The 111417-nt window shown below is 55.9% G+C and overlaps 9 protein-coding genes and 1 non-coding gene across 19 annotated transcripts; 4 read left to right on the forward strand and 6 right to left on the reverse strand.

Annotated features, from left to right (window-relative positions):
* The first annotated feature begins 11866 nt into the window (after positions 1–11866).
* Positions 11867–44738, forward strand: Sult2b1 (sulfotransferase family 2B member 1). The gene is made up of 7 exons (XM_047530085.1): positions 11867–12025; positions 28905–29047; positions 36482–36690; positions 39086–39212; positions 39573–39667; positions 42886–43066; positions 44486–44738. The coding sequence occupies exons 1-7, from the start codon at positions 11970–11972 to the stop codon at positions 44704–44706; spliced, it is 1032 nt and encodes a 343-aa protein (XP_047386041.1). The 5' UTR covers positions 11867–11969; the 3' UTR covers positions 44707–44738.
* A 256-nt stretch (positions 44739–44994) lies between these two features.
* On the reverse strand, positions 44995–53712 carry Fam83e (family with sequence similarity 83 member E). Of its 2 annotated transcripts, XM_047530083.1 has the most exons (6): positions 52006–53712; positions 50625–50792; positions 50172–50296; positions 47583–47659; positions 47215–47450; positions 44995–45754 (listed from the first exon to the last, which is right to left on the reverse strand). In XM_047530083.1, exons 1-6 carry the CDS (start codon positions 52477–52479, stop codon positions 45479–45481), a joined length of 1356 nt encoding a protein of 451 aa, XP_047386039.1. In that variant the 5' UTR covers positions 52480–53712; the 3' UTR covers positions 44995–45478. The 2 variants fall into 2 exon arrangements, with proteins under 2 accessions (XP_047386039.1, XP_047386038.1); XM_047530082.1 differs by having other exon boundaries at positions 47215–47659.
* Spaca4 (sperm acrosome associated 4) lies at positions 48741–49106 on the forward strand. The gene has a single exon (XM_047528894.1). It carries the CDS (start codon positions 48741–48743, stop codon positions 49104–49106), a length of 366 nt encoding a protein of 121 aa, XP_047384850.1.
* Positions 53713–54183: 471 nt separating the features above from the next.
* On the reverse strand, positions 54184–57971 carry Rpl18 (ribosomal protein L18). The gene is made up of 7 exons (XM_047528210.1): positions 57899–57971; positions 56529–56615; positions 56138–56245; positions 55515–55613; positions 54893–55016; positions 54657–54726; positions 54184–54309 (listed from the first exon to the last, which is right to left on the reverse strand). The coding sequence occupies exons 1-7, from the start codon at positions 57899–57901 to the stop codon at positions 54234–54236; spliced, it is 567 nt and encodes a 188-aa protein (XP_047384166.1). The 5' UTR covers positions 57902–57971; the 3' UTR covers positions 54184–54233.
* A 1300-nt stretch (positions 57972–59271) lies between these two features.
* Sphk2 (sphingosine kinase 2) lies at positions 59272–65869 on the forward strand. 6 transcript variants are annotated; one of them, XM_047528207.1, is made up of 6 exons: positions 59272–59326; positions 62140–62611; positions 63471–63474; positions 63552–63646; positions 63725–63840; positions 64195–65869. In XM_047528207.1, exons 2-6 carry the CDS (start codon positions 62255–62257, stop codon positions 65282–65284), a joined length of 1662 nt encoding a protein of 553 aa, XP_047384163.1. In that variant the 5' UTR covers positions 59272–59326; positions 62140–62254; the 3' UTR covers positions 65285–65869. The 6 variants fall into 6 exon arrangements, with proteins under 6 accessions (XP_047384163.1, XP_047384159.1, XP_047384161.1 ...); XM_047528203.1 differs by having other exon boundaries at positions 59278–59326; positions 63325–63474; XM_047528205.1 differs by lacking the exon at positions 59272–59326 and adding an exon at positions 60743–60833 and having other exon boundaries at positions 63325–63474.
* Positions 65870–65998: 129 nt separating this feature from the next.
* Dbp (D-box binding PAR bZIP transcription factor) lies at positions 65999–71664 on the reverse strand. Its single transcript, XM_047528209.1, has 4 exons — positions 71043–71664; positions 69769–70179; positions 68049–68260; positions 65999–66503 (listed from the first exon to the last, which is right to left on the reverse strand). The coding sequence occupies exons 1-4, from the start codon at positions 71179–71181 to the stop codon at positions 66288–66290; spliced, it is 978 nt and encodes a 325-aa protein (XP_047384165.1). The 5' UTR covers positions 71182–71664; the 3' UTR covers positions 65999–66287.
* Positions 71665–72197: 533 nt separating this feature from the next.
* On the reverse strand, positions 72198–78039 carry Ca11 (carbonic anhydrase 11). The gene is made up of 9 exons (XM_047529812.1): positions 77064–78039; positions 76903–76977; positions 76012–76154; positions 74180–74365; positions 73894–73989; positions 73678–73750; positions 73429–73583; positions 73043–73208; positions 72198–72326 (listed from the first exon to the last, which is right to left on the reverse strand). The coding sequence occupies exons 1-9, from the start codon at positions 77128–77130 to the stop codon at positions 72301–72303; spliced, it is 987 nt and encodes a 328-aa protein (XP_047385768.1). The 5' UTR covers positions 77131–78039; the 3' UTR covers positions 72198–72300.
* Positions 73426–105824, forward strand: Fut2 (fucosyltransferase 2). 4 transcript variants are annotated; one of them, XM_047529807.1, is made up of 5 exons: positions 73426–73767; positions 80771–80845; positions 91641–91742; positions 95578–95689; positions 103524–105824. In XM_047529807.1, the coding sequence occupies exons 3-5, from the start codon at positions 91689–91691 to the stop codon at positions 104543–104545; spliced, it is 1188 nt and encodes a 395-aa protein (XP_047385763.1). In that variant the 5' UTR covers positions 73426–73767; positions 80771–80845; positions 91641–91688; the 3' UTR covers positions 104546–105824. The 4 variants fall into 4 exon arrangements, with proteins under 4 accessions (XP_047385763.1, XP_047385766.1, XP_047385764.1 ...); XM_047529808.1 differs by lacking the exon at positions 73426–73767 and adding an exon at positions 76713–76732; XM_047529810.1 differs by lacking the exon at positions 80771–80845.
* On the reverse strand, positions 81629–81696 carry LOC124967686 (small nucleolar RNA SNORD31). Its single transcript, XR_007105603.1, has one exon. It is a non-coding gene; the product is annotated as a small nucleolar RNA SNORD31 (small nucleolar RNA).
* On the reverse strand, positions 87588–93466 carry Ntn5 (netrin 5). Its single transcript, XM_047529813.1, has 6 exons — positions 92809–93466; positions 90200–90388; positions 89884–90033; positions 89501–89554; positions 89253–89333; positions 87588–87952 (listed from the first exon to the last, which is right to left on the reverse strand). Exons 1-6 carry the CDS (start codon positions 93440–93442, stop codon positions 87588–87590), a joined length of 1473 nt encoding a protein of 490 aa, XP_047385769.1. The 5' UTR covers positions 93443–93466.
* Positions 105825–111417: the final 5593 nt, after the last annotated feature.

Below are 111417 nucleotides of genomic sequence, written 5' to 3' on the forward strand. Positions count from 1 at the left end.
GAATAAAGTGTTCACCTGCTCCGACCAGCCAGGGATTCCAGCTACAGAAAGAAAGGGATGAATCCAAATGCAGGGGAGGCCCTGGCTCAGCACGCGGATGCCAGCAAGCGCTTGGACACAAGCCAGATGCCCACTGGCAGGGATCTGGGGGCTGAACTCCAGGTCCCCACAGAGGCCTCTGTAGCATTAGTTTCAATGTTTTTGAAGAGCTTGAAGCAGCATAGCAAATGCTTATTCGTGTATAAAATCATGTAAAATGACAATATAGAACATGATATCCTCCCCGTCTCCCGCCTCTCCCCGCCCCTCCTTCTCTCTCTCTCCCCGCTCTCTCTCTCTCTCACACACACACACACACACACACACGTCAATGTAAATGTTCATACATATCTGAAATTGGTAGGACAATACAGTGTACTAACAACACAGTTTCACAAAGATAACACCTGGAAATAAATGTGTCAGAATGCTATTATTAGTGGCACTGGCCTGAAATCCCAGCGACACAGGAGGCTGAGGCAGGAGGATCGCAAGTTCAAGGCCTGTCTCCGAAACTTAGTGGGGCCCTAATCAACTCAGCAAGACCCTCTCTCTAAATAAAATTTAAAAAGGACTGGGGATGTGGCTCAGAGGTTAAGTGCCTGAGGTTCAACCCCCCGATACAAAGATGGCATTTCTCTGTGCAGGAACCCTGGGTCTTTCCTGGGGGCCCATTCTTCTTGGGTGTGCATCCTCACTGCTTTTCCCTACATAGTCCCCACACATTTGAGCCCTTAAGCACCATCAACGCCACGTGGCGTCCCCTAAGAAGTGCTTTTGTTACTTCTGTACCTCCGAGAACTTCCTCTGTTCCCAGCGCTATCTGACAGGACAGCCGCGTCCTCGTTTAATAATTACCTTATTTATGGGAGGTAGTTTGAAGTTCTTTTGCCATGATAAATAATGTTACAACGGACAACCTTGGGTTCACGGCCAGGGATGTCGCTGGGAAGATTGCAAGCTGTGGAAATCCCCTCTGCTTCCTTTTTCCTGGGGGCCCGTTTCTAACCTCTGTCACTTGCATGCGTGTGTGGCTGGCTGGGCATCGTGAAAATGAAGATTGTGGTTTCTAAAAATGCAATTTGCACCTCATTTTCTGGGAACCCCTTGCGGGAAACCCTTTGTCTGATGGAAGTCCCAGTGTCCACCTCAGATGAACCCTCAATTTGTTCAGGGCGACTTGATCTTGTCCCAGGGTGGCCTTGCTCAGCTCTGAGGATGAAAACACAGATCTCAGACACCCTACATGATCACCGCGTGACTCTAGGGCGTCGGGGCTCAGATCAGAGGCTCAGGAGACCGAGGCAAGACTGAGATTCCTGCTCCCCTTGGATCCAGGACTGACCCTCCCAGGGACAGCTGGGAGGAGGGGGTCAGGGCTCAGACGCCAGCTGCTGGGAGCATCATGTTTAATCAACCCTGGAGTCAAACGCACTCTGACCCCCATCCCCACCTCTCACTCCATCCTGAAGGAGGCTGGCTGCACATGATGGCTACTGACCACCACCCACTGCCCCCGATTATCACTCATCCGGGACTGGTGGAAGGCACCGTCCGGACACCCTGGGGTCTGGAGGTCCCTCTGCCCGAGCGTCTGGGTCTGACTTCGGGCTGTGCGCGCGCAGTGAATTCCTTAGTGTTGCTGAATAGCGTTTCACAACGTTGTGGGCGCGACTTAAGAACAGACGGATGGCCACGGAGCAGTCCAAATTCGAGAGTCTTTATTAGCCGGCTGGCTGACTACCTCACACAACACCCAAAATGGCTATTGAGAGGACAGCCCCGAGCACGGGGGTGCAGGGGTTTATAAAGGCTAACCACAGGAATAGCTGTGGCACACGTAGACAGAAGTTTTGGTTACTTGAGAGAATAGTTTTGATGACACATTTCAGAGTCATTTTGGATATAAGTCAGGGCCACTGTCAGGCACGGGGAAGGTCCCACTGTACTGCCAACATAGATGCAGCCTCAGGAAGCTGAAAGGAAAACATTACAAGCAACCATACAATGCAGTCAGGCCAGAACAAAATGGCGTTACTTTGGTTCTTTTCCATTTCAACCTGAGCTGTTTATTCACTCGCTAGTTGGTGCACGAAGAGTGGTTTCTGCTTTCGTGGCATTTATGAATACCATCAACAGGAGCGTGCGTGTGAAGATTAAGTGTGACTCTTCCGTCACCTCCTGCTGTGGTTGCTGGGTCACATGGTAAGTTTGTGGTCCTTCGTGGGCTGGGGGTGTCGCTCACTGGGAGAGGTCCCAGGGCTGAAGGAAAAAAAGTATATGGTGGTTAAATTTTCTTTTCTTTTTTTTTTTTTTGTCCTGGGGATGGAACCCAGGGGCTCTCTACCAGTGCCCTGCACCTGGCCCTTCTAGAACTTTCTATAAGTGGAATTACACCCATGTGTGTTCTTTGACATTTAGTTTCTCCCACTCATTTGTGAAATTCATCCACATCATTGATCACTGAAGTATCTGAATGCCACCCCCAGACAATACGATGTTTCACACCCTCAAAACTGATGTGTGTCCCCCCCAAAAAATCAGGAACCCTCTTTAAGAGCCCCACATAACCTCGGGATACTGATTCCTTAATGGGACCCCCTGGTTGGCACTGGAATGCTCCACAGCCAGCTCTGGTGCCCGGGATCCCAACGTTTTTGTAGCATCTTGTGTTTCTTGGCCCCTTTAATTTGGGCCGGTTTTCGTTTTCACCCCTCAGTGCCTCATAAACATGTCGGTACTTCCACCTCGGGAGGGCACGGTCAGAAGACAGGTGTCCACAAACCAGCAACGCCCCAGACACACAATCTGCTGGCTCCTTCACCTTGACCTCCCAGCCTCCAGAACTGTCAGAAACCATTTCTGTGACTGTGAGTTCATATGTCTACACACAAAAGATGTCGAACAGAAAGAACGACAGTTTTTCTATAGTGACTGTCCCTCCCTGTTTGTTTTATGGCACGTGATCCATCCATCTTATTTTTTAAAGTCCAGTTTATGGAGTGTAACTTACATACAATCGGGCAATAAAATTCAGCCTTTAAAAATACACAGTTCCACTTTTAAAGCATACACATCAATGGACTTGTTTTCACTACTTTATTGACAGTGTTAGGGAGGTGTAACTATGTGTAATAGCACAAAACAAAAGGACACAATTAGCTAGACATAGTGGTGCATGCTTATAGTCCCAGCAACTTGGGAGGCTGAGGCAGGAGGATCAAAAGTTCAAGGCCAGCCTCAGCAACTTAGTGAGGCCCTAAGCAACTTGGTGAGACCCTGTCTCATCATAAAAAATAAAAAGGGTTGGGGATGTGGCTCCGTGATAGAGTGCCCCTGGGTTCAACCCTCGGTATCTTAATATTTAAAACAGTGTACAAGTTGGTAAGTTTTGATGGCTGTGCACCCCTGCAAAACCGTCACCCCAGTCAAGACAGTGAGCACATCCATTCCCCCAAGTACGGTTCCTGCTGCCTTTGCCACTTCACCTTCCCGCCGATCCCCTGTTGTCATTCATCTGCCTCCTGTTGCTAGAGATCCCTTCTTATTTTCTACAGTTATATGTCCATGGAACCTAGAATGTTCTAGATTCGACCTAGTTTTTGTGCCTCCGCAGTTCCCTCCTTTCTGCTGCCTGGCAAGATTCTAGGGTCAGGCCGCGCCTGTTTACTAATCGTCCACTGGTCGATGGTCATTGGGCTGTTTGGTGCTTGGTTATGACCGAGTCACTGAGGATGCATTGTGGTTTATCTTGGGTAAATACCGGAGAGCAACTGCTGATCACATGCTGTGCGTCCACAAGATGACAGATCCTGTCCCAAGTGGCTGGACCATTTTGCATCTCCCCTAAAGCGATGGAAAGCTCCAGGGGCTCTTGGTCTGTGGCTGCAGCCCCTCCCCGGCTGTGCATCTCACGGGGTGCCTCTCAGGGTAGTCCTCGGAAACCTGCCCACTTCGCCAGCGTGCGTCTCCTCGACATCCACGGCTGGTGCTTTGTTTGGTTTGGATTTTGCCATGCTGGAGATCGAACCCATGACCGTGCACAGGCTGGGCAAGTTCCGTACCATGGAACCACACCCAGCCCTTGTACTGTGTTGTACTTTAAGACGAGGGTTTCCTGAGTGTCCCCAGCTGCCCGTGGACCCACGCTCCTCCTGCCTTGGTCTCCGGAGTCACTGAGATTACAGGACTGTGACTTTGCAGGTACCCAGTTTTTTAATGGGGTGAAATTTACAAACTCTGGAATGCACACATCTTAATTCAATGAAACGTCAGAAATACATAAGATGGGCGCGGTGGTGCACATCTGTAATTCCAGCAGCTCAGGAGGCTAAGGCCGGAGGATCTCAAGTTTGAGGCCAGCCTTAGCAATTGATGGAGGCCCTAAGCAACCTAGTGAGACCTGTCTCAAAATGAAAAATACAAGGGGTTGAGGATGTGGCTCAGTGGTGAAGCACCCCTGGGTTCCATCCCCATGAAAGAAAGGAAAGGAAGGAAAAAGGAAGTGGGGGAAGGTGGAAGGGAGGGAGGGAGGGAGGAGGCATGTGACTTGTGTGGTTGTTTGGTTGTCCTGGATCTGAGGAGCTGAAAAGCCTGGCTTCGTGGAACGTCCCGCCTTATGGACTTGTCTCTGCTGGCAGAGCCGCTGAGCTGGGACATTTCCCCCTGGGTTCCCCACACCTGGATGGTGGGTCTAGACCAGAGTGTCCTCCGGGTGTACTGCTGGCACTGGAGGCTGCAGAAGCCTCCCTCAGGGGTCACCCTGGGCACTGAGAGCATCCTGGATGGAAGACCATCTCCTCTCCCGAGTTGTGACCACCAAAAAAGGGTCTCTAGATACTGCCGGATGTCCTGGGGCCGACGGGGGGTGGGGGCGCGTGGCTTCTGGTTGAGTCACTGGAATTAACGAGGTTCCTTGAGGTCTAAGTGGGAACTCTTCCCAACTTGTTGAGAGCAGTGTGGGTCCCCAGTGTTCAGGGGACTGGATACCCAGCTTTCTGAGAGCCCCAAACCAATGGGAGAGACAGACTGTACCCTGGGAAGGGACTCCCATCTTCTTCCAGGCCCTGCTGAAGCTAGCTTTTAAAAGCTACGTGGTAGAGCCTTGCCTAGCCTGCACGAGGCCTTGGGATCCATCCCCAGCACCAGTGAGTGAGTAATTAATTTAATGAAACCACAATTAATTTAAAAAATAAAAGCAGACATTGCACAGCAGAGGGTAGACCAGTGACCCAGAACCACCACCAGTTAGGTATTTTTCCTCCAGAGCCCAGCTCACTTTTCTGCCACAGGGCCTTTGCACTGGTTCTCCTTAATGTTTGCTTTATTGTTTTGAACTTGGGGTTTCCCCCCCAGTGCTGGGTGTCTGTTCTTGATGTCTGTAACACTCTTCCCCTATATCCACCCACCTTGCAGCCTGACCTCCTCAGGTTACTTCCCTAAGAGGCTTACTCTGAGGGCCCACCTTAAAAAGCCCCTGGCCCACTTTCTAGCCCCTTTACCTGTCCTACATTTTCTTCATACTATTTGTGACTCCACAACATTTGATATAATTTTGAGTTGTTTGTTAGTTCTCTTTCCCTGCTGTGTTGAGTTTCCTGTGGCTACTGTAAATTTAGCTGTTTAAAACAACACAAAACTGGGTATGTTGACAACTCTGGAGGCTGAGGCAGGAGGAGCACAAGTTTGAAGCCAGACTCAGCAGCTTCTTCTTAGGGAGACCCTGTCTCAAAAAGTAAAAAGTGCTGGAGATGTGGCTCAGTGGTTAAGAGCCCCTGGGTTCAATCCCAAGGACCACCCCCCCCCCCCCCCAAAAAAGAAAAAACAACCCACTAATTTAGTATCTGACAGTTCTGGAGGCCAGGAGTCCGACATGGTTATTACTAGACTAAAATCAAGGTGTGGGCAGGGCTGGAAGGAGGCTCCACTCCTCCCAGCTTCCAGAGGCTGCCTCCTTTCTGGGCTCACGGCCCTGTCCTCCCTCGGTCTTCAGTGCCCACAGCAGCATCTTCTGGTCTCTCCTAGACTCTGAGCTCCTGCCTCCCTTTTACCCTTGGGAGGACAGTGAGCGCCCCCCCTGACTAATCCTGGAGCATCTCCCTCCTCCAGAGCCTAACCGGATCACTCCTGAAAACTTCCTTTTGCGAAGGGCAGTGCCCTATTCAGATTCCTAGATGAGGATGAGGAGGTTGGGGAGGACGTCCTGCTGGGCACCATTTCATCCTGCTTTGCTCGCCTGGCTTGCCAGTGCCCAGGGCAGCGCCGAGTGAATGGATCCTAAGGAACAGGAATGGCCAGGCGGATGCTTGCTGGAGCAGCTTTCTGGGGACCGAGGGCCGAGGAGGAAGTGTAGGCCCCTGAAGGCAGTGGGGGAGGGCGGGCAGGGAGGCCTGGCAGGGCGCAGGCCGAGCAGCGGGGTGTCCTGTTCTCCCACTGAGTCACCTCCGCCCACCTCCTCACCGCCTGGGGCAGGGCCTCCCTGGAGTCACTGGGGAAGGGAGAGGATCTGGGGGGCCGGGGGTGCTGGACTGGCACGGCGGGTTTGTCTGGTCCTGGCATCTGGCAGACACCTCCAGGGACAGGTGAGGACAGTGCTGGGAGCAGCCCGAGGCCCCAGAGAGGCGGGAGAGCGGGGCCTCTGCTCCCCTGCGCACCCGCGGCCTCCAGACCCCAGGACGGCGCGGCCCCGCCCGGCCGGCTCTGCCTTCCCAGCCCGGGGCCCAGGAGCCCCCTCTCCTCAGACCCAGCGTCCAGCCCCAGCCTGCGGCTCCCCGCGCACGGCCCAGCGGCCCCTCGGGATCCCTGCCCCAATTTCTCCTTCGTTCGGGCGGCTGGTTATGACCCAGCCGGTCGCCCCAAGCCCCGGAGCATCTCTCCCAGGGCCTACGGCTCGGTGGTCCCGCCGTCCCTCCCGGCAGCCCGCAGGTGGCACGGGCCGCCCCACGTGGCCGGCGGCCCGCCAGGCCGGCCAGGACCAGGGGCGGCGACGGTATCGGCCCCGCGGCAGGCTCGGCCGGATGGAGTAATCGGGGCGGGGAGCGCAGGAGGTTTCTGCCAGGCCGCGCACCCCGAGATGGACCCACTGATTAGGGGGAGGCTGGGGAGGAGCTGCAGCCGGAGGTGGCTTTGAGGTGTCAGCTGCCCGCCGCCCACCCCACCCAGACCCAGGTCTTCATTTCCTGCTCAAAGTGGCCCCACAAGGACTTAGGGACAAGGGTGTCCCTTCCTCCCATAACCTACCTTCCACCCTCTTTCCCAGAGCCAGAGTCTAAGTGTCCCAGTTTCATCTCTCTGGATCACAGGGGTCCAGGGCCCAGCCCTGCCACCCTCAGACCCAGGAGTGCAGACCCACCCCTGAGCTGTCCCCCGCCCCAGCACATGCTGGTTCCCTGTTCTGGCTCCTTCCTGACTCCATCCCCCCAGCCTCGCCCTCTGGGGAGCTCAGCCTCTAAGCAGCCGGAGCTGAGCTGCCTGCCCTCGGCTCTCCGCCCTCGGCTCCTGGTATTTGTGGCAATTACTAGCTTTTAATGGAAAGGCTGGGCTCTGGAGGTGACAATGGCCTCATTCTGTGGAAGCATGACCTCATGACCCAGTGACCTCCCTTTGCCCACATCTGAGCTCCAACAGCAAAATGGCACATCCCAGGGCTGGTGGGGGACACAGAGGGACCCCCAGGAGGGACCAGGGAATTGACGAAAGGTGCCAGGGCAGGGCTAGTCCAGCCAGGAGACCACTGCCTGGTCCCCCCTTTCAAAATCGATCCCTGAGTTCTGAGGCATGACGGGGGCTTTCTTAGGGTTGGTGGCATATCACATGAGCCGTTGGATTCCCTGGAGGCTTGGCGGGGGGCAGGGCATGTCGTTACCGGCCCAGCCCCTCCCCATCTGGCACTGCTTCCTGCTATCCACAAGTCCGCAGAGACCGTGTCCCTGGATGCCCCCACCCACTAGCACTAGAAATGTGGTATATGTGACCCAGGAAGTAAAAGTTTCATTGCCCAGATGCCCCTCTCAGGGCCTTTACCCACCAGGTCCCGCTGCCTGGAGACCTTTTCCACTCAGGTTGCAGGGGTTCAGCGCTGAGTCCTCCTGCCCGCAGTCCTCCTCCTGGAGTGGTGCTCCCCGGCCAAGCGCCTCTTCACCTCCCGGGGAGACCCTGACACCAGCACACTGAGTTACCCTGGCCAGCAGTCCAGGCAAAAAGTGCACCAGCCACACAGTCTCTTAAAGCTTCCTAGTTGCCTCATTCCGTAGAAATGGCTCCGGGGACTGAGGCAGGAGGATCACAAGTTCAAGGCAAGCCTGGGCAACTTAGCAAGGCCCTAAGCAACTCGGCGAGACCCTGTCTCAAAAAATAAAAAATAAACAAGGGCTGGGGAGTGGCTCTGTGGTAAAGTGCCCCTGGATTCAATCTCCATTCCCCCGCCCAAAAAAAAGAAATGGATGAAGTTAATTTTAGGAGTAGATTTGACTTAATCCGATCTATCCAACATTTCAACATGGAACCAATATCAAAATAACTCTGAGACGCTTTCTCGGCATTGTGTGTCCATTCCAACGCTCAGCTTCCGATAGTTCAGTTGAAATGTAGTGCTACCAAAGCATTCATGGTGCATTTAACAGGGAAGTATTTTATATTGTTATATCTTAAAGTTACATTTAAATTAATTAAAATGAAGTATAATTGAAAATGTCCACTTCCTTAGTCACATAAGCCACACTTCCAGGGCTAACTAGCCACCACGTTGGCCAGCTCAGTTCAAAGCCATGTTTACTTCCTATCCTGTTTTCACATTAACCCATAAGAGGCATCTCCAGATGTTAGTGGGATAGATGGATGGATAGGGGGATGGGTGGTTTCATGGATGATGGATGGAGCAGTGTTGTGCTGTCCGTTTTTATTACTATAACAAAATACCTGAGGCAGGCTGCTTTATAAAGAAAAAGACATGGCTCATGGTTCTGGAGGAACCAAACAGCATTTTGCAGGCTCTTGTGAGGCTCCCTGGAGCCCCCCACTTCATGGTGGGAGTGTACAATTATCTGTCTCTATCCATGTGTGTCTCCCTCCCTCTTCTTATAAAGCCACTAGCATTCACTCATGGGCTCACCTTGATGACCTAATCTAACCTAATCACTCCCCAAAGGCCCGACCCGGAACCTCGGAGTTGGATTAAGTTTCCACCCTCTCAAAGCCGAAACATAAGACGCTGGGGATTACAGACCTGAATTAATTTGAGGGAACAAGCCACACTCAAACTGTGGCAGGTGGACAGCTGGGGAGGAGGGGCCGGGCTCCTTGTTTCCTCTCCACCCTCCACCCTCCCGACGTCCTCCTTGTCTCCCGGATGTTCCGGAACCCCACATCCATTTCCGAGAGGTTAGTGGTCTCCGTGAATGTCCCTCCCCTCCCTTAATTGGTTAGGGTGCTACTCTGGTGCCTGGGTCCTCCCTTGTCCCCCACCCCTCCCCCATGGGGCTCTGCATCTCCCCAGCTTCCTCCCCATTTCCTGCAGGCACTCAGGACTCCTCTCCTGTCACCACTCCCTGTCTCCCTGTGACGACTCAGTCATTCCATCAACAAGCTTTAAATGAGCACCTCCTACATTCCAGGCGTCTCCTGGGGATACTACGGCCCATTAGATGCAGAACGAGCCCTGTCCTCCTGTGGTCACCTGGAAGCAAAACATCTGGGAAGTCAGAGGGTGACTGGAAAGGATATAGAGGTTGACAGCACAGCTCATGGGAGGTGACACTGGGCAGACAAACAGAGGGAGGCCGTGAAGTGCCTGGGTGTCTTAGGGGAACAGCAAATGCAAAGGCCCTGAGGTGGGACTGTTTCTGGGGCCTCTGGGCCTTGGTGTTCAGCTGCTTCCTTGTCATTGGCTGCTTAGGGGCAGCCCCCAGGCCCCTTCCTCTTCAACATGCCCCTTAAACTTTCACTGGGTCTTCTGGAGCTTCCTGTCTCCCAGAGCTACCCCTACCCCCCAGGGTTCCCTCTCCATCCCCAAAACTCTCCCTTGAGGTTTTCAGGTGGCACAGATGTCCTTCTGGGCTGGTTTCTGCAGCACTCGGGGAGGCTTGCGGACAGTTAGGGGCATCAACTCCTCAGGGACAAAAGGTCATTGAGGGCAAAATGGGAGGAGTGGCCTGGGCTCTGATCAGCCCCCTCCCCAAAACCAAGGGGCCCACTCAGCCCTGACAGGAGAGCCTCACCTCACACTGGAAGTAACAGCGCAGGACCAGGAGGTGAACTCAGTCACGGCAGGTCGGGGGACTCCCCCCAGCTCAAAGTCTCAGAGATGGGGCTCTGGGCAGAAAAACTGAGGGGATGGGACACCCCAGGATGTGTGTTCTCTGCCAACCTTCAGCATGAAGATGGTCAGTGCTATGTGACCTCAGGCAGGTCCCACGACCTCTCTGTGTTCCTTTTCTGCATTGTTAAAGATCTGACCTCTCCCATCCCCCTCACCTACGCAACGATCATTGGTCATTCTCCCGTCTATTCATCCGACCAAGGTTTCCCTGACCCATGCCAGGAAAAAAGAAGTCCAGAGAGGTGGTGCACACTCGTGAGTCCGGCGACTCAGGGGCCGAGGCAGGCTTGTTGTGAGTGCCACCGCGTCCCAAAATAAAAACGAAAAAGGACTGGGAGAGGGTTCAGTGGGAGAGCAACCTGGGTTCAATGTCTAATTCCAGGAGCGGGGGAAGCAAGCGGAGAACTCTCTGGAAGGATAGTGGTAGGAGGAGGGGCACAGGGCCTTTGGTTTGCCCACTCAGAAGTTGTTTTTGACAAGTTAGGCCTATTCCTTTTGTTGAATGAAAATGTCATTTCTGGTGGGGGACCAGGCTTCGTGACCAGACTCCAAGACTCCGAGGGGCCTGAGGTCGACAGCGGGGTGGCCGGGGCGGGAGGACAGAACAGGACACTGGATTGGCAGAGCCCCTGGGTGCCAGAGGGTCCTGCACCCACCCAAGGAAGGTCCCCCTCACTTCCCATCCAGCATGAAGAGTGGAAATCAAGACCCAGGGGCCTGGAGGCTGCAGCTCGGGCCCCACTGCACGGCTGGGGTTCGACCCAGGACTGGAGGTTCAAAGTCCCTAGCCCAGCCATGGCCACTGGCCAGCAGTTACATCTTTGGGTGTCCCCCTGCCCCTGACCTGTGTGTTTCTGCTGGTTTGGGGTCTCTCTGTGTCTCTCACTATTTCTGTCTCTTTGTGTCTCTCACTCTTTCTGCCTGTGTGTCTCTGTCCGCTGGTATCTCTGTCTCTCACTCCCGGGTGTATCTCTGACCCCTCTTGATCTCTTCTCGCCTTATCTTGACTCTCTGTGCAGCTCTGTCTCTCCCTCAGTGTCTCTCTGGTCTCTGTCCCCTCTTGGTCTCTCTGTGAGTCCCTCTCCCCCGTCTCTGGAAGTCTCTGCCACCCACCTCCCAGGCCCCTGAGCCTGGAGCCGCTGCCCGCTGCTGACCAGGGTCTCTCGTCCCCATCCTCATTCCCGACCGTTTGGCGTCAGCCGGGAGCCCAGCTGGGTCCGGGCAGCCTGCAGACCCGGGTGCCCCGCAGAAGGTTCCTGGATGCAGGCGGCGCGCTCCCTGGACGGACGGGGCTCTCTGGAGTCTGCGAGCGGGTGTCACAGGGCCCGGGAGGCCGGGGTGTGGCCTGGCCGCTGACCCCCAGACTCCAGCCCCAGCCGCTCTGTGGGCGCGGGCCAAGGCCGTGCCCGCGGCCGCTCCTCCCCGCCCTCGGAGAAGGGAGGCTCCTGCGGCCTCTCCCGCTGTCGGAGGCGTGGGTAGCACTGGGAGAACCGGCTGCGCGCCCCTCCCCGTGGGCCGGGCGAGGTAGGCACCTGGCGGGCTCGGGGCGGCCGGCGGCAGACGCTGCCACCGCGCACTCCTGCCGTCCTCCCCTCCCCGCCCTCGCCCACCTGCCATGGACCAGGACAGGATCCTGAGCCTGTGGTCCAACCCGGACGACGCGGACACAAGGTGAGGCCCGGCCGGGGCACCAGCCCCAGACCCCCTGCAGGGGCCGGCTGCCTGCGGGACCGCCTGGGGCGGCAGCCAGGGCCGCCGGCCTCCTGCAAGCTCAGGCGCAGCCAGGACGCGCTTGGCTCGTCCCCGCCGGGGTGCAGCCCCTGCCGGGAGGGGAGCAAGGGGCCGGCTGTGCTGAGTCACCGCGGGATGCGCGAGGCGCCGGTTCCTCTGGGCGCCTCAGTGGTTCTGTCTGTCAAAGGGGTCCAGGCGCCCTGCCTCCCTGATGGAGGACGTCAGGGGGCCCCGCGGGACGCCCCAAGGAAGTCTTCAGACGATGGGGATGTTTTTCTCCATGGGGGCTCCGAAGGCGCCCCCCCCGCTCAGCTTGGGGAGAACGGAGAGTGGTGGGGGCCTGGCTGGTGTGCTCTGGAGTCTGGAGGGGCAGGCGGCGGGGTCCCCGAGTCCTTCTCCCTAGTGGGAGAGGTCAGGGCAGAGCCTCGCTGCTCTTTGGAGTGCTGGGGAGACTCTGTCCCGGGGATGAATCAGACACTCTGATAGCACCTGCCTCTCAGGTGAGGAAACTGAGTCTGAGAGGGAAAGTGAAGGACCAAGTCGCCCGGCAGGAAGCAGATCTGAGCTCAGCTGTCTGACTCAGGAGCTGTGGTTTCTCCCTCTCCTAGACGCCTGGCCGACTCCCTGTCCACACCTCTCCTCTTTGCTCCATTTTTCAGATGAGCAAATGGAGGCTCAGAGTGGTCAGGCAGCCTGTCTAAGGTCACACAGCCAGTGGCTGAGTCCACTCTTGCCGGGTGAGACTCTCCTGGCCTCTTGGGCCACTCCAGCCACCCTGGGCTGTGAAGAGGGGGACAGACCAGCCCTGTCCCCACCCTAGTACCTCACTCCATCCAGCTCTCCCTTCCCCGCCTCTACCGGGAACCAGGGTGTAGGGAGGTCCCCTGGAGGCCAGGACTCCAGACACCATTCAGTTGAATCCTGGTTGCTCTGTGTTCTAGACACACTTCCGAGTAGCTCTGGGCCTTCTTCTGCTTGAGGAAGATTCCCACACTCTCTGCTCAGCATTCTTTTGTCCAGGTCTTCTACCATCTTGCCCCGGGGTCCCTACCTCTGGGAAGGACTTACCCCCATCCAAGCACCCGGGAGCCTCCTCTCTGCTCCTGCCCAACCAGTCACCTACAAAGTCCTCCGACTGGCCTTCCTGAGTCAGTCCTTGGCCCTCTCTGAACCTCAGTGTCTTCGCCTGAGACACTGGGATAAATGCCCTCACCTGCGCGTCTGCTCCCAATCTGGATGTCCAGGCCCCCTTGTGGTGCCCTTCTCCAGCTTCCCTGAGCTTCTGGAATCCCCTGGAGCTGGAAGTCTGCCCCTCATGAGCCTTTTGGGACCATTTCCTATTGGAAGACCTACTCCAGGCTGCTTGGACACACGATGTCCCAGCTGAACTGAGCTGCTCTCCAAGACCAGCTGCCCCTCCTGGGAGGGTCCCGCCATTGCCCCACTTTCTCCCTGCTCCCCACGGTGGCCCGTCAGTGCCCCAGACTCTCCTCCCTGCTCGTCAGGCCTCCTGGTCTCCCCTGAGCCTCGCTCCAGCCTCCCCGCCTCTGCTTGGCCCAGAGCAGCCTCTCCCATCCTCCCAGCCATCCTGTGCCTCCACAGTGTCCCAGCGCCTGCAGGCCCTGCTGCGCTGTCCCGTCCCTGCCATCTTCCCTCTGCCCTGTGACTGCAGCTCTGGCCACGCCTCATTCCTTGACCCAGTGCCTTTGCACATCCGGTGGCTTCCACAGTGATTCCCAGAGAGGAATCACTAAATCTGTTCTAAACCCTGAGTCTCTTCCCGGCCACCCCCTGCCCTAGTCCTTCTGTGGCTCCCTGGAGTCACAGCCATGAGTCCCCAAACCTCTTTAACACACAGACATCTTTTATCCAAGAGAAAGCTTCCTCCCAAGCAGAGATGCACCCCAGAGAGCAGGAGGGAGTTGCTGTGGTTTGACCCCAGGGACTGTGGCAGGGGCCCCTCCTCTCCTCTGCACCCCACTCCCTCCACCTCCGCGGCCTCAGTGAAGGTGGTGGCAGCGGCCATCAGAAAGCCCAGGGTCCCCAGGTGGTTTGCCTGTCGGCTCCTTCCGCTCGATGGCATTGATGCCCTCTCTGGTTCTGGGCCCCTCCAGCTGGCTGTGGCCACCCTAGTCCGGGTCTCGGTGTGGACAGTTTCCCTCGTCCCTGGTGACCTCTGCCCCCCCTCATTTGCCAAGCTGCTTCTCTGGACTAAAGATGCCACGCTGGTCATTTGGAATTCTTGGCCAGGAAGGGAGAGGACATGCCCAGGACGCTCCCTGGTCATGCAGCCCCGTCGCTGAACGTGGCCTGTTTGTGGACAGGGACGGGATGTGGGGATCGTGAGAACGCTGTCCAGGAATGAATGAAAGGAGGCGAGGCAGGTTGGGAGCCGCGGATGAGTCAGGGCCGCGGGAGGAGCCAGGAGGGCCGGGCTGCAGGGGGACAGCGCAGGCCGAGGCAGAGGCCCGTGCGGGAAAGTGAGAGGCAGCCTGGAGCCGAGAGAGGCCCGGGTGGACCTGGGCAGCAGAGACCAGGCGACTCTGATCTGAGTAAAGGAAAAAACCCATTTAACTACCTACACTCAGAATCCGTTCTTAAGCAAGAAAAGTGAGACCATATATTGTTTTCAGATTACAAAACCACCCAGGATTTAATCTGGGCTACAAGATAGACGGCAAGACGCTTCACTCGGAGTGTTTTGGGTCATAGGTTTGTTAGATTTATGCTTAATATTTGCTGGGTTCGGTGCACCCTTGTACGTATTCAAAGGACTGTAAATCGTAATAAGTGCAAAACTTAAGTTCCATAATCCCTCCAGCACCTTGACATGCTTACTGTGCACCAGCATTGTCTCTTTTAATCCTTCTAACCACTTGCCTGACTGAGATTCTCCCAGGTGAATGATTAAGTATTGTTATCCCACTTAAGAGTCAAGCCCAGAGAGGTTGCATGACTTGCAAGGTCACACAGCGGGTGTAGCCAGGATTTGAACCAGGGAAACCTGACTTTAGCACACCCTGGATGGGAATTTGGATATGAGAAAGATCCAAGGAGTCCCTGCCCCAACAGGAGGCTCAGGGAGGGCTGCACACGTCCTTTGTGGAGGGGGTCAAGGCCAGAGGAACCAAGCTGGCTTTGGCTGCGGTGGAGAACAGCCTCGGTCTCTGCTCCTCCTCTCCCTCTGATCTCAGAGTCCCCCATGTGGGCTCTTTCTGCTCTCTGCCCTTTATGGTCAGGGTGGCCAGCTCTGGATTTACAACCCCGGGAGGGCCGGGCCACGCAGATGACTTTACAGCCCTAGCATCGTTCTGCCAGTCATGAGCTGTCTTTCTGAGCACAGGGCTAATAAAACGGCACACAGTCAGCGGCCTCACTCTCGGGTGGGATTCAGGCGGTCAGGTCAAGAAGGCCTTGGCAGAGGAAGATCCGGGTGCGCGTGACCTCCTGGGGCACCGCCAGCGGTTCTGTTCCCACCTGCTCTCTGTAGCGGGGCAGCTGTGCCCGGGGAGACACCAGCGGGTGCAAAGGTCAGAAATCGGGACTGTCGGGACCCTTTGGAAAGAAGGGAGAAGCTCGGTTTGCCCTCCTGGGACACCTGGGGGACAGACAGTGGGACCTGCAGGGCCTTCATGCCAGGGTGAGGAGGGAGACCCTGGTTTTGCAGGGAGGTCTGGACTGGAGGCCTAGGGGTCGGGGAGAGGGGACCCTGCCAGCCCAGGCAGCAATGCCCCAAGAAGTGCCACCTGAGCTCCCATCCCATCCCTGTTGCTCGCTGGCTGAGACCCGTGGGTCAGGCAGAGTCACTATGGGGCAGGGACACCCAGGGAGGACAGTCACCCTCCTGTACCCCTGGGCAGCTGTCCATGAGCGGCCATGGTGCTGGCGGGCAGGGTGGATGCTTGCTGGTTTTGTTTGGCTTCTCCTTTATCTTTCTCAGAATCCCGAGGAACGGCTCCTCCTGAGCCAGGAACTCAGATGCTGAGAGGGCTGGGGACGGGTGAAGAATGCAATAATTACAACCTTCCGGAGTGTTTGTCCTGAGCCAGGCCCTCTCCCAGGGCAGAGGGGGCGAGCTCATGCCGTCCATCCTGGCAGTGGCCCTTGAGGTGGCCCCACACTGTGTTCCTGTCCACAGACGGGAAAACCGAGGCTGGAGAGGATTCCTACACCCAGGATGATCCCTGAGGCCCCTGCTAGGGAAAGGGACCCGCTGGGGGCTTCAGACTGCAGGGGGAGGCTGCCCCTCAGGGCCATGTGTCCACCTGGGGACTTGTCACCACCCCCATGGGGCTGATGAGACTGTCCATCCTCCCTGCACACCCCAGTGAGCCCCACAGGGAAACATTTCCTGGTCACCTCATTAAAAAAGAACTCAAAGAAACAGATTAAATTGCCAGGTGCAGTGGTGCACACACCTGTAATCCCAGCAGCTCTGGAGGCTGAGGCAGGAGGATCGCCAGTTCAAAGCCAGCCTCAGCAAAAGTGAGGCCCTAAGCAACTCAGCGAGACCCTGTCTCTAAATAAAATATACAAAGGGCTCAGTGGTTAAGTGCACCTGACTGGTTTCAATGCCTGGCACCAAAAAGAAAAAAGATAAAGAAACAGGTGAATTTAATTGTAATTATATGTTTTAACCCTGTAGATCCGAAGCAGAATGATTTCAACATGTAGTTGATTTTAAAAAGCATTAGTAAGCTATTTCAATATTTTGTTCGCACTGAGCCTTCCAGCCCGAGTGTGTTCTCAATTCCAACTTTCAGCCATTCGTGGCTGGAAAAGGGCAGCCCAGCCCAGGCACTCGACCCAGGTTGCCCAGTGTCTGAACCCAGTGTCACTGAGAAAGACGAAGTCAAGCCAGCAGTTCAGTCCGTCCCTGTGGCCACTTTCGGAAGTGACCACCAAGTCAAACTTTGCTGTCCCGCCACCTGGTCTTCTCAGAGGCTCAGGTGCATGCTGTGTGCATGCGCCCCAAGGGCGGGAGGGGCACACAGTAGGCGCTTAATGGATGTAAGATGGAAGGGACTGGGACAGAGCGTGCATTCGAGAAGGAAGGACGGGGAGCCAGAGCCCCAGGCAAGGCCGCGGCTGGTGTGGTGGAGCATGGAGCGCTGGGGACGGGCAGAACCCACAGCCAGAACGGAACGACCCAGCGGCGCGGCCAGAGCTGACGCCGCGCTGGGCGGGGCCGAGGCGGGGTCGGCGGCCTGACAGCCGCACAGACACCGCCAGGCTTCAAGGGACAGAGCCTGGGAATTGGAAGCAAAGTGTGTCTTCTGTCGGGTGCATGTGGGTGAGACGCTCCATCTGGGAGCCTCGGTGTTCCTGGCCCCCTCTCTCCTCTCTCCCTCCCTCCCTCCCTCTCTCTGTTTTGTTTGAACCCAGGGGTGCTCTGCTACTGAGCTACACCCCTAGCCCTGTATGTATGTATGTGTAAATTTGAGACAGGGTCTTGCTAAGTTGCTGAGGCCAGCCTCAAACTTGCTATCCTCCTGCTTCAGCCTCGGAGTTACTGGGATTACAGGCATGGGCCACTCCGCCCACCTAGTGTCCCCCTGTCTTAAATGGGTCTATAAATGAGCCCTTACCAGGATCCCTGAGAATCGCATCCCAGATGGGAATCACCATGCGCAGCCTACCAGCTAGAGGAGGTGAAAAGGCTAAAACCCAAGTCTGCATCCCTGAGCTGACAGCCCGGCAGAGTCACAGTTGACTGATGAACTTCCAGCACAGAGTACTTGAAGAGACTGATTCATTTCTTGAACTAGACTTTTTCTATTATAATTATAAAAGTAATACATCAGAGTGATATATCTCAACTGTGTTTTTAAAACTCATCTTAAAGTTCTTACAGATTTTTAACAGGCAAGAATTTGCTGAGAGAAAAATGAATAATGAGGGGAAACCTGGAACTTTCTTTATGTACCAGGCAGCAATAGCAACGCAGGAGGTTGAGGCAGGAGGATCACAAGTTCGAGGCCAGCCTCAGCAACTTAGCAAGACCCTGTCTGAACATATATCAAAATGGGGTCTAGGGACATCGCTGAGTGGTAGGGTACCCCTGGGTTCAGTCCCCACTATGTGAGGACTTTTTTTATGGTTGTCATAATCAGAACTGTTTGATACCACCAGAAATTTTACTCCTAGTTATTTTCCCAAGAGAAATGAGAAGGTAGGTAAGTTCACACAGACGAGAATGGTTGAAGCAGCCTGAGGAGTAAACAGCCCGGCCATGCACAGGGACACGGAAGGCACACGGGCATCTGTTCACACAGTGGAATTTTACTCAGTCCAAAAAAAAAAAAAAATCCTCAAATACACAGGCACGCCTCCACATCCATGGGTTCTACATTCACAGATTCAGGCATTAGAAATATTTTTTAAGCTGGGTGCTGTGGTGCACGCCTGTAATCCCAGCGGCTTGGGAGGCCGAGGCAGGAGGATGAAAAGTTCAAAGCCAGCCTCGGCAACTCAGCAAGGACCTAAGCAACTCAATGAGACCCTGTCTCTAAATAAAATATAAAAAAGGGCTGGGGATGTGCTTCAGTGGTTAAGCACCCCTGGGTTCAATCAAAAAAAAAAAAAAAAACTAGTATTTACATTGTACTAAGTATCGTAAATCATCTGGAGATGATTTAAAGTAACGGAAGCCAGTACATGCCAGTACTATGACATGTTATAGAGTGGACACCCACAGATTTGGAAATGACCCCCATGATGTCAAGGGTGACTTTATTCACAAATGTAGAAAATGCAGAAAAATCCAGATACCAAAGTATGCATTCATGTGATAACAGTCTATAAAGTCCAGACCAGGCAAACTCAGGCTCTGACAGGAAGTCTCAGAACAGCGGACTCTGGGCCCACCAGGGTGGTGGGGCCGAGAAAGCCGTCTGGCTGATTCTGTATCCCGGTGGGGGTTGGATCACAGGGAGGGTGCATCCTTTCTAAAATTCACTCCCCTGTGTGCCTTTCTCAAAAGGGTTAAATGATTTTTAAAGCATAGAAGTGGATGTTTTGCAGTTCTTGTTTAAAAGAATGAGTTGGAGCCGGGCTCTGTGGAACCTATCTATAGCCTCCTCGGGAGGCTGAGGCTGGAGGATCGATTGTTTGAGGCCAGGAGCTCGAGGCCAGCCTGGGCAACATAGTGAGACTTCGTCTTAAAAAAGAGGAGAGAGAGAAAAAGTAGAAAATATATGAGATGGCTACAGATGAATCTGAAAACATTGTCATGATAGATTCATTGAACACTCAGCAAGTTGCAGAGTAGGTTAGGAGGAGGGGGAGGAGGAGGAAATCAGAGTCAGAAAGTGTGACTGTGTTCCATCGCACAGAGGTTGCATTCTAAACGGGGGCCTGCCAGGCTAGCGTGCAGTGATCACCGAGGCGATTCACACATGGGTGTGTGTGTGTGTGCACGAGTGTGTGCGGGGGTGAGACCTGGGGCCTTACGCATGCTAACTCTGTGCTCCACCACTGAGCTGCATCCCCAGCCCTCAGGGAGGCTGAGCAACCCCCACGGTCACACATGCATGTAACATATGAATAACCCTGGTGGTCAATAGATACAGGCAGGAATGTGTTTCGTAATTACGTTTCCTAAACACAGAGACGAATACGCACATACTCCCTGCTAAGACAGAAGTCACGGGCTCCCCTGCATCCCGGCCCCACGTGGGCTCTCCTGGTCCTGTGAGTTGGGAACCCAGGCTCTGTCATCTTCAAGTCACTTCTGGTCCCACCAGGCAAGGATTGGGAGGGGAAACACCTGGAAACCCCAGCCACTGTGTGCAGTATTGATCATTCAAGATGTGCAGAGAGGCAGGAAGAGGAAACTGAGGTCCTAGTGGAGACCTAGATCTATCCCTGCAGCACTTTTAATGCTTCAGGTCAAAAGATTTCTGTGTGTGTATCTTGCCAAATAAGTGACACCTCACAATCTTTTCATTTTAATTTATTCTGTGGTGCTGGGGATGGAACCCAGGGCCTTGTGCATGCTAGGCAAGTACTCTCCCACTGAGCCTCACCCCCAACCCTTTTTATATTTTAATTTTGAGATAAGGTCTTGCTAGGTTGCTGAGGCTGGCCTCCAAATTGTGATCCTCCTGCCTCAGCCTCCTGAGCCGCCAGGTTTATGGGCCTGTGCCACTGCGTGCAGCTGTGGATGAATTTCTTTTACAGAGTAACTTTACATACAATAAACTGCAGAAATCTGAAGTCCACCAATTTTGAGAATCATATTGAGATGCAGCATCTCCTTGCGAATGGCTGGATGTGAATGTTGTCAGGGACCCCGGGTGACCCCAGTTGATCTACCCATTGCTTTATAGCTTTAGGTTCCTCTGGAAACAATGTTGCAGTCATCTTCCGGTCCCTATTTCACCCGGCACTTCCTCAAGGACGCCTGTGTACCCCATACATCGCTGGGAGGGCCTACTTTGCTAGTTAAGACTGCAGTGCGGCCTGCTGTTCACAGGCTGGCTCTTCCAGGTGGAGCACCGCAGCCTGAGACGCTCTGCTCCCTCCAGCTCCTACCGGGGGGAAGACAGAGTTCAACAAGGAATAGATGCCTTCAGCCCAGAGGCTTGGGGCTGAGGCAGGAGGTTCACGAGTTCCAGGCCAGCCTGGGTAATTTAATCTCAAAATAAAGTCTGAAAAGAGTTGGGGGTGTAGCTCAGTGGCAGAGCGCTTGCCTGTATGTGTGAGGCCCTGGGTTCCATCCCCAGCACCACAGCCCCCAAAAGAATGCACCCAGAAGAGTCACTAAGTATTAAAGCCACTGTGAAAGAGGCAGATGGGTGCGGGAGGGGGCGTGACGGCCCGGGCTGGGGATCCCTGCTGTATCCCAGCTGCTCCCGGAAGACCCCAGCCCAGAAAAGGGAGCCCGTGGGGCTCACGGATCCCAATAGGTCCTGCTAGCCCGGCTCCAGCTGAGAGGGTTTTTTCCCCTCTGACTCTGGCCAAAGCGTGAGTCATCCTCGGGTGGAGCTGGGGACACTGGGCTGCAAGGGCTTCGAGTGGAGGCCCGAGGGAGGTGGCCGGCGCCCCTGGCCAGGAGGACAGCCAGGCAGAGGCAGGGCGTCTGGAGGCTGCACAGTCTGTTCTGGCAGCGGGTGTCTGGATGCTGCTCAGGCTGGGAGCCCTGGCAGCCTCCCCAGGGACGGGCGAGCTGGCCGCAGGCGTGAATCAGCAGGACAGTCCGTCAAGTGCGGGGCCGCCCCTGGGAGTCTGGCCCCAGCCCTGGCCTCACATGGACCCCCACACATCCCCGAAGTGACCCTGTCGCCCCCTCAGGTCTTCACCCAATGCGGTCTCCTCAGAGGGGCCTCCCTGACTCCACCTGTCGGAAATGGCAAGCTACGGGTTTCTGAAGGCCCCCCGGCCCCGGCTGTCACCTTCCACGGGTCACTCTGAATCACTAGTGCCCCCGGGAGTGTTCACACGCGGGCAACCTGCTGCAGGGACTTTTGTCCTACCCGTTGTTGCTCAGTGCCACCGCACCGTGCCCGGCACCCGGCCACTGCCCCGGAAATACCTGTGAGATGAGCGAGTGGATAGGCCTCTGTCACAGACTGGGAGGTCCCTGGAACAGAGACCCCCGGGCCACGCCCCACCCGGGGACACCTCGCTCCACCGCTCCTTCTTCAGATGAAACCCGGGACGGCATGAGATTGGCACAAACCCAGTGGGGCCGTCACGTAGGTGAGGGGCTGCTCCTCCATACATTCTCGGGTGGCCCGGAGGGACACTGGCCGGTCAGATGTTTCATTGTAATAATGAGTGTTAAGTATTGATATGAACGAGGCTCTTAAAAATATAATTACACAGGCTGGCGTGGCGGCACGCGCCTGTCATCCCAGCCACTCGGGAGGCTGAGGCAAGAGGATCACCTTGGCAACTTAGCAAGGTCCTATCTCAAAATGAAAACTAAAGACTGGGGGTGTAGCTCAGTGAGAGAGTAGCCCTGGGTTCAAAAATAATAATTAAAAAGTAATGATAATCAGACAGTGACATGGACCTTTGGGCCAGTTTGCAGCGGCACATGCCTGTAATCCCAGTGGCTCAGGAGGCTGAGGCAGGAGGATCTCAAGTCCAAAAAAATAATGATAATTAATTTTAAAGATTGACCTTTGCAGGGAAGTGTATCGTTTTAGGAATTTAATGCAATTACAGACTGTATGGTGACCAGAGTCAGGGGCCAGAACTGTTCCCTCTCCCTAGCAACGCCTCCAGCTGCCCTTTGGGGAGACACCCTTCCTGTGGGGCCCCCCACGGACTGCTGGGCTGTTCCTGGTCCGTGCTGTTCTGTTCCTGAGATTCCTGTTTTATTTGCTTCCTGATGCTGCTGTAAGAATTTCCCACAAACGAATGGCTTACAAGGTCCCCAGGGCATTGTCACAGGTCCAGGGGTCAAGCACAGGATGGGTCTCCCGGGCGGAATCGGCAGCCACCAGGGCTGGTCCCTCCGAGGCTCCGCGGAGGATCCCTGCCTTCCAGAGCCGCCTGGTGCCTTGGCCGGCGGCCGCTTCCTCCCTCCTCACGGTCAGCCCAGCACCTCTGCTCTCTGGCTCTGGCCTCCTGCCTCCTCTTTCACTTAAGAGGACCCTTGGGCACCCCGCCCCATAATCCAGGGTCGCCTTCCCCATCTCAAGATCCTTGACACGATCGCTCTGCAAAGTCCCTTTTACCAGGCAATGGGACACACCCGGGGCTCTGGGAGGAAGACTCCGGGGGGGGTCTGTGGAGGCCACAGTCACTGGGAGGAACGGCGCAGCTCGGCCCCCGGTCTGGGGTCCTTCCCCACGTGGCGCCTGTGGGCTCACCCCTCCGCCGCTGGGCGGCGCTGCCGGGAGCGGCGCTGCCTCGGGTTGTCCATCCTCCCCGTCCTGGTGGTGAGGAGGGGAGCAGCTGCGGACTCAGGCTTCCTTTCGTCCTGGATAAACACCAGGAGGAAGAGAAACTGCTTCACACGCCCTGCTTCCATTAGGATATTTGATTGAGTCTGTAAATACATGCAATGCAAAGTATACAACAGTAACACACCCTCCGGGACCGCAGGCCAGGGCTGGTGGCGATGGGCACTGAGGATATGTGAGCTACCCTGAGTCAACCATGAGTCTTCCTAGCCTGTCCCCTAACCAGCCCCTGCTCCTGCCCGGAGGAGCAGCCCTGGAGGAGCCCTGGGTGGAGGCCAGGGGAGTTGCCCCTGGCCCTGAGCAGTTTAGAGTGCACACTTTGGGGTCACACTGCCCAGGCTCAAATCCCAATCTGCCCTCTGCTGCTGTGTGACATTAGCCAAGTACTTTGCCTCTCTGTGCCTCCATTCGCTGGTCTGTAGGCAGGGATGGTGATAAGATCCACCTCACCAAGAGGCCAGATGCGTCTGGGTCTGTCAGGCAGTGGGGCACCAGCACCAGGCAGCGTCTCTTCCTCCTTCAACAGCCTCCTCTGTGCCAGGCTTTCTGGGGCGTGTGGTGGCAGAAAAGGCAGACCCCAGAGGAAAACAGGAGCGTGACGACGTCTGGGCTGGTGGAGTCGCAGGCAGGGGCTGTCTAGGCACAGGGTCATTGTCTCTGTCCAGAAAATAAAATGCTCCAAAGTCCAAAGATCCTCGAGCAACTGCACAAAGCCAGAGTGGAAAATTCCACCCCCACCTCCTGGGACGAGTCAGAGTCCAAATCCAGTACGAGGCATTGTATTAAATGACCTCCCAGCTAAGCATGCAAAGGTGCACGGGACACATGACTTCCCTGTGTGGGCTTGGATTGCCCAGCACCTCAATGCACTGCAGGTATGACTATTTCAAAATCCAAAGGTCTGAATTCCAATCTCCTCTGGTCCCAAGCATTTGGGATAAGGGACTCCAGAGACTGTTGGGCAGCTCAGAAAGTGCAGAGTACCTCGGGAAACAGCAGGGTTGGGGTAAAGGGGGTCTGACTGCAGTAGGGGTGTCAGGGAGGCCTCAGAGATGGGGGTGACACCAGAGCAAAGGCTTGAAACAAGCGGGGTGAATGAGAGGAAAGGGGAACGGTCAGTGCAAAGGCCCTGTGGCAGGCCTGTGCCTAAAGTGTGGAATGAAGAGGGGGGAGGCCATTGTGGCTGCTGCCATGGGCTGGAGGTGGCAGGTGAGGGCAGAGACGGGAGAGGACACAGGTTCTCACCAGATCCTCTGGCTGTCATGTGGGGAGAATTGATGGTGGCCTGGGGAAGAAGTGGGGAGACTGATAACAGTGCAAGAAGAGGCTATGGTGACTTTTAATCTTTCCAAAATGCCCTCGGAGGAGGCCTTCCTACTTCCCTTTTGCACAGAAACTGAGGACAGAGAAGTTAGCCGTGTATCTAAGGTCACACAGCAAGTTGGTAGCAGATTCTTGGTTAAAATCCGAAACTGTCCAAATTCTGCCCTTCTTCCTTCCCTTCTGCCTCGAGGAGTGGGGACTTGAGTCCCTGTCTCTATCTCTGAACCAGGGATGGATGTAGTGCACACCTGTCGTGTACCAGACAATGGGGACAAGACACTGATGAAAAGAACAAGTGGCATCCCAGCAGCAGAGAGAGGGTATTTAATGAGGCCTCCTACAAAGGCTGCTGTGTGACCTTGGGGAAGTACCAACCTCTCTGGGCCTCCATTTGTTCTGCATGCAATGGTACTCTCAGGACGCACCTCAGGGGGTTCTCAGAGAGGACAGTCATCATGTGTGTCCCTGGGTCCCCTCCCTCTCCTGGGGTCAGAAGGGAGTCTTGGAGATCTGAGGAAGCTCTGGCCCATCTCCCGGTGGTGACCCCTGACCTGACTCTGGAAAGGTGGGTCAGGGAGGTGGGACAGGCCTTCCTAGCAGGTGTAGGAAGGCTCAGCAATCTCAAGATGCTCCACCAGAGTGGGAGACCGGCTGGTGTCGGAAGGAAGGGGCAGCCAGGCCCAGGCTGCGTGGATCCTGAAGTTCATGCCTGGGGTGAGCCTCCAGAGGAGGCTTCAGAGGAGAGGAGCCAGGAGCCTCCAGAGGGAGAGAAGAGCAGAGACAGAAAGGTGGAGACTGAGGCTGGAGGGAACTGAGGCCAGAGCTGGCAGGACCGTGAGGGGCAGAGGAAAGGGTGCCCCGCCCCATATTAGGGCACACAGCAAGAATCCAGTCAGGTGTGGCCCCAGCGGGCCTCCCCAGTGGGCCTCCCCTGCACCGTCCCTGCAGCAGAGGCCAGGAGGTGGGCCCAGCGCTCGGTGCCCTTTGCTGGTGTGTGGGACACACGGGGAAGGGGCTGGAAAGAAGCCATCCCCAGCTGAGGGGCCCACAGCCTGGGTCTGGATTTGTGTTTTGTTTGGAGATGGGGGCCTCTGCGTGTCAACCAGGCTGGCCTCCTCCTCTTGGGCTCAAAGGAGCCTCTACCTTGGTGTCCACTCTACGTCTGTGCTTGGCTCTTTCTTTCTTTCTCTTTTAGTACCAGGGATTGATCCTGGGGGGCTCTACCACTGACCTGTGCCCCTAACCCTTTTTATTTCATTTTGAGACAGGTTCTCCCTAAGATGCTGAAGCTGGCCTTGAACTCACAGTCCTCCTGCCTCTGCCTCCCTAGCCGCTGGGATCAGTGTGCCTCTGTGCCTGGCTCTGCTGAGGTCCTGCTGTATGGCCTTGTCCGAGTGGCTAACCCTCCTTGGACCTGCATTTCTCCTCAACTGTGGCACAGAAACCCATGGGGACAGCCCAGGTTCACCCCATGCGTGCCAGGACAGTTAATTTTCTCAGCTGCTGGTCGCTCTGGGTTCAGGGGTAGGTGCGGTGGTGTTTGGACACCGCTGGCCTGAGGTCTGGGAGCCCTTAACTGCCCAGCGCTGAGCGCCCCCGAGGCAGGTGCGAGAGGAGGCGCTGGTCCCTCCGCCCGCGCCGGGTCGCTCACACCTGCGGGGCGCCCACGGGTCCCACTGCGTTGGCCCTGGACCCCCGGGGGCTGCGGCCCCATTTGGAAGCGGTGTGAGGGGAGGGCGCCCTCGCATCAGTGCATCGATTCGTTCGGTTTGGGGGTTCCCAAAGGGCCAGGTGACATCTGTTTTCCTCTCAGGCAAATGGGCAGGGGACGGCCCCTCGCCCGCGGCCGCGGGAGACCATGGCGAGCTGGAGCCCCGGGGCTTCCTTTCCCGAACACTTAAAATACGCCACCCTGTTAACCCTCCGGTAGGGTAGAGCCTGAAAGCGGTGACAGACTGACAGACCGGGAGGCTGAGCCTCCGGTTGACACCCACCGAAAAGGCGCGGGGGCGGGGGCAGCGCCAGGGCGCCGGCCTTTAGCTGCCAATCTTCCGGGTAACCTGGTCACAGGGGGCTCGGCCCCACCCACCGGCAACTGGTGACGACACCGCCTCCACTCCCAGGCTCAACCTGTGGGGTGACCGATGACATCACGAGACATGTAATGACGACTCACTGAATGCAGGCCGTGAGTCGGGCTCCATTCTGACCATTTGTACCCTCCTCCTTTTTAAAAATTTAGGAAACTTTTTTGCAGTGCTCCGTCCATGCCAGGCACAGTCCTAAGCCTTTCCCAGACTTGCAACCATCCTGTGAGGTGACCGTGATTGTTAGTCCCATCAAACACATGAAAAAACCGAGGCGCAGAGAGGTTAAGTGACTTGCCCAAAGTCATACAGCTGGTGGGAGGTGGAACTCGGGCACACCCTCTGCTGTGGAGTTAATCCCATCGACCAGTTCGCTTTGCTCCTTCTCTTATCCCTGCTCTGCTGAGGAAACCGAGGCGCAGGGAGAGCCAGCGTCTGGCCCAGCTTAGGTAGAGTGGCAAACCCTGAGCCTGAGCCTGCAGCTTCCCGCTCCTGAATCACAGTGACGCCTGGGCCACTTTGGCTACACAAAGCGCCCCCCCTGCCCTCCCGAGGGCATCCGCCCGACCATCCGCCCGACCCCCTTGGGAGCAGCCTTCAGCCAGAACTTAGGGGACCCTTTGCCAGAAAGCCCCAGCCCCCCCTTCCGGAGACCCCTCAGACACTGCCCTTCAGAAACCCTGGCTGGCTGGGCCGAGCACCCCAGGGTCCCCACAAGGCCTCAGGTGACCCCAGGCAGAGGACTGCGGTCTCCCTCCTTCGTCTTTCTGCTCCTAGCCTTCACCTGGTGCCAGGTCTCGGCAGGAACTTCCTTCCTGTGGAACCTCTGAGCCAGTGGAGCCTCCCAGGCAAATCGGAGCCCCCAGGTACCTTGATGTCCTCACCCGTTAACGGGGCAGATGAGGAGGAACCAGCAGAAAGGGCCTCTGTAAACCAGTAGTTTGCGACCTCACTGGAGCCAAATCGTTATCAAACGCTATTTTATTTTAGCGGGATTTTTTTCCTTTGATATTTCTTTCATGAATTCGCTCCCTGAATATTTTCCTAAAGTAAAACTCACAGGCGTGTCATGTCGGCAAGTTTCAGTCCACAGCACAGTGAATTTTGCAAACTGGGCATATCAGCCCCCCGCTGCCCACTGCCTGTCACCCCAAAAAGGGAAGCAGCCCTCCCGCCCTCTGACACCACAGACGACTCTTCCCAGTTTTGAATTCTCCATAGCCAGACTCCCACAGGGTGGGTCCCGTGTGCTGTGTCTCCCGCGCTGCATCATGTGCGGTCAGAACCAAACCCTCTACATCACAGATATCCGTGACTCTCCTGAAGTAAAATTCACAGACAATAACAGTCCCCCTTCTCTGCTGCTCCACCTTCTCTGGTTTCAGTTACCCTTGGTCAACTTTGGTCCAAACATAGTAAAAGGAAAATTCCAGACGTAACAGTTCCTAAGTTTTAAGCTGTACACCATTCCGAGCAGCATGCTGGAATTTCCGACTGTCCTGGTCCATCCTACCTGGGATGCGAATCTCCTCTTTGTCCAGTGTTTCCACTCTCTATATGGTACCTGCCTGTTACTCCAGGTTATCGGATCACCTGCTGCTTGTACGTAGAGTTTGGTACCATCTGAAGTTTCTGGCAGTGAGGGTCTTGGAAGCTCCCTGCCTGCAGATAAGGAGGGGACACTGTAAACTGCTTACACACATACATTTTTTAAAGTTCCATATACTGTCCTACGTGTGCTCTAAAGGGAGATACGTGGAAGGAATCACAGTGTGGTGAGAAGACTGGGCAGGTCCGGGTTTGTGGGGCCTGAATCTTAGTCCATTTCAAGAGCACACCTTAAAAAATAAGGATCACTTCCTATGACTGCATCATTAGGTAGAAGGAATGCTTATTTCAAAGGAGGAAAAGAAATCACAGCAAAGTATTTCATTTTGGAAGCCAACAAATACCCACAAATGTCCCAGAAAAATTGTAGACCAGCTACACCCACTTCACACCTTGCACTTGGTGACCTGACTTCTGCCCGGCCTCCCTGTCCCCACACCCGCCAGCTCACAGCTGCCTCGCTGCACACAGAGGCTGCAGAGCCGCCCTGCTCGGTCTCACTCCGCCCTCCCTCTCCTGTGGTTCAGACATGGGGCCCTGGGGAGGTTCCAGGCGGACTGACCGGTGGCCTCCAAAACTTCTCCTTTTGGTCACTTTCACAGGGCTACTCAGGGGGTTTGGGAAAGCAGCACAGATCATTTTAGTCTCATGGTGACACTGCGCCTTTTGCAAGAGAGCGCCAGCGCTCTGGAGCTGGGGAGGGCAGGGCACCTGCCCCGGGAAGCCTCAGCCCCACTTTGCAGATCCTGTAGAGTGCTCTGTGTCCCGCGTGCTGTGTGGCTTGAGCAAACCGAGGCACCTCTCTGTGCCTGGGCGTGATACTGATCACGACATCGCAGGGCAAGTGCTCTGCCTCGTGACCCATGTCTCCCTCTCCTCCCGCAGCCAGACCGTCTGGGGAGAATACTTCAGATACAAGGGCATCCTCTTCCCCAAGGGCCTGTATTCCCCGGAGAGCATCAGCCAGGCCGAGAACACCTCCAATGTGCGGGACGACGACATCTTCATCATCACCTACCCCAAGTCAGGTACCTGCGGGGACAGGGCTGCAGGGCCTGGGATAGTGGGCAGGACAGGACCCAGGATGCTGCGGCACCCGAGGAGGGCACAGGGAAAGCATCTGTTCACAGCCCGGTGAACCTGGCCTCTGCACTCATGTCCCCCTGCACAGCACCCTTCCCAGACACCACTGGGTGGGGTCCCCCTCTCCCCCACCTGGGCTTCGCTGACCTCCCTTGCTAAAATAAGCCTCCCTCTCTGTAGCATTTATTACTACCAGCCCCTGCCTCTCCCTCTCCTCTCCTCTCCTCTTCTCTCTCTCTCTCTCTGTACCAGAGATGGAACCCAGGGGCACTTAACCACTGAGCCACATCCCCAGTCCTTTTTATATTTAATTTGGACACAGATTCTCACTAAGTTGCTTAGGGCCTCACTAAGTTGCTGAGGCTGGCCTTGAACTGGAGATCCTCTTGCCTCAGCCTCCCAAATTCCTGGATTACAGGCGTGCGCCAGCAGGCCCAGCTTAGTTTAGTTTTCCTGGAGCACTGCTGGGGTCTTCGAGTCTCTGAAATGATAGGGTTGACTATATTTTCAGAATGTTTTTCAGAATGTTCGTAATGCGACTTTACCCTCTTAAACATAAAGTTCTCCCTGCTCCCCGCCCCATTTTATTTCGTTTTTTCGTTTTGCAGTGCTCGGGCTCACCCAGGGCCTTGCACTCTACCACTGAGCTGCACCCAGCCCTAGCACAGAGTTCTGAGTGTGTGTGAGTGTGTGTGTGTGTGTGTGAGTGTGTGTGTGTGTGTGTGGCACGTAGGGCACAGTCCCAGAGCTGTGCATCCAGCACCACAATCCACCTCAGCACATTCCTATCACTCCAGCAAGAAATCCTGAGCCCAGGAGCCCTGGCCTCCCGGATCACACTCCCCGCCGCAGGCCCCGGCCGGCAGAGGTCCCATCTCCATGACTGGCCTGTTCTGGGGTTCCCTGGGCATGGACTCATGCGGGGCCTGGCTCTGTGTCTGGCCTCTGTCATCCGCGGCATGGTGTCCGTGGTGCTTCATCCTTCCCGTCACTGGCGCTCCGTGGCCCGCGCAGGCCACCTGTGTTTACCCGTTCATCAGCTGATGGCTGTTTGGTGCTTTCCACTCTCAGGCTGCTGTGGATAACGCCACCAAGATCGTGTGCACACAAGATCTTTGTGGACATGTTTTCAGTTATTTTGGAGTTCTGAGTTTTGGCAGCCACGACCACCACATAACTACCGGCACAATGAAGATAAAGAAGAGACCGGGCGCGGCGGCTCGGGAGGCTGAGGCAGGAGGACCACGAGTTCAAGACCAGCCTTAGCAACTTAGCGAGGCCCTGAGCAACTGAGCAAGACCCTGCCTCAAAATTAAAAAAATAAAAAGGGCTGAGGATGTGGCTCAGTGGTTAAGCACCCCTGAGTTCAAACCCCCCCCACAAAAAAAAGAATTCCATCACCCAGTCCCCACATCCCTCCACTCTAGCCCCCGGCAACCAGTGATCAGCTTGTACCCTATGGCCTTGCCCTTTCTTAAATGTCACATAGATGGAATCACAAGGCACTCGGCGCTTTTTTTGGTGGTAGTACTGAGGATCCATCCCAGAGCCTCACACATGCTAGGCAAGTACTCTACCGCTGAGCCACATCCCCAGCCTGGCACTCAGCTTCTGAGACAGATGACAGACTTACTCCTTGCTCACCAGGATGCCCCCAGTTCCTGGGCGGTTTCTTGCTGTAGCGGAGGAGCATGGCCCGTCTACCCCATTCATCTGTCTAAGGATGCATGAGTTGCTTCCAGCTTGAGTTGGTTCTTCCATCATGAATATGAACACAGCTTCTAGGAAGTTTGTGTACAAGTCTGTGCATGGAAATATATTTTCATTTATCTTGGGTAAATATTCAGATGTGCGATTGCTAGTTCTGTGGTCCCCTGTGTGTTGAACTTTATAAGAACCCACCGGACTGCCGGGCAGGGTGGTGCATGCACACCTGTGATCCCAGTGGCTCCAGAGGCTGAGGCAGAAGGATCACAAGTTCAAAGCCGGCCTCAGCAACTTAGTGAGGCCCTAAGCAACTCAGTGAGACTCTGTCTGTAAATAAAAAATACAAAAAACAGACTGGGATATGGCTCAGTGGTTAGGCACCCTTGGGTTCAATCCCTGGTACCTCAAAAAAAAAAAAAAAAAAAAAACGCCCAACTGTTCTCCAAAGTGGCTTTACCCTTAACCACTTTGCATGCTCACCAGCCACAGTGGCGGGTCCCTGGCTCTGCACCCCGCCAGCCACCCTCATCTGGGTGTTTCCGGCTCTTTGGAAAGGTGCAGACCATGTTGACTGTGGCTTTGGTTTGCATTTGCCGATGACGCCATCGCGTTTTCAAGTGCTCCTTGGCCAGCCACCCTCTTCGGTAGTAAAGGGTTCAAAGCGTCTTCCTCCTCTCGGGGGCTGTTTTCCTGTCGTGGAGCCTGGAGGCGCTCTCAGCTCAAGGAGGAAGCCTTGATCAGATCTGTGCTCTGGAGTGTTGTCTCTGGCTCTGCACCTTGTCTGCTCACTCTCTTATCAGAGCAGGAGAACATAAATTTTTCATTTGGATGAGATCCAGTCTGTCACTCTGTCCTTTTATGGATCATGCTTTTGTTGTATCTCAGAAATCTTTGCTTAACCTCTGACCCCAATGATGTCTTCTGTTTCTTCCAGAAATTTTACAGGTTTAGCTTGTACATTTAAATCTATGATCCACTTTGAGCTAAATTTTAGATATGATTAGGTAGAGATCAAGGCTCTTTATCTGTGTATGAATGTCCAAATATTATGGCTTCTTTTTTAAAAATTAAAATGAATTAATTTCGGGGCTGGGGAGATAGCTCAGTTGGTAGAGTGCTTGCCTTGTAAGCATAAGGCCCTGGGTTCGATCTCCAGCACCAAAAAAAAAAAAAAAAAAAAAAAGGATTAATTTCTCCTTTAGTCTGTCGTGTGTGGAATGACATCGTATTCACTTTTTAAGACACTGCTGGGGATCAAACCCAGGGCCTCACACGTGCTAGGCAAGTGCTCTACAACCGAGCTGCCTCCCCAGCCCCCTCCCTTTTAAAAAACTGAGACAAGTTCTATCAGCGTCGTGGAGGCTGGCCTCAGACTTGCAACTTCCTGCCTCGGCCTCCCGAGTTGCTGGGATTACATCATGCCCAAATCCAGCTGTTTTTTTTTTTTTTTTTTCTTTCTTTCTTTTTTTTCTTTTTCCTTTAACAGTTTCATAGTATTCCATGACACTGACACTGATGTATAATCATTTTTGTTTTACCGTTTCCCTACTGACTACTGACAGTGTAATTTCCAATCTTTTGATTTTATGTATTTATTTATTTGGTACTGGGGAGGAAACTCAGGGGCTCTCTGCCACCGAGCCACATCCCAGCCCTTGTCCTTTTTCATTTTGAGGCAGGGTCTCACTAAGTTACTGAGAGCCTCTCTAAGTTACTGAGGCTGGCCTTGAATATGCGATCCTCCTGCCTCAGCCTCCAGAGTCCCTGAGATTACAGGTTGTGAGCCACCGCCCCCGCTAGTCTTTTGCTTTTATGCAGAATGTAAACTCCATACATAAAGCAGTAGATGGCGCACATTCGCATTGTTTCACCTGTGTACGTGCTTGCCTGAAGGATAAACTCCTAGATACGGCATTGGAGAAAGGTCTGAGCATTCACTGTCTTTACAGATACAGCCAAATGTCCCTCCATAGAAGCTGTAGAAACTCGTCCTTCCAACGACAGTGCAGGAGAGGGCCTGTTTCCCACAGCCTCACTAACATCATGAATCAGACATTCTAATTTATGCCAGTCCGATAGGTGAAAACAGGAACTTCAGCGTTGTTTTAATTCACATATCCGTTAATGTTAATGGAGTTACCATATTTTAGATTTTTTTAAATTATTGATGGACCTTCGTTTCATGTATTTATTTCTATGTGGTGCTGAGGATCCAACCCAGTGCCTCACACATGCTAGGCAAGCGCTCCACCACTGAGCTACAACCCCAACCTGAGCAATATTTTGGATTTTTGTGTTTCCTTTTCTTTTCTTTCTTTCTTTTTTTTTTTTTTTTTTTTTTTTTTTTTTTTTTTTTTTTTTGTGGTGCTGGGGATTGAACCCAGGGACTTGTGCTTGAAACGCAAGCACTCTACCAACTGAGCTATCCCCCCAGCCCTGTTTTTCCTTTTCTATGATGATATCTCTGGTCCCTACCCAATTGAACTTTTGGTATTTCATTGTTTTATAGGAGCTCTTTATATATTAGTGAACTTAATTCTTCATGTAGAACAAATTATAAATATGCTCCCTCATTTGCTCCTTTTACTCTCTTCAAAAGTTTTCTATGGGGGCTGGGGAGATAGCTCAGTCGGTAGAGTGCTTGCCTTGTAAGCACAAGGCCCTGGGTTAGATCCCTAGCACCCAAAAAAAAAAAAAAGTTTTCTATGCATATCTTTAAAATTATTTATCAAATTTTGTCTTCTGTGGTTGACTTCCTAATTTGGGATCTCTGGATTCATGGCTCATCATTATGATTGTGGGATTTTTGTTTCTTTGTTTTTTTTTAAATTTTTTTTCGTAGTTGTAGATGGACAGAATGCCATTTATTTTATTTATTTATTTTTATGTGGTGCTAGGGATCCAACCCAGTGCCTCAGCCATGCTAGGCGAGTGCTCTACCCCTGAGCCACAACCCCAGCCCTTCTTTGTTTTTTAAGACAGGGTCTCACCATGTTGCCCAAGCTGTCCTGGAATTCCTGGGCTCAAGGGATCCTCCTGCTTCAGCCTCCTGAGCAGCTGGGAGGGACTACAGGCACCACCACCATGACTGGTAGAATGTGGTTTCAATGTCATGGACCAGGATCATCGGGAACATGAGGTGGCTTGGGTCTTTTGTGGTGCTTTAAGGTCACAGCAAGATTCCATGATGAAACACTTGTCCCTTGGTGATTTCTACCTTAAAAAAACATGGAAACGCTCTAGAACATCACTAAGCCCTCACTTGCCCTTTCTCCAATTTCCTTAATTTCCCCTATAATGACAACAGGACTTATGTGGATCAGTGAGGGTAGAGGTGAAGCTGCTGTAACAAAGAGACCCCAAGAAATAACCTGGATTTTCTCCCCGATAACAGTTCAGGGACATGGGCATTCGAGTAGGCAGGTAGCTCCATTCCAAGCAGTCAGAAAGGCATAGAATGCCCTTCTAGCTTATTGGCTTCTAAAATGGTGTTCTCCTCTTTACCAACACCACTTCCAGAGTCCTGTCAGGGGGAAAAAAAAAAACAGGGCTGGGGGAAGAGAGAAAAAGGTAAAGGGTATGGAGGGCAAGTAGCTCCTCTTAAAGGCAGGACTCAGAAGGTGCAGTCACTTCTAGGCACAGCTCATAGGAGAGTTTAGTCACATGACCACACCCAGCTGCAACGGTTCTGGGAGTTGTAGTTTCTGACTGAATGCCGGCGTGCTCACTGAACCCTGTGTTCTGATACTATCACCAGGAGGGGAGAATGAACTGTGAAGACGCTTGGCATCTGCTAAGCCACCTCACAGAGGTGCAATCGTCAGCCGCAGACAGGAGACTAAAACCACACAGTCATTTGGAGAGGAGAGACTTAATGCAAAGAATGATTTAAGCCCACTGAGGTGGCTCTTTAGAAATTAAGAAGTGTTGGCAATGATGTGGAGAAATTGGTTGGAAACTGGTTCACTGTTCGTGGGAGTGTAAAACGGTACAGCCACTAGGGAAAACACTGATGTTTCCTCAAAAAATTAAACACAGAATTATCGTATAACTCACAATTTCACTTTTTGGTATATACTCCAAAAAAGAAAAACTACTCAAGCAGATATTTGCATATTGATGTTCATAGTCACATTATTCAGAATGACCCAAAAGTGGAAAAAACCCAAACGTCCATCAAAGAATGACTCCATCATGGAATATCATTCAGCCTTTAAAAAGGAAGAAAATTCTGATACAAGTCATAAGGCAGATGAACTTTTAGACACTGTGCCGATTAAAAGAAGCCAGACACGTGATTCCACCCACGTGAGGCACTTGGAATAGTCAAATTCCAGGTGGTTGCCAGGGGCTGGGGGACAGTGGAGATGCGACTGGGTTAAGGGCCCAGAGTTTCCATTTGGGCGATTGACAGCTCTGGGGATGATCAGCGTGATGGTTGTCCAGTGGTGTGATTTTACTTAAGGCCACTGTACAGCACCCTTAAAATGGTGAAATGGCAAATTTTGTACTATTCAGAGGTAGAAATTAGCAACCTGTAAGAGGGGCTTCTACTACAAAAGGCTAGAGACCTCCGAAGGACTTAGGAACAGCTGGTGGGGGAAGCGGCCGCTTCTCCTCCGGCGGAACGAAGCCCCTGGAAGAGGGATCCCCCCCCCCGTCCCCACCCAAGGTTCGACTTTCGCTGGCGCTGACATTTCCCGGGGGGAGGAGGTAAGTGTCGCTGCGTGTCCGCCGCAGGGCCGAGCGCTGGTGACTATCCGCAAGATCCCCAAGAGAAGGGACGGCGCCGGCCCGCGCCGTGTTCCTCCGGCGCCCTCTACTGGCCACGCCGGGCCCAGCCGGCTGGGAGGGCGAGGCGTTCCCAGGGTCCGCGCCGGGAAGCGAGGCTCCGAACCCAGGCCGCAGACGGATGATGGGCGCAGGGTGGGGGTGGGAATCCGACCCAGTAGAGCACTAATGATAGACCCTTGTGGGCAGGAGTATAACTTTTCATCGATCTGCTGTGGTCTCCTGCACTCTGAGCCCATCGGCACCCAGCTGATGGGACTCCTGCCTATACCTAGTCCTGTGGCTCCCTGCAGAGATGAAGGGGTGACCCTCAAACGCAGGCAGTGAAGAGAGCGGAGATTTTATAGCCAGGCACCTGGATTCAAGTCAGCCTCCCCGGTGACTTAAAGGGGGATTTGCTGCTCTGCCACCAAAGCTCAGGAATTTCAGTGGCTGAACCAATGATTTATTTCTTGTTCCCTGTGAACTCCAGTCAGAGCCGGCGGGTGGATGGGGAGGGGAGGGAAATCCACACTGTCACCGCCATCGGGCTCCTTCCACCTGTGTTCCCGCCATCCCTGGAGTCTCTCTGACCCGGAAAGAGGAAGAGGTGTTTGTGGGCCAGGCCTGGAAAAGGCGGCTGCCTACCCGTCCCTGGCTAGACTGTCGGGTGGCCTCACACCGAGACAAGAAAATACAGTCCCGGGGGAAAGTGGCGGGGTTGGGCACCTGAGGCAATTTCTGCCACCTGCCACTTCCCAGTCCCACCTCTGGGCACCAGAGAAAGTTCCTTTGAGGCTGTTTCCAGGCTGCCCTTCCCACAGAAGATGTTGTGGCCATTTCCCCAGCCATATCCCGCCACCTGTCCCACCCCTGATGACTCTGCCAATCTCTCCCAACAGGCACCACTTGGATGATCGAGATCCTCAGCTTGATCCTGAAGAACGGGGACCCCTCCTGGATCCGTTCGGTGCCCATCTGGGAGCGAGCGCCCTGGTGCGAGACCGTCATAAGCGCCTTCACCCTGCAGGACCAGACAAGCCCCCGCCTGCTGAGCTCCCACCTCCCCATCCAGCTCTTCCCCAAGGCTTTCTTCAGCACCAAGGCCAAGGTGTGGGGGCAGGAGAGGGGGCATGATTAGAGCACTGATTTGGCACCTGTGTGTTGAGCACCTGCTGTGTGCGTGGCCCTGACCTAGTACAGCAGTCAACAGACAAGCAGGAACTCCTGCCCTGGGGAGCTGACATCCCACAGGGGACAGGCAGACACCAGATGGGAAAAAGCAAGGGGAACATTTAGCATGTCTACCGAGATAAATTTACATCAGAAGGGAGAAGAGGGCTAGGGATGATGTTGAGGTGGGGGTTGCAATTATAAATAGAATGGTCAAAAGGGGCCCCAGTGGGAAGTGAAGGAGGGAAATGGGCAGTAAGGGAAGGGAATCTCTGACAGAGGGGAGAGTGGGTGCAAAGGCCCTGTGGTGAGTGGGGTGTGCCTGGAAATAAGTGAATGAGGAGAAGGGGTGGAGATGAGGTCAGAGGGCAGAAGGGACAACATGGGCAGGGCCGCAGGAGCTACAGTGAGGACTCAGGAGAGTGGTGATCCGGCCCAGCTACCAGGTGGTGGGCACTGGCAGGGCAAGGGCAGAAGTGAGGCCGAGGAGCAGGCAACTGCAGTGGTGCCAGTGGGAGGTGACAATGACAACCGGACCAGGGCGGCTGGCCGTACAAGGGAAGGGACTGGGCTGGAGTGTATTTGGGGGTTGGGGGGACTGAGGGTTTGCTGACAGATTGGATGTGGGTTTAAGAGAAAGACGAGTCAAGGTGTCAGCTGAGCTGTGAAGACACTGCCTGCCCCCGCCGGGCAGCCCTTGTCCAGGTGGGCATGCAGACCCACAGAGCTGACACGTCTCTGGGGTCCTCCGGCCTTGGTTCCAGCCCCTGGGCGGCTACCAAACCCGCAGCTGCTCAGTCCCTTTATAGGGAATGGTGGGGCGTCTGCAGAGAAGCCAGCGCGGCGTCGCACACTCTGCATCATGTCCCGCGTCTGCAACACCTGAAGCCAGGTGACCTACCGCATTCTGGATTAGGGAATAACCGGGGAAGCCTGCCCGCGACTAGAACAGATGGCCCTTTCCGAATATTAGCCGCCTTCACGGAGGCGGAAGCTGCAGATATGGAGAACTGCTCGTCAATCCTGACGTCATTTGAAACCAGGGGACTGTCCAGGGTCGCCCAGCAAGTGAGCATAGCCAGGGCGGAGATGGGGGGCTGCCCCCAGGAGCCCCAAAACCAGCCTGAGGCGGAGCGATTTGCCGGAAGTGACGTGCAGGGGACTCACAGTTGCTGCTCACACGGGGCAGAAGAGAATCCGCAGGGGCAGGGAGCCCAGGAGGGGCCAGGCGGATTCCCGTCCCTTCCCAGTGGCGTCGAGGGGAGAGCGTTTACTCCCCCAGCTGCCTTGTGTGACAACACCCTGGCACTGTCCCACCAGGGAGCTCTCCTGAGCCTCGGCGTCCAGGGTTTTTATGGGCGTTGGTCACCCGGACATGGCTGACCACCCCCACCTGGCTGACCGTCTCCAGCCCCTCCCGGCGTCAGGCTGATTTGTCCCCCACACAAATCACAGCGTCAGCACAGACTTTGCGGTGCGGCGGAGGCCCCCGGGGCCCAGACGGGCAAAGATACTCATTAAGCCAGAAATTCCAAGGCCTTACAGGTTACCTCCGGGCCCAGGGGGACGTTCCAGACCTTTCTTTGGGCAACACGAACCATCTGCACAGGGCCAGGCGGGGGTCCTGGGATGCACCCGCAGGACATCAGAAATCACAACGGTCTCAGTCTAGGGAATGTAATTTCCCTTGGGACCTTGGATTTCTTTCTTAGCATCTGCCCAGCGCCCATGCCTGTGTAAATCCCTCAGACAACTCCCAGAGCCTCTGTGGGCGAGGCTTCCAAGCAGGGCCCTGCCTGAGGGGCCCCCAGGTGGTGGAATAAGAAAGCTGGTCGAGAGCCGCAGGTCGTTCACTTCAGTGCCAGCTCTGGGGAGCCAACAGGGGGCTGTATGCAAGGAGAGCATGTCAGCTCCTGGTGTAGACGACTCTCCAGGGCCAAGTGGAGGTCAGAAGGCCAAGGAAGAGGCTGGGGGCTCTGCTCTGGGAATGGAAAGGAGGGACCAATTTTTCTTGTCTATTGGTCCATACCTCTCGCCCTGAGCTCCCCCATCCTGAATCCCATTCTTCTTTCTCCACCCTCTTTTCCCTGAAACCAAACCGTCCCTCCGCCTGACCCAGAAACAGCTCCTCCCTCCTCCTCGAATGTGGTTGGAAGGAGCTCTCATCTTCTGGGATGAGCTGAGCTGAGCTATTTTAGCTGGGAAATTCGCTGGGAAGTCTGCCCTGCATCCTTCTTGTTATAGGGTCAGAAGAGGATCTGGGGGCAGACAGCCTCGGGTCTGGGGTTCTCCCTTCGTCTGACATCTTTCCCGTCCTCGTCACCCACATGCAGGTGATCTACCTAAGCAGGAACCCCCGGGACGTGGTGGTCTCCTTCTACCATTACTCCAAGATCGCCAGGCAGTTGAAGGACCCTGGCACACCCGATCAGTTCCTGGAAAACTTCCTCAAAGGCGAAGGTGAGGACTAGGATGAAGGGGGAGCCGGGTGCTGGGGAGCGGAGGCCCGCAAAGGGATAAGAGAGAGAGATGTGGGACATCACGGAGTGGTGGGGACAGAGACCAGGAGATGAGACAGACGGGAGGCAGGGAGAGACAGAGAGGGAGAGACCGAGAGACCCAGAACAGATGACGCAGGACAGATGGACCAGGGCCACCCACCATGGGGAGCGGTAGGAGCGGGCTGGAGGGACCTGACCCCGGCGGAGATGCAGGAGGGTGGCCACTCTGGCGGTGGGGGTGCTGCAGGCCCCAGTGGAGCTGGAGCCTGCGGAGCCCAGGGGGCTGCTGCCCACCCTCACCCCCACCCTCCACCCCCAGTGCAGTTCGGCTCCTGGTTCGACCACATTAAGGGCTGGATTCGGATGCAGGGCAGAGACAACTTCCTGCTCCTCACCTACGAGGAGCTGCAGCAGGTGAGTCCCCACCTCCGCCCGGCTGCCCCTCCTCACGCCTGCCCTCTGCCCTCCAAGGGGTCCGAGGCCCTCCCTCGGACCAGTGCACCGGGGGATGAGGAACAGAGACCCTGAGCAATTCTGAGCAGGGCAGTCAGGGGAGGCCCTGAGGCAAAGGTGACACCAAGCCAAAGTCCCAAGGAGGAGAGACAGGGAGTCATGGAGACATGGGAGGAGTGTCCCAGGCAGGGGGAATAGCCAGCACAAAGGCCCTGAGGTCGCTTCTTTTCCTTGATGGGTTTCTGGGAAAGCTTTGCGGACAAAGCAAGAGAGGAAAGGAAGGGTGGGAGATGGGGCCACCATGAGGACCTCGCCTTGTCTCTGAGTGCAGGGAGCCATGGCTGGGCTCTGAGCAGGGGAGAGGGAGGATGAGTGAGATCGTGGGAGATTGTGTCACACCAGAAATGAGTGCCAATGAAAGGCAGAGGAATCGGTGGAAGGAAGAGCCTTTGGCGCTAGACTGGATCTTAGCTGGACCCCACCAAGGGACCCCGGAGCAGGCACAGGTCGAGGGGCTCCTTGCCTGGTGTGCTCAGGGATGGCTCCCTGGGTGGAGAGGCCAGGCAGAACACCGGCCATAGCTCTGCAGAGCTGTAGAATAGGAGCTGGGCTTCTGGAACAATCTGTAGCCAACACGCCCAACCATTTGAGATTCCTTTTTTCTTTCCTATCTTTCTTTCTTTCTTTCCTCTGATACTGGGGATGGAATCCAAGGGTACTCTACCACTGAGTCACATTCCCAGCCTCTTTCATTTTTTTTATTTTTAGAATGGGTCTCACTAAGTCTCTTTTATTTTTTATTTTTAGAATGGGTCTCACAGCTGAGGCTGGCTTTGCACTTGTGATCCTCCCACTTCAGCCTCCTGAGTGGCTGGGATCAGTCCTGAGCCACTGCCCCCCAGTTCCATCGGAGGGTTGGTTTGGTTTTGCACCAGGGATTGAACCCAGGGGCTCCTAATCACTGAGCCACAGCTCCAGCCCTTTTTTGTATTTTATTTAGAGACGGGATCTCACTGAGTTGTTTAGCACCTGGCTTTTGCTGAGGCTGGCTTTGAACTGGCGATCCTCCCCAGCCGTTGGATTACAGGTGTGCGCCACCGTGCCCACCCGGTTCCATTCTCAACCAAGATCTGTTGGAGAGGTGGAGCCAGGAAGGCTCCCAGTCAGGCCCTACCATGCGCTTTCTTGTGTGCACAATCTCCTTTCTGGTGGTACTCTTTGTAGGGAGAGTCTGGACTCTGGTTTCTGACAAAGTTGAAATCTTAAAACTCTGGGTGCACAGGCAGGGCTGGAGCTTGGTGGCAGAGCTGGCGCGGGGCCCTGGGCTCCACCCTAGCACCCCAAACAAACAGTAGCTGCGGCAACGCAAACTTCTCAGTGGGCTGGCGTCCTGGCTCAGTGGTAGCATGCTCGCCTAGAAAGCCTGAGGTCCTCGGTTCGAAACTCAGCACCACATAAAAATTAAAGGCATTGGGTTCACCTACAACTAAATAATTAAAAAGCAAAAAACAAACAAAAAACAACCCAACTTCTCAGAACCCAGAAGTCTCATCCTTAAAATGGGCCAAAGGAACAACTCACAGCTAGAGGCACAGTGACTCCTGGCACCGAGGCATTGTGACCCGGGATCAGGTGCACCCTGCCTTATCACCGGGTGGCCAGAGCTACGAGGGCGGACCTGACCAGGACAACAGGCACAGAAATGTCTGTCACAGACTGCGAAACACCAAGCACCAGACACCAACAAACGAGGTCATCGCACCTAATCCCCCAAAGCAGAGACAGGCCGGGCTGCCTGCCAGTTCTGGTCTGCAAAAGTGGCAGCTTTGTGGGTTCACAACCCCCAGGCGGTTGGCACCCCTCTTTCATAGAGGAGGAGGAGGCGGGGCCTGGACGCACAGCCCTCCGTGGGCGCCCACGGTTCTGTTTCTCCATCCGGGTATATTTCTCTTGATGGACAAGGGGAGGGCGGGGGCGGCCAGGAGGGCGTTGCCTGGTCCCCCGACAGGCGGTGGAAACGGGTCCGCACCACCCTCCCGCCCTTTCCATCCAGCTTTGTTCTCCAAACCAAAAACTGGGCCACGGAGCCGAACAGAGCTTCTGGGCCACCTGGGCGCAAGGCTGCGGCCACACGTTGGCACTTCTGGGACACGGCAGTGGTTCAAGCAGATAAAGGGATGGAGGGTTAAGAAAAGAGGTGACCTGGAAGAGCCTAGTGGTGTGGTTGTGGAGCCACCCAGAGACTGGCCTGCTGGGCACTGGGTATCACAGAAGGCAGTGGGTTACAGGGGGCCTATGGCCTCAGACCTGAGTCTGAATTTCTCTCTGGCTGTGTGGTCTTAGACAATTGTCTTTCCCTCTCTGAGCCTTCCTTTATCAATGAGATGACACTTGCAAAACTGATAGCAGGATCAGAAAATCCACATAAGGAGCTTGAACGAGAATGTGATATACACTAGGTGCTCAATCTGCAGTGATCTCAACAATCACTATCACAACGAGGGTGATATTTGATCTGCATCAATGGCAAAAGGCATTTCTGACAGCCCAGTGCCAGGCCTGGAGGAGGGAAGCCTGGGAGCAGTGGGTCCTGCGGGCACAGGGCAGGACTGGGAAGAGCTGAGACCTGGCCACCTCGTCCTTAAAAGGCAGGCCTGGGGGCCAGGACTGTCCGGAGGCACTAGGGAGCCCTAGGAAAGCTGGGAGCAGCAGGGGTGGCTTGGGTACTTTGAATGAGATGGAGGCTGGAGGCAGGGAGGCTGGGGAGCAGGCTGAGGCCTGCTGCAGTAGTGGGGACACAGAGGGCCGGAGGGACAGCCCAGTGATGGACAGGGGTGTGGGGTGAGGCTGGTGGGGTGCTACAGGGCCTGGGAGGCTAGCCCTGGGCCTGGGCATGAGGGCTGCCCTGCATCACTGCCTGCCTCTAACCCAAGGGAGGATGGTCTCCACAGGTTCTGAGCTGACCCTGACCCTGCTGTGACCTCTGCCGCAGGGCACCCAGCCCCCACTCACGAAGCCTTCCAAAAACCGGGGGCCCGACACCTTAGCCTCACCTTGGAGGTGGAGAGAGAGGGGCGGGGGCAGGAGTGCCCTGACCCCCCGGGCTAGGGGCTAGACAGCCAGCCTCCCAGATGCCGGGCACCCTCAGGCTGCTGACCCTCCCGCTCCCTCTCCCGCAGGACCTCCAGGGCTCCGTGCAGCGCATCTGTGAGTTCCTGGGCCGGCCGCTGGACGAGGAGGCCCTGGGCTCTGTCGTGGCGCACTCGACCTTCGGTGCCATGAAGGCCAATTCCATGTCCAACTACACGCTGCTGCCCACCAGCCTGCTGGACCACCGCCATGGAGCCTTCCTCCGGAAAGGTGTGGGGCTCTGGGCTCCGGGATTCACGTCTCACTAGGCCACCAGATAGCTGTGTGATTTAGACCAGTTCCCTCGCCTCTCTGGGCCTCAGTTTTCCCAGCCGGAGTGTGGGGGTGAACAGGGTCACTTGCAGAGCTCAGTACAGATGGCAAGTCTCTGCCATCTGAGTCTTCCCACTCCCCTCCAGGGAACGGAACCCCCGGGCACTGATCCAGACTGCCCCCAGGCTCAGGTCCCCACAAATCCTCCTTGGCATTAGTGCTCACTGAAGAAATACCTGAGTGTTGGATTACAGAGCAGGGTTAACAAACCCAGTGGCTCAAAACAACACACACCTGTCTCAGCTTACGCTTCTGGAGGTCAGAGATCCAAAATCAGTCTGGCTGGGCTAAAATCAGGCCGGGAAGGCCAAACTCCTGAAGATTTCACAGGAGAATCCATTCCTGGCCGTTTTTGTTTCTGACTAACCTACACCCCCAGCTCCTGGCCGCCTCCTGCATCTTCAAAGCCAGCAGTCCTCGAATCCCTGGCTCTGACCCTCCTGCCTTCCTCCTGTAAGGTCCCTTGTGCTGCTCACACCTGTGATCCCAATGACTTCAGGAGGATGAGGTTGGAGGATTGTCAATTTGAGGCCAGTCTCAGCAACTTAGTGAGGCCCCAAGCAATTATAGAGACCTTGTCTCAAAATTTAAAAATAGAGGACTGGGGATGTAGCTTAGTGGCAAAGTGCCCCTGGGTTCAGTCCCCAATAGGAAAAAAAAAAAAAATTCCTTGTGATGACATTGGGCTCACAGAGATAATCCAGAACCATCTCCCAACTCACGATCCTTCATCACATGTGCCCCGTTCCTTTTGCCACGCAGACTTACATATTCACAGATCCAGGGGTTGGGTTGAGGGCTTCTCAGGCCAAGTGGCCAGCTACAGGGAGCCCCCAGGCCTCTCTATAGGTGTCCTGGGCGCCAAAATCCAAGTGACTGTGATGGGAATGACCCGGCCCCAGGATTCCAGTGCCCCCCTCATCACCCCAGAATCTGATAAGAAACCCGGAGGCTGGAGGACATGTGGAGCCCTGGGGCTGCCGGGTTCCTTCAGGGCAGCAGCCCACTCATCTCAGCAGCAATGCCGCCCCAGGGCGTGGTTGGAGGTCCTGTAGCTAGCAGGGGAGTTAGGGACAGGACAGGAGGTGACAAGGCGGAGAATAAAGGGTCAAGGGGTAAAGTGGGCAAAGGGAGGGAGGAGGTGACAGCCAGGCCGTTTAGGATTCCCCCATCCAAGGTAAAGGAGTGACGGGTAGCTGGGGGTGCTGCCCGCAGCCAATTCCGGGAGGTGGGAAGGGAGGTGCCGGGATGTTGGGAGTGAGGGGACGACGCCCCGAGAGGCTCCTCACCCGCGGACCCTCCCTCCGTTCCCTCCAGGGGTCTGCGGGGACTGGAAGAACCACTTCACGGTGGCGCAGAGCGAAGCTTTCGACCGCGTCTACCGCGAGCAGATGCGGGGAATGCAGACCTTTCCCTGGGACGTGGCCCCGGAGGAAACCAGCCCGGACCCCGAGCCGGACCCCGAGCCCGAGCCCGAGTCCGAGTCCAGTCCCAGCCCCGTCCGTCCTCCGATCCCGCCCACCAGTGACCCTGAATAAACACGTCTCTCCAGCCCTGATCCTGGATGCGCGCGCGAGGGCGGCAGGGGGCGTGCGAGGGCGAGAGTCGGCTGGGGACCCCGCACCTGGAGCCCAGGCTGCGAACCACGGGGTCGTCTGTCCACCTGTCACGCCCATGGGGTCCGTGACTCCAGAGCCTCACGCCAAGGCACAGGGTCTTCAGGGACCCGAGCTACGCACGACTTCCCCCCCGGGGAGGCTGCAGCCTGCGCCTGGGTTGGGGCTCTTGGGTTGGGGACCTGGCTATGGAAATGCAAGTTTGGGGCATGAAGGAGTTTTATTCCGAGCCAAAGTCGGGGAGCTAGAGCATCCACTGCCTTGGTGCTCTCCAAAGGTCCCAGCGCCTGCCCAGGCCCGGCAGTGACCCCTCCCCAGCAACTGTGAAGCCAGGACTTTCCAGCCCATTGTTGTCCTCCCTCTTCTCCCTGCCCTCCAGTCCCTTCTGAGTGCCAGAGGGAGGGAGTGTCCCAGGGACTCCTCAGCCACATCCCACAAATCCCACAGGGGCTACTCAGTCGGCCTCTTCCAGAGAAGTCCTGTCCTGGCTGAACAGCACGTGCAGGGGTCTAGGATCTATTTGCCTGACTGACACTGAGGCCGAGAGCAGGCATTGGGTTTCTTGGTTCCAGAACAAGTGGAATCCCCCGCACTGCCCAGACCCTGAGCCAGGGGCCTTGTCTGAAGTGCAGCATCAAGGCAGGGCTCCGAGCTGGCACGCAGGAGGGCCAGACCACATTTGTCTGAGCTCCTGTCAGGGTCGCCCCCCAAGTCCTGAGCGAGAGGCCCAGTCCAGCTGTGGGACACCTCTGGATTCTGGGAGCTTGGATGCAGCATCCTCACCAAACCTCCTTTGGGTTGGGGACAGATAGCGGAGGCGACGGGCAGGAACCAGGGGCAGGGGGCCGCCCCAGGGCTGGGACCAGGCCAATGGGCGGGTGTCTGCCTCACCCCACGGGCCCCCTCCTGTGCCCCGCTGCCTCATCAGGGCCTTGGCAGGAGTGTCCTTGGAGCCCCAGGACTTCTTGAGCTGTGGAAGGAAAAAGAGGAGGCGAGAGGGGGTGAGAGGGCGGAGGTTCCCGGGGCCCAGAGCCAGGGAGGGAGGGGGTGAGGAAAGAGGGTGGGAGAGGTGGGGGGCTACAGGGGGAGGTGAGACCCGAGGAGAGGGAGGCAAGAGGAGGAGGAGGAGGAGGTAAGGAAGCAGGGGAGCCGAGGAAGGTGGGGGGGGAGGAAGAGGGAGGGAGGGAGGTGGGGGTGGGGGGAGGTGACCCGAAGCAGGTGAGGAAGGGTGGAGGGAGGCCTGGGACCCCAGACCCAAGAGGGGTGAGGAGCCATCTCCCTCCTGCAGCTTTGCAGTTGGGAGGAACAGGAAGCAGCTGGCAGCTGCCAACGGGGGTGGGGGGGGGCAAATATTTGCCAAGGGAGGCGATGCAGGGTCAGGGCGGCTGGGGACCAGGTGGAGGGGTGGAGGTGAGGACCTTGCCCCTGCCTAGCCCCCTTCCTCCCCCAGCTCCAGGAAGTCACTGACTGGGAGGAGGGAGGCCATTCCCAGAGTCTCGCCCTTGGGAGAAGCCTCTAACTCCCACTTAGCAGATGGGGAAACTGAGGCTGGGGTACTGTGCCCAGGTTGTTGGCATCCTGGTGCACCTGCCAGTCCCCCCTACGTGGTGCTGCCCATACCCTCACAACAGCTCACTTCATGGCGGCAGAAAATGAGATTCAGCAAGAGAGTCACCTCTCAGGGTCCTCCAGTGAATCACAACACTGAGGTTACCTGAAACCTCATTGTCTAAGCAGCCATGGAATGGGGGATGATCCCTGGAGTTCCCATGATCCCCTTCTCCCCACAACCCCGGAACTCTCAGATCCAGGAAGCCAGCAAGCAGAGCATTGAAAAGCCCTACTACGGAGGCCTCCAGGGCTCTGGGCCTCGGTTTCCCCATCTGTGAAGTGGGTACATTAAACTTAACCAGCCTGCGAAAGTGCTGGGCATGGGCAAGGTGACAAAGCAGGTGACTGAACCTGGGGTGAGTCACTCAGGCTGAGTCCCCACTTTCCATTCTGTAAACACGGGCTTGACAAGAGTGGCCTCCCTGATCCGGGATGAGAATGTCGTGAAATAAACAAAACAAATTCCATTTCAGCCCAACTGGGAATGAGCTCAATCGCTCAGCCCATTCCCTGGATGGGAACACTAAGGTTCACAGAAGCATGGGGCACCCAAGGCTCAGGGGTCTCTGCCCCATGCCACCAGAGCTTTCCCCCAGCACATAGTAGGGGCACATGAAACGGCCCGTGCAGCTATGAATCCAGGCGAATGGCTTTGCCCTTGAACCTCCTGGGTGCTGGGCACAGTAGGCCCTCCAAAAACACTTCCGGCTCTGGGGTTCAGAGCAGGACCCCGGAGCCCAGCCCTGCCCTGGGCGAGTGCCCTCCCTTCCTGGGCCTCCGCCACCTCCATCCTCTTCTGCAGCAACCACCAGGTCTCACCTCACTGTCACCATCACTGGAGCCTGACATCTGGGACAGGCGGCTCAGGTCCCACAGGGAGCGGCTGGGCCGAGTTGGGGGGCCACTGGCCGTCCGGGCACGCTGTACGCTTCTCAGGATGTCGCTGAGCGCGGGCCCTGGTGGGGCAGGGGACTCCCGCCTGTCCCCCTCGAGGATGCGGCAGGCAGCCAGGCGGTGGGCCAGTGGGCCATCGGGTGGCAGCGGTGACACAGGGGCTACAGGGCAGCGGTGAGCCACACGGTGTGGGCTGCGGGCCAGCTGCAGGTCCCCCAGGACGCCGACCAGGGGACCCTGGGCAGGCATGGACGGGAGCGGCCATGAGGCTGCATACAGTGTCCGGAACTCACGGCTGAAGGCGTCAACGATCTCTCCGGTCAGCAGGGTCATCAGACCACGGTGCAGGCGGGCATCACTCCACGTGAAGCTGGGGGCACCAGAATCAGGGGTCAGGATCTCGGTGAAGCCTGGCTCTCATCCCCAGGCCCCAGCCAGGTCCCAGGGCCGGCAGGGCGACCTCAGACGGGTCCTGACCTCTAGGGCCTCAGTTTCTCCCTCCACAGAATGGGGTCGAGAGCAGCGTGTGCCCCGAGGGACAGAGGTGAGGGCGAGTGAGTTGAAACTCAGACTGGAGCTCAGACCTGGTCTCTGCCTGGCCGCAGCCAGGAGCACCTCAGCTTCCTCCTCTGGAAAGAGATGGGTCATTTCCTGGACCCACACGACTGTTTTAGAACTCAGCTCCTTCCCAGAAAGAGTGCATTTATTAAGCGCTTGCTGTGTGCTCCCTGCCTGCCTCGGTTCTCACATCTGGAACATGAAGCCGAAACAGGCAGATTCGAGTGAGAACCGGGGTCCCTGTCCCTGCCTGTGGCCAGCACAGAGGGCCCCAACAGCTCCTGCGATTTCTGTGAAGCCCCGGCTGCAGATCTGGGCACACAGCTGGTGCTCAGCAAACGCCCTCTCTCCCACCTCTCTGGAGTGAAATGAACCCAGGGCTCCAACCCCAGCTCAGGGGCTCCTGGCCACACTGGCCGCCTGGAAGCGGGGTTGCCACAGGAGATGTGGAGTCGGACCCTCGGCGGGCACGGCACACACAGCGTGGATGGGTCGGCGGTAGCTTCGGGGCGCTGCTCAGGTGTCCTTACACCGCCAGGTGACTGTCCTCGCTGGGTTGAGGTCAGCAGGCCGGGCCACCTTGCACATCGTGCCACCTGCCCCCACCTATGACCTCACCGCAGAGCGGCCAGTGGGAACCCTGTGGGGTCTGTGAGGTCACCACATTCCACTTCACAAAGACTTGTGGGGCAGCGGTGCTGGCCTGTCTCCACCCCGAGGACTCAGGAACCTCCTGAGAGGGACACGGAGCATTGGGACCTGTCACTCCCGGTGGCCTGGACAGGGGGCAAGGTCCCGTGGGAGGAGTTCCGCGAGGTCATTCATTCAGCATTTCCCAGAAGCCCAGGAAGCCCCCGGCCTGGCTTGGGCACCGTGCCCCCAGCCAGGCCGTCATGGTCCTCGGCTGGCTGCTGCTTCTGGTGATGGCTCTGCCGCCGGGCACCACGGGGGCCAAGGACTGCATCTTCTGTGAGTTGACCGACTCCGCCAAGTGCCCTGGCACCCACATGCGCTGCGGGGATGACGAGGACTGCTTCACGGGCCACGGGGTGGCCCAGGGCGTGGGCCCTGTCACCAACAAGGGCTGCGTGCACTCCACCAGCTGCGGCCGCGAGGAGCCTGTCAGCTACCAGGGCCTCACCTACAGCCTCACCACCACCTGCTGCTACGGCCACCTGTGCAACGCCAGCCCTGGCCCCGCAGGCAGCAGGATGGCGGGGGCCGCGGCCGGCCTGCTGCTGCTGCGACGTTTGCTGTAGGCCCCTGGGAGGGCAGGGCCCGGGACCGGTCTCCCAGACGCCCCACCTTGACCCCCTTCCCCCATTAAATGGCCAGAGGCCCTCGACACCTGCTTGTGGCCCCGGCTTCGTCCATTCTAGGGCTGTCCTCCTGCAGCCCGGGGCCCGGGGAAGCGCCCTCGGCCCTGACCCAGTGGTGCCGGCCCGTGGTCTGTGAGTTTGTATTTCATCGGTTCTAAGATGTGTGTATTTTTGCATTTCAATCAGGACGTGTCTTTCCATTGCTGGCACCTTAGAGTCTATGAAATATGGCTAAAAAAATCATAAAAATAAACGATAGCTGACACTGGAGAACTTCTCATGTTGTGTGCCAGGCGTGTGTCCAGAGGGCAGCAGCAGCACCAGAAGGTGCCAGAAAGACACAGGGGGGCCCATCCTAGGTGGGGTGGATAGGGGGTGGCAGGAAGCTGTTTCGAGTCCTCCTAGTGACTCTGGGGCATGCTCAGGCCGAAACCCACTGTCCTGAGCGGGGTCCTCAGCTGGCACGTGGCAAGTTTTAGAGAAATATTTGGTTGTCATAATTGGGGGGTGGCTACTGACAACTGCTGGGGCGAGGCTGGGGACATAGCACAGCACCCCACAGGGCACCTGGCAGCCCCCCATGACAAAGAGGCAACCCGAAATGTGAGGGGTATCTCTGTTGAGAAATCTTGTTCCACCAGCACTATAACCATATCATCTCAGTCTGTAGAGGGGGGAAATGAGGCACAGAGAGGTGAATTAAGTTGCCCAAAGTTGCACAGTTAGTAATGGACAGTTAAGATTTGAATCCAGGTCATCTAGCTCCAGGGTCCATGTCCCAGTTTTCCAGAAGGAATGACAGGGCCAAAGAAAGACTCCCCCCAGGCTGCTAAGCAGGCCAGCAGCAGGGCCAGAACAAGTACCCAAGCAGGCTGGCTCCACGCCCAAGCCTGCACCACCTCTCCTGGGAAGGGTGTTGGGACCCATTTCACAGATGAGCATAGAGAGGCCCAGGAAGGGGAAGTCACTTGAAGGAGAGCTGGTGCAGGATGCTGAGAGGCGTACCTGTAGGATCCCGAGAGCACCCTGTCCCCGTCCAGGAGCACAAACTTCTCACGCACGTTGCCGCTCACCTGCCGTCGCCAGCGGCTCTGGAAAGTGCAGCCCCGCACAGTGCGGACATCCAAGTTCTGGCGGGGTTGGGGGGTAGGCCCTTGCTCAGTCTCACTCCACGGACTCGGGGCCTCTCAAGGCTGCTTCCACCTGGGTGACCCATGACCCCATAGAAGCCATTCACGCGTCCCCAGAGCCACCAGTATAGAGCTTCAGTTTCTTGGGGCTACCCCTCCATGGCCCAGGACTCCACAGGAATGTCACCTCCTCTGTCCCCAGTGTCTTGAGCATTAGGTCTCAGTAGGCATCTATCTCAGTGACCCAGGACCCCATGGAAAAGTCCGCCTCTGCTACCCCAGCACCAGCGGAATGCAGATGCCCAGGTGCCTCTGGCCCAGCCCCTACCTCTGTGGCCCAGGGGTTCACCCCCAGCTGCTGGGCCAGTGCCAGGAAGGCAGGCAGCTGCTGGTGGTCCAGGAGCAGGTAGACAGGCACCCAGCGGCGTGAGGTGGCATCCACCAAGTCCGAAAGCAGATCCGGGTCAGTGAAGACGTCCATGACCACGGCCACCAGCTGCAACGTGGGGAGAGGGCTGTGGATATGTGGGCGGGACCTGAAATTTGGGGCCACTTGGGGACCTGGCATCAGGGGGTGAGGGTAAGAGGCTCTGGAGGCTGGGGGCTTAGGGGCCTGGCCTACCTGGGACATTGAGGGGTCTGAAGGGGAGACCCCTGGACATAGAGTAAGAAACAGGCAGATCTTCCTCAAGAAACCCAGTCCCAATACGCTAGAAAACGTCCATCAAAAACCACAAGTCGCCAGGCATGGTGGCGCACACCTGTAATCCCAGCAGCTCAGGAGGCTGAGGCAGGAGGATCATGAGTTCAAAGCCAGCCTCAGCAACTTAGCAAGACCCTATGCAACTCAGGGAGACCCTGTCTCTAAATAAAGTTCAAGAAAGGACTGGGGAGGTGGCTCAGTAGTTAAGCACCCCTGGGTTCCATCCCCAGTATCACCAAGAAAAAAAAAATCACATCTACAACCATGAACAGTGCCCTTGATCTATGGCACTACAGTGCCCAAACGCCCACCAGGTCAGTGGCTGGATGCCCTTGGAGGGCACTATGGGAAACTGGCCCCCGGGTCCTCTGGAATGCCTGGGGCTGGGGCGGGAGGGCTGATGTGCTGGGCCACTAAGGTGTGCTTTGGGAACCCCGGCGCGCTGATGGACGGGGTCTTGAAGACAGAACACAGTAGTGCCAACAAACCCTGACTCACCAGTCAGGTAGCCTGGCTCAAGTTCCACTCAGCCACGGACAGGTAAGAGAGGGAAAGGCCCATGCCTCAGTTTCCCCATCTCCTCAATGGGCATAATGGTCCCCACCTCACCAGCGAGGACCATGCCCATTCAAAAACAGGGGAGCAGGCAGACCAGGACTACTAATGAACGGGCTTCCCGGGGCTTCCCGGAGCTGCCGGGGAGACGGCTGAGCCATCCGGGGGGGCTGGGCTGGGAGCTCCCGGCTTGGTGCTGGTGGTGGTGGGAGAGCGAGTGGATGACTGAGACTGAGGGACAGTCGTCGTCTGATTTGAGGGGCACCTGGGATCAGGAGAGTAGGGAGCCCCGTCCGGCAGTGAGGACGAGGCCCACGCATGGGCTCCTGGGCTGAGGATGTGGGTGCTGGGGATCTAGACTTCAAGTCCTGGGAGGGTCGGGGAGGCGGCCTGCCTGGGCCCCGTTCTGGGAATGGTCTGGGGACGGTGACCAGGCCCCTGGGGTACCCACCTTGTGGGCAGCTTGGATTTCCCGGCGCACCAGCTCCTTGAGAGGTGGGTGGCCCTCGCTGGGTGGCTGGGTGTACAGCTGGGCTCGGGTGATGCCCTTCCAGGAAGTGTCCTCCGGCCAGCCCAGTCGCAGCAGGGGCGCTGGCTCCTCTGACTGCCCAGGCCAGTAGGTCACACTGCCCACATCCCCATCGGTGATGGTGGCTCTTTCTGCTGGGCCACCAGGCTCCTGCTTGGCTACTGTCCAGTCTTCAGCTGCCGCGGCCAAGCCCTGGACCTCATCCCCACTCAGGAAGGGCCGCAGCCCCTCCCGCCGCACGCAGGCCTGGAAGGCCTCTGTCCCCCTGCTCAGCAGGGCTTCCAGCGCCAGTCGCTCGCCCTCAGAGTACAGGAGGCCGGGGCTGGCCTCGCTCAGGGGCAGCTCCCCGGCCTCTGCTCCCACTCCTTCCAGTGCTGCCAGCTGGGAGGCCGCCATCGGGGCCAGTGGGTAGGACGCGTGTGAGGCTGGATCCCTGAGGGTCTGGCTGCCTTTGGAGGGCTGACCATCTGGGATCTCCTGACAGGCAGACTGAGGCCCTCCGAGGCCTCCAGGGCAGTGCTGCAAATGTCCCCACCGCTCTCTGAGGCTGCCCCTGGGTCAGTCCCCACAATCAGACTGTCCGAAGAACTGATTACCTGACGTCTCAGGCTGCTGAGAACAATGACCTGCCTGCTGGTAGCCAACACTGTGCCCCCTGGTCTTCTCTGAACTTCCCACCAGCTATTGATGGTCAGGATGGCCACCTGGCATCAGGAGGCCATCAGCAGGCCTCTCTGCTGGACCACACAACCTCCAGCCCGCCGGCCACAAAATGCCCAACCAACCAATTGCCTTGGTTGAAGGTGTGGCTAACTGCCTGACCATTTCCAGACAACAGGTTGTCCGCCTGTGCCTGACCACCCAATCTCACTAACCAATGGTACAGTGGGTTGCCAGTGTGATCCGGCCAACAGCGTATCCGACCGACCCCCTGGCTGTTTGACAGACACCAACGGCGTGACTGGCGGTCTTGATACCTGTCAGCAGGTGGAGCTCCCAGCTGCCCCCGGTCCAATCTGTCTGCCTGGGCGTTTCTCTGGTCCATCAGTCGGCTGGCTCACCAGTGCTCACCAGTTATTCCGGAGGCCTCCCAGCCTTGGAGGAATGCACTTCAGCCAAGTCTAGGCATCACCCCTTTCCCTGGGGAACCAGTCAGTCTCCTCCCTACAACAGGGGACACTGTGCTCCCTGGACCCCCAAACCCCTTCCTGAGGCTGCTGCAGTTGGGAGTGAGACACTTTGAGACCTGCCCGTGACCTTGACAGCCCATCTGTTTGAGGCAGCTCCTCAGGCTGGCTGCCACCACAGGTGCCCTGGCCCCAGAGCTGTCTCCACCCGCTGATCAACGCTGAGACCTACCCAGCTGAGCCTTGCATGGACTTCTGCCCGAGTTCTACTTCTTCCTGGATACAGATCAAACTCTATCCTATCTCCCTCCCCGATTCTCCCAGTCTGCAAACCAGTCCCCTGGCTTTCAATCCCAGCAATCCCTGGGACTGCTTTTCTCTAGACCACAGCCAGGGGTCCTGCAGAGGAATAGTCGGCCTTCTTCCCCTTTCCTCCCATCTCTTGCCTTCTCAGAATACCAGGGCCGAGAGTCCTGCTTTTCACTCCTGTTCTTCCGGGCCTTTGTCAGGTGTTAACCTGGGACCCAGGAGCCCAGCCTCTTGAGCAAACAGGGAGGGACCGCGCAGGGGCACTTCTCCGGGACTGGCCAGCTGCCACTCAGGCTTCTGGTTACCAGGAGAGAGGGCAGCACCTCACCTGCTCCCAACCCCCACTGCAGCCCCACCCCCCAGTGCCCGGGAGATCCTAGGAGAGGCGGGCATGGCTAATTCTAGGAGGAAACAAGTGAAAACAAGGCACCTGGGAAGGAGGTGGAGCTCTGATCCCAGGGGGTAGAAGGCCCAACTCGCCCAGCAAGGTCAACTCTGCGCATGTGCTGGTAATGGTAAGTCCCAGGGGCCCCTGCTGTGGAGCAGAGGCTGAAGGGCTCCCCCTGGAGTCTGGTCCTCCCTGGCCCAGCATCCAAGTCCCCAGACCAGATGCGCTCCCACCGCCCTGCACCACCCCCACTGCGCTCCATCAACACAGGGGGCATCAGAATTCAAAATCTCTTTATTAACAGTAAGCTCCAGTAAGATCTGGCCTTAGTTTTTGTAGCCACGGCTGGCCCTCCGGCCTCTGGCGCGCTCGAATTTCCGGCCCTTGGATCGGACATAGGGTCTGTGGAGAGAGGAGTGGGGGTCAGATGAAGCCATCCTGGGGCGGGGCTTCCTGCCACACTGGCGACTCAGCAGCTGCTTGCCCTAATGCCACAGAGCCCTTCAGAGGCCACACAAAACCAGCTACTGGAAAACCTTGGTGGCACAGGAAGCCAAAACGAAGAGCCCACACCAGGACCTCAGGGTCCCAACCTAAGCACGGAGGGTGCGTAAATGTAAGCTCCAGGCTCCCCAGACGCTCCCACTAAGGCCTGTGGCCCTGCCAGCCTGCATTTACCACCCAGGGGACGAAAAAGGAGAGCAACTCAAGGGTGGGGAGGCCAGCCCAGCAGGGGACCGGATACTCACTTGGTGTGGCTGTGTGGGGTCCCAGGAGCCTTGCCAAAGTGCCGGTACACCTCTCGGCCCTTGCGAGGACCTGGGGAGAGGAGGAGGCAATCAGGCAGGGACGGGCACCTAGATATCCTGTCAGGAGCCACTCTGCCTTTGGCCCACACAGGGCTGAAGACCATCTGAGGTGCAGGGCTGGGCACATCTGACCTCCCAGACCCAGGAGGATAAGGCAGCCAGCACACCTCACTCACCAGAGAGCAGGACTGTGCCACAGCCCTTGGGGGAGTCCAGGGCCAGCTGGTCAAAGGTGAGGATCTTGCCCCCAGCCTTGAGGATGCGGCTGCGGGCTCGGCTGCTCACTCGCAGTGCACAGACCTGGGGAAGTAGCAGGGAGAGTGTCAAGCCTCCTGCAGGGACACCCAGGGGCTGCCAGGATAATGTCCACTGTCCCAGCCCAGAAGTGTTGCTGCTCATGGGCCTGACACCACTCCCAGGAGCTTCCTGGACTGATAGTTGTGCCCAGCGCTTGACATATAAAAATTTGCAGACCACATGGTGTATATTTTGGGAAATAAGGAAACAGAGAAAAGAGTGATTTAAAGACACGGTCTGCAAGTGAAAAGTGCAAAAAACATTTGGACTTAAGTGCAGGCTGACACAAGAGCCAGCACTCCAACAATTTATGCCAGGGCCCAGAGGGGCTTGCCGAGGACCTCCACCATGACCAATGATGACCCCATCCAATCCTAAAAGCCACCAGGACAGGTGTGATGCTTGCCCCACCCACAAGAGTGAGAGGAAGCACCCAAACAGAGCAACAAATTGAGTCAGGTCTGAGGGTCGTTCCCTGAGCCAGAGCCCCACCTGACTCACCTTCAGTTTGGGCACCTCCTGAACACGCACATCATCTGTAATGGTCCCCACGACCACAGCTGTTTTGTTTTCTCGGCCAGGAAGCTTCATCTTCCGGATCTTGAGAGAAGACACATGGTACGTTGTTCTGGTTTTCAAATCCCACCCCCCCTGCTTCAGGCATCCCAAGGACCAGGATGGTTGTGCCCTCCAAATGGACTAAGCCCACCTATACCTCACCTCCCAACTAGAAGAAAGAATTCCAAGCAGACACCTCTCTCCTGGTGAGGGTGTGTGCGCTGGGGCGAAACCCAGGGCCTGGCATACTAGGCAAGCGCTCTACCACTAAAGCAGAACCCCAAGCCCTAGGCACACGTGAAACCCTCCACATGTGACTTGAAGGCTCAAGGCAATCCCAGGAAGCCACTATCACCACTCCCACACCTTCTACCTCACAAGGAGGTGAAATAAGGCTAGACGCAGGGCCAGCTGTCCAGGGATACTCGATTCTGACTGAGGTTCAGAGCTTGGCACCCAAAGCTGGCTGCAGGGACTCAGGGATGCCCAGGTTGCTCCAGCACTCCCTCCAGAGCCAGACCCTGGCGGCTCCCTGGGTCACCATGCTTCCGGGATCAGAAACTCACCATCCGGGAGAGGGAGAGAGGTGGCCTATTGGTGCGACTCATGAACAACCTCTTCAGTACAACTTGGTTGAAGGTGGAATTGGTTCGTCTAGCCAGAAACCTGTACAACTGTAGGGAAGGGAAGAGTGAGAAACCAGCCAGCTCCCCTCTGACTTTCTAGCAAAGGAACAAACAATTCAAGCTAAAAAGGCCATTATGGCTCCCCCATCCCTCAGAGTGTGAGGAAAAGTCAATCCAGGTGCTTCCTGGCCAGGGACCAGAAGACCCTCTCCCCACTCCAAAACACATTCAACCTTGAGACTGAAAACACTGAAGCTCTGGAACAGAATCAGAGACCAGAGCCTGCCAGACCCGAGGTGGCCCCACCCAAAGATTTCAGGCCCAATCTCACCTTGACCAACAGCCTTAGGTAGATGTCCTGGCTCTTGGGCTCCTTTCGTCGAACCTTTCGGTCCTTGTTGTGGCGGATGTCAACTCCCTGTAGTGGGGGAAGGGGAAGCCATGGTTTCAGTCCTGAATCTAATCAATTACTCACTCTATGAACAGTCTGTCATTAGTTACTTTCAAGACTGAACAAGGACCCAGGCTCTGGAGACAAGAGCTCAAAACCAGGTCAGTACAGAGCCGTCTTCATAAGGTGGCTAATGCACCACCCAAAGCCTACAAAACCTCAAGATATCTTAATACAATAGCCACCTATAATTTTAAAATCCTCTATGAGCCAATCTTTGAAAGAATATGAATAACACTCTAGTTCTCAAAACTAACTAATGCATATAATCCCAGCTACTGGGGAAGCTGAGGCAGGAGGATGGTGAGTTTGAGGCCAGCCTAGGCAATTTAGAGACATTGACTCTAATAAAATATAAAAAGGGCTGGGGATGTAGCTCAGTGGTAGAGAGCCCTGCGTTCAATCTTCGATACCAAAAAAAAAAAAAGCGACACAAAAACTGTACCTGGAGGATAACCAAAAATAAACCAATCGCAAACTCTAAATAATAATAGCAATGAACCTTTTTTTCAGAGAAAACAAGGACCTCAAATGCAGTTATCTCCATCAAACAGCCCTACGAAGTAGTTTACCCCCACCTTAGAGTTAAGAAACTGGGGAAAGCCCAAAATTTTCACCGCATCCCCCACCTGAGTAACTGGCTTCTCGGACTGTGATCGGGATTAAGCATCAACAGTTCGCCTTTATCGAGCACTTACTCTGCAACACCCCGTGATGTGCACCGCCTCTGAATTACTTCTTCCCAACTCGCTAACCATCGATATAACACCATGTTCCCAAAGAAAAACGAAAGGACCCTGGGGCACAGGCCGGAAAGCACCAGCACAAGGTGGGTAGGGGGCTGAGACTCAAACCGAGGCCCGGATGGACCCCAAGTCCTGGCATCTGATTCTCGCCTGCCCCAGAACAAAACTGACAGATCCAGGAAAGGGCAGCAAAGGCAAATGGCCAAACGTGGCTACAGCGCAGCTCCTAGGTCCGATTTCTGGTGCCGCCATTCCCTGGCTTGGGGCGCCGGTCCACCGCCCTGCACCTCAACTTGATCATCTCTGCAATGGGGGCAGTAACACAGGACTGCGGGATTCCGACCCACCCCTGGCCTCCGGGATCCCGAAACAACCCTCCCGCCTCAAAAGTGGTCTTCTTCGGACACCCACGGCACCCCTGTGTCCCTCCCGCAAACCGCCACCCCAAGACCGCCGAGGATGGCGACGGATAGGCAGGCCTTGGACGTCGCAAAGCTCACTTACCATGATGGCGCCTACAGCTCGGCCTGGTCCGGAAAGAGAGGGCAGCGCCGGGGTGGGCGGGGAAAGCTTCCAGCGCGCAGTGTCCTGATGGCGTCACACGGGAGCGACACGACGCTCTACCATGAGCCGGTCTTCTCTATGGTGATCCGGAGGGGTGGCTAAAAGGGCGAAAACCGAATAGGGCGGAGGAACGACCAAAGAGAAAAAAGCACGACGTCGAGGAGGGAAGGGCCAGCACGTCGGGAGCCTCTCTGGCCCTACCCGGTCGCTGTTCTCGATATTCTTCCGGAAAAAAGGGACCTGAGAGCGAGAGAGATGCGTGGACCTAGGAGGAGGCATCGCTCGGTGACGCTCTGGCCTGACGCCGAGGCCTCTCGGTGGCTCTTGGAGGACCTGGCGGGCCGAGTGTTGGAGGTGAGGAGGCGGGGCTGCCGGGGCTAGTCTGGGCCTGGAGAAACCTCTCACCCCATGCTTCCGGCGTTTCCTCAGGTTCACGGCCGCCTTATCTCGCGCGTACTTCTAGGCGCAGCCGAAGCCTTGGAAGTCCTACTAGATATCTAACCCGAGATCCTCTTGCTGCAGCTCAATCTGTAGCACCTTATATTTCCACCTTTTCGATTCATCTTCTACCCCTGCTCCTTCCTCAGCTTCCTCGGTCACGGAGGGGCTGCTTTTCTCACCCAGAGAGGTTCAACTGGTCCAGCGGTTTCGGTGTGAGGGATGTACAAGGTACTGGTGTGTAGAGAAGGCGCACTAAGACCCGGCTTGGAGGGTTGAGTGGAGAAGGAATGGGTGACAAGCTTCTGAGAGAGACAGGAGTGACCTGGAGAGAGGGCGATTCAGGCAGGAGGAAGAATGGAGTCCCCATGGGTGGGGTGGGGATGGAGGAGTGGAGACCCCAAGACAAGTTCAGACGTAGAAAGATAGCAAAATGGGGCCTTGCCGGGGTGTAACCATATTCAAATTATGGTTCTGCTATTTAACGGTATGCCCTTGGGCAAGTCACTGTGCCACCCTCTCCTTATTTAGAAAAAAAAGGAACGAAAATAGGCCTGGCATATAGGGTGTTTTCCAGGATTATATAAGTAAATAAAAGTGCCTGAATACATAGTGCTCAGTAGAAATCAGCCTCCTCTCCTATTAGCACTTGTTGGATACAACCAGACTAACTGGTCGGGGCAATGACAAAGCTGACCATCTGGCACACTGAGCCTGGCAGGGCCTCTTGCATTCTGCTGGATGCTGCGACCCACTCTTCTCCTTCACAGAGCCCAAGGCCAGGCCTGGACAGTGAGGCCTGACTCCTTACCCAGACCACCCTCCTATGGCATCAGATCCAGGGCCAGGGTCCTGTTGATACAGAGCAGAGGGACAGCAGAGGGACAGCAGATGAATGGACACCTTCAACCAGAGGAGCAGCAGAACCAGGTAAGGGTCCATCTGAAAGCCAAGATCATTTACTGTGGACCCTTCTATCAGTGATCTCAGACTTTTTCTCCAAGCAGGTGTAAATAACTTTCTCCCCATTTCCCAGACAGGACAGCTGAGGCTGAGAATTCAGGGGCTTCCCAGATGTCACACAGCAACTCTGTGTGGGCTGGAGGCCCCCTTCTTTTCTTCCTTTGTGTGTGTGTGTATGTGTGTGTGTGTGTGTGTGTGTGTGTGTGTGTATGTGTGTGTGTGAGACAAGGTCTCTGGGTCTTAATCTCAGACTCTAGTCAGCATCTGCATTTTTCTTCCTGGGCTCGGAGCGCAGTTGCTGCGTCTTCCTGTCTCTCAGTCTTACTGGGTTTCTGTCCCTCATTCTCTATATGTCATCATTCCCGGGCACATTAACATCTGGGGCTATTGCTACTGTGGGGTGAGGTATATTTGTTTAGCAATAAGTGAACTCCTCCACTGTCTCTTTCTAGAAAGCTTTGTTCCCAGGTCTCATTCAGCATAATATGTCTTTCTGCAGTTCTGCCTTGCACTAGGTCTTTTGATACCTCCTTGCCTTGCTTTCAATTTCACCATGTCTTTGCCTCCCTGTCTCTCTTGGTCTCAGCCCAGGAGCGTCTGGGCTCCCAACATTTTCCCCTTCCTCACCCCTGACCTAGAGCTCTCTCTCTTTGTGTCTGACTTGCCATGTGACTGGGTCATTTCCTGGTCAGATGTTTATCCCAAGCTGCCTCCACTCTGGTTGGAGTCCGAGGTAAACAGTTGGTGAAATAACGAGCCTCTGTTCCCTGGTTTTCATTCCAGAAGCGTCTGTCTCCACCTGTCATTTGTTGGGAGTTCTTATGCCCTTACCTTGCACTTTATCAACCCCATGTCTTTTCTCCTTGTTCGTCTGCCTGCTTTTCGCTATGCGTGCCTTGACTGTAACTGTCTGACACCTAAACGTTTCTCCCCTGCTCCCAGCTCTTGCTGCCTTCGACCCTGCTTCCGGGGGTCTCTGCCTTGCATTGTCCAGATCTCTTACTCCTTGCACGCCCTTAGGCCTCTGTTGCCAGTGTTAGGGTCTCTCTCTAGCTGAAGACTTCCTCTCCACGCCCTTTTCTTTTGTAAACTCAACGAATGGGACGGGCTACTTGGCTTCAACAAAGAAGGCGTCAGCGGCGCTGTCTGTAGGGCGGCGAAGCCACCTCGGCTGCGAGCGTGCCCTCACCTACCATGGCGGCTGGCCCGGCGGAGTGCGACGCCCCGCCCAACTCTCGCGCTCGCCGGCGCCGACCCCTGCGCCACGCTCGCGAGTCCGCTGGTCCCGCCCCCGTGCGCTCTCATTGGAGGGCCTCAGGCCAGCCGCGAAGCCATTGGCCGAGCGGGTGCACACCCTCCCCCCACCCCTAGGTCTGATGGGGGCGGGTGTGCAGACTTGAGGGGCCGGCTGCAGGAGGACCCCGCGTGTGAGGAGGGTGCGGGGTCGGGGCAGGGACCCGAGTCTGGGGAACTGGTAAAGCGAGAGGAAACGACACGCTGACTGGGACTGGGGTGCTCGGGTGGGAGATGGAAGTGACAAACCAGGACTGCCCCTGAGGGACCCAGGGATGGAAACCCAGGCCGGGGATTGGGCTCTGCAAGCCGAGTAGGGATGAGGACCGGGAACCCAGGGGCCCAGGAGGAGATGTAGGTCAATGGACGGGGAACCTGTGAGTGGAGACCCAGGCCCAGGAATGGAGGATATGTAGGGCTCTGCTCGAGCCTGATCTGAGGTTCCCGTAGGGGGCCATTGCAGGTTTGGGGAAGGGGCAGACACACTGGGCCTAAGGTGGCCGCCCAGGGCAGGGGGCAGAGGTGGTTTCTGAGTCCACGGACTGGGGTGTGTCTGGGACTGCTGTGAGCCTGGGGAAGGTGAGAAGCAGGACAGGCAGGTGATTGGGCGGGACTGTGGAGAACAAAGGTGAGCAGGAAGGAGAAGATGGGAGGCAGAAGCTGGGCAGAGGACAGGGAAAGGGACCTCAGTCCTGGCTCCCACCCTCTCCCTGGAGAGCAGGTGGCCGGACACCCAGGTCAGTGCTGGAAGACAAGCTGTCCACCCCTGCCCCTTCTGTGGCTTGCATGTGGCTCCACTCTGACCCCTTGGTCATATCCTGCTCGCTGCCTCTCATATTGCCCCCCTGCTGCCTTTCCCTGTGGGGTGAGAGACTCAGTCTCCAAGCATCTTTCATCAAGTCTTGGTTTCATCTAATTGTAACCCTTTGTCTCTCTCAGTTTCTCTGGTTTTCAGAGCTTATCCCTCTTTTTCTTTGTGTCTGAGATTACCCTCCACCTGGAGATGACTCAGTGTGCTTGGGTGGGTGTGGGGGTGTCTTTTCTCTGTCTTTGCATGTTGGTTTCTCCATCTATCACCATCCAGGCCCCCTCCTGTGTCTTATTTTTCTTACCATCACCCAACGCACTATAATTTTACTGTTTGATCTTGGTTATTCGAATTCTGATTAAAATATAAACCCTGTGAGGGTAGGGACTTTTGTCTGTTTTGTTCCCTGCTGTATTTCCTGGGCCTAGCACCAGAACTGGCACATAGAGTTTCTAAATAATTATTGGGGGAATAAATAAAGGAATGTTTCTGTGCCTGGGTCCCCTAGCCTTTCAGGATGTTGGCCTTCCTGCCTAGCTGACCTTTGCCCTGTGTTCTGTCTTCCCACACTTGTCTGAGCCTGTCTGTCTCTGGTGCTCCCCTCCCACCTGCCACTGCCCCTCCCTCCACCTACATGGGGGTCCTGGACTCTGACCCTTACCCTCCTCCCTCCCCACAGACACCAAAGCAGGAGCTGACCTGGAGCTGGGGCCACCGGCCTAAGAACACCCTGGACAGGGCCGAGGCCATGGCCCCCCCACCACCGCCATTGGCTGCCAGTACCCCACTCCTACATGGCGAGTTTGGCTCCTACCCAGCCCGTGGCCCACGATTTGCCCTCACCCTCACATCACAGGCCCTGCACATACAGCGGCTGCGCCCAAAGCCTGAAGCCCGGCCCCGGGGTGGCCTGGTCCCACTGGCCGAGGTCTCAGGCTGCTGCACCCTGCGGAGCCGCAGCCCCTCGGACACAGCAGCCTACTTCTGCATCTACACCTACCCTCGGGGCAGGCGCGGGGGCCGCCGCAGAGCCACCCGCACCTTTCGGGCAGATGGTGCAGCCACGTATGAGGAGAACCGTGTGGAGGCCCAGCGCTGGGCTACTGCCCTCATGTGTCTGCTCCGAGGATTGCCACTGCCTGGGGACGGGGGTGAGGCGCTGGGCAACCACTCTGTCCTAATCTCCCTCTGGGTCTGTATGGAAAGAGTGAGAGGCAGGGATGGGCTACAGAGGGAGCAAACCGGGGAAATGAGTTATGTCCCCTGTTCTCTGGCCAGATTCTGTCTCTGTCCCCTCCCCCTCCTGTGGGTCTTGACCACAGATGAATCAGAGGCTCGTGGGCTGGTGAGAGCAGCAGACTGAGACATGAGCAATCACCACCATGAGTGACAGGTGCCAACACAAGTCCCCAGAGGCATCCGAGGCGCCTAGAGGTGGCATCTAATCCAGCCTGTGGAGGGTTAGAGGAGGTTTTCAGCAGAGCCCTGCCCCTGAAGGGTTCTCCAGGGTTCCCCATCTAGTGAGTTTTCTGTGGGCCTCCAGGATCCTGCTGGCTGCCTGGGCCCCTGGGGGGTGGTGACTGAAGGAACCTGATGCTGGGTAACAGGTGTTCTGGGATCACAGCTCCTTTGTTCTCCTCCCACATATGAGTCCAAAGGGCACTTGGTTTCACACTCAAACCCTTTGTCTCAGCACCTGGTGGGGGCGGGGCTGCGTACTTGGCCCTGGCCAGGTGAGGGCTGAGAGGAAAACAATTCCAGGTGCCAGCCCTCCACCAATCCCAGTGGGGGTGTTTGAAGGAACTGTTTCCAGACCGAGGGGGCTGGGTGTCTGGCCTCCGTAGACCCTACCCTCTCTCTGCAGAGATCACCCCTGAGCTTCTGCCACGGCCACCCCGGTTGCTCCTATTGGTTAATCCCTTTGGGGGGCGGGGTCTGGCCTGGCAGTGGTGTAAGAACCATGTGCTGCCCATGATCTCTGAAGCTGGGCTGTCCTTCAACCTCATACAGACAGGTAAGGGCAGCCAGGGTGGGAGGTGGGGGCTGTGGCGGATGAGACAGCCTCCCTAACCTCTTGGTTTTCTTCATTAGAACGACAGAACCATGCCCGGGAGCTAGTACAGGGGCTGAGCCTGAGCGAGTGGGATGGCATCGTCACCCTCTCGGGAGACGGGCTGCTCTTCGAGGTAAAGGGGGAGCACCTAACCCCGAGCTCTGGGGGACTAAAGAGGCCAGGACCCAAGCAGCTGGTCTTCCCCTTCTAGGTGCTGAACGGACTCCTAGATCGCCCCGACTGGGAGGAGGCCGTGAAGATGCCTGTGGGGATCCTCCCCTGTGGCTCCGGAAACGCTCTGGCGGGAGCAGTGAACCGGCATGGGGGGTAGGTTGGCCACTCCTGCTGGGGAGGCTGAGGAAACACGAGGGAAGGGATGGGCCTTTCTGGAGCAACAGGGACCCCACGTCTCCCCCTCAGCCAAATCCATCGGCCAGTAAAGCAGCCTGGCTGTGGGGTGCCCATGTCCTCTTTCCAGACACTTCAGCCCATCTGTATTCCTAGTAGCTAGAACTGCCTGGCACACGGGAGGCACTCGCTGGACACTTATGGGATGTCTGGAGGTGGCCATGTGGCTGCAGTGGGCTGAGGGACACGGCTTCCCTGCCTTTCTCCCCCTGCTGTGCTGCCTGGCCGCCCTTGCTCTTTCCCACGGCTCTTTTCCCATCTCTGGTTGTGAAGGTTTGAGCCAGCCCTGGGCCTAGACCTGCTACTCAACTGCTCGCTGCTGCTCTGCCGTGGTGGTGGCCACCCACTGGACCTGCTCTCTGTGACACTGGCCTCAGGCTCCCGCTGTTTCTCCTTCCTGTCTGTGGCCTGGGGCTTCGTGTCGGACGTGGACATCCAGAGCGAGCGCTTCAGGGCCCTGGGCAGTGCCCGGTTCACACTGGGCACGGTGCTGGGGCTCGCAGCACTGCACACCTATCGAGGTCGGCTGTCCTACCTCCCTGCCACTGTGGAGCCAGCCTCGCCCGCCCCTGCCCACAGCCTTCCGCGAGCCAAGTCCGAGCTGACGCTGACCCCAGAACCAGCACCACCCATGGCCCACTCCCCCTTGCATCGCTCAGTATCCGACCTGCCCCTGCCCCTGCCGCAGCCTGCCCTGGTCTCCCCTGGCTCGCCTGAGCCTCTGCCTGTGCTGTCCCTCAATGGTGGAGGCCCAGAGCTGGCTGGCGACTGGGGTGGGGCTGGGGATGCTCCACTGTCCCCAGACCCACTGCTGCCCTCACCCCCCAGCTCTCCCAAGGCAGCTCCACTCTCACCTATCACAGAAGGGCCCCCTGAAATGCCAGCCTCCTCTGAACTGCCCCCTCCCACCCCTGGTGCCCCAGGGACCTCCACCTGGGGGCCACCGGACCACCTGCTGCCTCCGTTGGGCACCCCACTGCCCCCAGACTGGGTGACGCTAGAGGGGGACTTTGTGCTTATTTTGGCCATTTCTCCCAGTCACCTGGGCGCTGACATGGTGGCAGCTCCACACGCTCGCTTTGACGACGGCCTGGTGCACCTGTGCTGGGTGCGGAGCGGCATTTCACGTGCGGCGCTACTGCGCCTTTTCTTGGCAATGGAGCGTGGTAGCCACTTCAGCCTGGGCTGTCCGCAGCTGGGCTACGCTGCGGCCCGTGCCTTCCGCCTCGAGCCACTGACGCCGCGCGGCATGCTCACGGTGGACGGGGAACTAGTGGAGTACGGGCCGCTGCAGGCTCAGATGCATCCGGGCCTCGGCACTCTGCTCACGGGGCCCCCTGGGTGCGCGGGGCAGGAGCCCTGAACCTAATCAAGCTCCGTGCCCGTCAGGGGCGGGGCCTGCGGTAGGAGGTGTGACCTGTCTGCTAGATTTGCGAGATTAGTCACCGTCACAGGACGTGCCCACCTCCGGGGAACCAGAGTGTTGCTGGAGGGTGGCCTGAATTGCAGGCCCGTCCCGAGGATAGTGCCTGACCAATGAGGGTGGGACCTGGCGCCTAGGCTTGGGCTGCTCTCGCGCGCGGCGGGGCTCCTACGACCCTCGCCTCCAGCTCACAGAAGGCCAGGGCGACTGAGGGCAGAGACTACCTTAAACGTCGCCCAGTGACGGGACCTGGAATGTCCGAGCTGGGAGAGGCCTTAGTTTACTGGCCAGTCAGGGCCCGGTTCTCGTCCTACCCACTCCGGTGCCTCCACTTAACTGGCCAATCAGCCTGGGAGGGGCAGGTCCCCCGGGGCCGTCGTTAAGATTTGCACTAATGTTCCTCCCCCCCGCAGGTGGGGGCGGGGAATTCATTTCCTCCGTTCTGTGTCGTGTGCGTCCCCCGTCCCCAATTTAAAAAGCAATTGAAAAGGTCTATGCAATAAAGGCAGCCGCTTCCTTCCTCTAGACCCTCGCCCCTTGCTTCATCCGACAACCCAGATTCGGCCCTTTCTACTGCTCCTGTAGCTTGTGGATGGCAGCCCGCGGCCAGTGTGACCTGCTGGTCTTGAACCGGGACCAGGTAGCTGCCTTGTCCCCACAACAGCTGGCTCTGGGGTTCTCAAGATTTATTCAGGATAGTGTTAACGGAGGCGGTGGGAGGATGGGGTCCCCGACGTGCCGGGGTCACACACAGGCCCCTCCCCGCCCCCGCGAGGGAGGGGGAAGGCTCGCTTTTTCTTAAAAATATAAATGTATTTTTCTGCATATCACGGTCCCTGGGGCACCCAGCTGGCCAGCCCGTGGGCCACAGGGCAGGGAGGGAAGAGGGTGCAAGTCTGAGCAAGGAAGAGGTGGGCTTTGCCAGGTGGGGGTGGGGGCAGCCTCACAGGGCCCCATGCTGGGCCTGGTAGCGGGACAGCACCGCGCGGTAGTGGGACAGCTCCTGACGGACGGACACCACCTCCTGACGCAGCAGGGCATTCTCCTTCTCCAGGAAGGCCGCCCGCACCGAAATCTGATTTTCCTTCAGCCGCCGGGCATCCCGAGACCGCTTGGCTGCCTCATTATTCTTGTACCGTCGGCTCCAATACTTCTCGTCCTGGGGGTGGAGGGTGGAAGCCACTGAAATCAGCAAGTTAACAAGGGAGGCGCAGCTTCTAAGACACCCCTGCCCCAGGGCTGCTTTTTGCTCAGCACAGATATCAGCACAGATATCCAGTCTCTGCTGGGATGGGTATCCAAGGGTCTGCCCTCCTGGACCCTGGTTGCTAAGGAGAGCAAGCCCCTAACACTGGCTAAGGTATGAAACAGATTCTCACCCTCAAGCAACTGGGTTCCAGGTCTCCACTGTGCAAAGCAGACCCCACCCCTCCCCACTTGACAAAGGGCCTGCAGTTAGCTCCTGGTTGCTAAGGAAGATTATTCCCTAGCAACAGAGCCTTCAGGGGTCTGAGGTCTTATCCCAGTGAAGAGCACAGGCCTATACATCATTTTTCCAGATCCTGGTTGCTAAAGAAAGCTTAGCCCCCACCCCCCAGTGATGGGGTTTGGTATCTCATAAAATCCTTCCAGAGCTGGGTAGCTTTTGACCTGGTTGCCGAGGCAACTTCATACCTCTTCAGCAAATGATGTTGAGATCTAAGTGATCCTAATGATTGTGGGTAGTCTCTGACCTGCTGACCTTGAATTGCCAGGGAACTGCCTCCTCCCCAACAGGACCTGGTTGATAGAAGAGCTGATCCTTAACAAAGGGACCTATCCTGAGACCTCCCCAGAGGATTATACCCAGGGTCCTCCAGTCCTGGAATTTGGTTGCTAAGGAGGATCACTCTTTAGTAACAAGGACTATCTAGCTCAGGGAGATGCTCCCTCAGTTCCCATTTAATTAAAACCTAGTTCCTGATTGCTAGAACACATCTAGTCTCTAGTAACAGGTCCCTGCAGCAAGAAAAACACACTGGTCTTGATCAGGCTTCTAGGCCCATCCCTAGTAGTGATTTCTCACACAAGGCCACGGCAAAGCCTTATGAGAGATGCATAAGTGCCTCTTGACAGCAGAGAACTCATCAGTGGCAAAGCAATGCTAGAAAGAGGTAGTCCAAGACCAAACCACTGCAAATCAAGAGGGAGCCCTGGTTCCTAAGGGCACCTCAAGCCTCTCACCAATGAGAACACCAGTCCCAGGAGTGAGAACTGCAAAAGCTAGCAGCATCTGCATCCTAGACAGAGGCAATCGCTGTGAAGGATGCCCCAAATCGGAGGTCAAAGATCAGCCCCAGCCTGGCTGGCTGCAGGAGAGACAGGTTGATATGCTAAGGAAGGCTGTCCTTGGCAAATAAGCCTGGAACTTGAACCCTGCCCCCACTGAAGGCTCTGGGTCCAAGTGACCATAGAACCTCCAAGTCTACACACAACCAGACCAAGTTCAGCTGTCTGAGTCTGTACCACATAATGATGCTGTCTCCATGAGTCCCAAACACCTTCCCCATTGTGCCCCCTCGTCAAACCAAATTCATCTTTGACTGCAGGCCCGGAGAGCCTGAGAGCTCATTCCAGAGAAGCTCAGGCCAGCTTGAGGAAAGGACCACCCCTGGCTGTGGGTCTGTCCCAAGCCAAGCTGTGGACCACATCTGGTGGTGCTCACCTTCTGCTCCTCTGGCACCTGGATTTTCCTTGCCTTCTTCATGATTGGCTGGGGCTTAAGTTCCTCCTCTGAGAAACGGTGTCTCCGAGGGTCAAAGGTCTCATGGCCTGGAATGCTTGACAGGGCAAGATCAGCTGGGTCTGGTTCAAAGGTCATCAGCACCTCCACCGTGTCTGGGTCCACAGGACTGGGTGTGTCCCGAGAGGTCAGCCCTTGGGGAAAAAGAATGTTATCTGAACGTGAATTTATTTGGGGGAGTTGGTTTTCAGAAGTTATCCCCTGCTCAGGTATCTTGCCCACCACAAGAAGTGGAAGGCAAGTGGAAGTGCCAGGGAAGGCATTTCTGAGAGTTTGCCTGCCAGGCATGGATCTCCATGTTAATATAAAAATATGGAGGTTCCCTAAGCCACAAAGATGTTAGAAATCATGGAGCCAACTCTGATTTTACAAACAGGGAAAGTGAGGCCCAGTTATAAATGAGCCTAAGTAACACGAGTCAGGTAATGGTGTCTAGAAGCTCGGGACTTCAGATTCCGCGTTTCCTTCCCATAGTCCAGCCTGAATCCCTGACCAAAATTGAACCCCAGGCTGTTCAGAAAAAAGAACCTCAAGTTAGACTCTAAGAGCTACTCCCTCTGCAGGTTTAGGTATGAGACTAGGAAGCGAATCTGAGGTTCCAGAAGGTTGGTTCAATAAGGAGGAGACTGCGCCTTTAAGCGCGAGCAAGCAGGGGCCAACTGAGGACACAGGTTCAGGGCCGAGTCACGTGCTGCCGCCTGCTTCTCTCTTCCTCCCCACCCCAACCCCCGCCACCAGCGCCCTCACGTTCCCGGGCCCCGCCCCCTCGCGCGTGACAGCGCGTGCGCGAAAACTAGGAGCAGGGAGGGAAGTCTCACGTGGCGAGGGAATGTGCTGCTGTGAAGCTGAATACCCCGGGAGTGCTTGGAGGTCGGACCAGGGGCAGGAGCACCTGGGAATCCCAGACCTGTACTCTGCCCCTGGGGACCTCAGTGTGCCCAAAGGGGTTCGCCTCTCCTTTTGCTCTTCCGGAAGGATGCAGACCCCCCCCCCCCCATCTCTGAAGAGTATCTAACAACCCGCCCTGTCCAAATCCCTTCCCACTGGCGTGCCCACGAGTCTGAGGCCAGGCTCCCCTCTCTCAGGAATATAGAGAGCTCCCCAGGGGGACCCAGAACCAGTATCCCGAACCTAGATCCCTGCTGCAAGACCCTGAAGTCCGGGACTACAGCACCCTCAATGGGGGACCCAGGAAAGTAGTTCCTGTATGTGCAGGGGAAACAGAAGTCTGTGCCCAGGCCTTGCCTTCTCCCATTTTAGTTGTCCTAGGAGTTCCAGTCCTGTCCTAAGACCAATTCTGGGTCTAGAATCTGGGGCCACTACACGCCCCCAATAAATAACTTAGGCGTTCTGGGCTTCTAGTCCCGGCGCCAAGGAGTATACGGACGCTTTGTCCCCACTTCCCACAGAAAAATCCACAATATCTCATTATACAGGTTCGTGGAATTTGGGGTCCTAAGTCTTTCCTTCCTTACAGACCCAGGACACTCAGTCCCTGACTCATTAAGAGACACAGAATCTGATCCTTTCTCCACAGGAAGACCCAGTATTCGGGACCGCAGCCGGGGTCCCACAGTCCCAGCTCGGGGCGCAGCACGGCCCCGCCCCCTAGGGGTCCGAGCCCCGCCCCTTTTAGCCGCACCTGCGCGGTGGCCGCCGGCCGCCCCCAAGGCAGCCCGGGCGGGGGCGTGCCCCGGCGAGGAGCGAGGGGAGGCCGAGCCGCAGGACCCTGGCCCCGGGGAGGGTGCCGGCGTGCGCGCGGGCGAAGGCGCCGGCGACGGGCCACCCGGGGGCGGCGGGCTGGGCGGGAGCCCGTGCTCCAGCAGGAAGGCGTCCAGGTCCACGTACTCCACGTCCCCGAAAGGCAGCGTGCGCTCCCACAGCAGCGGCGCCAACAGACCCGGGCCAGGCACCGCCGCCGGGCGCCCCCGCGGGGACCCACCGCCCCCTGTTGCCCCAGCTGGGGCATCTACCGGGCCTGCGGTCTCCAGACCCGGCCCCGGGACGGTAGTTGCGGGCGGAGCCGCCTTGCGCTCCTTTTCCTTCAGGAGACCTGTGGGCCAGGGAAACACGGGGCGGGATAGAAGTGGGTGGAGAAAGAGGTGGAGAAGGGACCCCCAAGTCGGAAAGAGAGAGGTTATGGGAGATCCACACGGCAGAGATCCAGAGAGAGACGAGACAAGAATCGAAGGAAAGAGACGGAAGAGAGAGGGTAAAGACCCCGAGAGAGGAGGGGACAGAGATACAGAGGGGGAGAGAGACCAAAAGGGAGAGAACGGAGAGGGGAAGGGGCGTAGCGGGGGATAGGGACCCGGAGAGAGGGGAGGACACAGACACACAGAGGCCCAAGAAGGGATAAAGACACAGAAAGACAGCGATTCAGGAAAAAGAGACGGAAGTTCGGAAAGAAGGGGGCCAGGGGTAGGGTAGGTGGAGGGTTGGGCAGGTGAGAGAAAAAAATGACAGCTTTGTAATTTCTCTATAAATCCTCCACCCCCTGCGCAGTGTACCCCTTTCTCCCTTCCCCCACAATCTATAAGGGACAGAAAGGGGGCTCTATTCCTCAGGCACATTCCTCATCCCTACATTCCATGTGACCCCATGAAGCCCCGCCCAAGCCCGTGTCACCACCGTGTGAGCATCCAACACACCCCCTTCTTCCTGGACCCCAGGGGTCTAGACTTGCAGGCCAAATGAGAGAGGAGTTTGGGGACCTAGATTCCTGGGTCCTCCCGTGCACAGACTGAGAGACTTGCACTTTTGGGTCCTGGACGATGAAGGATCTAGAGGTTTAACCATCTGGGTAATTGAGTAAAGAGTGGGAAAAATGGGCACCCTGCACATAGAAGATGTCTACTACAAAACATCCCCCTCCCCCAGCACTTAGTCCCTAAGGGAGTCGGGGCTAGAACTCACAGCTGGCCGGCTCTTTGGGCTTGCTGGTCCCCTGCAGAAGGCTCCGAAGCCCAAGCAGCGCTCCCCCGCCAGGGGGCACCCCGGCCGGGCCGCCCAGCAGCAGGGGGGCCGGGGTCCTGTCGCTCAGAGGCCGCGCCATCTCCGGGCACCTGCCCCCAGGCTCATGGAGAGGCGAAGGACTGACCGCCAGTCACCGGCACACTCCTGTGGTTGGGGCGAGTGTCTGCCCAAGGTTGGGCGAGCGTAGCTTGCAAGCCTCCAGTATCCAGAACGCTGCAAATCCTAGGAGCGAAGGGGAATTACGGTCCTTGGTGCAGAAACCTGCAACTCAAGAGGGTCCCGGGAGATCATACAGTCTGGGAGAGCCAGTGACCAAATCAGGCGACCGGTTCTTTGCTATTGAAGATACAAGGGGACACAGGCGCTCCTTCCTACAAGGTGGGCGAGCCTGGCTTTTGCAAAATTTGCAGCTCTCGCAACGGAAGGCGCTTTGCAATCTGCACCAGAGGTGTGCGCCGAGGGGCGGAGGAGGGGGCAGGAGGAGGCGGTCGCCTTGAGGCGTGGCCAAGGCAAACTTCTTTCGCGGAAAAAAAAATCCAAACCAAAACACCCGACGCCACGGCGCGCGCCCCTCCTCCGGGCCCCCGCCCGCACTCGCCCTGCCCTGCCCTGCCCCTCCCGCCTCTTTGGCCATGCACCCGAGCCGCGTGCCTCCCTCCGGCTGTAAGCGCCGACCAATCGTATCTCGATCCCTTGAGGCGCCCAGCCAATGGAGCCCGTGGATCCTCCAAAGCCCAGGAGGGCGCGTGAGGGGCTGAGCTCGTGAAGTTGCCTTGCCTTTCGGAAGAAGGCGGGACACTGACCTACATTTGCCCAATGAGAGGCGGCGCTAGGGGCGGGACCGTGACCCAGTTCGAGCCAATGAGGCAGGCAGAAGGGGGAAGCACATGGCTCTGCGCGTGCTGCCTGATGGGGGTGGGGGAGGAGAGGCGCCTCTTAAAGGAGCCGTTAGTCCAAATAATTGTTTTGAGAAGCATAAAGTCAAGACAAGAAGTAACGGAGGCTTAGGAAGAGGCAGATTGGTTTTGTGACGAAGACTGTAGTTCTTTAATACCCATTATTTCCCCCACCGCGCCTTACAATGAGACCACCGAGAAACAGGAAGTATTCTGTCCCTTTAATAGAATTGTTTTGGGGTAACTCGCCTCCCCTCTTAGGGAGGTTTGGAACGGCCGGACGCAGTCTTCGATGGGGAGTCTCAGCGACCATGGGGGGCACCATCCACTGCAAAAGAGGACACCGGTTGGGGACGATGGTTTAGGATGGGCGGTGCAGGGGGCGTAGAGGGGGCGTAAGCTGGGCTGCGCAGGGCTCTACCACAGGGAGGCTGCGAAGGGGGAACCGGAATGTACCAGGTTGAGAAGCTGGGGAAAATGGCCAGATCCTGGACCAAACCATAGAGAGGCGTCAGGAAGGTGGAATCCAGATCGGGATTAGGCTGAACTACGTGAAGGAAGACTGGTGGTCTGTATTGTACCACGTTTAGAATCCAAAGAAGTGGCCACTAGATCACTGGGCTGAACCACAGCGATGCAGTGAGCGGGGAGGAAAGGGATCGTACCACGTTGATTCTCAGTAAGGGGGTGCTGTCAGGCTTGGAACAGCTTAGGGTGGTTCCACACAGAAACAGGAAGGGAATCTGGACCGCAACGTTTTGGAAAATCACAGTAATAGGAGGCACGGACCAGTAGGTACTTCTACTACAAGGAAACCAGAGGGGTCGGGTTGTATACCAAGTTGCAAAGTGATGAAGAGGAAAGACAGATCATGGACCAGCAATGGTCTATGGCAGGGAGATGGACTGTACCACGTTGACACGTAGTGGGGGAAGAGAAAGGAGAGCTCAGGTTAGACACACAGAAGCAGCAAATGGGGGTGGCTATGGGGAGACACATAGAGGTTTGGACCAGGACTTGAAGGGGGCTTAATCTCAACCATACCATGCAGGCGGTAGTTGGGGCCTCGGCAGCGCCTCTCAGGGTGCCGGGGGTCCCTGTTGCCCCTCAAGGCCCTGTGGGCCAAGGGCTGCAGGGGCCTGCCGTTCCCGCTGAGGCTCTGGAAGATCTGGGACGGAGGGTTCTGGCTCAGGAGTCTCAGGGAGTGCATCTGCCAAGGAAGGAGGGTGGGAAAGCTGGAGTGAAGGGAGCAGGTGGGCAGGGCCTGTGCTCAGCCAGATCCCACCCACAAGCGTGAGCTGACCCTCTTACTTTCTTGAGTTATCAGTCAAGGAGGAAAAGGAAGGTGAGAGAGGTTGAGGGATACCTGGACAGTGAATGGAGTACCCAGACCTGGGGGGGGCGGGGGAGGGTGGGGACAGAGGGGTCACCTGTAGGGAGGTGATATTGAGGGCCCGGTCAATGAGGATCCAGGTGACAGTCTCAGAGCAGGGTGGGGTGCTGAGAGAGCCCTGGTAGGTGATGAAGCCAAAGGACTCCGGGAACAGGAGCTCCAGGCTCAGGTCTTGAAGAAAGTAGGCATCATCTGTGGGAATATCAGGCCAGAGTGAAGAGGGGTGCCCCTCTTGAACTGCACCCCCCATCTCACATGTGTGATCCCAAAAAAACCAGGGTCTTACTCTTGTAGGAGATGCGGGTGATGGTGTCCCGGTTGAGGAGGCGACTGAGGAATGGATTTGAGCTCCCTGCCACCTGTGTCGGGGTAGGAGGTGAGGAGGCAGAGTCCAGAAGCCCAAGCACCCAACTCCCCAAATCCCCCACCCACAGGTCACAGGAGTCTGGTCCTCCAGCTCCCTCTTTCCCCGATTCCAGGTGCCCATCTTGCCTCCACTCACATTGACAAAGAGACTGAGAATGGCCAGGCCATTGGGGCCCTTGGAGGCTGCACTGAGATTCCCATAGAGTTCCTGATTGAAGTGAATGAGCTGCACCTGGGCAGGAGGGATACAGAGAGTGGGGGTCCCCCAGCAGAAAGGGAGAAAAGAATGACTCCAGATCTCTGACTTTTGGGGTAGGGCTTAGGAAGGGGGCATTTTTGTGGAAGAGGATGGGAGAGGGGAGAAGAACTGGGTTGATTGGGAGGATGGGTCACAGGTAAGAGATCAGGTCAGTGGCCACCACCTCAGCAGAGAAGCCCTGATGGTTGATCTGGTGTTCAGAACCTGCTCCATCTCGAGCTCCAAACAGCAGTCGCAGTTCACTGAGTCGGTGACTGTAAAGGAGGGGACCCCCAGACACATTGACTACAGGCCGGGGCGCAGGCAGGAAGGAGACATGGCGGCCAGTGTTGTACAGGGTTCCCCGGAGCTATGGGAGAGGAATAAGCTGTCAGAGGGACATTTAGCACACCTATATTCACTGAATCCAACAACCATTTTTTTTTTTTTGTACCTATGATTGAACAGAAGCACTTAACCCCTGAGCCACATCCCCAGCCCTTTTTTATATTTTATTTAGAGACAGGGTCTCACTGAGTTGCCTAAGACCTTGCTAAGTTGCTGAGTCTGGCTTTAAACTCCTGATCCTCCTGTCAGTCTCTCCAGCCTGATTACAGGCATTCACCACCGCGCTCGGCTCCATCAACCATTTAATTATTCAATGTACTGTGAGTACCAATCCATTTCCAGGCTCCACGTTGGCCCAAGGTAGGTGCTCGTTATTGGTGAATTCATTTAACTAACAAGTATTTATTGAGCTGCTACTGTGTGCCATAGATGTGAAGAATAAAGCAATGAGCAACTAGATAGGAGAGACAACAAATAGTGAATCACATAAGTAATTAATTAATTACTATTTAATTGCATCCCATGCTCATGCTGGAGGAACTGGGAGCTCAAGAAAGTATAGTGGAGAACCCAGCTTAGAATGGGAGAGGAGTCAGGAGATGGCATGTGACTAGAAAACTAAAGCCTAAGCAGGGGGTAGTTGTGAAAAAGCAGAAAGAAGGGCAGTCCGGAAGAGGAAACAGCATGCAAAGGCCCTGAGGTGGCCTGTTTTAATGGAGCACAGTGAATAGAGGAGAGTGGTAACCGGGGCCAGATCTCCAGCACATGGGCCTTGTGAGCAATGATGGGGAATTTTTTTTTTTTTTAATTTAAATAAACAATATATTTGGCAGAATGCCAAACATAGTAAGTGCTATATAAGTATTTGCTGTTATCACTTATCCTAATGGGCATTTGAGCAGAAGAGTGGTGTGAGCTGCTGGTGTTCTGAATGTCTCTAGTTGTGGAGTGGAGAATGGATTGCAGGAATCAGAGAGGTGGGCCAGTGAAGAGGTGATAGCACCATCCAGGTGGGAGATGATGTAGATTGGAAATGAAAATAAGGGAGGGGACGGCATGGGGAGTCTTTGTGTGTGTGTGTGTGTGTGTGTGTGTGTGTGTGTGTGTGTGTGGTGCTGGGGATTGAACCCAGGGCCTTATGCTTGTAAGGCAAGCACTCTACCAACTGAGCTATATCCCCAGCCCGACTCCGAGTCTTTTGACTGCCACAGCTAAGTAAAACATGATTGTGGCACTTAAAAGAAATGGTAGTGCAAACTGGAGTCCATGCTGGAACCACACTGCCTGAGTTGAATACCAGTGCTGGCACTCTGGCTGTGTGACCCGGGGAAAGTAAATTAACCATTCTGTGCCTCAGTCTGTACATCCATAAAATAATGATAATAAAGGCACTTATTCCATGGGATTAGAGGTTTGTCAAGCTTTTAAAACTGCTTGATACAGGAAACTTTCTGTTTTTCATTGCTTTTGCCATGATGGAAAGATTAGGGAGCCATGTTTGGGAAGGGAAGAACTGTAACCTGCTTTAGAGTGCAAAGGGCCTTCTCTCCAGTCAGTGAGTCCCCCTCCTTCCCTGATACTGACAGCCCCCCTCAGCAGCTCCTTCCCTGACCCCCACTTATATCCACCCCCAGTGAATTCCATAATTCCTCCCTCCAGGCCCCTTACCTTCTCTCCCCCAGTGCTGAGCCTTAGTGGGGGCAGAAAGGGGTCATAAAGGACCCTCTTCAACTCCACATCCACGGGGCTCTGCCGCTTCCCCACAGCACACAGACTCCAGGCTGCGTTCACAAGGCCCCAGAAGGGAGGCCCTGGGGGCAAAAGTAGGAGCAGGAGGAAAAGGAGTCAGAAATAGAGGCTGGGACTCATGCTGGGATCTGTGAGTGGGCCGGGATCAGTGAGTGGGCCTGGATCTGAGGGAGCAGGGGCTGGGCGCTGCACTCCTAAGTGTGAGGGAGAAGGGTGCTGGAATACAGAATCCTGTGTCCTAGAAGAATATTGGGATAGTTTCCTATCCTCCTCCCCCAACACCTCCAAGTCTCTCCTTGATCCAACCCATCTTAATAAAGTCATTGGGGAAAGAACTACAATTCCCAGCCGGCCCCGAGGCTGCAACCCACTCATCCACTGCCTGCCTGCCTCAGAGCCCCATGGGAGTTGTAGTTCTCTCAGTCTCCCTTGTCCCACAGCTGGACAGTGAATGTATTGGGGAGAGGAGTCGCAAGAGGACTGGACAAGGCGGGGAAGCGGGCCACCTAGCCTCTGCTTCTCAGCAGGAGCCAGGACCTGCCTCTCCCAGCAAGCACTCACGTACTCTCCACCCCCACACTTTCTTTGCTTCCACTCACTCCCACTCACTACTTGAAATGCGCATGTATAATGTCCCATGGTGAGCCGCTGGGGTTCAGAGGCTGGGCCTCTCTCCTGAGGGAGGGAGGAGGGGGCAGGGATTCCTGGTTCTGGAGGGAGGAGAGGGCTGGGGACTCTGACTCCCAGTCTGAAGAAAGAGGGGCCTGGGGGCAGGGGGCAGACTCCTGGGTCCCCCCGCCCCAGCTGCACCTGGCACGAAGTTTCCCTGGAGATTATCCTTGTAGCTCCACCAGTCCTCGGGGTCAGGCGCTGGTCCGATGTGAGCTGGGAAGAGAGTAGCCTGGATCCCTCTCCTTGGTACCCCACCCCCGCCCTCCCCCAGGGGCTCCTGCCCGGACCCCCGGTCTTACCTGCCGCCCCCAGTGCAGCCCAGAGTACCAGCGCTCGCGGGGCGCTCAGTCGCGCTGCACCCCCCATCCCCCCGGAGGCCTCGGAGCGACCCCTTCCCGCGGCCCTGCCCCTCTCAGCTCCTCCCTCCCCTCTCGGAGATTTTGTTCCTCCAGGACTTCAGTCTTCCTCCCCTCCCCACTGGGAGCCTCGCTCCCCAAAAGCCAGGGACTTGGACCCCTGGCCCGCTCCTCTCCCTTCCCTGCGCTCCTCTCTCCGCCCTCTCCTGCCCCAGCCCTCCACTCTCCCTCCACCTCCTGATCCTCCGGTCTGCCTCTGCTGGCCCCAGGGCTCCCTCTTGGTTTCGAATCCACACCCCCTCTCCGTTTCTTTCATCAGCTCCCCCAAGCCACCTAACTCCTCGCCTGCATCCAGCTCCTCGCCTCCTCCCTCTCCCTCTCCGCTGCTGCCTCTCGCCTCCCGCTTCTCGCCTTCCTCACCTCCTCCCGCTCCCCTCTCGGTCGGTCTCCAGCTTCGCGCTCCCTCCCCGCCTCCTCCTCTCCTGCCTCTTCTCTCTGTTCCTAGTCTCTCTTCTCCCGGCGCTTCCTCCCTCCTCCTCCGCCCTCCCTTCTCTCTCCGAGTGTTATTTAATTTTTTTCTTGGGGAGGGGCGATCTCACAGCACCGGGCTGGGGGGTGCGCAGGGGGGAGGATGGGGGTCGCTGGGGCTGGTGCCAGCTCCCAGCCGCGCGGGCCCCGGGGGCGGGGTGGCCGGGACACCTGGGGCCGGGAGCTGGCCGTTGGGTCCTCTGCAGAAAGGGAGGGGGGCGCTTAAGGTGGAGCCGGGAGAGTCCGGGAGTCTCCGCGCTGAGCCGCGGGCGGTGGAGGAGCCGGGCCCCCGGATCGCAGGGACCCAGGCCAGAGCCGCCGGGCGCCCACGCCCCCCGCCCGGCCACGGTCCTACGCCAGGGGCTGCCTTAACCGCCGGGGATCCCCTGGGATACTGGGTGCGGTGAGGGCCTCTGACCGGGAGAGGGAGGCAGAGACCTGGCGAGGGACTGAGGCGGGGGAGGTGGAGCCAGGAGGGCAGAGGCGAGAGCTGGAGGTGAGGAGCGGTCAGTGCGGAGGCTGGGGCAGGGAAGGCAGCCTCCGGAGAAAGAGACGTGGCAGAGGGAGAAGCTGGTTCGAGATGGAGAACAAGATGCCAGGCAGGAGGGAGGGGAGAAAGAGAGAAGGAGAGAAAGACAGGCGCGCGCGCACAGAGGACAATGACAGAGACAGATGCAGGTAGAGATAGAGAGACAGGCATGAGATGAAGAAACAGAGATAGAAGTAAAGAGATCCAGAGATAAAGGGAGAGAGATGCACACACATCTGGTTAGAGAAACCTGGCAGAAGGGAGGGAGAGGGACAGGCACAGAGGCAGAGAAAGATGAAGGGACTCAGACAGATATTTCAGGATAGAAGCAGAGGGGGGTACTAAACATTAAAGAGAGACAGAGATGCAGCAATCCAGGCGAGGAGAGAGAGACACACAGGGTAGGAAACCTGGAGTCAGACGCCCAGAGACCTAGCTATAAATAGAGCTGCTCATGCAGGAAAAGAGAGGGACAGAGCGACACAAGGACAGAACTAGAGACCCAGATAGAGAGGAGAGGCCCAGAGACAGAACAACCAATTTAAAGAGGCACTCGACTCAGCAAATTGGAAACTGGAATTCAAATACCTAAAGATGGAATGAGTCAGAGAAATCATAAATGGAGATTGACACAGGGAAAGCGCCCAAGAAAGAAAATATGTATTAGTTATCCATTGCTGCATAACAAATGACCCAAACATGTAGTGACTTAAAATGACAGGTGTTTATTGTCATTGGGGAATGGCTACCCAGGGGCTCTAGCTCTCTTAGGAGGGTGCAGGTCAGCTGTTGGCAGGGACTGCAGTCAGCTGAGGCCTTTATGACCTGGTCTCCTGAAGTCACACTCCTTTTGTTCAATTCATGGGAAATGAGTCACTTAGTCTAGCCATGCTGCAGGGGGAGGAAATGAGGCTCCCCCACCACCCCCTGTGAAGGGAGGATCATGAGGATGTGCGGAGCCAGGCACCATGTCTGTAATCCCAGCTGCCTGGGAGGCTGATGCAGGAGGATGGCAAGTTCAAAGCCAATTTCAGCAATTTAGCGAGGCCTTAAAGCAACTTAGCAAGACTCTGTCTCAAAATGAAAAAGGGCTGGGGATGCAGCTTAGTGCTTAAGCGTCCCTGGGTTCAATCCCTGGTACAAAAAAAAGAATGTGTGGACTTATTTTAGAATCAACCCCAGGTGGAGAGACCAGTAAACAGAGTGAAAGAAAAGACGCCCCTTAGGACTTGTGAGACACTCGGGAAAATGGAGAGACAGAGGAAGCCAGAGACAGGGAAAGAGGAGACCCTGGAAATATTCAGTAGTAATTATGGTAGAATCCACCACAGGAAAGCACCCAGTACACCCCAGCCCAGTACTTCGTATGCACTCACCCATGTAACCCTCGAAGCTGCCCCTGGGGGTTACCGTCCCCTTTTACAGAGCAAACCAAGAGTCAGGGCGTATAGGGTTACGAAGTTAATAAATGGCGCACAGGATGTGGGGGAACTAAGCAAAAAGAAATGGAGAGTACATGATGGAAATGGGGAACCGACAGGAAAAGACCTGAAGAAAGACCCAGCTGTGCTGGGCATGGTGATGCGTGCCTGTAGTCATGACTCAGGAGGCTAAGGCAGGAGGGTGGCAAATTTGAGGCCAGTCCTGCCAACTTAGCGAGACCCTGTCTCAAAGTAAAAATTTTAAGAAGGGCTGGGGAGGTAGCTCAGTGGGACAGTACTTCTGGGTTCAGTCCCCAGTACTGCAAAAATAAAAGAATAAAATTAGATAAGACCCAGCTGTGATGGAAAAATTACCAGTAAAAAGCTGGTCGCCCCCAGATTGAGTTTCCTCTGTTCTGGGGCAGCCCTCACATGCCATAGGCTTCCTTCCATCCTGAAGCTGCTCCTAGTGAGCCCTGGCCCCTCTGTAGAGATAGAAAACTGAGGTTCTGAGAGAGAAATGACTCACCCAAGATGCAGCAGGTTGAATTGGTGCCCCACTTCCCTGCCCAAACAAGATACCCCCACCCTGGACCTGGGAATGGGACCATTTTTGTCAAAGAGATCTTGAGATGCGATTACCCTGTATTACCGGATGGACCCTAAATCCAATGACAAGTGCTCTTACAGGGAAAGACGGGGAGATTCAAAACAGAGGAGGCTGGTGAGGAGAGGTGGGGTTTGGAGCACTATGGCCACCAGCCAGGGAACATTGGGAGCCACTGGAAGCTGGAAGAGGCAAGGAATGATCCTCTCCCAAAGCCTTTGGAGGGAGCATGGCCCTCTTGACCTTGGACTTTTAACCTCCAGAACTGTGAGACAGTAAGTTTCCATTGTTTTAAGCTGCACAGTGATTTAGTGATTTTTATTTATTTATTTATTTATTTTTTGGTACCAGGAATTGAAACCAGAGGCCCTTAACCACTGAGCCACATCCCCAATCCTTTTTATATTTTGAGACACGATCTTGATAAGTTGCTTAGGGTTTCACTAAGTTGCCGAGACTGGCTTTGAACCTGTGATCCTCCTGCCTCAGCCTCCCGAGTTGCTGGAATCACAGGCATGCGCCACTGCGCCTGGTGATTTAGTGATTTTTTTTTTTTTTTTCACAGCAACCAAACCCTGGGGATGGGGAGAAACAATAAGAATGGAACGAGTCAGAGGCGGAGACAGAACAGGAAGTAGAGGTACACAGGGAGGGACAGACAGACAGATGCTATGGGAAAGCAGGCTCTCCCTAAAATTCTCTGCTCTCCTCCTCCAGGAAGCCCTCCCTGACCCCTCAGGAAGTTCACAATGTCTTGTGCTACCTCCATTAAAGCATAGATGTCACTAGGCAGGGCCTGTGTCCCTGTGCCTCCTTCCTTGAGAACTGAGGCCTGACCCACCTCTGCGTCCTCAGCATGACTGCACAGGGCCTCAGGAGGAAATCAGGCATAATGGAATGAAACCGTGTTCTTGATGTCTCTCCCCAGAGGTTTTGCACTTCCGGCTGCTGGGAGACACCTGGATTTTCTCTAATGCTCAGGGAGGGCCTCCTGTCCTCCAAGAAGTCGCCCCTGACCTCCCAGGTGCCGCTTCTGCAGGCTCCCGTGGTGCCTCTGGGATCACGCATCACACCACATACAATGTCCCCAGGGCTCTGCTTACCTGTACCCTGGCTAGTCTCAGTGCCAGTGTTTCCCAGGAGACTTCAAGAGGACGTTTGAGGGAGCTGGGGATGCAGTTCAGCCTGTGTTCACCATGTGCCAGGCCCTGGGTTCATCCCAGCCCTGGGAGTGGCCGTGGGGGGTGGGGGACAACTGTGCTGAACTAATGAATAAAGTGAGAGGACCAAGTCAAATACAGAGAGGGATGGTGGCATTCATAGCATGGCAAAGAGAGGACTTTTCTGCATGGGGGTTAAGAGGAAGGCTTCCTGGTGTAGGTGACAATTAACTTCCTCTCTCTCTCTCTCTCTCTCTTTTCTTCACAACTCTGAGAATATCTTTCTGTCACATGATCAGATTGGGGCAGTACTCAGTTCATCACTGGTGTTGATCCTTCCTGTCCCCATAATCCCAGCCAGGGCTGGGAACTCACTGTCTCCCACCTGGATCCCCCCACCCCCACCCCAGGCTCCCTCTAAGCCTCTCCCCCTCCAGCCCATTCCCACACATCCCAGAGGGCCTTTTACACCCCAAGTTGACAGCAGCTCTCCATCACCCACCCCTCAATCTTTCCTGTCTTGATCAAATCCTTCCTTTGTCCTTCAAAATCCACCTCTGGGAGAGGTCATCTGACCTCCAGACTGGGTTCAGGGCCTTCTCTGGGCTTCCTCAGTGGATGGAGGCTTCTTGTCCAGGAGGATTGTTCATGTCAGCCTGTTGGAACACTGTCTGTCTCTGGCATGGGGCTGCCCCTGCCTCTCCCTGCTCACAACCTCCCATGGCTCCCCAGTACCTCCAGGAAAAAAAGCCCAGGCTCTCCTCTTGGCCTTAGAGACTGGCATGTCCTGGCCACTGGCACACCTCAGTCCCATCTCTCTTTACCATGTCAGGCCCACTGGCCTCTGGACCTTTCCACAGACAGTGTCCTCTTTCTGGGTCTCTATCCTGCTTCTCTGCAGAGCAAATTCCTACTCAAACATACGCACTTCAGGAGTCCCTCCCCAGGAGACCATCTGGCAATGCCATGAGATGGCCAGGGGCCTCCTCTGAGCTCTGGAAGCCACCTGTGTTACCTCCATTACAGCTCACAGACAGTCGGGCTCCATGCCCAGAGGGAGGGAAGGGCAGCCGGAGGTGGTCCCAGATGCGCATTTCACGCCTATTCGTCTCAGGCACTGGGAACAAAGTTTGGGTCACAGGAACATATGGGGCCCTGCCTGCTCCACGCTTTCATCTGCTACCTCCTGGGCTGGGGTGGGAGGTGGCAGGGCCAGGACTCTCCAGGCCTGCTGGTTCCCACAGCCCCTCTGGACCTCCTCAGCCCTCTCTCCCCAACCTCAACTCCCAGGGCCTCTGGGAGCCCAGCAGAATCCCCTCCATCTGGGGACCCTCTCCACTCCTGGGGAAGGTGGGCCTCCGTGTGTTTAAATGGAAGCAACAAAGTCTTGTTCCTACGGCTCTGACTCTGTGCTCAATGCTGTCCTAAACCCATTCTGTGGATGAACTCATTTCTTCCTCTAACTGCACCCTGTTACGATCCTCCCCATTTTACAGAGGGGAACACTGAGGGACTGGGAGGAGCACTCCCCGGGGCCGTCTGGTTCCAAAGCCAAGCTTTGTGTTGTCCTGCAGGACTTCCTGTGATGGTGGAAACTCTGCACCTGGGTGGGCAGTATGCGGCCACTTGAAATGTGACCAATGCGACCGAGGAACTGAATTTGTCATTTTAATCCACTTTGATTAATTTACACTCCGTAGCCTGGTGTGGCCGCAGGCTACTGCGTCAGTGCAGCTCTTGATGGCTAAATCTCCTCACCTGTCTGAGCTTGAGTTTTTTCATCGAAGAGGTGGTTAGGGTTCTAGCTAGACCCAAGCCCACCTGGGTCTGAGTCCCCCCGCCCACAGGCCTCAAGTTGGAGCCCCCGGTAGCCTCTGTTTCTTCGTTTGTATCTTGAAGGTAATAACAGGTCCTAATTATTCCACAAATATTATGTACCTATTATGTCTCTGAGGCTGAGTTATAGCAGCAAACAAAGCAGACACAGATCTGAGATCAGGGTGGCAGGACCTGGAGTGGAAAGCCACTGCCAGACATGACCTCCCTCCAATCTTAGCCACTTCTCCAAGAATGCCACAAGGCTGGTCTGCCCCGCATCTCATGTCACAGCACACGCTGGGTTCTGGTTGGTCGAAGGTCTGGTATTAGTGGAGGGACAGTGAATTATTCTAAATATCTTTTTGCTTGATAGCAAAACACCCAATACAGCTGATTCCAGCATTAAAGGCTACATTCTCGCCCTTCCTTCATCCTGCCGCATGGATACATGCACAATAACTGGAGCACTAGTTGCCATCTGGACCATGAGGCCAAGGACTGTTCTAAGGATGATGAAGAGGAAACTGGAAGAGTCCTGGTTCCTGATTTCAATTATTCCAGAGGGGAACAGGGCTGGGGATCTTTCAGTGGTAGAGCACTTACTTTGCATGTGGGAAGCCCTGGTTCAACACCCAGTACTAAAGAGAGAGAAATAAACATTTTATTTGAATCACTGTTATTTAGGGAGTATTAAGAACCCTAATGATACAGATAATATGAGGTACCACTTCAGATTTGGTTGGGTTACAGATTGGACCATTCATTGATTTATCCATTCAACAAATATTTATTGAGCATCTATTATGAGTTAGGTAAATTTCTAGGTGCAGGGGATGCATCATGACCAAATTAGAATCCCTGTTCCCATGGCACTCATGTTACAGTGGAACAGCAGCAACAACAAAAAGAGTAAACAGATATATTTCCCCTGACATGGCAGAAGGTACTTTGCAGATGTGATTAAGGTTAAGATAGATGAGATGGGGAGAGATGATTCCATACTCCATATTCCATCTGGATGGGTCTTTTCTAACTACTTGTGTCCTTAAAAGCAGAGAATCTTTCCTACTTGTGGTCAAAAAGAGACATGAGAAGGGAAGAAGAGGCAGGAGAAATTTGAAGTGTGAAAGGGACTTGACCCTTCACGCTGGCTTTGAAGATGGAGGAAGGGGCCACCAGCCAAAGACTGTGGGTGGCTCTAGAAGCTGGGAGCGGAAGGACGACAGATCTCCCAGAAGATCCAGAATGGAGTCTTTTTTTTTTTTTTTTTTTTTTTTTTTGAGCATTTTAATTTGTTCTTTTAGTTATGTATGACAGTAGAATGTATTTTGACATATTCTACACACATGGAAAATGACTGCCCATTCTTGTGGTTGTACATGATGTGGAGTTACACAGGTCGTGTATTCATATATGAACATAGGAAAGTGATGTCCGATTCATTCTACTCTTTCCCATTCCCAGCCCCAAATCCTTCCCCCCACTCCTCTCTGTCCAATCTGGTGAACCTTCACTCCTCCCTCCTACTGGGAGTCAGCATCCGCTTATCAGAGAGAACATTTGATCTTTGGTTCTTTGGGACTGGCTTACTTCACTTAGCACAAGGCCTCCAGTTCCATCCATTTACTGGCAAGTGCCATAATTTCAACCCTCTTTATGGCTCAGTAATATTCCACTGTGTGTATGTACCACATTTTCTTTATTCATTCGTCTATTGAAGGGCACCTAGGTTGGTTCCATAGCTGAGCTATCGTGAATTGAGCCGCTATGACTATTGATGTGGCCACATTACTATAGTATGCTGATTTGAAGTCCTTTGGGTATGTACCGAGGAGTGGGATAACTAAGTCATATGGTGGTTCTATCTCAGGTTTTCTGAGGAATCTCCACACTGCTTTCCAGAGCAGCTGCACTAATTTGCAGTCTCACCAGCAACGTATGAGGGTGCCTTTTGCCCCACATCCTTGCCAATATTTATTGTTACTTGTATTCTTGATAATTGCCATTATGACTGGAGGGAGATGAAATCTCAGTGTAGTTTTAATTTGCATTTCTCTAATTGCTAGAGATGCTGAACATTTTTTCATATAATTGTTGAGCACGGAATGCAGCCTTGACAACACCTTGATTTCAGCCCAGTGAAACCTGCAGGGGACATGGGATTTGTAGAACTGTTAGATGAGAAATTTATGTTGTTTCTGCTGTTGAATTTATGATAGTTGGTATGGCAGCAATGAGAACTAAGGCCACCATTTCTCCCTTACTGGGCACAGGAGAAAATGCCATTTCCCCATCTTCCCACAACTGAGGGAGCCACGTGAGTAATCCTGATGGCTGAGCTGAGTGGAAGAGTGGGAAATGTTCCTGGGCCAAAGCATCCGCTGCTCCTCTGGGGCCATTCAGGGCTTCCTCTGGTTGCCACAGCGATGGAGGGCAGCAAGGGATGCAACTGATGGCACAAGATGGTGGACGACTCTCATCTGGGTCCTGAGTGACTGAAAAACCGCCCCTTGCCAGCCTGCATTGGACATGTACATGAGCAAGAAATAAACTTTCGTTATGTGAAGTTTTTCAGTTTTTCAGATAACCTAATGGAAGACTTCATGAAGTGTGGAAAGTAGCTTGATGTTGTTGAGGAAGTGTGTCTCAGGAGAGAAAAGTAAGTGTAAAGGCCCCGGGGCAGAATGTGTTTGGCTTCTAAAGGAACAGGAAGGAGGACAGTGTGACTGCAGTGGCATGAATGAGGAAGAGTTGCAGGAGGCGAAGTCAGTGACACGGCAGGGGTAGATCAGGTAGGGCCTCACGAGGCAGGCAAGGACTTTGGATCTGATTCTGAGTGAGATGGTAAGCCACCAAGTGTTTTGATCTGACTAGGAGTGACATGATCTGACCTTTATGGGGAGAGATTCTTCTGGATTCGCATCTGAAAGTGGTCATCCCGCTTCTGTATGAAGAAGACTCTAAGGGGGAGCTGTGAGAGAACAGTGGTGGTGGCAGCTTGAACAAAGGTGGTAAAAATAGTTGAATTTTGAACATGAACTTTCAGGAGTGGACAGGACTTGCTGGTGGATTTGGACATGAACATGGAGTGGTGGGTGAATTCCCAACTGAATTGGCTTCAAGAGAGAATGAAAAGAGCAAAGAGAAAGGATTTATACAGTTTTTCTGGAATAGGGAATTTTTCTTAGAAAATCTCCTAAAGACTTCAGCTTCAGAGATACCCCCATCCTGGATCCAACCGGAAGTCGAAGGAGGGGTTCTCCCAAAAAGAGGGTTTTATTGGTGGCTTGGAGAGCAGATGGTCACCCCCTGGAGGCTATTTCCTGTCTCTTTTAGCATTATCAGGAGCAAACCCAGGTTCACTGCAGGACACCTTTCTTGCAGCCTAGCACCCTGTGGTATCATGACCTGTCCTCCCAATTTGCCGAGAGCCTCACTTTTGTCTCATGGAAGGAAAAGGTTATTCTTAGGTTCAAATGGGGCTCAAAATCAAATCCCTTTCTCTAAGACTCCCTCAAAGTACCCCCTCAATGACTCTGCAGAAAAGGTCACTCAAACTCGAGGACATGGTTGCTTGTGAGGGCAGGGTCAGAGGTCTGAGTGGCGAGGAAGGTGCTAGGCCATGACAACCTTCCATCCCACAGTACTAACTGCTCCCTGCGTTTTTGGCCCCACCCCTGTGGCCTGTAGGTGCCTGACGGTTGGGCAGGAATAGAATTCTGCTTAGCACCAAGTGACGTCATAACTACTCTGCGGCTCCCAATTGGCTGGCCTCTCAGGAAAGGGTTCAGGTCGCACTTGAAGCCCAGTGAACCCATCGGAACATTCTTCAGACATTCACACAAAGTCCCTGTATTCCCTTCTCAGAGACTATCCTGAGGTTCCTCAGAAATGAAAAATTACTAAATTTGGAACTTTCTGGAAATTTGGAACCATGGCCCCTTTAAGGAAGTTAAATTTCCCGCCTTTTCCAGCCACACCTCTCCCGCTGTCTTTTGGCTTGTCAGTAAGCACCCAGTGACGCCGCGGGAGTTCGCTCACTGGAGTGGCCACTTCGTCTCAGTGTGCCCTAGGGATCACTTCAGCTGGGCAAGTTTCCTCAAGACCGTCTTCATTTGCCCCTAGAGACTCCCAGTACGGGTCAGGACTCTGTGGTCGAAATTCCTCAAGATTTGAAACTTTATTGTGAGAAATAACTGCTTGTGTCACAAACCACACAGGGCACAGCTGGGACCAAAATCCCGCTCGGAGTTAGCCGCCTTCTGGTAAAAGTCGCTCACGCCTGCGCGGTGCTGGCGCATGTCGGTGACGTCAAGTGCTCCGCGGCTTCTGATTGGTTCTCTCGGGTCGCACGTGGTCGTGGTTGCTTCTGTGTTGCTAGTCTCGAGGCCTCGCGCGCCCTGGCTAGTGTTCAGGCGTAGGACTTGGTGTGGGAGGTCGCAGGCCGCGGCAGCCCCCGGCGCGCTCCTCCTGCTGCAGCCGCCGCAGCGGCCGGGCCCAGCGCGGCCTCCAGGGCAGTGCGAGGCCGTAGCGGTCTAAGACGAGGCGCGCGGGGTCTGGGTCTCCAGCTGCGCTGCCCAGCAGCAGGTAGTCGGTGCTGGGTTGTAGGCGCAGGCAGCCGCAGGCCAGGTCGGCGCCCGGCACCCAAGCATCCTGGTCACCGCGTTGTACTGGCCGTGCCCGCTGCTTATACACGGCCAGCACACGCACGGCCAGCCGTCGCCATGCGGAGCCGGCCGCCTCGGACGCCAGCACCTGAGCGCGCAGCACTGCGGGGAGGGAGGTGTCAGGCGTGGGTGGTGGTACCCTCGGGTGTGGTGGGGTCAGCCTGGTGGGGTGGGGCCCAGGATAGGCGGGGGTGACCTTCCTGGATCATGTTAGGTAGGAGAGAGACCTTGACCATTTAAAGGTGAGAGGCCTGGAAGTCGCCCTCAGTAGCGGGTGGGACCTGCTGGAGGAGACAGTCCAGGAGACAGTCCAGGAGGCCGGGGCGGGATTAGAAGGAAGAGGGTTAGATTTGCAAGGTGGATTCCAGGATTAAGGTTGGAAAGGGCAAGGCGATGTGCTATCAAACACAGGAGGGGAGGCCAGACAGGGAAAGGATCCTGGAGCTTGAGATGTGTTGGGTGGGCTTTGGGAGTCATATTAGGGGTGGCAGATCTAGGACTTACATTGAAGGGGGAGCAGTCGGGGGCAGCTACGGTTGGTGGGGCTCAGCACAAGGCAGAAGAAACAGTTCCAGGGTATTTAATGCAGTAGGGTCAGAAGGTATCAGGAGCAAAGCACTTGGGAGAGCTGGGTATTGCAAAGGGAAGGACTCTGGGGTGAACTTGGGGAGACAGAGCGTGACATCAGTCCCTGAAACCTGAGAGTTGAGATCACATTTGTTGTAATTCAGGAAAGTGTACTTTCTGAGGGGATGAGGTCAGACAGTGTTGGAGGCTGAATCTGGGCAGAAGATCCCCTTAGGAGGTAGAAGAAAAAGGCTCTCTTTGAAGGCCTAGGACACAAGTGGCCAGAGGATACTTGAGGGTGGAGGAGTCCTGGATCCTCTACACTGGGGGAAGTAGCAGGGGCTGGTCTTGATTTGTGGGCTGAGCTGAACTCCTGAGTGAGAGCTGAGTTGCCTGAGGTCACCAGCCCCAGGGTCTTGGGACCAGTGTGGGCTGATAGATTAGGGACCCAAGGGGTGGGTCTTTGGGGGAATGGGGCAAAGGCTTAGCTATCTGGGACGCTGAAGGGAAAGAGAAAGGGTCTGAGATAGGGAGGACAGGCAGGGGCTCAGTTCCCCTTGCCTTCTATCCCTCAGAGATGTCAGGCTAAAGAAGAGTGTGAAACTGCAAGCACGAGAACACAGGAGAAGAGGAGACACAAGAAGGTAGTGAAGACCCCTTCCTCACTGTCCCTACCCCCACTCATGTCCCATCAGATCCTGGATTGAGAAGGACCTTGTAGAATCCAACACCCCTTCCATTTAAGGTGAGGAAATTGAAGGCCAGAGAGGAGCTGCCTGAAGGCAGTCAGTAGGTCATCTGGGCAGCCTTGGGCCCTTTGACCCCCAGCACTCACCGTAGTCCTGCTGGCAGTACCTCTGAAGGCTCATGTGTACCCTGGTGTCCGAGATATTGCAGTAGTTTTGACACTGAGGGTCTGGAGAGGGTCAGGCTCCTGAGGCCTGGGCCACAGCATTCTGCACCATCCATCCCTCAGTCCATCCTGATGGACAGCTGGGGTGCCCATACCCCTGGTGACTGGGGCCCAATTAGTCCATCCCTGAGCCCTCTTACTGCCTGGGGATCTCTGCCAGCCTGCCTTACCAGAACTGGAAGCACCAGGCTTAGTAGCAAGGATGGTTGTTGGTTCTGGAATTCCTGGGAGACCAAAGGAGAAATTTAATTTAACCTCTTAGGCATACTCCCCGAGGAATCCAAGCATCCCTTGCCCTCCTCTGCCAGGACCCAGGAGTCTGGAGCCCACCCCTTCTTCCCTCAGGATCAGGAGGAGTTCAGAGCCCTACCTCCCTTTTCCCTACAACTGAAGAGTCTAGAATTTCAGTCCTGGATCCCTGAAGGCTCAGAGTCCAGTCTCCAGCCCCTGCCTGGCTCCCATGTCCCAGGGTCACTTGTCCCATCACACTGAGACTTGAATGGTCTCCTCTCCTCCCCACTTGGGACTTGTGGCCCTGCCCCTCAGGACTCACGCTGACAGGGCATCCTTGGGGAGCGGCTCTGCTGGTAGCCAGGACCACAGCGACTGCACGTCAGGCCCGTGACCCCTAACTTGCAGGAGCACTGACCGCTGGTCTGGTTGCAGGTGCCTCCTGTTGCCCCAATGGGGTGGCACTGGCAGGCTACATGTGGAAAGGAACTGGGGACATGGGGTTTCTGGGACCCAAATGCTCCCTACCAAATCTGCATCCCCCTCCTCCCCAAGATGCAGGAGTCCAGGTCGCAGCCCTTCCTTACACCCAGGAGTCCAGGCCCTGCATCCTTGCCCCTGGGCCTGGCCACACTCACCCTTACAGGCCTTTCGACTGGTGATAGGCTGGCTGGGGTCCCTCCAAAATCCTGGCTGGCAGTAGTGGCAGTGTCGCCCAGCTGTGTGGTGGCGGCACCGCTCACATACACCCCCACTCCGGCCACCTGATAGCCTGAACAGCTCAGAGTTGAACCGGCAGCGTCGAGCATGCTGGTTGCAGGAGCAGGCTAGGAGCGTGGGGGGAGGGCTTGTGAGGGCTGGGCCGTCTGTCTCCAGCCTTCCCCCCACTGCCCTGCCCTCAGGAAAGGAAATAAAGTGAGGCTGTGATGTCAGAGAGGCAGCCTGGAGCTCCAGGGAAGCCTGGGTCCCAGAGCACCTCCATGCTCATCCTAAAATGGGGATGCTGGTCCAGAAATGGGTGAGCAGGAGGGGACCTGGGAACTTCCTGAGTGGCACTGTGAAACTGTGGTGCTAAAAGAAGAGAGGCAGCTCTGGGCATGGGCAGTGGGCTCAGACCCTGTGGACCTCTCTGCAGCGTTCGTCGGCAGAATGGCTTTGTAGTGTTACTTCATGAGGCTTAAATGAGATAAAGTAGATGGAAAGTGCTTAACTCAGGGCCTGGCGCAGAGCAAGTACTTGGCTGTTTTGTGCTTCCACATGTCAGATGCCGGCACCTTAGGAATTTGGTGTATTTCATCCCCAAAGGGCTGTGAGGCTACCACCATCATCATCCCCAGTTTGCAGATAGGGGAAGAGACACAGAGAGGTGAAGTCACCTGCCTAAAGCAGCACAGCTGGGTGGTGGTCAGAGGCAGGATTTGAACCGAGGCATTCTGGCTTCAGAGCCTGTGTTCTTAGCAGCCACACTCCAGTGCTTCCACGCAGCTCACCTGAGGATGGTCTGCCACGTGCGTTTTGCTGGTGGCACTTATCAGGTGTTCAAAGGCAGTGGCCCTCAAGCCTTATTACTTTAGGAATCACCAGGGCCCCATTTTAAGAAAATAGTATAAGTTCAGGACCCACTCTCTGGCATCTGCTGGGCAAAGAGATCTGTATTTCTGGTAAACATCCCAGAGTGTGATGCTGAGGCAGAGGCGTCTGGGCCACTCTTTGAAGAGACCTGGGTTTCAGGGGGTAAGAGGCCTGCACTGGGGGGTGCCTGAGAGCTCCAGGGAGTCATGGCGCTGAGATAGTTGTGTGTTCTTGGGAAAACAACTCCCCCTCTGAACCTTGGTTTGCTCTCTGTCTATGGGGACCTCCACCCTGGCTCCTAGGATTTGGGTGGGCCTTAGAGGTGGCAGTGCCGTTCAGATTGTCAGTGGGTAGGGTCTTTTCTGGCCTGGGGGGAATCGCTTCACCTTGTTTCCCCCTGAAAACTCAGAGCTGGGTAGTGGGAGTCAGAGCGCCAGGTCTGTGAAGCTGCTGCTCAGCCTCGCTGGCCCCCTCACCCTCACCACAGCGCTATCAACCTCTCACCAGGCTTGGAGGGCTGTGCTATCCAGCTGAAGTGACTGGCAGTTCACAGGGATGACCTCCCCGGCTCCCAGGTCCAGGATGAAGTCTGCTCCACCCTCAGAACACGTGAGTCTCCCTTCCTCACTCCCCTGAGGGGGGCTGGTGGAACAGGTCAGATTTGGAGGTGGGCCTACCAAATTGAGGCCCTGAGCACTGGGGAGCAGACAACTAGAATACGGCGGCCTCCAGGCCTCCGGGGACATCTTTAGTAGGGCTGGACAAGGCGGTGATCTCCGGACACCAGGATGAGCTGATGGCTACCCAGAGTCACAGCCAGGGTGGGAGGGAGCTGATGGTGTCTCTGAGGAGGGGCTTTGACCTTAGAAGCTCCAGCCTGGGAGAGGGCATCAAGGAGAAGCTAGGAGTGATCATATGGCTGGTGGCCCAGGGTGTGGGCAGCTTCTAGGAAGGTGGGACTCCCTGTGAAGGGTCTCAACACTGCCCCTTGCTGGCAGTCAGACTTGAAGCAAGTGACCTGTCCCCTTGGGACTCTCTTTGCTTTGCTGGGAAAGGTAACATGGCAGGTGCTCAGGAAGCTGTCTTTCTGCCGGCTGTGGACTGGACTCTGCTCACTGGATTTCCACTTCGACCTTGAGGAAGCACTGTTCCTCTTCCCACTTTTCAGGGGAGGAAATGAGGCAAAGAGGTTAAGTCACTTGCCCGAGGTCACACAGCTGCTAGCAGAGGAGCTGGGCTTCATACGCAGGCAGCCTGACTGGCTGGCTGGCTGCCGAGGCTGTGCTCCTGTCCATCCTCGAGTGCACAGGTGACAGCACCCAATAGGAGCTTGGCTAGCAAGCCCTGGAGCATGACTTCCTGAGCACAGGCCCTGGTCCTGCCACACATGGCAGCTGTGTGTCCTTGTGCAAGGGACTCCCACCCTGCAGCCTTAGCGTTCTCATCTGGAAAACAGGCTTCACGCCAGCACCCAGCTGGCACAGAGTGGGACTGGGAGCACGTGCTTCATGACCAAGTGCCACCCTGTGAGGCTGACTGGGTCAGGAACCGTCCCGCTGCCCTGACTGCTACCTGAGCACCTATGCCAAGCCAGGGAAGGAGGAGAGCATCCTGTGCCCTTGGGGACATGGGACCAACCAGTTGCAAGGGGAGGGGGGAAGGGCCCAGGACTCACGCAGGCAAGGATGGGGGTGCTGGGGCGTGGCAGGCCTCCAGGGCCAGTCTCGGTGGGACGGGCGGCAGCTCTCGCACCCTGGGCCGGTGGTGTGGTGGCGGCAGCGGCAGCGCGGAGGCCGGGCGCGGGCAGCACAGCGGGCCGCGTGGCCGTGGCACTGGCAGCGGCCCCTCACGCCAGCTGCTGCCAGCCCTGCTTGGCCTCCAAACTCCACACGGAGGTGGCTGGCCACCACCCTGGCCTTAGGGCCTGGTGGGGAGCGAAAGATTACCCTCTCAGGACCCCCCAAAGCCCCAGGCCAGGCAGGTCTGCGCCACAGAGGCCTCCAGGGACCCCCTGCAGCCCAGGCCGCAGACAGAACTAGGGCTGGGGGTCCTGGGGTGCAGAAGCGCAGGCTGACAGACGTCAGGAGGAAGGGGCCATCCAGGTCCAGGGTCAGACTGCCATTGCAGGTGGCCCCAGGGCTGGGACTAGTCCCTGGGGAGAGGGTACAGGACTGAGGGCAGGAGGCTGCTATGCCACCTGCCAGCTGGGTCACTGGTGGGAGGCAGAAGCGAGGGCGACCCCCCGGGTCATAGCATGGGTCGGAGGTGACCTGATGTAGGAGGAGCAAGAGGGCAAAGGTCACAGGCATGATCCCAGCAGAGCCAGCACCTGGAGAGGAGAGGTGGCCAGGTGGGACCTCAGCCACCAGCCTCCACCCTGCTCTCCAAGGTGCCCTGGGGAACCCCAGCATTCCACCCCAGCCCTGCCCAAGGCCCCTCCCTGACTGCTTCGAAGCGAGGAAAATAGTTCCATCTGGGGAGAATCACTGTTTACATAACCCAGAGGGGAAAGAACGCAAGCAAAATCGAGAATTTTGCCTGAACTAATCCGTAGCTTAACACCCCAGAGTTATCCATCAGTGTCGAAGGGGCAGGGCCCCTGGGGAGCCTGTGAGGGTGGACGTCGACCAGTGGAGGCCACAGATGTGGAAATCCAGAGAGGGACAAGGGAGGGACACAGGGAGCGGGGCTGGGGAATGCAGAGGGCTAGAGAAATGAGGACAGAGAAACAGAAAAGGACAGAAACAGAGACGGCAAAGAGACAGAGGAGTGGAGACACAGACCCATGGAAAGGTCCAGACATGGGGAGGCAGGGAGGCTGAGACATAGGACTGGGCACCCAGAGTTCACAGGAAGATCGGAGCTCCTGGGGGCCCCAGAGGGGCAAGCAAGGGACACAAGGGACAGCCAGAGGAGAGCAGACAGCCCACAGGCTCCGGTGGGGGTGGGCAGAGCTGGAGGTGCCCAGCCAAGGGATCAGAAGCAGGAGGCTGAGGCCCCAGCCCATAGGGATCAGAAGGAGGCCCTTTCCCATGTGGGGCCCTAACCTTGTTCTCCACACCCTGGGCACGGAGGGGATTATCGCCAAACACTGGCCTCCCTGCCACCCACCCCCAGCCTGTCGTCCTTAACCCTTTCCCACCCACCCCAGTGCAAAGCCAGAGAGGAGCTAAGGGAAAGATAGCAGCCTAGGCAACAAGCCAGGCTCCCTCTGGGGCTGGAGCCTGGGACCGCAGAACCCCTGTGGGGCTGGGAAGGCAGATGCTTGGGTTCCCTGGAGTACCTGGAGTGTGGAGATCCTGAGGTCAGATTTCTGGTACTTTCTGATCATCTCATCCCACCGGCCACTCTAGGCCTCAGGGCCCAGGGATCAGTCCCCACATTCTCCACCCGTCCTCAGGTCCCTGGAGCAGATGGGGGAGCAGATGCTGGGGGTGGTGGGTAATGAGGGAGGGAATCAGGCAGGAGGGCGGGAGAGGAGGGTGCCAGATGCCAGGACCCCCCAAGGGAGCAGAAATCCAGACAGACCCCAGGGCAAGGCAGGAGCTCGGAAGCCCTCAGCCCTCAGCCCTCATCTGGCCCTTCCCTTCTTTTCTGAACAGCAGCCCCCAGGGACTGGCCCACTTGGGAGTGGGGCTTTGCGTCTTTGTTAGGCTCCTGCTTAGGCTCCTGGCTCTGAATCTGCACCCAGGCTGGCACCTGGCTGGGGTCTCTGGCACCCTGGGTGGGTGACCACACAGTCCCTGTGCTCTCTGCTGTTGCCACACAGACCCTGCCACCCCTGCCCCAGACGACCTGCATGGTCTCCAAGGAGTCTGGCGCCATTTTGCTCTCATGTGGTCGGTTCGCTGGCCCCTCTGCCCTGACCTTGTTAAGGACTCCCAGCCCCTTGCCCTCCCTGTGTCTGCACGTGCCTCTTGCTGGGTAGTTTAGGGAGTCGTGCCTTCTGGCCCTTAACACCTTGGGGAACCAGGGTGTGAGTACCCCAGTGCTCCTGGGAGCACAGAAACTAGCCCCTGCCCGCCTGGAGCCCCTCTGTCAGATCCCCTAACTTACCCCTCTGGGCCTGTAGCCCACCCCCAGTCTTCAGGAGCAGGTCCATCGGGCTCCCAGCAGACCAGCAGTCTCCCTGGCCTGGGCAGGTGGGGCCTGTGGGACCCCAGCTTCCCTCCCTTGGCGTGCACCCCACCCCAGTCTCAAGCCTGCCTTAGCCAGACCTGCATCCAGAAGCGCGTCCTGCAGTCGGTCCCCACATGCGCCGCCTCCCGCAGGAGCTCGGCTGGCTTGGTGGGCTCTCAGGAGGGAATGACGAGTGGCTGTTCTCAGACCTAGGCTAGTGGGGGTTCTGGGCGGGAGCTCTGAGCAGAGCCCGCAGAATCCAACACCGCCGCCCCCTCCCGCCGCCCCAGTCCCCTCGCCAACCACAGCCACGCTCTCCCCACAGGGACCCCTGCCAGCCACGCCACCCGAGACCATGTGGGACCAGAGAACCGTTGCCCGCAGTGGGCCCACAGCTGGGCAGCCCCAGGCAGGCAGGAGGAAGAAGCTCCGGGCAGGTAGGTTGGGCGGCTGGGGCCTGGGGTCCCTGGTCCACTCCCACTTGCCCCTGCCTACCAGTTCCCAAGGGCGTGGCTCAGCTGTGCAGGAAGGAGGCTGCAATTTGGGAGAGCTGACCCATGGGCCATTCATGCCGAGGCGGGGCATTGGTCACGGGGGATTCTGCAGACCCCAGCAATCCCTCTTCATCCCTGCTGGAACCTGGGGTCGGTGTGGGTTAACCGAGCATTGAGGTCCGTTGCTTTCAAGTCCTAAAAATTTCTTGGAAGGAACAGATTGGCAGCAGGGAGACTCAGAGAACTCAGTGCCGAGCCGAGGGCGGGAGGGCGGGGAGGGCAGTGGAGGAGCAGAGCACCGCAGGCCTGCAGGGGTCCGAGTCCCTAGGAGAAAGTGGGGAGCCAGGGGCAGGGCTCAGAGGCAGGGGCCCTGATCCCCAGTGCCGCTGTTTTAAATTCTTGTATAAATGTTGAATCGCCTATGTGAGTGGCGTTGACTAGAAACTGCTTGCTTCCCTCTGGGGAAAGCAGAGGCCTCAGGTCCCAGGATGGTGTTCCGCGTTGCCTACTCCGTGGACCCCAGCATTTGTTGTGGCTCAGCTGGGCTGCGCCTGACGGGATTGGATACTCACTGCCCTGTGCTGCTCTGGGTGTGGGGTGTAGCCGTGATTGTGGTTCTGAGTGACCCTCAGGTGTGTAGTCCAGGAGGAGCAAGGATAGGGACATCAGATTCAAAAGATGGGTGTTAATTCCAAAGCTCCATAACAGACTGGGGCCAAGAGACCCATATCAGAGGGGACTCGTGGAATCTGGGCAAGGGTATGCATGAGTGACAGGGTGGCATAAAGCAAGAGTCATGGTCTGACAGATCGAGCATCTTTTTTTTTTTTTTTTAATTTTTTACAGTGTTTATTCTTTTATATCCAATTTTTTCCACCAGCAAATACTCACAACACTTTCCCCAAAATAAAACCAAAGGAAAACATTTAGTTAATATACAAAAAGACAATTAATATTTATTTTACTCAAATTTTCCTATAAGAAGTTAAACAAAAATGACTTCTAGTTGAAGATATTACTCAAAATGTTAACAATGGTTCATGTATCCCTTTAGTGCCCAGATGCAGAAGAAAACTTATCTCAATGAAAGAGTAAGAATGACCATCCTTACAGTGAGTGTACTTAGGTATATAGGGAAAAAATCCATATAGGTTAGACAAAATAGTAAGTGAACCTACTAGTTTCCTGCTGGTGACATACTGATGCCTCCAGGAGCTCCTAAGACCTAGGGATCACTTTTTAGCAGCTGTAAAACGCTAGGTGTTCCCATAATTTACTATCTCCTGCCTCAACCATTTTACTGTTAACAGAAAAGGATGGAAACAAAATACAATTTCCCCACTCCCAGGCTGTATGACTGTCAGCACCAGTAGTTTCTTGGTTATTTCAAAGCATCCTCCTCCTTGCCATCAAAATAGGCTACCAGTAAAGATGGCTTTGGGTGAGGTGTTTAAGTGTTTTGATTCCCAGAATTATAAATACCTAGCTAGGAAGTAAGCTCATTTGTACATGGGAATACCAAGTATTCTTTCTAGTGAATGGTAGGAGAAAGTGAATCATCTACCATGCCAGTGTCCCAGCCTCAATCTGAATTTCAAAATGAAATCATAGGGAGGAAACACCTTTACATCTACCAGTGCTATGCACCCCAATTTCCTCAGAGGTGCCAGGGCACACTTCTCCTCCATTACCGTGGAGGCAGCTTGTCACTTTTGCCCACACCTGTGGACAGCAGGGGTCTTTTATGTCCCCTGCCCTAAGAGCAGGAATTCCAAGAAGCTTAATCTTATTAATATGAAATGGTAAATGTTTGAAGAACTTGTGATATAAAGTTCTTAAGTTCCTACCAATGATCTGAGTCTGTGTTAAGAGAAAAGAGAGGATATCTATCATTTACAAAACTTCTTCAAATTTGGAGGAAGTAGGAAGAGTACATATGCATATGTTGTGGAAATGGGGGAAAACGGAACCCTAACATATGAGTATATACATTGAAGACTTGGATGGCTGGCTATCAATACAGCACACAAATGCTACTTAATTATTTCTGTGAGGGAAAAGAAATCCTAGGGTCCATCTTATAGAGAAACAGAAACAGATAAAACTACATTTTTCTCAAGCCAACAGCTAAGTTCTAAGTGAAAATACGACCTCATCTCTGATTAGAAGATGCATAAACATCAAGTGCTGAAAACCCTTAAACAACTGAAGACTCACATAAAAAGTTACAAAATATATAAGAATTATTCATTACTTCTCAGTTTACTCACACTGTACCTGAGATGCAAATTGTTCCCTGCTCCTCTAGGTGTTCTGAGCAGACGTGTATCCAGATTTCCAATGAACATCAAAAGGCTACAAGGAAGGGAATGAGGGAGAAGGCAAAAGGGAAAATTGGCCTGGGAGCTGGGGAGTTGAACCGTCTCAGAAATGACTGGTGGGAGATCAAGAAAGTGGCAAGAACTGAGGAGTCCCAACTGGACTGTAAACTCATTGGCGGGTCCATCCCTCACAGCTGGGCGCTTGGTATATGCCAGATGCATAGTTAATACTTGATTTGGGTAGCAGAGGTAAAGAAAAAAATACATCATAAGGGACTTTTTGGTTCAAACTCTAATACGCAATCGAGGCATCTTGAGCATGCTCCAGCTGCTGCCCGGCAGCCTGAGACTGGCAGTGAACAGTACCCCAAGGCACTGGTCCTTGGCAGGCCACCTAGAGACAAAAGGCAGTGAGCATTTTCTTCCTATGGGCTGTTAGAGGGTTTCAAGGGCTTCGGAAGAAAGACAGGCCAGACCCAGCCTGGCTAGGACGCCTGTGGACGTTCAGAGGTTGAGGCAGGAGGAGGGAAAGTTGGAGGCTAGTCTGGGCAACTTAACAAGACCCTGTCTCAAAATAAAAAGGGCTGGAGATGTGGCTCTGTGGTAGAGGCCCCCTTCTATCCGTGGTACTGGGAGAGGGGTGCGGTGAGGGAGAGACCAGCAAGCAGGGGAGTAGGTGCTGGGGCAGTGGGGGTGGCACAGGTTTCAGTGGCACGAGAGGGGACACTTGGGCTGAGGCCTGAAGGAGGCAGGTGCAGCCCTCTGGGCACTGGGACAGGAGCCTTGCAGGCCCAGGCAGTGCTGGTGCAGAGGTGAGTCCTTCTGCTAGAGAAGACTCCGCTCAGGGGCCTTGGTTTCCTTCCAGCTCTCCTGCGTGGTGGGATGCTTTCTTCCTTCCATTGTTCTTAATAGCCTGAGTGCCCCGGCGATTAGCAACCCTGAAGGTTCCTGAGGGGTGGGAGGAGGGAGGGGCGGTCCAGAAGCCTCCAGAGCCTAGAAACAGTCCCCAGCTGCACGACGTGGGAGTGCTTCCTTTGGGAGGACCTGCATCCTCACAGGCGCCTTGCTTTCTGGGAGGGCTCAGGCCTTGGAGCCTGCAGGAACCCAGAAATACCGGAGGCCCACAGGCAGGGCAGGGCAGAACCACAGTAAGTGGAGACAGGGCGGGGGACTGCCCCCCAGGACTCAAGCAGGCAGTAGTTGACTGTGCAGACCCCCACACTGCGCTCACTGCCTGTGAGGCAGGTCTCTTAACTCTCTGCGCCTTCTTCTTTCAAATGGGGATGAAAATGTACCTCCCAGGTTGGGGGTGGTGTTGTCACAAGGACAGAGTGAGCTCTCTGGGCCACCAAACTTTCTGCATTCTGGTCCTGCTGCGGGTGTCGAGACCACTCCCCTCATGACACCATGGTGGGCCTGAGTTGTATCCTGTTATCAGACGTGGGCTTGGTACTGGTGTTGAGCTCAGAAGAGGGACATCCGTAAATAGGTGCATGTCAGTTCAGGGCAGGTGCTAGCCCCAGAGGGTTCAGGATGGGCTTTGCCACCCTCCACTAGGACAGGAACTGCGGAGCTGGACAGCGGGCCCAGCTGGGCGGCACACACAGCACTGCACAGCCTCTGGTCTTCCTGTCTGCAGTGTTCTGGTTGTTGAGACTGATGAACAGCCACGAGGGGGAGCGCTTGAGATCCTGGCAGATGGTGCACAGAGGGCAGCCTCCAGGGCAAGTGACAGGATCCCAGAGCCCAGCAGAATGTCTGCTCAGGCCTGACCAGCATTTACTAAGAACCCCTAGACGGCAACAGCAGGGCGTCACCCTCACCAGGGAGCCTTTCTGAGCGTGAGGCGGAGGGGTTGCTCTGACCACACACCACCAGAGGCCCTGGAGGCCCCACCCTGGCCCTGAGACGGTGCTTCTCCACATCGGCCCAGCCTCTGGTGCCTGCCTGGGACTCGCCAGGGCCCTACTGCGTGCAGTACTGCCTCCCCCAGCACCAGAACCTGGAGTCGGGCGGGTGGTGTGATAACAGATGGGATGGAATTTTTACCAGCTAGGTTTAATTTGCTTTTTGGAAACTGAAGCAGCCAGCAAAGCATTTCTTGTGCATTTGGGTGTGTGCGTGAGGGTGGGGGCCACGTCTCTTGAGAGCTGCCTGACCTCTCCCAGGATCCCAGCAATGTGCGGACTTCCCAAGGGGTCCGATGGGTAAAGTGTGGTGCACAGAGGACGGAGGCGGCCTGTAGAATGCCAGGTCTGGTCGGAGCAGAGAAGGACGGCAGAGAAGAAAGCAGAGCGGGACCCAGTGGAGCTGGGAGTGAAGCTGTGGGCGAGAGCCCAGGGAAGGTGGAACAGCCCCTGAAGAAGTCACAGAGCCCAGTCAAGCCCAGTGGAGCCAGGGTGGGACCTGGAGGCCAAATGCAGGGTTCTTCAGTGAAGTCCTGCTGCTTGCTGCCCTGGTCTGACAGAGGTGGCAGGTGACAGAGGGGCGGGGCCTCGGAGCCGCCTGTGCTGCTGGTGGGAAGGAAAAGGGGGCAGAAGACAACTTGGCAGTTCCTGAGACGACTGACCAGAGTGACTAGTGGCCCAGCAGTGCCACTGCCAGGCAAATGTCCAAGGGGCATGAAGACCATATGCACAGAGCTCCCACATGGGAGCCTCCTGGCAGACGGGGGAGCAACCTGAGTGCCCACCAGCAAGCACGACGTGGCCTCCACACCAGGATGTCACTAGCCATGAAGAGGATGGAGCGCTGACACCTGCTGCCTGGTGAACCTGGAGAGCGTGACACCAAGGGGAAGACATAAAGGCCAAGGCGGCCTACGCTGCCTTTTCATGAATCGGCAAGTCCATGGAGACGAGGAAACAAAGTCTGTCTTAGTTGGAGGGGAAGATAGGAGGGTGGGAGGGATGGGGAAGTGAGGTGCTAAAGGTGTGGGGCTTCTTTTGGGGATGATGCAGATGTTTTAAAAGAAATCATAATGGTTGCACAGCTCTGAATATACCAAAAACTGTGAAATTGTGCACTTTTTTTGTTTTGGATTGAACCCAGGGGAGCTCTACCAATGAGCTACACTGCTACACCCCTGGCCCTTTTTCTTTTTTACTGTGAGAAAGTGTCTTGCTAAGTTGCTGAGGCTGGCCTCTAACTTGCAATCCTCCTGCCTCAGCCTCCAGAAAAACTGGGATTACAGGTGTGCATTACTGTGGGAAGCAAATTTATACCCTTTTAATGGGTGAATTGTGTGGTGTGTGATTATATCTTAGTAAAGTGATTACCAAAAGAAAAGAAGGGGTTGCTCACTGAAAATCTACATTTAAAATCTAAAACTATACAACTTGACTATTAGAAGATATTCCGGAGGCAGCAAGTGGCAACTGCTAACCCCTTAAGTCCTGGGCCAGAAGCCAGCACTGAGGTACTCTTGCCATATATGGCTGGGCAAGGCAAGCAGGGGGCCTCCCCAGATCCAAGGGAGAAATCAGGGACTGTGTGGGCAGTTTGAAACCCTCACCCCCCCTAAGAGTGCTGGGAAACACGCAGTACCCACATCTTACAGAAGAGGAGACCAAGGCACAGGAGCTTAAAACTAACCACACTCAGGCTCCAGGCCAGCAGCAGGCAGAGCCTGCCAGTGAACTGCGCCATCTGCACTCAACCACTGTGCCACACTGTGCTAAGGTGAGGAGCAAGGACTCAAGCCTCCTTGGTTCTGCTTGCTTCTCTTCTCTGCCTGGCATGTAGAGGGGTGTCTGGAAGTATTTATTTTACAACAAGTATGAGCTTTCCTGTGTGCGGGGCACTGAAGTACATTACGAAGTCACTGTAGTCCTTGGAGGGGTACATTCCCTGCCCCCCAGTGGATGCTGAAACCACAGATGGTGCCCAACCCTACACATACTGTTTTTTTTTTTCCTGTATGTAGATAATTGGCATCAGATCTGCTATTTTGCTGCCACCATTATTCTCCCTCCCCCATACCACTTTACAACCCAGATTGTTAGCCCGTGAACCTCCTCACCAGCCATTGGTCCATTGTTATTAGACCACGACATTCCACTACTTAAGAATAGCACCCCCGCCATTCCCCCCTCCCCCTCTTGTCCTCGCTTTCACTCCCTCTCCCTGGCTTTCACACACTCTAGTGTGCGCTCTCTCTTTCTCTCATTTTCTCTCTCTCTCACCCTGCAGGCAGATACTCTGCCTGTCCGCTTAATAAAATCTCTTGCGTGAGTTCCCAAGTCCAGAGTGGTTTCTGGGTGCTTTCATAGATGCCTGTGATGAAGTTAGGCACAGTAAGAGGTGAGCAACAATAACTAACAAATAGGACAAGTGTAACAGTGTACTGAAATAAAGGTTAGGTGAAAGTGGGCTAGGCTGGGGCTCAGTGGTAGAGCACTTGCCTAGCCGGCATGAGGCCCTGGGTTCCATCCTCGGTGCCACATAAAAATAAACAGCTCAAATAAAGGTATTGTGTCCGTCTATAAGTAAAAAAATATTTTAAAAAAATTTAAGTGAATGTGACCTGTCTGACCCATTGATTAGCATACTGTACTTAACACTTCTTACTTAAAGGAAACTTTCGTGGCTTCCCTCTGTCACTCCTGAACGGTCAGCACCGCTATTCTTGCACTTTTGAGCCATTACGAAGTGAAATAAGTGTTACTCGAACAGAAATGCTGGGATCCTGCCAGGCAGCTCCAGGTGACAGACAGCCAGAGAGCCTCTCAGCATGGACACGCTGGACAGAGGGAACGACTTCACAGAGTGGGGTGGTGAAAAGTTCATCATGAAATTTAAAATTTATACGCTGCTGCTGTTGTTGCGTTTTTGTTTTTTTTTTTTTTTTTTGGTGCCAGGGATTGAACCCAGGGATGGTTCTCCACTGAGCCACACCCCCAGCCCTTTTTATTTTTTATTTTGAGACTAGGTCTCCCTAAGTTGCTGAGGCTGGCTTTGAACTTGAGATCCTCCTGTGTTAGTCTTCCGAGTCACTGTGATTATCCGTGTGTGTCATTATGCCCGGGTGAACTGCTTATTTCTGGAATTTTCAATTCAGTATTTTCAGACCACATTTGACCTTGAAATCTGTGGAAAGTGAAATGATAGATAAGAACTACTGTATCACATTTAAATCTCATGCAACTCCATGAGGTAGTTTGGTCAAGGCGGACCATAGAAATGGCTGCAACTGCAGGTAAAATATGGTTGCATATAGGTATTTCCAAATGGTCAACCTACTCATTTAACAGGTGAGAAAAGATTAAAAGGTGCAGTAACGATGGGTCACGTGCTGCCAGTAAGGGGCGGGGTCTGGGCACGTGGGAGGACCCCATCTGTCCGTGGGCCTGCGCCTGGCGCTCTAGACTGTTGACGCTTGGAGAGCCTGAACCGGGAGTCCTGGGCGTGCGTACCCCTCCGGCCCCTCCTGACTCATGCCCTCTTTCTTTCTGCAGCCAAGGGGTTTGGGGCCACCTGCCCATCCCTTTCCACCTGCTACTTCCTTTTTGTCGTTTTTGTGGTATCCACCATCTTCCACTGCCACCGGCGCCTGGCTCTGGTGCCCGCCCCCTGGGCATACTCAGCCCAGGTGGTTCTGGTCCCCAGACACCACCCCCAGGAGGGCATGTTCACCATCAACTCCAAAGGCCGCCTGGGGAACCAGATGGGCCAGTATGCCACGCTGTACGCCCTGGCCAAGATGAACGGGCGGCCTGCCTACATCCCTGCCCAGATACACAGCACGCTGGCCCCCATCTTCAGAATCACCCTCCCGGTCCTGCACAGTGCCACGGCCCGCGGCATCCCGTGGCGGAACTACCACCTGAACGACTGGATGGAGGAGCAGTACCGCCACATCCCGGGGCGCTACGTCCGCCTCACGGGCTACCCCTGCTCCTGGACCTTCTACCACCACCTGCGCCAGGAGATCCTCCAGGAGTTCAGCCTGCATGAGCACGTGCGGGAGGAGGCCCAGAAGTTCCTGCAGGCCCTGCAGGCCACGCAGGCCTGGCGGGTGACCTTTGTGGGCGTGCACGTGCGCCGGGGGGACTACATTCGTGTCATGCCGCGGGTGTGGAAGGGTGTGCTGGCCGACCGGGGCTACCTGCAGCAGGCCCTAGACTGGTTCCGAGCCCGCTACCGTTCCCCAGTCTTCGTGGTCACCAGTGACGATATGGCCTGGTGCCGGGAGAGCATCGACAGCTCCCTTGGAGATGTGGTGTTCGCGGGCAATGGTCTTCAGGGCTCCCCCGCCAAGGACTTTGCACTGCTCACACAGTGCAACCACAGCATCATCACCGTGGGCACCTTCGGGATCTGGGCTGCCTACCTCACGGGTGGGGACACTGTCTACCTGGCCAACTTCACCCTGCCCAACTCCCCCTTCCACATGGTCTTTAAGCCACAGGCAGCCTTCCTGCCAGAGTGGGTGGGCATTGCTGCTGATCTCCGCCAGGCCCAGCAGAACCGCGTCTAGGCCCCCTAGGCCCCTCCAGGAGGCAGCATGTTGGGGGCAGGGCGCAGTTCAGAGCTTCAGAATCCACCTGGTGTTTGAATTCAGCCTTATCTATTTCATAGCTGAGTGACCTTGGACAAAAGTCTTAATCTCTCTGTGCCTTAGTGTGGCACCTTGACGATGAACACAGAACTTACCCCAGCAGCAACACATGAGAATCCACAAGTTCACGTAAGGGCTGCTGCTGATGAACAGTGGGATATGTTGGCGGTGCCTAGGTATGTGGCTTGCGTGGGCACTTGTCACACTTTTAACATGGAACCTTACTTCTTTGCAGCACCGGTAGCATGGAGTCCACGTGTTCCCTGTCGCCTCTTGAGAGGGTTTGGTGGAGGCTATTCTTGCCCTGGAGGTACAGGCTTTGTATTGGTGGGCCTGCCCATGGCAGAATGCAAGGGGCGACAGAGTGGAGTGGCTGAGTCTCGGGAGGCACCCTCAGTGGGGAGGCTGTTCCCCTGCAGAGTGGCAGACGCAGGGCGGGAAGGCCTTGCTTCACAGACACCGGGTGTACCTTTCCATAGCCTGATCCCAGGGGGCTACGGAGACCAGACCTTGGCCATCTCAGCAGCCACCTGCAGACACAGTGATAGCAAGAGGTGCCTCGCCCCCGGCACTGCCTAAGCCCCCAGGCCCTCACAGCCCTCTGAGCATTCCCAGCGTGGACTGCCCAGGCCTGTCTTCCATTGCTGTGACCGAGGGCCACAGAGTGGGCAGTTCATAAAGAAGGCAGATTATGGTGCTGGCAACTGCTCGCAGCTGGGTCATGCCATGGCAGGACAGAAGGTCCTGACTCAGGTCTGCCCTTTCGTGAAGCTACTGTCCCATGGGATTGGCACTTTGCCCTATGACCTCTAACACAGTTGCCTTCCAAAGGTTCTACTGCCCAGGGTTATAGCTGGTTTAAATTTCCACCTCCTCCTCCCTCACAATGGGGATTAACTTGCCACACAAGTCTTGGTGGGGACATTCCAGTTGTAGCACAGACGGAAGCTGGGTTAGGTGACTGCAGGGCTGGTTTTCCTGTATTCCATGTATTTTTTTTTTAAGTAGGAATAGTATTTTACTTTTACTTTTTTCCAAATTTTTATTGATGTATTACAGTTGTACATAAGTTCAGTGTATTTTAAAATATGAAGATGCCAGAATTTTTATTGGTGTAATGTTCCTTTATGAATATTTAAAATCTCTCCCAGCGCAGGTGCCCTGTATCAGGAATCACCTCCCCTTCTGCCTGAAGCCCTCTCCAGGTCTCCTGCTGTTTGATTTGCCATTTCTTGGCTCACTTCCAAAGTCCAGCACCTTGTCCTCATGGAGTACTAATACCGTGCCTTCCCAGAGCTGTCTCGGGCCTCTTGTCTCCTTCCTTCCTCCCTTGGTGGGGTTGTCATGGTGTGGAGTTGACAATAGAGTGGTTTGGCCAGGGCGGATCGCTGCCAGCTCTCACCTGCCACATAGCAAAGCACCCTGAGACCTGGGCTTAAGCACAGACAACATTCACTCTCCTGCCGTGTCTGAGGGGCGCTGAGGGGACCGGGCTGCAGGGCTGTGTTGGGCAGCCAGGAGATCACTGTCTGATGTTGGCTTGGCCGTCAGCATTGGAAGGCTCCACAGAGCTGGGCGATCTGTTCCTATGACTGAAGGGTTGGTGCTGGCCCTGGACGTGGCCTCTGCCAGCCACTTATAAGTGTCCTTGCAATGCAGTGGCCAGGTTCCTTCAGAGCCAGGAAGCTGCACTGGCCTTGGTGACCTGGCCTCAGAGGGACACGTTGTCACCCCTGCCCCTTCTATTGCTCACAGACAGCAGCCCTGCCTCCAAACGGGAGAGGTCTGTACTAGGGCCTGGACCCCGTGAGGGGAGGTGGGGTCCTGGAGGCTGCTGAGTCAGCGCCCCAGGGCAGCTCAGGCCACCAGTACAGAGGTCTTACCATCATGGCCAACAGAGGTGGAGGGTGAGCAGGGCAGGCTCCTCCCAGGCCCAAGGCAGGATCTGCTCAGGCCTCCCTCCTCCACGGCAGGCAGCCCTCTCCCCACTGTGTCTTCCCGTGATCTGCCCTGTGTATGGCTGTGTCCTAATTTTTCTTACAGGGACATAAGTCGGGTTGGATCAGAGCCCACCCTAACTACCTCATTTAATCACATCTGTAAAGGTCCTGTCTCGGAACACAGTACCATGCCGAGGTTCTGGGGGCTGGGACGTCAGCATATGATTTTTGTAGGGACACAATTCAGCCATATGGTGGTCTTCTGTGGGCTCAGCTGAGATTCCCAGCCTGTTCCCTGGGCTCCCCTTCCCTTTGCTCTCCATTCTCTCAGGACTGCCCCTCCTGTTCCTCAGCAGCCAGGCTCTCCCCAAATTACCCCTGTGGAGAGACTCCAGCAGGAGGGAACAGGAACCTGGGACCGAGCCCTCGGAGGGCAGCTTCCGGATCCCACACCCAAGCAAATGCCTGTGTGCCGCCCTGTTCCCGCTGCCGTGGCAGACCTCTCCTCCACGTCCTTCACCATGCCACGTGCCCCAGAGGCCAACTGATGACACCTGGGCCCTGTGGCCACCTGTTAGCTTGGGTCGCCGGAGCCCGGTCCAGAAGTGGGGCAGGGAAGGAGAGCAGGATCAGGGTGTCGGTTCTCCCAGGGACAGTCTCCGGTCTGTAGTCACTGGCCCTCGGGAGCTGTGCCACCTCACTGTCCCCCATCCTACCCGTCCTGCTGAAACCATACTGTGGAACTCACCCCGGTGGCCCAATCTGAGTGTCTGGGGCCCCCAGATCCTGGTATCGTACAGAACTCCCACGTCGGGTTTCACTGCAGCACTGAGATCCCTGGGATGAGGGCGTGTGGGCGGACACGTGGCATTTCTTGTGACTCACCTTGACACGTGAAGCTGGGGATGTCGGGGCAGGGAGTGAGCGCCTTGTCCCTGCTCTCATCTTTCCTTGGCATCTGGGGGTGATGTGATGATCCGGAAGCCCCGTCCCGCAGCCTCCTCACCTCGGGCCCCCTCTGAGGGCTTCTGCCAGGAGGGAACCAGACAGAGCAGGCCCACGCTGGCTGCCGTGGGCTGGGTGTGGCCACGTGGCGCGTGGCACTTGGCTCTGTGTGGTCTGGACACGGGGCGGCCCCTTGCCCATGTGTGTTGGGCCTTGCTTGGGTGAGGAGGTCAGCAGCTTTTCTTTCATAAAACCCAGTAGAAGTTGGCAAGCTGCCAGTCCAAAGTTGCACTTATTCATTTGACAAATATTTACTGGGTTCCTCACCTCATTTGCAAGTTCCAAAGCAGAAATTGGCCAGCACCAAGAAACTGCCCCTGTTCCTCAGCAGAGGGACAGGAAGGAAGCCAGCAGGACCAGTGCCAAGTAGGTTCCCTGAGCCACCCCGTCTCCACCTCCCCAGACAGTGCTGAACCCACGGTACGTGCTGGTCATGGGCCGACGGCACACCCCACCCCACATTCCTGTGTCGGAGTCCTGAGCTTGTACCTCAGAACGTGTGACCCAAGTTGGAACTGGGGCTGTTGCAGATGGACTTAGTTAAGACAGGGTCATGCTGGAGTAGGCAGGGCCTTAGCCACCAGGACCAGTGGCCACACGGATACACGAAGGGGCGTATGCCACAGGATGACAGGGCAGAGGTGGACTTCCGGCCTCAAGAACTATAAGGGGAATCTTCCTGCTGTTCTGAGGCACCCATTTCTATCGTCCTGTCATACAGGAGCCCTGGAGAATGGGGAGACTGTTGTGCGTGGCAACTGAATGTGGTGACCACCCAGTGGGAGCAGGCGAGGGCCAGGCGCAGCTGGGTGGCAGAGCGTGCACAGAGCTGGCATGAGGCCCTGGGCTGCACCCTCAGCTCCGCACACGCAGACACAGACAAGAGACAAAGGCTTGGCCTTGGCCTTGGCCCCAGGCCTGGATTCCGTCAGGGAGTAAACCTCAGGGGTCCCTGGGGTGTGTCAAGCAGAGAGCAGACCCAGCAAGCTGCCAGGAGCTACGTGGGTGTGCCCCTGCTTCTGATGTCCGAGTAGCTGAGAACCTCAGAGTCCACTAAGATGGTGAAGCGTCAGCTTTCTGGAAGAAACTTAGGCTGGCCAACTGATGCCCAGATCTGAACTGAACCCATCCAGCGGGGTCTGAGCACCGTGACTCATTCCCAGGGGTGGAGCCCACCTGGAAGGGGACTGCGGTGAACGACTCCCTCTGGCCCCCTCCAACTTGACACTGAGTTCAGCTTGAACTGGAAGAGCGGGGAGGCAGGTTCAGTGCGCACATCTTCCAAACCTCAGCAGAACGCTGGAGAGATTTTCAGACTCGCCGCAGGAATGTTTTCCCCCTTTCTCTTTTCCGTGGTGCTGGGGTGGAACCCAGGGCCTTGGGCCACTGAACTTCAGTGGCACTTTGCCACCGAACCTGCCTTCACCGTGGGCCTCGTCACTGGGAGGGAAGATCTCACTGCATTTAGCAAGCCGTGTGCCGTGGCTGGTGTGCCACGCAGTGGTCAACCCACAGGGCCACCTCAGGCTCCCAGGCCTGTTAGCTGTGATTCTGGGCAAGTAGAGTGACTCCCTAAGCATCAAAGCCATGCCTGGTCACAAGGCCACGTATGGGACAGGTGTGTCCAGTAGAGGCAGATCCATCAAGACAGAAAGCACTTTAGTTTGGTGTTAAGGTTTAGATATGAGGTGTCCCCGACAAGCTCATGTGTGAGACAAAGCAAGAAAGTTCAGAGGTGAAACGATCAAGTTAAGAGAGCCTAAACCAGTCGAATGCACTCACTGGTTGGTGACTGTAGGCAAGTAGGGTGTGGCTGGAGGTGGCGGGTCTCAGGGGTGTGCTTTTGGGGTTTATAATTTGTCCCCTGGGAGCACACTCCCCCGCCTCTATCTCCCCTACCTTCCTGATGGCCACAGCCTGAGCTGCTTTCCTTCAGCACACTCTTCCACCATGATGTCCTGCCTCACTTTGGGCCCAGAGCAATGGAGCCAGCCATCTGCAGGCTGAGACCTCTGACACTGTGAGCCCCAAGTAAACTTTAAAAACTCTTCTTGTCAGGTTTTCTAGTCACAGCGAAGGGAAAGCTGACTGAAACCCTTGGCTTCTTTGGCTCGTCATGTTTCCAGGGTTCATCCACATGGAACACGTGCCCACACCTCATTCCATCTCAGGCCAAATAGCAGGAGGACCTCTGCAGAGTCATGGAGGCAATATTAATTTCAAGAATTTGATTGAATTCCTACAGAGTCGCAAGTTCTAAAGCAGAGTTGGCAAGCCCCCACCTGCTCTGTCCCTGTCCCCCACCCCTCCTCCCCTCCCTTCCCACAGAAGGGACAACAGGAAGCAGAACAGGACAGAACTACTTCCTTGAAGTCAGAGATGTCCTCCCCCTGCCCCCAGATGGCATTCGGCAGGCAGCTTGATTACACACTCCTGGATGGACTGAAGCACTGCAGAGCAGAAAGCGTCACGGCGGCACATCTGAGGACACAGCGAGCTGGGGAGAGTGACGGAAACGCTCTTTTTCTCCAGAGAGCTGGTTGGAGTTCACCAGCACACCCTTCCTTCACCAGGAGAGCAAATGGTTAGGGCAACAGTCCTCATCCCGGTGCAGGGGGGGGGGGTGCTGTCCCCAGGGAGACTGAGGGAGCATCTTATTTGTCCCAGTGGTTGTCAGGTGCTACCAGCGCATTGGGTGACCTGTGAAGGATCGTGCTGCATCCCAGTGACACTCCGACATCACAGCCGACGTGCAGGGGGAGTCTGCACCCTACCACTGAGCCACAACCCTAGATCCCTGAGAGTAGTTTCTAAATCAGGAAAACTTCCATTTGCCAGGCATTTTCTAAGACCTGGCCCACTTAGTTTCAAACCCCGCTTCTACTTTCTGTGTGACCTTGGGCAAGTTACTGTAGGTCTCTGTGCTTTGGTTTCCCCCATGGAATTGTCGTGAAGACTGAGTGGGGTTGGTAGATGTGTGTCCCGCATCGCTGTTCGCTAAACTCAATGCTTCTAGTTCTCTGAGAGCACTGGTTTGGGAGGAGCCTGGCCTATCGGCCCACCTTCCTGACAGGCATCCCGCAGGCTCAGACTCCTGGGAAGGGGCAGGGGCTCCGGGCTCTCCTCCCTCCTGCAGCCCAGCCACACCTGCTGGGGAGCCAGGTGCACCCTGGGTGGGGCTTTCTGGCCACAAGTGCAGGAAGGCTCAGGAAAGTTATCCGGCCCTGAATGAAGAGACAACCCGGAGGGCTGCTGAGCTGCCCAGAGCCGCTGCAGAGGCACTGTGTCACCCACTCCCTGCAGCCAGACGAGGTGAGAGAAGCCAGAGCTGTGTGCAGTCCACACAGGCACACCAGACAGAGCCCAGAGCAGAGACCCGGCCGCCCAGTCCACTCCATGGCCTCTGACCCCTTTTGGGACGCACCGTTCCGGATCTCCAGGAGAGGAGTTCACCCCTTGGCAGCCAAGACCCACCTCCGGTCTCCCAGTGTCCAGGCCCTTGGCCTCCATGCTCCCTGTCCTCCCCAGCCCTCCCTTCCCTGCCCCCGGCTAGCTGCTCCTCCTCCCGTCCCAGTTTCCAGGAACTGAACGAGGGATGCGTGTGCAGGCAGAAGGCCAGGACTGCTCGAGGTGACCAGATCTTCCCGTCCCATCTCTGCAGGGACGCAAGACCTCAGCACGAGACCTGGAGTCCTCGGAGACCCCGACCCCTGACCTGTCACTGCCTAGGAGGGTCTTGGGCCCTTGCTCCGTCTCTAATCCCAGCTGGGGGCTCCCACTCTGTTCAGGGCTGGAGGACAAAGCTGGCATATCTCAGTGACAGTCCTCTTAGCTCCGTCTCCTCCC

Source organism: Sciurus carolinensis, chromosome 16 (assembly GCF_902686445.1).
Source record: "Sciurus carolinensis chromosome 16, mSciCar1.2, whole genome shotgun sequence".
Lineage (NCBI taxonomy): Eukaryota > Metazoa > Chordata > Mammalia > Rodentia > Sciuridae > Sciurus > Sciurus carolinensis.

Bases quoted from the DNA above. Each gene is read 5' to 3' on its own strand.
- Ca11 (XM_047529812.1), bottom strand. From the start codon at position 77,130: ATGGGGGGTGCAGCGCGACTGAGCGCCCCGCGAGCGCTGGTACTCTGG. The intron at 73,990-74,179 runs GTGGTGGCCACT...CCTCCTGCCCAG, and splicing joins ATCAGGGCTTCTCTGCTGAG to GTGCAGCTCATTCACTTCAA. The intron at 73,209-73,428 runs GTGACCCCTCTG...CTTCCTTGGCAG, and splicing joins TCAATATCACCTCCCTACAG to ATGCACTCCCTGAGACTCCT.
- Rpl18 (XM_047528210.1), bottom strand. The intron at 55,614-56,137 runs GTGAGTTTCTGA...TCTTCTCTCAAG, and splicing joins CTCTCTCCCTCTCCCGGATG to ATCCGGAAGATGAAGCTTCC. The intron at 54,310-54,656 runs GTGAGTATCCGG...CTCTCTCCACAG, and splicing joins ACCCCACACAGCCACACCAA to ACCCTATGTCCGATCCAAGG.
- Fut2 (XM_047529807.1), top strand. From the start codon at position 91,689: ATGACCTCCCCGGCTCCCAGGTCCAGGATGAAGTCTGCTCCACCCTCA. The intron at 91,743-95,577 runs GTGAGTCTCCCT...CTCTCCCCACAG, and splicing joins CTGCTCCACCCTCAGAACAC to GGACCCCTGCCAGCCACGCC. The intron at 95,690-103,523 runs GTAGGTTGGGCG...TTCTTTCTGCAG, and splicing joins GAGGAAGAAGCTCCGGGCAG to CCAAGGGGTTTGGGGCCACC.
- Sphk2 (XM_047528203.1), top strand. From the start codon at position 59,288: ATGAATGGACACCTTCAACCAGAGGAGCAGCAGAACCAG. The intron at 62,612-63,324 runs GTGAGGCGCTGG...CTCTCTCTGCAG, and splicing joins GCCACTGCCTGGGGACGGGG to AGATCACCCCTGAGCTTCTG. The intron at 63,647-63,724 runs GTAAAGGGGGAG...TTCCCCTTCTAG, and splicing joins GAGACGGGCTGCTCTTCGAG to GTGCTGAACGGACTCCTAGA.
- Sult2b1 (XM_047530085.1), top strand. From the start codon at position 11,970: ATGGACCAGGACAGGATCCTGAGCCTGTGGTCCAACCCGGACGACGCG. The intron at 12,026-28,904 runs GTGAGGCCCGGC...CTCCTCCCGCAG, and splicing joins CCGGACGACGCGGACACAAG to CCAGACCGTCTGGGGAGAAT. The intron at 39,668-42,885 runs GTGAGTCCCCAC...CCTCTCCCGCAG, and splicing joins CCTACGAGGAGCTGCAGCAG to GACCTCCAGGGCTCCGTGCA.
- Dbp (XM_047528209.1), bottom strand. From the start codon at position 71,181: ATGGCGCGGCCTCTGAGCGACAGGACCCCGGCCCCCCTGCTGCTGGGC. The intron at 70,180-71,042 runs GTGAGTTCTAGC...CCTGGCCCACAG, and splicing joins GCCCAAAGAGCCGGCCAGCT to GTCTCCTGAAGGAAAAGGAG. The intron at 68,261-69,768 runs GTGCGGCTAAAA...TTTTTCCCCAAG, and splicing joins GGCCGGCGGCCACCGCGCAG to GGCTGACCTCTCGGGACACA.
- Spaca4 (XM_047528894.1), top strand. From the start codon at position 48,741: ATGGTCCTCGGCTGGCTGCTGCTTCTGGTGATGGCTCTGCCGCCGGGC.
- Fam83e (XM_047530082.1), bottom strand. From the start codon at position 52,479: ATGGCGGCCTCCCAGCTGGCAGCACTGGAAGGAGTGGGAGCAGAGGCC. The intron at 50,297-50,624 runs GTAGGGGCTGGG...CAACCCCGCCAG, and splicing joins TGAACCCCTGGGCCACAGAG to AACTTGGATGTCCGCACTGT. The intron at 47,660-50,171 runs GTACGCCTCTCA...TGGTGCCCCCAG, and splicing joins GTGCTCTCGGGATCCTACAG to CTTCACGTGGAGTGATGCCC.
- Ntn5 (XM_047529813.1), bottom strand. From the start codon at position 93,442: ATGCCTGTGACCTTTGCCCTCTTGCTCCTCCTACATCAGGTCACCTCC. The intron at 89,555-89,883 runs GTGAGTCCTGAG...TTGGTCTCCCAG, and splicing joins CCCAAGGATGCCCTGTCAGC to GAATTCCAGAACCAACAACC. The intron at 87,953-89,252 runs GTGAGTGCTGGG...CCCTCCCCGCAG, and splicing joins GTACTGCCAGCAGGACTACG to TGCTGCGCGCTCAGGTGCTG.